Genomic DNA, 123,309 nt, shown 5'->3' on the forward strand with positions numbered 1-123,309 from the left:
TCAGCATGACTATAAAAAGAAATTGTCATTTAATTACACTTCGTGTGTGTGGAGTTGCCTTTTTCTGCTCATTTGTCAGGTTGGTGCTTTTATCCTGGGACAGAAAAAAAACAAACACTTATCAGCACAGACTGTACAGAATCATTTGAGGAAAAGCCACCACATGCATTTCTATTGCACATTTTAATTTCATGCACTTGCTCATATGAGCTCCTGTCCAGCAGTGCATTCATGCGGTGCTGTATGCTCATTTTGTAGCCATCATATGCACCCTGCAGTGCATAATGCTGAGTAGTGTTGTACCAGCAGGGGGCCAAGCCTGATGGGAGTTTTGGCAAAGCTTTTAGCTGTGCTGGCAGCCACGGTGTATGACCAGCAGATGTCGACATGGTCACAGTCATCCAGTCGGTTGCTGTAACGTCTATGCATTATGATAGTGCTTATTATGAATATTTCTTTAAGGAAAAGAAAACTGGGTTAACTGGTTCACTGTTCCAATCTTAAACTGATCATTGGCTAAAGTGCACCTGCAGACCGCATTTTAGTGTTTGTTCCTGTTTGTAATACAGAATAATTGAGGTTTGCTGCAGTGGAAAATTCCATGTCCAATTTCATGTCAGGTACACTGCCAATCACATTACCTGAATTAACCTCCCAGCCATGGTTGTCCTCATTTGTGTTCATCATTGCTCTCTTTTCATCCTGTATAAGAATCTATATGTATCCCTAAGGAAGGAAAGGATTTATCCCAGGCCTGGTTGTTCATCTATAACTGCTAAATTTAAAGAAACATGAGCACTCAGACATACAATAACTTTTTTTGTTGTTCAGTCAAAAATATTTTTGGTATTTAAAGTGTGGTCAGACATTAACAGATCTAAACACTATTCAGAAAATATGGTAGATTCTTGCTCTTTCTGCCCCAATTGTTAAAAGGCAGAAAGAAAGAAAATTAACACAATTCTTGATCAAAGAAAACCCCCAAAACTTAACTTCATCGTCAGCAATAAAAGAGCTATATCTCTGAGCAAAATTGCTCAATCTTGCTCTTATGGAAGTTTAAGGCACCCATGAAGCAGCTGACCAGTCCATAAGCTCTACTGGGAGTTAAAGACTTCAGGTTTAACCCAAAATGTGCTCTCTGGTACCAAGCCAAAAGCATCCATGCAGCAGACCAAGAAAATTAAAATGCTCCATCAATATTCAAATTTGCTTGTTCTTCAGCAACAAATCACAATAATATTGACCCAAAATGTATCGTGTACCAACTTTCGTGGCAATCCAACTAAATGTTGGTATAAGATATAATGGTAAAACAATGTCAAATTAGTTGAGGTCGTACAGGAAAAGTGAGTGTATCACTAAAAGATCATAAGGATTATCCCTCAGATAGTGATGGATTAAAACACCAGTCTTAATCGCTTAAACTAGAGAACCTTTATTAAATAATTCATGGTCAATTTCCATGAGGTCTCAGTTTAATATTTCTCATCTCAAAAAAAGAACTAGTAGACCATTCCTCTGGCTTAGTGTGCATATCAAGGCTGACCTGCATGGCAGGACAGGGGGAGTTATCCATCTTCCCCTAAACAGAATTTCTGAGTGGCAGGACCAGTGTCAGTCCACTTTTAATTCAATCATTTCAAAATCTAAGCAAACACGTCTTCCAAATAATTTATGTTCATCTTTCAAATTCACAGGTTCGTTTTTTTTTTTGTTTGTTTGTTTGTTTTTTTAAATCTCTTGTTTTTCATGCTACTTTCCCCATGATGGGGAAAATATTTCTGAATAAATTGAATTAAAAGTAAAGTGGACCCAGCCCTGGATTTAAGAGTGCTGAAACTACAAACAACAAATAAAAACCCAAACTGCTGATTCTCTGCTCAAACTGCTCATTCTGCAACTCGTATTTGAACTGACAACCATGAAATATCCATTTTAGGTAAACAGCAGTTTAGAAAAAACAAAACAAAACAAGATTGAAAAAGCATAACTGTGTTTAATAATATTGCCTTTATAAGGGGTCGGAAGATTTTATCTTCCATCCCCAGCTCTTCTTCCTTGAGGCAAATGAATTCACTCTTACTGAAGACCGCCTTCACAGAAAAAATTGACAGGTTTCGATGAAAAAGTGCTTTTTGTTCTGTTCACTCAGTAATTCAAAACCTAGAGCAGTATATTCACTACACGGGATAGATTATTAATGTAAAGCTAATCCATGTGAAACAAAAAAGATGGGTAAACACACTGCATGTTGCAGAATCATTTGTACAGTGAGAGGGCTTTACATGCCGGCAGTTTTGTTTTCTGGTTGTAGCCGACATGAGACAGTAGCAACTTTGGTAGTCGGTGCCCTACTAAGATTTAAAAAAAAAAAAAAAAAAAAAAGGCTACAATGTCCTGTGCAAAAAGTACAAATGCACTGAAAGATAGACCTGTCTGAACTTTCAAATGAGGACTAGGCAGTAACGGGCAACTACAATTAGGAGTTGTTAACTAAGAGCATTCAAACCTATGAATATGTAGTGACTATGTATCAAAACTTTGATATACAGTGAGTAAATAGCTGACACTGTGGAAGCTTAGTTGCAAAATGTCTCTTGCTGGCACTTTCAGTCAAAAATATGAGGGTATACATTGGTTGTGAATGACAAAAATGGCAAACAAATTTCTATCACATTAAATGTAACCAATGGCTCTGCAACTGCAACTTTTTTCTTCTTTTTTTTTTCTCTTCAAATAACTGATACATACACACAACATACAGATTTCACTGTCCACCAGTGAGAGTCTGAGTCGGTAAGCGTAGTAATCCCAAAAGAAGAGCTTCACACCGTGTCAACTGTTTCAGTGTCTCGGTTATAAGCAACAGAGTTGAAACGTCTCCTTTGAAGCGCTCCTCCTCCTCCCTGGCCTCCCATCATAGTCCGCCAAGTCTGGCGCTTCTGGAAGGAGGCCAAAACTAAATGAAAACCCCTTTTCCCAGAGTCTCCCAAAGTCTCAACAACAATTCTTTAATTTCCTTCTGCCTTCAAAAACAAAAAAAAGAAGAAGAAAAGAATAAAGTTTTCTGGTCCATCACCACTCAAGGTGTAGTGTAGCTGCTTGTATCCTTTCCAAAATTGTAATACTCCTCCATGTCCTCCATGTTTGCTGTAGTGAGTTTAGTGAGGTTTTGGGAGCCACCATTGTCCAAACTGTCCGGTGCTGTAAAGGTGAAGTTCTGTCCTTCATATTCCCCCTGGCTTTCCATTTCTGGAAGAACTTCTGGAAAATACAAAAAGGCATTGACTGACATTGGCCTGGCAACATATGGAAAGAACATTAAGTACATGGCCTGATGCTCATCCAGCCAACTCCCACCTATTTGAAAAGTGAGATTTTTAGCACTTTTGAGCTAATCTTGGACGGTGTAATGATTTCAACCTTGCAAACGTATTGCATCAGTGAATTAATCTTATGTCTTATCCTCAAAACAAGTAGAAATGTGTCAAATAATACATGTCTACAGCAAAAAGAAGAAAAACAAAATGGGCATAGTGTGAGTTTGACCACTGGATTAGTATGGTGACACCGGTAATGCAGGAATTATACCCAACTGTCATGGTGAAGAGAGAGTTGGGCCAAAAGTTAACTGTTTAGACTGAACCGGTCAGTCCATGTTCTGACCCTCTCCTATGGTCATGATCTGGCTGATGACCAAATAAAGTTGCAAATACATGCGGCCATAACGAGCTTCCCTAACCTTAGAGACAGAATGTGGAGGAAGTATTAAATGAGCCACTGGAGGTTTCTTGGTCTCATCCAACTGGGAAGAGATCCCAGGGTAGACCCAGAACTCAGTGGAGAAATTATATACCTCATTTGGCTTGGGAACGACTCAGGACCCGCCGAGAGGAACTGGAAAGTGTTGCTAGGGAGAAGGACATTTAAAATGCCTGCTTAACCTGCTGCCCCCATGAGCTGACTTTGTATAAATGGAAGATTAATAGGTGGTTGGACAGATGGATAGAATGCATAAAGCTCACTTCCAGCTCCATATTTCTACTTCTTCTTTGGATTCATAGTTTAAAATAATCCTCATTTATCTTATACTGGGCTTTGGTGTCCCCCTGCATTTGAAACGAGGGTTTTTAGATCTTCTTGCTTTTAGGCAACTTTCCTCTGACTTGTGGCCTGATGCAAACAGAAGGTCTGAACAGGAAGTGTGTGGGACTTAAGTGCTCACAGCCACAGCTGTGTGCCTGAGATGACCATTTTAGGGATATCTGCTCTCACTGACACAGATTCAAGAGTAGGAAAAAGACTGTTTGGAACAGCACTGGGAGCTGTACGAAGCCTGAGCTTTGGCTCATATGGGATTACTTGTACATGCACTGATGTCATCATCTGAACCTTCTGCAAACATCCACTTTTGAAACAGTATAAAACACCTGGCTAATGTGCTTATCTGTCCAATATTAGCTGCAAAAATAACTGTAAAAAGGTGCAACATTTTTGTTGTTCTATGATATATGAAAGTTTGGCCATTTCTAATATAAGGATGCATTTACTGTGAAAGAGATGGATATGACAGAAAGTAAGGTTGATATTAATGTTTAAAAAAGTGAGCCTAACCTTGTCCTTCAGGTGAGACATCCATGCCGTGTTTGACCTTCATGTGCCTGCTGAGGTTTCCTTTCAGGTTGAACTTACTGGTGCAGTAAGGACACTTGAAGGGCTTACTGCCAGCATGGAGGTGCATGTGACCCAGAAGGTTATACATTCGGTTGAAAGACTTGCCACAAACCTGGAAAAAAATATTTTAAAAACCCCCCACTAATTTAGGTGCACCGATATAAACAGAAAAAAAATACATACCAGATGTGATAAAAGCATCCTGCCTGGCGATAGTGGCCTCTCGTGTCTGGGATTTTCTTCTCATTTAATTTTAGAAAACGTACTGATATCAGGTTATAAGACGCTTATGAGATGCTTTCTAGGAGCACTCTCTTCTCCCCCATAATCCTATTACGTTAAATTAAATCGATAGAAACTAAAAATGCATCATCACAACTAATTTCACGCCAGTTAATTAAACAGCCCTGCACACTCTGCTATCAGTCTGGAGTTAAAATACACACCTTGCATTTGAATGGCTTCACGGGCAGGTGGACGATCATGTGGGTCTTGAGGGTCTGTTTCTGGATGAAGCTCTTGAAGCAAACGTGACACTGGAAGGGTCTGACACTGTTGTGGATGAGCATATGCCTCTTCAGGTTGGCAGACAGGGTGAACTCTCGGGAACACACGTCACACTTGTGGCCTTTCATTCCCTGCAGAGTGCAAAGAGAAGACAAAGGTCCATCAGTCAAATACAGCAATGGCTGTTCTGTTTGCTTCCAAGAGTGTGAGACGTTGGCAGATTTACTGATTAATTTGAACGTGTGGGGTCTAAAACCGCACTGCTCTTCCAAGTCACCCAAACCTGAGCACGCAGACACATATTTTTAGATTCAGTATGAGTTTCACATTCCAGGCTATCTTTAAATCGGCATTGTGCCTAAATTTCCTTACATTTTTTACCAAAGGAAAGAAAAATTACTGAGCAGTCAGCATATTTTTTAACACTTTTAATATCAGCTAAAGACAAAAAAAAGGTTAATGTGGCTGAGACAGAACCTATCATGCTCCTATGCTATTCCAGCTTAATAATCTTATTCTTGGACTATAATAAAATAGATTTGCATGTGTCACAATACAAAACTATTTAAATTTATCCCATGCTGGACTTTGGTGCTGATAGCCAGCGTCTGAAACAAGCCGCTTCTTCCGATTTGCTGGCCCTTGTAAACAGAAGGGTCACAGAGGAGGTGGGCGGGGCTTTGGTGCTCACAGACAGAGCTGTGTGCTTAAGATGACCTAACTAAAGGTATCGGCTCTCACCGATACAGATCCAAGAGTATCTGTCTGAAACAACATTTAGCCTGAGTTTGACTCACAAGGATTACCTGTGCATACGCTGACCTCATGCAAACATCCACTTAAGTAAAAATATATAAAAGAGCTGAATTAATAAGCTCTACTATAACTAAATTATACAACTTCAGCTACAAAAACAACAGCAAGTGTATGGCACTCATGTAAAACAGGGTGGCTAAAGAGTCATCATCCTGCATACAATGTCAGGGCAATATTTTAATCCTGCCTGCAAGTTATTGCTCATTCCTCCAACCATATCAAAATCTATGGCAGCCATTTTAGGTGTACCAAAGGAGATCACTAGAATACAGGAAAAAGGCCCTTTGTATCATCTTTATTCAGCTGCTGTAACGTTCTCAAACACATGCAGTGGGTCACAGGAGCAGACAACTGTCATCTAAGGCCTTGAGGCCTGTCTCAATGAATGTGCTGCTGCCTCCTGCACTCCACTCTGCAGTCAGTGTTAGTAGACAAAACCTGCGACTGAATGAGCGGATTCAAGGCTATTGCGAGGAACAAATATGTATTACGGGACACTAGTGGGTCGAGAGACAGTGTTTGTATAAGCAGACAAATCTGGCAGACTGTCCGTCCGCCCACTGTCTGCACAGCAAATGGGTTGAGATGCCGTTATCCACCAGGGGGAGCAGTGAACAGACAACCAGCTCAAACACAAGCCACAAAAGAGAATATTCTCTCTCCACTGAGAACATTCACTGCTCTCATCACTTCCAGTTTGATGATGAACGTGGCTTTGGAGTTTTGTTCCCCCAGTAGAAAGCACATTTGAGCCCATCCCTAGCAACACAGCATTTTCATTTGTCACTGTGTGGGATTTCTATCTGTCAGCTATCTTCTATTCCTTCACCCATTAGCATGACTAAAAGTTGGGGCGGAAAAAAAAGTCTTCTTCAAAAGGAAACTGATTTTAGAATAAACCAAGAATGATCACAAATACAGGCAAAAGGCAATCCGAAGCATCCTCATCTCTCTCTTCCTCACCTGTGTGAAAGTGTGGGAAACAGCAAGGGTTGAAAAGCGTGACAAGGAGATTGAAGATCTTTGCAAAAATGCAACATTTGCCAGATAATTCTACTATGCTTCTAATTTCCTTTGATTTTTCATCATTTTGATTAAGTACTGTGTCTCTAACTGCTGATGAAGCCTTTGCAAAGATTTCTCAGCATTTGCACAGGGAATATGGCATCAACAAAAACATATTTTACATGAGAATTGATACTATTTGTTTAATAACTCAGACTTGGTTTTGTTGCCATTAAAAAAATTATTCAAGGCTAGAAACTCAATATTCTTTTTGTTTCTATGACCCACCTGGAGCTTATTCTATTCACTGGGCAATCAACTACTTAAAGTGACTCAATATAAGAAAGAAAAATACATTTCCTCATCATGACTTGTTGGCACTACATTAATAAAAATTTCAAATGAATGGAGAAAAAAAAACAAAAAAACAAAAAAACAAAAAAAAAAAAACACACAGAAAAGTCTAACATTACCCTGTTGATGGAATAGTCTTTTTTCCTGCATTTATCCAATTCATGGTTGCAGGTGGGGGCTCGAGCCTCTACCAGCTGTTATTCTTTATATGCATACTAAATCCAGGTGCTAAATTCCTTATATTAGACTGAGATACGTTGATTCTATTTTGACCTTAAAAAAAATCATACGTTTTTGTAACAACATGAATCTGACAAAGACAACAAAGGATGCCAGATAGGTGGATGCTCGTATCTGTTAACTACACCCAAGGCTTAAGGTGAATTATATATGAACTGCAGATGCAAATTATCTTTTTTTTGTTCGTTTGCTTTGACTCTCTATTAAAAAAAGAGAACCAAAGCATTCAATATTTTTGTACAAGCCAAAAGAAAAAAATACTGATCTCCAGGTAACGTTTACAGCATGTGTGCAACTTGAGCAGTCAGATACCTTATGGGTGAGCGAGTGCTGACGTAGGTGGTGAAGTTGCACAAACTCCAGGCCACACTGGGAGCAGGTGTAAGGCCTCGGGCTCTGGTGCTTCAGGAGGTGGTTCTGCAGCTGGCTACGGTAGGCGAAAGACTTATTACACTCGGTGCACTGGAAGGTGTGGGGGCCCTGGTGGCTGGTCTGGTGGCGTTTGAGGTGAGCATAGGTGGGGAACTCCATGCCACATTGTGAGCACACATGGCAGCGGCCTCGTTCGTGCTTCACCTCGTGCGCTCGCAGTTCGCTGGGATAGGCGAAGCCACGGCGGCAGAAGCGGCAGCTGTAGGGCTTTACGTCGGTGTGTTGCAGCATGTGTCGCTTCAGGTGACTGGTCTGGGTGAAGCCCTTCTTGCAGACTGTGCACTTGTGAGGCCGCGTACCTTGGTGGGTTAGCAGATGGGTTTGGAGGTGACTCGGCTGCTTGAAAAGCTTTCCGCAATGTGGACAGGCATGCGGTTTGATGCCGTTGTGGCCAAGGATGTGTGTGACCAGGTTATACTTAGAGGTGTAGGATTTATCACACATGCGACACTTCCAGCGTTTCAAACCGTCTCCCACGTCTACGCAGTAAGATTCATCAATCTGGATGTTGATATCTAGCCGGTCTACTCTTCGGCCACCGTGTCTACGTGGAGGTTGGGGGTGTGGAGGCTGGGGATGCTGCCCTGCTGCACTCCCGTCTGTCCACATCATACTCTGGCTGCTGTCTTCATACTCGCCCCCCATTCCCATCTCTGTAGAATCGTAGCTTCCCACTTCACTGGTCTGGAAGTAGCTGCTGATAGCTTCCTCCTGCTGTGTGGGTTTCATCATTGTGTTCCCCTGGTGTTCTACCTCTTCTTCATCCTCTCTACCACCTCGACCGTGACCCCCCATCGGGCGCTGGCCCTGCAGTCCTCTGTGGCCCTGCTCCGGTCCCCTGTGGGCCACCTGGGGGGAGGAGGGTGGACATGTGTGTTGGCTTGCTGCTGGTTTGTAGCTTCCCGCTCACATTCTGCACAGTTCTTGTTGGTGCCTCTCAGGGTGGCTGGATCTACTTGAACTAGACCACCTCTGGGAGCCATATTGTTCAGCATGTGGACACAGGAGGACATTCCAGAGTTCATCCCTTCCCCTTTCACGTGGGAAGAGGACATGTCACCGGCTTGAAGGCCATGACGATCAGGGACCACCATTTTCCCATCCGGATGTTGAGGCGGCCCCTGCTGCCACCTCCGCTGGCTGCAGCTTGGTTGCATCTGGCCGTCTTCTCCCAAGTTTTCTCCAAGATAATCTCCGTTGGCGCCGATAAGTTGGTCTGCGTACTCGTAGTCAACTCCGTCTACTGGGGGTGCAGGGGACTCTTTTGGTTCACCAGTGTAGAAGCCATTTGGTGCAATGGTAGCTCCGAACACTTCATTCTGGGAGATGAGACCTAGCACGGCGGCCTGGGCCAAGGACAGCACAACTACTGGATCTGTCTGTGTGCCTATGTCCACCAGCCTGGCCATTACCTTGGGCTCACATCTACCCAGGCGCCGGCTCGCCTCCTCCTGGAACAGGAAAGAGACAAACCGTTTGTAAAGAGATCAGAATTTAAATGTTTTTTATTGCCAAGTGTTATAGAGGGGGAACAAAAATCAAACTCAGTGTAAATATTTATAAAGGCAGGAAGTTATGTTTTCAATGTGAACTACTCTGCACCATCCTCCACTCCATTAAAAATGAGCTACTGAAAAAAAAAAGGTGGTGAGACTCATCTGATCAGATTCTTTGAGCTTATTGCTGACAGAGAGGGGAAAAAAGTAAGAGAACAATTTTGATTTTCAGGAGCTGTTTATTACATCACTAGAAAGGATGCGCAAAAGCAGACAACATTTCCTCCCACTGAGACAAATCTATTCCCAAATCACTCTTCCTAGTACAAGTAGTCAACCTGAATGAACAGTGTCCAAAAACAAACCTTCAGATCTGGAGAGACAGGAACTATGAAAGACAGCATCCTAATCCAACGTGCTAACCATGCATGATGTGTGTGTGCGCGTGTGTGTGTGGTGGGGGATTAGATGGCCTACTGATCTCCACACAAACACACACATTCAAGTGCAAGAGAGAATGAAAACTGAGCAAGATTAAGAAATGAAAAAAAAAGAATGGAAAAGCACGAGAGAAGACAAAAACACTGGAGAGCAGAGAGAGAACAGGAGAAGCAGAGACAGAGATGGAGGGAGGGAGAGAAGCAGGAAAAAGAGTGAGCGAGTGAGAGCTTAGAGCATGCAAGAGTCTAGTGAAAGGGAGGAGGGAGAGAAAAAAAGAAAAAAAAAAGGAGAAAATGTAAGGTAAAGGGAGAGTGAAGGAGAGATAAGGAGAAGGGGGGGTGGGCAGGAGGGAAGGAGGAAGGCTGAGAGAGACACACACATAAGAGAGGGAGGGGGAGGAGGAGAGGGCTGAGTGAAAGAGTGAGAGGGTGAGTGTGAGGCAGCAGGCAAAAGAGAGCAAGAGGAAGAAAGAAAAAGAAAGACATGTAGAGACAGAGGGAAAGGGAGGGAGGGAGAGGCAGTGAGCAACCAGGAGACAGAAGGAGAAAGGAAAATGCCAAAATGAAAGCCAGACACTCAATGAAAGATAAAAACAAAAAGTGAAGAAGACAAAAAGATGACACCGAAGAAGAGTTTAGGAAAAAAAAGCTCAAACAGAGATGGTGATAAGTTAATGCAAGTGGCAGCTCTTCATTTAGAATAACAAGACTCCACAGAAAGGAACTTTGCAAACAAAAGAAAACCAGATATAATCAAAGCATCTCTGAAGGCAGTTTTCTATCTGTATTATTTCAGCTTTGCTGGGATCAAACCCACATTGCCCACCACCTCAGCAAACTACCACTTAACATGCTACGAGCGAGAGCCCGTGAACTCACCACGCTCCTCCTGCTGTGAGGTTTCAGGTGCTTCAAGGATCTCATTCTTCAGTGCTAGTGTTGAGTGAGAATAGGCTATGTTTGCCTCCTATTTATACGTGAGGGATGTGAGGAGGCGGGGCTAACGCTACCCTCCGCCTCCTTCTCTTTCGTCTTCAGCACAGTTTCGGTAGAGAGTCTGGTCGCACCAGCGCAAACACAGAGCAGACACTAAACAAACCAAATATTCTTGCAGCCAAATGAGCACGTGTGGCCACTAGGTTTAAAAAACACACACATACACAGGCGCAGCATTTATGCACAAGGTTCCTTGACAGTCCAGTAATCAATAGGTTAAGTCACCTCAAAGTCACAAGACGCACACACCAACAACAAAAACAAAATCAGCATCATATCTGTCTGAAATTATGGCTCCGCCAAAGCAGCTCGCCCTCCTTTCTTCTTTCTGTGTGTGTCATTCTTCATCTTTGTTTCTGCACATCCCTGTCTGTCTCTCTTCCTGTATCTGCTGCTGAGTTCTTCTCTGTGTTTCATCCATGCATCCCTGCGCCTTCCCCTCTGTATCTTTTCACTCTCTCATTGATCAAGTGAGGTTTACGAGTACGGGAAAGTGTTGGAAGATTGTTTCGTGCACACTCTCGGATGCGAGCATGTTACATGAGAGAGGAGAAAGAAGAGAGACGGTGAGAAAAAGAAAGAGATGGAAGGTGACTGACAAGGAGATGAGCAAATGGATGGGGGGGGAGGAGGAGAGACTGAAAGGAAAGAATACTCAAGGAAAAGAGAGGGGAGGGGGGAGACAGAAAGAGAGAGAGAAAAAGAAAAGAGACGGGGGGGATGGGAGCAGAATGCGGTAAAAGAAAAAGAAGCAATGAACGAAGGAGGGAAAGAAAAAGATAAATTGCAAGTAAAAGAATAGCACGGAGATATTATTCTGCTTGAAATGATGCATCAAACAGTCCCATGGATCACACACACGCACACACACAAAATGAGCTGCTGATTGATGCCTGAGGAAACGTCAAAGTTCAAGTGTGAAGAACTTTCATCTCTTTTCACGTCATCTGACGACCACCGCACCTCCAGTGAAATGGGATGCGTGGAGAGATCAGATAGATGTTGAGCGGCGAGACGGTGGCCTCACGGTCCACAAAGGTCATGCATATCCTGCCGATGATGAAAGCGAGACAACGCGAAAGCTGCAAATTATGGAGCGAAATGAGAAAAAGGGCGACAGACATATAAAAACCTACATTCAACATAGTGTCTTGTATGCACTTTGCAGGAAATACTTTGTACTGGTGTATTAGTCCACAAAGACTGAGGATTCAAAAAACCATAAGTGTTATTATCAACCAATCTGTTATTTTACCGATTCATGTACTGGGCTAAAACAGTGGACCTAAGGTACCAACCTCACTGTTTTTGTCAATCAAACTCTGATCACAGACACAAACGGGTCTGTCAATCACTTAATCATTTTTCCAAGAATTTATTTAAATTTTAAAATATGCAAAATTCTCCTGAGTGAGTCAGTGGATGCTGCCAAAAATAAATCAACAGATGACTGTAATTGTAGACACTGGAAGACATTATTAATGAGTGTTTGAGCCAAAGCAGTGTTTGCTCTAAAACATACTGTGGGCACACAACATTCATTTCCATAAAAAGTGACACTCTTTCCTTCAATCAGATCAATCGCACATCACCCCCCTGTTGCAGAACACATCTACAGAGACGATCTGAGTTCACTCCAAGTACAGCTAGTGTGTTTTCTATGAAAACCAAAAGGGTTACCCTTTCTCATGCCTGTAGTTTAGCTTGGATATAAATTCTGATGCCTGACCAATACTGGATTTTTTGGTTCAGATAATGATTGAACTATCAGCCAACACTATTTACAGCACAGATCCATCCTGCCCTGCATCAACAGTTCAGGCCAGGTGATGTGAAGGTGTGGGGGATATTTTTTGATACACTTTGGGCCCCTTATTACTAACGATCATCATTTAAACCTTATTAGGGAGTAGTGTTACCATGTCCATCCCTTTATGACCACCACACATCTTCTGATGGCTGTTTCCAGCAGGATAACATGACGTGTCACAAAGATCAAATCATCTCAAAATATCTCAAACTTGTTTCTTGAATATGAGAATATGTTCACTGTACTTAAATGGTCTCCACAGTTACCAGATCTCAATCCAACAGAGCACCTTTGGGATGTGGTGGAATGGGAGATTGCTGTCATGGATGTGCAGCAGACAAATCTGCAGCAATTGTGTGACACTATGATGTCAGTTTGGACCAAAATCTCTGAGGAATGTTTCCAGCACCATGTTGAATTATGGCAGTTCTGACAGTAAAACCTGGTACTATCAAGCTGTACCTAATGAAGTGGCTGGCTAGTGTATATACTGTATAATAGGCCAATATCAGCTGATAATATCAGGGGACCAAAATATCAGTCAGGCTCTAATGAAGACACAAATATGCAAAATTTAAAAAAAAAAAAAAAAAAAAAAAAAAAACCCAACATATTAGGTTTGATTAATTTATTAACTGATTAGGCAATCAAGACGATATTAATCAGAAACAAGACTACATCCAAAATGTTCCTGATAAAAATCAGTATATTTTGGTTCTCTGCAAAATGTCACCTTGGACTCTAAAGGAACTGGGAACAAATCTCCCCACAATTTTCTGTAATTTAACAAATTCAACACTTCTGTGATTACCGGTACTCAAGAACATAAAAGTCCACAAGAAATAGTTACAGACGATCCATCATTTCCCATATTTTTGTTTCCCTTATCCCTTGTTTGAGTAGACTACAAAAGTTATATTGTGTGGATATACTTCAAGTATGTTTATGCTTTTTCATATGCTACCATAATAAGCTGATTTAATACTATTCATGCCCTACCTTAAGTTCAATTTCTGTTTTAGAATAATCTTAAATTTCAATGAGCAGGTATTACGATGCCTCTACTTTGAGCCTCACTGATTTTCATGCTTTTATTTACCAAATAAAACTGTCCAAAAATAGTTAACTTTCCCTTTGGTCACGCTACAGCACACTTCCTGTCAGTCATGCAAGTCAAGCACAGAGCATCATGACATATAGTCTAGTCTTTATGTAAAATTTTGCATACTTTTTCCGCAGTAAAAATTAATACAAGATTGTGTTGCTCATTTAAACTTAACAGTTACTTTAAAATTGCTTGACTTTGAATTTACATATGCAAAGAAAAGTATTAGAGATACATTTTTCTATGAAGAACAAACTAAATGGATGATTTCTGAATGCAATTTTACAAAATGCAGAGGGGTGTGACTTCTGCTTCAGCTAGAACTCCTACTCTCTTGGGCCCTGTTCAGAGTTCAAGCATTTAAAAGCAAGATGGTCAGAGGCAGGGAGACTTGCTTAAGAAGAAATTGTGACCTGAAATAATAAGAAACCAAACCATGAAGCCAAATAAGCTTACAAATGAAAAAGGATGCAGTACATATACAACACAAAGGTATGTAGATTTGGAAATGCCAAAACACTTGAGGAAGAGTTACAGAGTCTGCATCTTCCAACATCTTTTGCAAGCTGTATTCTCAAGAACGAATGAATGCTTTTTTTCCTGTTCAGCAACAGTCGCAGTTTCCTAAAGATAAAATCAAACGGCAGCAGGAAGTGAAATCTGACCAAATGTGGCTTCTCCCATGTATCCTGCCAGGTGTCTGTCTCAACTGCATCCAGACTTGATGTGGATCTGGCTATATTCACATAAAAGACACAAAGGTGGGACAGAGCCAAACATGGACTGGACAGATCTCTCTGCCTTTGACCTACAGAGCCTGTCAGAGAGCCACTGAAGAGCCACGGCTGTATTTGCTAGCAGTGATCTCAATTCCACATTGCTGCTGCAAATCTGTGAACCCACACGTTTTGATTTTAAGTTAGAGCATTTTAATGCATCTTAACTACGATGATATGATACTTTGGCAAATGTACTTATAACAGTGCTGTCAAATCAGTTAATACTGGTAGCTACACTAGATACAGCTGTGGTCTTACTAAAGCAATGTGTATTTAAACCGTTACCTTTCCTACCGTAAAAACTAATAGTGATTTTCATCAATATTTTGACAATCTTATACATTGATTTATCTCATTAATTAAAAAAAAACACAAAAAACAGAGAGAGAGAACCAAACACCCAGTAAGAAGGAAACTGATGCGGTTGTTGACTGATTTGAGCCACGAGCTGTAATGTCATAGCAGATTTTAGTGAACTTGAAGTATCATGCTCATCATCTGACTCCAACAACCTTAATAACTATAGGGCCATTTCCAGCCTTTCATCCATTTCCTAAGTTTTGGAAAGCATAGAGGCATCACATCTTCAGACCCACCCAAGCCATTTCAATTGCATTCTAGACATAGCATTTGAAGCAGCTTGTTAAAAACACTACTGATCTCCTCAGACCAGAAACCTGCTTTCTTACTACCCTCCTCCTCTTTGACCTCAGTGCCACTTTTTACATTTCGCATTCCAATATTGGCCAACAACTGGTCAATATTGGAATCAAGGAGACTTTCTGACATAAAAAGTTTGTTCAAGGCAAGACTTAAAAAAAAATAAGGCTTTTCATCAGCCTCTGTCACACATGGTATCCCTCAGGTATCTGTCTGTGCAAATTATGAATTTATCTTCTTTAGCTTGAAAATATTTTCCCCATCTCACAATGCAGTTTAATTTTTATGCTGACAACACACAGCTTTCTATTTCTGCAAAACCCAACATCTCTCTTACCCCTTCTATCCTCACCATGACCTACAGGCCATCACCGTTGGGAAAATAATCAATCAGCTCAAACTAGACATCAATAAAAGTGAAATGATCCTAAATTGATCAAAAGTCTATTTTTTGTTGTTTCTATAGGTGGTTTTTAAGTCCACATGTTTGCTAAAAGTGTCAAAAGTCTTGGAAAAATCTTGGACAATACTCTTTCTCTCAGGTTCAGCCTTTTCCCTCTCCAATAATGTCTCAGGTTCAGCCTTCTTCCACCTATGTAACTTTTCTAAACTAAACTTGTTTCTTTCTCAACTCAGCACACAAGTTCTGGTTCACGCCTTGGTCACCTTTCATTTGGATTATTCCCTCTATGCCATTCTCTCTGGTCTCCCCAAAGAATTGCCTAATTGGCTCCAAATGGTACATAACTCTGCAGCAAGAATCATCAACTGCACCAAGTCCACCGATCACATTACACATAATCTCACCCAGCTTCATTGGCTCCCCATTCGCCAATGCATCCAATACAAGATTCTTCTCCTGACTTTCAAAGTGCTTAATGACTTGACAACCCCAGCGTCTCTCAGACCTTCTTCATCCTCACACTCCTTCATATACTCAGCTCAGCCACTCCACTGACTGTTCCATGTAGGGCTGTTCGATATAACGATATATATCGGATGACGATAGAAAAACGTCTATCGTTTCATTTTACGCTATCGTTTGTTTCGTGGTGTCGCAAAATAAACTGTTTACGGCAATATTTTTTCATCATTTTGATGGTCACTGTAGTGGCTATATTAATTTCTTAAAGTTCTCTCTTTCTCTTATATTTAATATAACCACACTACAGACGGACAAGCGCTTGTTTTTTATGCGTTTTCGTTAGCAACAACGACGGTAAAACCACGGCGTGTCCGCTTGTTTATTTTCCACATAAACCTTTCACAATAAAGCTCAAGATCCTGTTGAGGCTTTTCAAAATAAAACGAGTCACGTGAAAGATGCAGAGTATTAACGGATGAGAAGCAAAAAAGAGCCGCCAGGTGCTAAAAAATAAACCTTAGACTCAAACGTTAGAACAGACTTTTCCCCGCAGCACGCTGTGTAATAAATACTCACAAAGAAAACGGTGGCCGTTACAACTTACGTCTAAAAATGTATAGTTCCATGCATTAGTTAAAACACTCGACTCCAGGTACACGACGCCCAGCTGGAAACACTTCACGCAAGTCGAGATGCCCGAGATTCACAGAATTTATAGGAAATGTTACATTTTTGTAATTTATATCGTTATATCGACGATAGATGTCTTAATATCGGGATATGAGATTTTGGTCATATCGCACAGCCCTAGTTCCATGTATCAGACTTAACACCACGGGTGCCAGAAGCTTTCGCTGAGGTTCGCCTCGTCTTTGGAACACAGCATCGCTTCACCTCTATCAGCTGGACTCTGACAGTTTCAATCGCAGAACACTTACCTGTTCAGATCAGCATATCAACTATAATCATGTTTGTTTGTTTTTTAATGTTTTACACTCAGGATTTTAAATTTCTGCTAATATTACTTTTGTTGTTAATTTCATGCTGTAAGGTGACCTTGAGTGTATTGAAAGGTGCCAAAAAAATTATTGTTACTACTACTACTACTAAGTGCACCATCTGAGAGGTTATGTAAACAGGATTGTTGTTAGAAAGCATATTAAAAAAATGTTCAAACACAGGTTTTATTCTGATGATTTAGCCAGGTCAGATTCATACTCCTCCTCTAAACTTTGACAAACACTACATGTCATTCATGTCCAAAAAGAGAACCGGTGCAGACTAAAATAGCTTCTACGTACTCAAATATATCCTCCTCCTATATAAACAAAAACAGATCAGTTGTCCCTTACATGCAATAAAACCACAGCAAACCATCAATGGCTGCAGCTCCCAGCTGTCCTGAAGGAGCACATCATCTCATGAGGCCATCCTAAACCTGATAGGTGAGGAAAGCACCTGGTTAATCTAGTTTACATTCCCTCGAGGACGATGACTGGCAATTGGGGTTGTTTTGGAGCCTAGCAAGTTAGCCACTTGTTGAATGTTACCAAAGAGAAGCAACCACTACCATGTTTGGGGTAAACATGGTAGATTTGGGCCAGGTCATTACAGGAAGCAGACGAAGAGGAGTACGGTAAATGGCACCACAGATGGACGAGTGAAATAAGAAGATAATGTGCAAAATGTGTGTGACTGGGAAGGGGAGTATTGTGTTCAAGGTGCAGGTTTTATTCTAGAAATATAATTGTTCTCCTGCCTAATGGGTTTGTTCTTTCTGTGATAGAAAAAAAAATGTTTTTTTTATAAAGTTTGTATCATAAATGTCATGAAGTGTGGTAAACAACAAAAGAGAAAGAACATGGAGGAAAAAGAGAGAGGGAGAGAGGGAAATGGCAGAGGACAAAATGGGGGCGTAATAGAGGAAGCAGAGAGAGAGAAAGAGAGAACAGATGATTGCATGGAATGAAAGAGGGATTGAAGGGGGAGGGAGGGGAGGAGATAAAGAGAACAGGGACGGGAGGGGAGTGAGTGAGTGAGTGAAATGGTGGAGTGAGAGAGGGGAGAGAGAGAAAATGAGAGGCACTAGTGGGGGAGGGGAGGATGTAGAGGGAGAGGAAGAGAGGCAAGAGAAAGAGAGGGAGAGACAGAAGAGCGAGACAGAGGAAAGATAGGGGGGAGAGAGAGAGAGAGAGAGAGAGATGGGGCAGGGAGCAACGTGAGAGCGAGAAAGAGTGAGAGAGGGAGGGGCACTGTGCAACGTGAGAGAGGAAGAGAGAAAGAAAGAGAGGCAAAAAGGAGAGGGAGGGGTAAAGTATGATGGAAACCCAGAGCGAGAGAAGAAAAGAGAGAGAGAGAGAGAGAGAGAGAGAGAGAGAGAGAGAGACAAGGAGGGAGGGAGAATGAAAGAGAGAGAGAGGAGGAAAGAGGAACAGAAATAGGGGGAGGGGAAGAGAGCTGGAAAGAGAAAAACAGAAAAGAGGTAGAAAAAAAAAAAAAAACAGGGAGCGAGTGAGGGAGAAAGAGCACAAAACCCATCTCACTCTGTTTTGTGGTTTCACAAACATGGCTGCAGCAAAAGAAGAAGAAAAAGAATGGTATGTTGGTGTTCACAAGGCCACACAAACACACACAGTAACACAATATTCTGACAGCAGTTATCACCTGTGTTAATCACTGTGGGGTAAAAACAGCTCCATCCAGGTATGCCGTGTTGTGTTCACAGCCCTTACTAAAAAGGTCTTTACGCAGTACTGCAGAGCGGTATACCAGTTGTACTCAAATCCATGATATACATTTACCGTTATATCAGTGAGTGGATTAAATAGAGCACTGTGAAGGGTACTGAAAGGAACCTGTACGAATTGCACATAATTCTAATCATATGATACAAAAACAAAATACAACACAACAACAATTACATCTCAAGTGACTGGCTAGACATGTAGCATGACGGTGTGCTAACAGCTGAGAGGGGCTCTGCTGCCGCTTTCAATAACACTAAAGAACAGATGAAGAAAAGAGCAGAGATAAAAAATAACTTATGACCAAGACAAGAAATGTTTTTTATGGTTAAAAAAAAAGACACATTTGACCTCATTTACCTGAGATCAAAACTCGCCCATATTGACAGGGAACCAGGTGAGGAACAGACCACATAGGCTTATAACTGCACTTTTCCTGATAACAGTAATCTGTGTCCAAAAATCTGGTTCAAATTGAGTTTGTTACAAAGCTACACTTCACAGCTCTCCTGTGGACACACTAACAAGCGTTTAGTCAACACATAAGGAAACAAAGTGGCTTTATGGATGGATGGGAGTGTCATAGCCAACCTAAAGCCTCGTGACAGACTGGCGACCTGTCTGTGGCGTAACCTACCTTGTACCCCATGACAGCATGTAGCGTCATAGGGACCGGATCTATAGCCAAATTCTTGTCACCACGAGTGGACTGCTTATTGCTTTGATTGTATGCATAGGTGTAGTGATGCCCAAATGCACTGAAACGACTGTCACAGTTATGAGAATGCAAAGTTTGGGGAGGAGTGTATTTAAATGAATAATACATGATTTTCAAATATTTGTGGCAGGCAATTTACTGCTAAATGCACCATATTTAATAAGAAGCATGCCTTATTTTGTGCCTGATGTAGCTGTGAAAGTTGCTGCCAGGAGTGTTAATTTATTTGGAATGGGGGTGGGGGTATCAGAACGAGAGCATAATTGACATGGATGGATTGCTCAATGCTGTGAGAGAAGTGCTACAGCTGGCTCTGTTCTATAGCTTCCCCCCACCTAAAATGTAAAGCCACATATTTTACTGGTTTTCAGTAATGCAGTTTGGGGTTTTTTGGATGAAGGAAAAGCAGAGCTGAACTAAACTTAAAACGGGGGTCATGACAGAAGATTCGTACAAGCAGCCAACTTATGTTTATTCAACAGGTGGAAAACTCAAACTGATTTTCATATTTGAAGGAAAATGGTACACAAGTAAATCTATAACTGATGTTCAGCCCAGCAGATGGCAGAATTCAAAAGTCACATGCTATTTTTACCAACAATTAAGGGAGAGGGAAGGATTCAAAGTCAAAGAGAGAGGGGGCAACTTATCCATTCTTTCTGTGGGTTAGAGACAAAGAAGGTAGTAGCGCTGTGTGACAATATTTAGTAAATGATGGTCAGACACACAAGCTGTGCAGAGTGAGGTCTTCCTTACCTGTTCCCATGTTCTGTCTAACAATTATAGCTAAATAATGCATGTAAACCACTGAGGTTCATGGTCTCAGAAACCACCACCAACTCAAACAGGCGTGGGTTTTTTTTAGGTTTCATTTCCTTTTTATGACAACATTAAAATGTTACATTTCCTATATTGTCCTAAAAGAAAAATAATGTAAACCTAAAAAAGGTTCACTTTTGCCAAAATGACAATAGTAAGTAAGTAAGTAAACTTTATTTATTAAGCGCTTTTCGCAGATAGACAATCACAAAGCGCTGTACATAAATAATAATAATAATAATAATAATAATAGTGATATACTATGAAACTGACTTACGAAATAATGCAAAGAAAATATATTTTTTTAAAAATGCTGCAAATGTTTGTTCAATTGAAGAAAAAAAAGAAGAAAAGAAAAATAGAAAAATAAAATCACCAAAAGTGTAGATCACATTAAAACTGTGCATCATGTCTAACCTGAGAGAATTATGAACCTGTAATTTTTGCATTACATTCTTCAGCACAAGTGTTTTTCCAGGAATAATAATTACTATGTGTGAACAACATAAACTGAAGGTACACCGAGTATGAATGTGTGTTTGACTATCTTTTTGTTGTTTGTGTATTTTTGTCTGCACGAGGAAGTGTAGGAAAATAAAGCAGAACTTTTAGAACAAGAGGAATCTGAACTATCTGTTTGGATTTGGTTATGTAACCATAAGTAATAATAGTCTGACCTAACCATTTTTTTTTTTTTTTTTTTTTTTAAATCGTAGCACGTAAACACTATAAAATCAACATGGCAGCCACGATCAGACAGCGACCAAGGCAGCTGGTCTGGTGTGGACAATCACATAAATAATAAAAACAACAAAAAACTTAACAGAGAAGTACCGAGTTATTTTGTAGGAGAAATTTTAAAATGAGTAACATACCACAAAAAGTGTCACTGGTATCAGTATCAGTTCAAAAATAAAAAGGTTCCAAAATCTAGGTTTTTCACAATAGTGACATGGGTCTCATTCCCAAGATCAAATATCAAATAGGAACACTTAAAAAGGACCACTTGCCAAAACATCTAAAAGCACCAGGTAAACATTATCATTTGACATGCAAACAGAACACAGACCAATATCTTTTCCAAACGTAACCACTTAGCTTTGGTGTTTAAACCTAACCAACCAGTGAGAGCCAATGTAAAGAAACAAAGTGCAAAATGCAAAACTCCTAAACTCCAGCACCATCACTTGAACCTCATCTCTTGCTTTCCAATATCACCATGGGCATCAAACTAGAGGACACATTGTGTACATCTTTTAGACGCCCATGGCATCTCACAGAATGGCAGTTTTTGGCACCCTGCAAAGACAACACACCGACTATGTTGCTGGTCCTTGCTCACAGATCTTATACAAGAAAATCAGATGCAATGCACTTTATACAGAAGTCACACATTTTTTTGTTTTAATTAAGAGAGTTTATTGTTATATCTAAAAATCCTACATTCACTTCAAATTGTTACACAGAAATCATACTATTGTTGGTTAGCAGAGGTGGTTTAAGCTGCATGTTTACGTCATTTGGGGTCACCAATTTCTCACCTCGTGCTGGTGTTCATCTCCCAGCATCAATTTCAAATGAGTCGTGAGATGCAATGTGTCATCTTTTGCGACATATTTAAGAAGCCTGCAGCTCCTAAAAGGACATTTTAGACATGTTTGAAACACAGTGACAGCAGCATCGAACATTTGACCTCATAGGTTAACGTTAGTATTAACCCACACAAACAAATATCGGCATCAACCTCAACCTCACGTTTAATCAGCAGTCTGACAGGCACAAACATGCAGCACATTAAATGACAGCATTGCACAGAAACTGACAAATCCATTTTAAAACGGCAGGATAGAAGTAGTGAGCGCTGACGTCCTGCACCATTTGTGAGAGGTCAAACTGTACCGACCCCAAGCAAAGCTCCTTCAACCCAAAAGTTCCCTGGATTAAAGAAAAACGTGATATAGGGAGAAAAATGTGGCCGTGTTTGCTCGTCTGTTTATACATTACATATGGACAAAAACAAACCGGTAGATAAACCCGCATGCAAAGATCAGCATTATTGTTACATTTTATACTTCACCTTTGTCCCACAAATTCAATTAACAACAGTGAAATAATTCAGCACTTCCAGCATAAGTGTGAGGAAATCACAGTCAGTTCAGCTGCTAGATAAATGCTGCTGCGGGCCTACCATTTTGTTCCAGTGTTTTGTAGCTGTAACACTTTCAAACTACATCCCTCCTTTCTCCTCCCCTCTCTCTCCATCACGCGTTCTTCATGTTTCTGTGGATACACCCTCTTTCCCCCCTCTCTGCCATTCCCCACTTTTTCATCACTTCCTTGTCATCTTTGTCCAACATCTCTGCTACAGATTTCCTTTAACACACAGCAGCATGCGGATCAGGATCCAGCCGTCCCACCCAGACATGAGTGAAAGTACAAAAGAAAGTAAAAATGTATGGATCACCTAAAGTCAATTCTCTTCTCTTGTTCCTCACCAGGTGAATTTCTGCTACTGATACAACAGCGCCCCCACAAAAGAGACTGAGATTGAGCGATTTGCTCAAGGACACTTCAGAAGGTCTTGCCGAAATGAAGACTTAAACAGCACATTTTGTAATGGTAATCCGATTTTTTTTTATTATTTATTATTATCATCATCATCATTATTATTACTATTATTATTATTACATTCATCTGTTAGAGTCATTGTCTGTCCCAGTCACTGTCTGAGATACCTGGCAACCGAGGGGACAGAAATATGTTCGTAAGTGTGAAGATATACAGCGTTGTGCAAATGTTTAGTCACAAGAAATCATGCCATGAATAAATTGTATTTATTATCCATACAATGTCCAACAAACTGAAAAACCCAAAATCAACCACTCTTTGCCTGCAGCAGTTTTTCTACTACAGTTGGTGCATTTGCATGGAATTTTTTAAGGTGCCTGGGAAGCAGATTGTTGCCTCAGTTCTCTGGTCGCTCCGTCTTCACTCTTCATGCAATCCCAGACTGACACCGTGATGTTGCATCTGTTGCAGGACTACTTGTTCTTTTTGTTCCTGAAGACGGATCTTTTTTGCTGTGGGTGTACGTCTGGCTTACTGCCACGCTGCAAATTAATTTTGGGCCCTGATAATCGCTTCCCTGGCGACAGCGCATGACTGATCAAAACCCAAACATCTGAGATTTGCACAACACTGCATATATCACCACATACATCCGGACATACATGAAACTAATCCATCAGACATGAAGCTTTCAAACTGTTCACTACCCCGGGGAGCGGCAGAGGAGTTTAGTCTTTAGCAGGGATGCACCAATACTTTCCTCGTGCACTTTCAGGCTTCACCATAACATTACTACAACAAATGAACAGGTATTTGAAGGAAGAGCGATGTTGGGAGTGTAGAAATATTTTAGGGTAAGCAGTGATGGGAAAAGTGAAGAACAGTCCAAATTTTCTGCCAATTTTATAGGGATGGAGTGAAACATTAAATCTTAAATGAAACATTTTTTGAATCAATATGTCATAGAGTTCAGGAAGTTTACCAATACTAGCAGCAAGAAAGCACAAAAAACACTTCGTGAGACACCTAGAGTCTGTAAAAATAAAATCAGAATAATTTAAAAGCTATTTTTCACCTTTCTTCTTGTGTCTAACGTTTGCTTTGCTGACTCCAAACAATTTTCAGACCGCTAACATTCATCCTACCCGATACAAGGCTCTTGATGGCCCCGCCACTGTCACTCGTGGATAATACAAGGATCTCATATATGAGCTCCAACAGTTTTACCACTCGGCACTAAATACTTCTGGAAAAGATGCTATATCCTCTAGCACTTTTTAAGGATTTAGCCCAAAAAGTCAGCTCTGCTGCCGTTTTAGCATCAGATGTGAAGATGTGATTCCTGCTGTGGCCTTGCTTCAGAGACTTTTGCCTGAAGAAACAGATGAGGACATCAAAACAATGAAAAGAAACTTAGCTGCAGCCGTCTAGAGACTCTTCACTCATAGAAACACACTCTATTCAACCCCAGGCATGTGTCTGTGTGTGTGTACAGCTGTTGCATGTGAGAACATAAGTAACAGATGCAGGCAAATCAGACATTAACCTGCCAGGTCCCCATTACATTCCACTGTGATATCCAATTGTGTCCATATGAAACAGCAGGTAATTCTCTGGTGCACTCTCACCTAAACCAAACAACATTTCCAATATTGAGAACACATGTGATTCCAACTGTCTTGTGACCAGACAATATCATGGCTTATGTCTGCAGTTCTATGTTGAACTGTTGCGTTATCAAGTACTCACCTTTTTACACAGTATCAATAATGACAGGAAATTGGTTAATTATTAATTATCTTTATAAACCACAGCATCTTGCACACTTTTTGTGTGAGTCACGCACTCATTTGTAATTCCTTTTAAGAAAATTGATTAATTACCATAATCACCATAAACAAGTAGGTAGAAACAAAAACTACAGTAACATTTATGCTAGACTTGCACCTCTGAATAATTCGTCTTCTCCACAAAAACTAAACCCAGCAGGCCTAATATTCTTTAAAATCCACAAGACATTTAACTTGTCTTCTCTGATCCAGTTCTCCAGCTACATTTCCTCAGTTTGAACCACTTATCTGCACTAATGGCTGAGCAACACAAAGTGTCAATCACACCCACACTGTAAAATGGCTGTATTGTCTCCAGCTCCCTTGAGGCCAACACCATCATCCACAGAGGTGCAGCGAAGCTAAACATACATCACCAACGGTAAAAGTACAGCATCACTGACCAGAGTGCTGTGCAGTGTGTCATGACTACAGTTCTATCACTAAAGACGTACAGACGGAGTGAACAAAGAGAGAAAAGCACATGAGGGAGCAGGAAACATAGACGGCGTTCACAATGCATGCACACTCACACACAGCTAAAATTACATTGAAAGGGCATGAACTAGGCCACCACTCTGCATTGCTGAAGAGCGGTGGTTAGCTAACTGAATAGAAGCTAGCAGAGACCCAAATGGTAAACGCTAAAACTGAATATAGTTGCAGATTGTGCGCAGCATCAGCCTGGATGATTATGGGTCTGCTCATGTCTGGCTAATAATCAGGATGCAATCAGAATGAAAGCGGAAAGAAAAAAAAAAAAAAAAGAGGAAAGACTTACTAGTGCAAAACTAATTCAACCATAAAATAATTAACGGACTGTATAATAGCATGTTATCCTAGACTACAGCAAAATAACTTCAGCACTGCTAATCTTTTTCATGCAGGGAATTTGGCATGATTGGGGGTATACTGGCAGGCCCAAACGGACTCACCAGACAACTCTTAGCAACTTCACACAGCAAAGGCTGGCAAGGACAGCATTTAGCCAGACCAGCAGCGAGACCAAAACTGACAGGCATGACTCGCACCTAATAAGCATTACATACCGGAGCTGTCTATTAAAAACTCCTTTAGAGCGCACTCCATAAAACAGGCGTTTGCTTGATAAAAATATTCTGCATTAAAATTGCCCGTGTCTTTTGTTGTTTTTCAAGTTTTAACACATTTATCAGCTAAAGACAGTTACTGTTACTCTAATAAGACCAAGAGCCTCAACCGGGCTACTGGCTCTGCACATCGGGAAAGTGATGTTAAACAGGCATACTAGTAGAAAACACTCAACTTCTCCATTTATTTTTAGCACAGTAGCATTTTGCAGGAATCTGTTCATAAACTAAGGCAGTGAAGGGCATTACAAATTTGACCTGGGTATAGTCGTATATGAGAAGTTAGTGGATTACCACAGTAACATCCATCCTGAGGGAAGCAGAAATATTTGTACCATATTATCTTAGCAATGCATCCAGTATTTCTCAAGATGAATCTAGGGAACAACCTACAGGAAAAGTTTGTTGATTACCATATGCAGTAGGATTAAACTTTAAGAGATTCTGGATGTGTTAAAAAAAAAAAAAAAAATCACGGCATTCCATCCAATTATTCAAGAGATATTTCAGGCAGAACTAACAAACTGATGCTGCAATCCCTCGAGCCATGCCACTTGCACGAGGAAAAAATTATTCTGGCACAGACGAGTCGAGGGTTAAATCCAGACCCCTTTCTCTGTCTGCTGTGTAGCAAAGTTTCTGTTGAAAATAACAGTTGACAGCACTGGTTTTTGGTCCGTTCACAATCATGAGTAAAACAGCCAGATTAGGTGCCACAACTGTCATGCATTAAAGTGCAATATCTAAACACAAGCGTGCCAAAACTTCAACCAGTCTGGTAATGCAAAGTAATGAAGCCCTAAAAGATGACGTGTCACCTTGCTTTGGTAATGCAGTTACCCTAAATCTGGTTTTATTTTTAACAATTCCAAAATTAAAAAGCTTTCTTCCAGAAGGTCTGGGCATTGTAGTGGCAAAACAGGCCTATACACTGCACTCATGCAGGACATACAAACAAGCAGGCAATGCACATTGGAGGTCGTTCAGCTGTTACCAACAGGCCCCACACATTAGGCCTTTGTGCTTTGAGAAACAATTTTTTTTTTTTTAACCCTGCCTGCAGCACAGCGAAGCGCTGCAATGTGCTGACACCATCATCAGCTATTCTAAACCTTTTACCACAGCTGTATTCCCAAAGCGTGATAAAGAGCGGAAGGAGAAAATAGAAAAAGCCTATTTTTCATTTATCTTAATTTGCCAGAGATGCATCTAATTTTCTGATAAGATGACTGGATTTGTCTTTTTTCTGGATTATGGGGAATAAGACTGGTGTTTGGCCCGCCTGGACTAGATTCAACCATCACCCTGCCGATGATGATCCATAAACGAACGGCTTATGATCCCCTGAGTAGCATACAGATTGTGAAAACCAGCAGTGGCAGTGCAGTGCAGTGCAGTAACACATTATCGATCCAAACTTGGGGAAATTCATCACTGTGTAACCCAAACTGAATGGGATCACACCAGTAACAATGCTCGTCAATGTGTTCTAATTACTGCATTATGATATGAGCACTCGGTACTAATGGGTTGGGCCACACCCACACCTCTAAAGTTTTGACTCCATCGTGCATACTGACATCATTTTGACAAAATGTGACCGCTTACATCCAGATGGACAAAGAAACACCTGGAGGACTTTTGGCCCAAAACACACACACACACACACACACACACACACACACACACACACACACACACACACACACACACACACAGTGAAAACAATACGAGCTACAATTTTGTGACTGGTGAAATCAGTACACTAAAACTTGACCTAAGTTCTACGGGCAAAAGTTGATTGCTTGCTTGTGCTTTTTGTTGATGTTGACAATTTTGGGGTATGCATATTATAAGTTTAAGATATGGGATTAAAATAGGAAAAACAAACAAAACAAAACAATTGTGTGCTGCCAGCTCAGAGATAATAGATAATAACTTTGCAAGCAAAATTATTTGGCTGAAAAGCCTTACTGCACAAAAAGATGGGAGTTGTTATGATCAAACAGGGGAAGTCAAAGAACCTCAAAACTGCATTCAGGGAGGCCTGAATGCAGTTTTGAGCACTGAAATCGATGTGGCCATGACTGGCCATCCACTATAGCGGCTTGACAGTTCAAGAAAAAGTACAACAGGAGCCAACAGATAAACTCTTTGAAAGACAACAATGGAAGTGGACTCCTCGATCTGAAAACACTGAACGTACATCACTTAAACGCTCATGCAGAAACAACAGAAAGACAAAACTGACTGAAGATGCTCAGCCGAAATGGCTACAGTAACAGTACAGAAGGCTGAGGTGGATGGCGGCAGTTGACGCCCTGTTCTCTCGTGGGCACTGGGATGATTGAGTCATTTAAGTCAAAGCATGATTTCAGGACACTCATTCGTCACTTTGAAAGAGGCTAATGGCAAGTTCTGCAGCATGAATTAGGATCTCCACAGCAGTGATACCTTAGTGAACACTGCTGAGTCATTTAAATATTTCCCTCTAAATGACCATCAATTAGATGACCCTTAGACCGCAAGGGGAGGATATCTTTTTAATTACTGCCAGCCACTGAAGTGCAGTGACTCAGAGAACATCTATAGGCCGTGAGCTGCCAAGTGGTATGCACAGTATGCAGCTGCCTTGCTGCATGCAGTGCACCGTCCTCATTACATGATTAGACACTGCATGGCAGGTATGCAAGGGGTCAGCAGTACGATTACTGGCTTTGGCTTTGCATTTCATTACAGAAAATGGCACAGAGTGCCAAAAATGAGACAGCCCTACAGTACCTTCACATCCCTTGACAAGCCAGTGTTAGATGCACTGACCTCATTAGTGCAGTGGAGGATACCTGTGTGGCCTATCAATGATCTCTGACAGCCCTTGGAGGAGTGAGCCAACTGGTGGTAGCTTGTCTTTCCCACAGCAGCGGCAAGCAGCTTTGGCTACAGGTTACTGCAGTGCATCTTCCCGGTGCTTTGCGGTGTCGAAATATCCCCCTCTGCGCAAGGTTGTGACCAAAATGTGGCCTCGACTGTGCGTTACATACACCAGAGCTGAAAGTGGCCAGCTTTATCTTAACGCTGGCACTGCCGACACTTCAGCCTACTGAAAATAAACCATTATCCCCAGGTCCAAAAAAGAACTTCCACCGCATCTTTAAAAAGAAAGACCCGACAACTTAACGGCACAAACTTTGTTGTAGACAGGCCTGCAAGACGTCTTTGGCACGAACGGGGTGGGTTATGTGCATGTGCATGGTCTAGATTAGTGATGGCTAATGTGGCCTGGTGTCGCCCCTACTCCTTTATGCGCCTCTTTCCCCATTCTCTCCATCCCCCTCTCTCGACGCCATCTGTTTGTGGCATGAGAGAATGTGGAAGTAAAAAAAGAAAAGACGACATTTTGGCTGTAGTTGTTGACCTACATCGCGCGGTTGTTTTCGGCACGGCGTGAAAAGCCGCACCGAAAGACAGTCGCCTAAAGCGCACAGACGTTGAAATCGCCGCACATAACGCGCATACATTTTCGAGCCTGGTCAGGAGGAATTTAATAAGTTACGGTTGAAATACTCCTCCTCCGCCTCGCCGGGCCGGACAAGTCAACGCTCCAGCGCCACATATACATTTCTGTTCCCTCTGTAATCTCCAAAGGAAGATAAAAGCGCAACTCACCTGATTCCAAAATCGGTTTATGGTGGCGACGTGGCTGTGGTTAATTTTAATATGGGAAAACCAGTTACAACGGTGGGTCCCCGTTGTGTGTAGCAGGAAGGAGGGAAGGGAAGGGAAGAGGGGCTGACGTGAATGAATAAACAACTGAGCTCCTCCTCAACGCCACAGCGGACTCTGGCTCAGCTACTTTAATAGGTACAGTTAATCACCACGCAGTGAGCATCATGTTTTTGCACCTTTTATGAATTAATACTTGTGGGCTGTCTTTTTTTACACCCTTTACAATAATATAAAGAGGCTATTAAAGACGTGAGATGTTAACTTCAGAATTTCAGAATACATATTTTGGGTTAACCCTTGTTAGGACTAGCCTGTTTTACTGGGTAGTTTTATTTTTAATATTTATTTACATTTTTTAAACTGTGCTGGACACAATTGTATGAGCTTAACAAAGTCCACCAGGTGGCACTATGTCTGCATCCCAAACACAGGAGTGCATGGCCCATGATGCACGGGCACTTTAAAGATCCCCTCTAGATGTAAAGATTTTTTAAACAGAACTGATACCGCATGCAAATATTTACTGTTGAAAATGTGTATATATGGAACCAAAGTAAGTATGCAGTGAACATAAACGGTATATAAAATTAGCTCAGACCTTCCACACCTATAATAAACTCCTAGGTCTGAAGGTAAGTCAACGCTAGTGCCTTAAACCAGCAATATTATTATAGCCACCAGGGGGCGACACTTTAGTTGCAAAAAAGTATCCGGTGCTATAAGCCTGTGGGATAACACCTCTCTGACAGGAACTCTGTAAACACTTTTCTGATGATTGTATTCCCTTAGCTACTCATTTCGCTCACACAGAATAAAACGATAAGTCCATTGTTGTACATTTTAGTCTTTATACGTTTCAGATGGACCCAGTGGGCAACGTCAATGTAGCGTCATAATTTTTTCTCACTGTCTGTCCAACCATGACAGCAGCCATAGCTTTGAGACTAACATTGTGAAGCCTCCAGTTTGGTATTTAAGGTGACCATGCTTCTTTGTTTGCTTACTTTTTAAATAGGATGTAAAAATAGGACCATATTTGAATTGAAATTCCAATAATGTAATTACTGGTTAGTTCACTTGGTTAGCAAGGTGAATCTGTGTTTCACTGTGATATTAAATGGGATGATTATTTTGGCCTGAAGGGGAAAAAAGCATGTAAAAAAATAAATAAATAAACAGTGTATTTGATCTGTCACTAGTGGCCACAGCTCTAATGGTGCATTACCATAAATTCATTTATTTTATACAGGTAACTACAGTTGTCACAAAGGGACGAACTAGAGGGGCCCCTTTTAAAATTGCAGGTTGTTAAAATGGAAAGTTTAAAGGGACTCGCATAGTTTTTCGTGTCAGCCTCAAGTGGCCATTTGTGTTACTGCAAGGTTTGGCACAAACAATAATAATTTATTATTTAATAATAATTTGGAATATTTTCCTGGGATATTAAAAGCATCCATCCATAGTACAGGAACTGAAGCCTGTCCTAGTTGCCATAGCGCCATAGGACAGGGGGAGCACACCCTTGACAGGTAACCAGCTGGTTGAAGGGTCAACACAGAGACAGACAATCATATTGAAGCTATTCTAGAAACAAAGTTTTCCTCCATCGTTGCTTGATGTAATTAAATCACACATGAAATCTTCAGATCTTCAGACTTGTGTTATAAATTTTAAAGTTAAGTTATTTAAAACATGATCTCAGTAGGTGTTGCATAAGGCAAAAATGGGCCTTTTCTAGTTTTTAAAAAAGTGTGACAAATTCATGAAACGTCTCGCTGTGAGAAAACATACAACACTGACACTAGAGGGCACAAGCACTCCACTGAGCTCCTGTGACAGCATGCAGCATGTTTTTTTTTCTCTAAGTGATTCACATGTCATTTGATTAAGATTCCTTAATTCACTGCTGTTAATGTGTGAATAACTACATCAGTGTTAATCTTTATGAAGTGTCAACGCAGGCCAAGACAGGTCCACTGTAACAGCATTTTATGACAGACACATCATCGTCTGTCCAGTGGGAAATAGCTCTTCCTTCACATTTTACAACATGAAAGAAAGTAATCCTCGTTTGACCAAGTTAATTTGTTGCCGACAATCAGGAAATGACTGAGGTTTTGTGTGCAGTGTGCAGATGTGGCCTCCAGTCCTGTTGTTCTGTGCTATCAGTCTATGCAGAAGGCTGCACAGGCAGGCCCCTGCAGTCTGTGATTATCCAGTCTTATTGACAGAATATGATCTTTTACATAAAGATGCCGCTGTGCCCTTCATTATTCACAGGTTCGTGAATACAGATGCGCTGCGAATTTTAAATGTTTGCAGGTCAGTGGTCTCAAAACTTCGGTTAAAACCGTGTCAGCGGAGTGAGATGAGTTTTTATTGATTTCTATGTAAAAGACTCAAGGGTAAGAGCACTGCACACTATGTCAGAGGGAAAATCCGCTCATTTTTCCCACAGGTAGCGAACAGTACCGGAGCAAACAACAGACAATGTGGGGGTGTTATAACTCATACTTGGTACACGCTGGCCATCTGAGGTTCTCTCACAGCCTTTGCTTTAGCATATGCTTTTTTGTCTTCTGTTAGCAAAGCGTGCAGTTCAAATAAAAGATGGTGTGTAAAGGATTATACAATTTTTTTCCCCCATTCAAACATATTAATATTCAAGTCTTGTCCTGTTAGTTTATCATGATGAGCTACTGCGATAATTCGACTGCCTGCTTATTATGTTGCAGAAATGTGTGCAGTAGAGTCTGCTGGAAAAAATAGGCTTTAAAATGTTGCACCTGTGGGTGGTTATTTAACAGTGCGGCCTATCTCCTACTCGCCTACCTCCTGTCTAGACTGTGTGATTACCATCTGCTTCATCACTCTGGACTGTCCACTGTTTGCTGAGCTCTCTCTCTCTCTCTCTCTCTCCCTCTCACAAAACACAAACAGCCACAAACACAAAGATCTAAGATACAAATGCAGACTTTTTCTGCCAGTAAATCCACCTCTTAAAGTACATTCATGACTGTCATATAATGTTACAAACTAATGTCCATCCTGCATAGTATTTCCAGACTAACGCAAGAACATTACGATGACTTGAAGATTAGAAACAAGTTGCACAATAATTAATCTGAAGCAGACTTAAAGGGAAAATGCATCAGTCAGACTTTGCCATATGCTACTTGTTATGGGCTGAGCTAGCTGGGACTTGTTTTGTGTCGAGTATAATTTTCTTCTAAAACTTCACATAGAGCCAATGATGAGATCATCTTAAGACAGTTGTGTAACAAGTTTGTGATGGTGAAAATAACAAAGCAGAGGAAGTAGAAGTTGTGGCGGCTAAGCTAACCTTACCACGTTAACATCATCATTGTGACTCAGTTAGAATAAGCACCAGTGTGAGCCTTGCTGTATAATCATTTAAAACAAAATCCAATCATTCTTGCCGCTTGTTAAACTGTACAGCCTGGAAAACAACACTGTAGCGATCACACACATTTAATTTCACAAATTACAGATGTTCATAAAAATGAAAGAGCCCAGCGTGCTTAATTTGTTACACAAGTGCATTTTAACTTGGGGCTGCCGTGTGTTTGCTATTCATTCCAGGCGGTGTAGTACTCTGGTTTCCCATTCACTTACAGTGGGTTTTTATTAGGGTGTAACAGTATTACTTCATTTGTCCTCCGAGCTCCCATTTCTTTCCTGAGATGTACAGGCAGCGGCGTGTCAGGGCAACTGAAGTTCATATGTTCAAATTCAAGCCGAATCTCATGAGAAAGCATGTGCTGTTGTGTAAGACGCTCTTTCAAGGAAAAATCCCGTGTTGTCACGAAACATTTAAAACACAGAGAATTCTTTGCTCTGCAGCTGTGCAGGTATGTAGGCTCAGCTCAGCGTTTCTAATCAGCTGAAAATGATAGAGGCGTATCCAAGTACACATAATAACATGTTTTATTCTAGATTCCACAAAAATGTAAGAGATGCATGTGAACTTTGACAGCAGTGTGAATGCCGCAGCGGGGTCAGAGTGTCTCAGAAAGTTTAATATAGCCGAGGTCCTTCTAGCCCCCTGGTGAGAGACCAGTAATTAACACGGGGGCATCTTCCTCCTGTTTGACACTCTGCCCTGGAGGTTATTTGAGGATATGTGGCTCCAGTTCGGCTCGCTCAGGAGTGCGTGGTGTTAAAAATGTGTGAGCATGCAGAAGGACATGAAAGGAAAGAGATATCTTCATAGGCAGCTGGCTGAAAATTTCATAGGAGAAGACACATGAAAGTCTGCTGTCATGGAGCTTCTCTAATAATGTAGTGACCATGAGGTCACTACATTATTATTTCTAGTCAGTGAATCAGAGAAGTTCTACATTTTCATCTTCTTTGTATTTACAAGGAAAACTCAGGTAATGGACACCCGTCCTTAATCTGAGTGCTCATTTGTGAAAACTGTGCTTGATTTGATTACAGGAGTGCATCAAGTGCTTAACTGTGATTCTTCAGTCAACTTTAAAATGCGCTGACATCATTCATGTGGCAAGATAAATCAAATCAAACTGATGTATTGCGGCATGTCTGAGCTTCTGAGTCCACTGAAAACAGGAAAAGCTTAAAGGATTTAAATAATGGCTCTTTACAATGTCGGGTTTTCAACAAGCGGTAATCAGTGTGGCACACGCATTAACTTTTCTTAATCCAGATAAATTATCCACTTGTTTGGAGCTGTGAAAAGTATTACCCAAAATGCACAAGCGTTAGAAACTCTAACAGAGCTGGCTAAGATAAGAGGGGAATGTTCGGAAGAAGCATGCTGTCAGGCAGCACATACAGACCGATGTGCTTCAGGACATACTGTATAGGCAACTAAACCTCTCACATTCCAGTTTGAATTTGAATTATTACACTTACTATTGCAAACAGTCATTATTTTTGTCCTTCTTTAGCCAAGCTCTCAATGGATGCCCATGTACAACCCAACTCTCCTCCTCAGCGGTCCTTCCCCATGTTTACTGTGGTGTTCCTCTTCTTTGCTAGCCCTTTGCCATTTCAAAGGGCCACCTTTGTAAAGGGATCATTGCTCATTATGAAAAAATAACCAATGGATCTCTATCCCCTCTCTGTGATTGAAGTCTCCATGTCATCTATATTACACTGATGGAGAAGGCCACTGATTATTTTCTTTGGCTGTAAGACTTGCCATATTCTTCTGCGTGCATGTTTGCTTTAAAGATGACGGTTTGTCAACATTGTGCTTGGCCATGCACTGACATGCTGACCTATTTAGAAGAGTTGACAGGATGCAGCTTCTGTAGAGTTTCAGTTTGCTGCTGAGACTGTACCGGGGCAATTTACATATGCCTTTCATCATTACTCACCGGGCTTTTCACAACCTGTTCTTGATGTCATTCTCCACTCCTCCATCTTGCCCGATGATGCTGCACAGGTATAAATACTTCTGTTGTTGGAAGTTTGATGCCATGTGCTTTCATTGGGTTAAGTGTCTCTGCACTGAGAAGCATTATTTCCATATTTTTTTAGCTGAACTTCAGCCCAATTTACTCTCTGTAGTAACACAGTCCTGCATGTGCTAGTGTGTGACTGTGCGTGAATACTTTTCGTTATGTTCCATCTGAATAACATCTGGTCTTTCACACGTCCTATAAGTAGATTTCCATGACTGGTCACCATTTGCGTGTGTACTGCATTACTGAAAAGCACATCTTGTGTAACATAGGCTGACTTTTAATTGCTGATATGCTTTTTTTTCTGCACAAGTCCTATTACTAATTGGTCCTGCTTTCCTCTAGACTGTTCTGTTCTCTGATCATCGGTGTTAAAAGGTCTCAATGTGATAACCAGGTTATCTCAGTGAAGACAGATCCCATTAAGCATTGATGACTTCACAAATACAACAGATTAATCGAGTTAAAATGATGTCATTATTAGATTTTAGTTCTGAAGTGGTTTAATACTGCAGTCCTTTGGGACAAAAATACACAATGCTTTCTGTCTCTTGTTCATATTAAAGCCTATCATGTGTTTTATCAATTCAGTGCTTCAAAGAAGCACCATGTACTGTTTGCATACGGTGCAAAGAGAGTGAGAAGCAGTGGTGTCATCAGCAAGATAAAATTAGGCTGGGTAACATGGATAATACATTCCTAGAAATTTCTCCAGCATTTAAACCCAAATCCAGTCTGACATGAACAAGAACTATGATATATAAAAATAAATTACTGAATGTTAATATGTTGAATAACAAACAAAAAAAACAAGAAAAAATCTCTAAAATGAAATATGCGCTCACTCGACACTTTATCGGATACACTTTCCTTTTCATAAGTACCTTAATTATTTGTGCCATAAATTCAACAAGGTGCTGGAAACATTCCTCAGAGATTATGGTCCATATTCACTTGATAGCATCACACAGTTGCTGCAGATTTGTCAGCTACTCAACCACGATGTGAATCTCCCATTCCACCACATCCTAACCACATGCTCTGTTGGACTGAGATCTGGTGACTGTGGAGGTCATTTGAGTACAGTGAACTGGTCAGAAACCAGTCTGAGATGATTTGAGCTTTTTGACATGGTGTGATATCCTACTGAAAACACCCATCAGAGAACGGGTACACTGTGGTTATGGTCAGCCACAATATTCATGTAGGTTGTAGTGTTTAAACTATACTAAGGGCCCCAAAGTGCACCGAGAAAATTTCCCCCACACTATTACACCAGAAGCAGCAGCAGCAGCAGACTTAACCACTGATACAAGGCAGGATGGATCTATACTTTCATACTTAAGCCAAATCATGACCCTACCGTTCAAATGTTGCAGCAGAAATCAAGACCAAACTTTTTTCAAGTCTTCCGTCGTCCAGTTTTGGTGTGCCAGTGTGAATTTTAGTCTCAGTTTCCTGTTCATAAGAGTGGCAGCAGTAACTTATCTGCTTTAAGATTATGTGCATTCACAGATGCCCTCCTGCATAGCTTGAGTTTAAAGAGTGGTTATTTGAGTTACTGTTATCTTCCTCTGAGCTTGAAGCAATCTGGCCATTCTCCTCTGACCTCTGGCATCAACAAGGCATTTTAATCCAGAGAACCACCGCTCACTGGATATTTTCTCTTTTTTTTTTTGTGTAATGCCAGTAACAGTAATAATCAAAGATAAAGAGAAAAGCCTACTTTTGCTCCTTGTTCATTTACAAACTGGAGGATGCAAATGTCTCCCTGAAAGCCGAGGGCAGCTCATGTGTTTGAAAGCTTTACTGTTCATCTTGCAGAAAAAAGAAGTTAGCAAGGTTTTTGGTATCCAGTACAAAGCTTTGATATAAACCTTGTGATTTTTAGTAGATAGAAGGATGTAAGCCCCGCACCTGTTAGGGGTTTCTCCCTCCTTCTTTGGAAAAAAGAGTATTTTAGCCTGAGGTGAGAGGTTTGCACAGGTGCTGCTACTGTTTGATGTAGAAACTCTGACTCGGGGAAATCCACCCACCTTTATGTGTATCTGAGTTACTGAAAACTTTCTTTCTGCTGAAGTCATAGTGAGTTTTACACTACAATTTCACATATCTAATAATAATTTGGCACATGATATCAAATGGAGAGTCTTCAAAAACATAATGTTATGATTGAAAGCTGACAGGAGGCCACCCTGAGCGATACTTTGCTACAGATGTTCAGGCCAGAACTAAAGACTATAGACAGTTTGCAGGTTTATACTTTATTTCATTACTAAGGTTTTTCAGTAACAGAAAATTACACTTCCAAAAAAAACCACTTAAAATACACTTATGGTGCATGTTTGAGCTTAACACCTTCCCTTAGTGTTCCTTGTATGCAAAGCCAGTTGCAGTAACTGGAGGTCTGACCATGCCCCCTCCTGTGGTACAACAACAGGAGAGCCAGCCTATCTGACTCCTTAATCAGCCCAGCTAGGTGTCTGACCACCAGACGCTTGCTGACAAGCCCCACCCTGGTATCTGGCTCCAAGGTGAGGCCTCAGTAACCCACATTCAAGTGATGTAGGGAGTGTTTTCTCTTCCATAAAGATCTCGTGAATTACACTTAGAATAATTCACTTAGAACCAGTTTGCCTTGGGGAAGCCTACCTGGGGCAAATTGCCCCCAACAACATAACTTCTAGGATCATTACGGCACACAGACCCCTTTACAATGATAAGGTTGTAATTCATGGAAAGGACACACCTCCACATCAAAAAAGAGCCAGTTGAGGTGGATCAGGCTTCTGACCAGGATGCCTCCAGGGCACCTCCTAGGTGAGGTATTCCGGGCATGTCACATTGGGAGAACACTCAGAGGCAGACCGAGGACACGGTGGAGAGATTCTATCTGTTAGACGGCTTGGTAACGCCTTAGTGTCCCCTGAAAAGAGATGGAAAAAAGGAGAGTATTTCCCCAGGAGGAGATGGGATGAGAGCTTTCCCACTGACTCCCAGATCTGGATCCCACTTCTAGGCTGGGCCAAACTCCAACTCTCTTAAACTGAAATTGCAAGTCTCTCCATAACCTTTTGAATCACTGTGCAAACAAACCAAATCAATCAAGTGTCTTTGGCAGATGTAAATGTTGATCATTACTGCCTTTTCAAAAACACATGTTAAACATATTAATTGTAAACTGCAAAAGACAAGAAACTAACAGATGGCTTTCATGTGTAGATGTTACGCATTCAGGCCAGCACAAATAAAAGTCTGTTCATCCCACTGGTTGGAGCAGATGTCTCAGCACTTATACCTAAAAACCAAAACTGTCTGCATGGCTTTCTCCATGGGGTAAGTTGGAAAACACATTTTAAAAAATAAGACCTGGTTTGTTTCCACTTCTTTATTGTTCCATAAGTACAGGGAAGAGAAACACTGCTAAGAGCTTGCAGCAGGCGAGTTAAGTGTCACAGAGACCACATTACCCACATGGCTAAAAATATGAGATGGGGCTTTATGCTTAGGAGATCCCAAGTGTGTGAAGGAACTTGCATAACCTGTCAGTGTATCATTTAGTTGTTAACACAGAAAGATTGTTAAAAATAATAATCCTTACATGTTTGAATATTATAAAAGTCTTGCTTTGGTGCAGTTTTTTCTTTAGCTTTTCAGTGGACTTGACAACAAAAAGGTTTAATAGGGATAGCACTTAAAAGTGGAATGAAAGGGAAAAACTTTAACTTTACCACTTTCCTCCATCAAAAAGCACATCCATTATAACTGATGAAAGCTTGACACCGGCTACTGACTCATATGTCAGTGCAGCACATTCCTGTGTCATAGCCTCACACATGCTTTTATGTATCAATTAAATCCCATCAGCCAAAGGTTATTCAGTATCTAGAGGGTCAAAAGATGAGCTGGGCTGATGCTCCCGCACATCCTGTTACCACTGAGTCACTTTAACACTAAAAGACTGATTGTATCATAAAAGAGAAAAAGTCCCAGTGGCCTTGTTGGTCACATCTCTCTGACTTTATTGTGGGCAGTGATTGCTTATTACTCTTTTCTTCTGTCAAAGGTGCTTTAAGCCATTTAAGTCGAGCTCTTTGCTGAGATGTTCAATTCTTGATGGTCAGAATTTGCTTTGAACATCAGTTTGGCTGAAATGTGATTTTAATGATACCCTAGGAGAATTGCTTTGCATTTAAACTTCAGTACTATTTAGTTTTTTGTTTGGCAGTGGTTTTTGTATGAAACTGGGGCTCTGCATGCACAGTGTTTAGATCATTTTAGCATAATTTGATTTTTTTTGGCTTTTTTTGTCAGAGTTATTCACCAGTTGGATCCAGATTTTCTTTGTTCATTTTCTGTCTTGCCTTGAGCTCTTTAATAAGAATTTTACACCTACAAACACACTGTGCTAGGATCTTTTTGTTTGTTCTTGGCTGAAATACACTTGGTGATTCATTCCTCTAACAGTGTTTATTCAGCAGTAAAAAGTTAAGTCCAAAAATGTTATGTTTTGTCCCCAGTCTTAGTGTTTCATAAAAGGTTTTAAATACAGCTTTATGTAAAGTAAACACCAGTTGTGACTTTTACCTCCCGTTTGCCATTTTGATGATATTGTGGTAAAACAAGGCAAGTGGAGCACATCCCAGCTGAAAGAGGCAGGGTACACCCGGGACAAGTAACCAATCTGACACAGGGCTAACACAGAGAGAGATTCACACCTATTGACTCACCAGGTAACTTAACCCCATTAATTGCATGTCTTTAGACTTTGGTAGGAAACCGGTTTACCCGGAAGCCCAGATAGTTCACTTTTTTAACATAAGCTACAGCAGTTTGCTGACCATGACGTGATCTTGAGCATTGTTATTAAAATAAACATGGTCTCTGTTATTTCTAGAGTAATGTTGTACATGTTGTTTTATAGGACTGTCATTGTTGATTTCAGATTATTTATAACATAATGGTGATGAATGCTGGGTTGAGGGGATCCCTGTGAATTTTTGCCTAGAGCCTCCGGAGACTCTACAAGTGCACCTGTATTTCTTTATATTCCTGTCTCTTTGCCCTCCTTGAACTCGGTTCTGCCAATTTTCTTTCTTATTTTATGGGATCATTTTTTCTTTTCTTTTGTTTTTCTCCATCATTTTCTTCATTCCCACATGCTTGCTCAAAGCAGGACTACAGGGTTTAATTCTTTGCTACACAAAGAAAACTGAAATTGAAAGTGTGTTGCCTGTCTGGCACTGAGTCACAGTCTCTAAACGTGAATCTGTGTGCACAAATATTTTAATGCCGGAGTACGCTGTCCTCCAGTGTCAACCTTTGCTTACCTTTAGTGTAGGTGTCACCTTCCTGTGGTTCCAGCTCTCAGCTTACCAGTTGACACACCTGCATAACCTCCTCCCCTCCTGCTCTTAAGCACCGACTTATCCATCTGTTTTTGCTCCATCCGGCTTATCCACCTGAGATCACTCCATCTACTCATGTAGCAGTCTTGCTCAGGCTCTCAGTGTATCCTTTATAAAACTTCACTGCCTGCTCCCTCTTTCCTCCCACTACTGGATACCTATCTGTATAATACTCTCCTGAATTCCTCTGTTGTACTTTATCAGCTTGTTGTAAGTCAACTTTCTTGTTGTTGCATTGTGCATTTTTAATGAACATGCTGGAAATGATGAAACAGCATCTCTAAAAGGTTATATGTATACAGCTGGGGAGAATTTACACCAAAAAGAAGACACATTTTGTGTTAATTATTCCTACGCATGTCATCTTTGGTAAGAAACTCACTATCCTGACTGTACAAGGAATCACTCCAGCACTGCATGTCTTGTATTATTAACCGGGCGATCGTGGCTCAAGAGTTGGGAGGTTGTCTTGTAATCGGAAGGTTGTCGGTTTGAGCCCCGGCTCCGACAGTCTCGGTCGTTGTGTCCTTGGGCAAGACACCTCACCCGTTGCCTACTGGTGGTGGTCAGAGGGCCCGGTGGCGCCAGTGTCCGGCAGCCTCGCCTCTGTCAGTGCGCCCCAGGGTGGCTGTGGCTACAATATAGCTTGCCATCACCTGTGTGTGAATGGGTGGATGACTGGTTGTGTAAAGCGCTTTGGGGTCCCTAGGGACTAGTAAAGCGCTATACAAATACAGGCCATTTACCATTTAACCAAAGCTAGCTTGGAGCAGAGAGAGGACTATGTGACGCTATTTTGAAAATCTTTAAGCAACTCTGGCCCTCAAGATCCAGCTTTTGACATTAAGTGAAAATGAATGTGTAAGTACAGGATATGACCAGTGTTTCTGGGAAGAAAGTATGATTAGGGTCCCACTCCTTGTCACAAATTGCATCATTTCCTGCTTCTCCCCTCCAGGCTGATTGATTTCAAATGTGCTTCGAGGGGCTTGGCTGGCCTGGACAACAATGACTCTTCTACATCTCAACAAGGTCAGAGCTCTACAGTGTAAGAGTGCGTTTGTTGTCTGTTCTCTGCTGGCTCTCCTTCTGTTTCTCCCTGCCTTTCTTCTCAGATGTGTCAGTCCATCAATGATTGATGTCTCCCCGTAGGACTTGACTCATCTTTCACCTGCAGCCTGCCTCACAGCTGTTCAATGAGCTCAGAACCGGCCCACATGCAAGAACACACAGCTCTGCACAACATAATATAAGCCCCCATTGAGCCTATGTGGTTTTTGGAGAGTCCAAAGCCTGATGTATCACATGCCTCTGTTTTTTCACGAATCCTCATGCATCCAGTATTTTTCTCTCCACTGAGTTTTTTCCTCTTCATGTTTGTTTTGTTTATAGCGGAGATTCACAACTGACAAATGCTAGCTATGTCTCCTTTTTGCCATCTTTGTTTGAGAATAAATGCTTTTATTCAATGTATGTCACACCCTTTATTGCCATTCCCAGGAGCAGAGGAATAAAAAGCCACTTTTCAGCTGCATGGGCTGTAATTCCATGTTGTCAGAGCCCATTGTATTGCAGAAGCTGCATCTGTTCTTGTCTTGTATTGTCTATTGACGATGTGGGAGCAGCAGACGCCTCAACGGGCACAATTATGCAGCTTCACAAACCAGCGAAACTGCATTTCCCTATACATGGATCAGCGTTTTTTGAAACCAAAGGTGAGGAAAGGCTGAATAAATATGTTTATCTTCCACAGCAACAGAACTCTAAGCTTTATGCGAACACTCAGCTCCTCAGTGCCTACGGTAACATATTCATGTAAATGAGCAGGTCATATACCCTCAGCACTGGCTTAGCCGCAATATCGTTTCTGTTTGTTTGGCCTTGGTTTCTGGTTTAGGGCAGAGATTATGCCTGAAGAAAGTTTTAAATCAAAATCCTTGCTTTAAACAGACAGAACCACATGTGTTTGGAAAAACATCTTTTGAAGAGGCCGCTCAAATATGTGACTGCTATCGACAGCTAGTATTTTGTATTTTTGCTTAACACAATGCTCAAAACAGCAAAGGCTGTTTGACAAAGCAGCTGTTTTACTTCTTAGAAGTAAAACTGCTGCTATGGAGACACGACAAATACATGGAAATATTCATATTTGTCATTTTTCTTTGCTCTTTTGGCATCCTTTGAATAGATCTCTGCTCATTCAGTATTCAAACATGAGAGGAACGATACAGTCAAATTCATGCCAGACTCGGAAAAGTCAAACATTTAACTAGTTAAAGCACTAAAACCCTGAAATGATTTCTCCTGCGTAGCAATGTTGTAAAAAACACAACACGCACATGGGCTGGCTGTTACACAACAGATGAGTGCAATAACAATGTTAGATGAATCATGCTCCAGAGCAGTTGATGTGAAACGGGACACCAGTGATCCAGTTATTTATTTTAAATTCTCTGACGTAGTCTTGTGTTTAGAAAAACTCAAGGTTCAAAGAGTTTAAAGTCAAGAGCGTTGTGAAAGAACAAAGTTTTCTTGAGAATAACATGAAACCAGCAGTTGAATCAGAATAGCTTTACTGGAACTAGACAAACACACATCCGTAATGCGTGTCTATTGAATTACTGTTCTAGATGGCTGGTCCCGAATCAATCGCTTCCGAGAAAACTGACACAACCCTTTTGGTCCAGCTGGGAAGAAATGCACTCTGACGTCTGTGCTCAGTTCTCAGGGCCATAAATAAATAAATAAATAAATGAATACTGCACATGTCATTTTAAATTCATATATTTACCTCAGAGTCTGGATTACTTTATGTAATGTGTGTACTACACATGTATGTAATTTAAGTATGAGGAAAATGTACATTTAATGCACTTTTTTTTGCTTCTCAACGCTAACTTTTGATTACATATTCCTTTTCTACAATGATGATGATGGAGTAATTCAAATGCCCGATTGCTTCCCTCTGTTACAGCGAGCATACAAGTATGTTGCTGTGGTATGAGCCTCATTATTATTCACAATGAGACGAGTACTTTATGTTTTATTTGTTTATCTATTCATTCATCTTCTTTTGCTCATCCAACTGAGGGTTGCTGGGGGTTTGGAGTCAGGTTACCCCCTGAACAGTCCCCCGCTCAGTTTCAGGGCTACCACAGAGAGACAGACAGCCATCACTCTCACAATCACATCTACACCCAATTAGGAATCATCATTTAACCAAATATGCACGCGTTTGGACTGTGGTAGAAAGCTGAGGTATACAGGGAACCCACGCAAGCAACAGTGCTAACCACCTCATCATCATCTTCTTCCACCTGCTTCCTTTAGAGCTCATCACAGCGGATCATCTTCTTGCTGTCGCATCAACCTTCTACTTCACTATAGCCTTGAATCGTTTCAGTTGTCTTCCTCTTTCCTTCCTGTCTGGCACCTCCATCTTCAGCATATTTTATCCAATACATTCCTACTCTGCACACATCCAAACAATCTCAGCCTTGCCTCTCAAACTTTGTTTCCAAACTGCTCAACCTGACCTGTCTCTCTAATCACTCCCAACCAAAAAACTCTTCATTTTCAGCTTCTGCCACCTCCAGCTCCACCTTGTGTCTTTCTGTTAGTACCACTGTTTCCAAACCGCACATCATAGCTTGTTGTAAACCTTCCCTTTCACTCTTGCTGCTATCCTTCTATTACCCCTCACTTTCGTCTCCACCCACTCCACCCTGCCTGCACTCTCTTCTTCACCTCTCTTGTACATTTTCTATTTCTTTGGATTGTTGACCCAGAGTATTTAATCTCATCCAGCTTCACCACTTGAACTCCTCGCAACTTCTCTGTTACACCTGCCTCCCACTCGTTCGCACACATGTATTCAGTTTTGCTTCTGCTGACTTTCATTCTTCTTTTCTCCAGAGCATACCGACACCATGTTTATTTATTTATGTATTTATTTATTATGACTTCAAGTGTGTGGATAGGCTCTAGCCCCCAGCCTGAATTGGTAAATGAGTAGATAAATAGATCCATTTTAAATTTTCTAATGAGTTCAATCTTTGACAACAGATTTTGAAAGGACCTATATTTGACTGCAAGCTGGTTTTAAAAACAACAACAACAACAATAATAATAGTAATCATAATAACCATAATAATCATATTAATAATAACTGTACATTCACTTCAGCCAAAGCATCCAGTCTGTGTTGCCAAATAGCTTTCTTTCCCCTTGCACACACGTTCTGACGGTGGAAGGGGGAAAAGGGCCAAACCAAAATAAGCGCTTCGTAGATTGGATCAAACCGCACTTGTGTTGGAATTTTATTCGTAAATCAAATAATGTAAGAGCAGGAAATCAAAGTGCATTCCACTTATTACTGTGTTACTGAGAAAAAATAATGCAACTGGTGCAGCACATTAACCTTAAGCCACTTCTATTAGAAAATTACTTGATGCAATTATAAAGCATAATTGAGGATGTCCTTTTACAAGCGTCAACAATCTGTTGAGATTTTTTTAAAGAGAAAATATAACTGGTAATTATAAGAGTTAAATAGGTTGCAAAGTCTTGTTACTAAATTAAATTTATTTTTTAAAGAAGATAAACTGGTGCAAAAACTGGACTCTTTTGCAATACTGGGGTAGAAATACTCTGTACTGTAGGTGTTAACTGGAAAGAGTGTGAGAAAAGGCATACACATCCAAGAAAAACCATAATCCGTTCCCATTTAGCCAGAAGGAAGTTGACCTCATCAACATGAGAATCGTCAGATGGCTGACATCATGGAGAACGTATCCACAGCACTAATAATCCCCCTGCCACATCTCAAAGCGTTTCCTCTCCCCCTTTCCTGGTGTGTGTGCCTCGTCTTTGGTTGGACAGAGGCAGAATATGTGTGCATTCATCCCTGGACCGGTCCAAGCACAAAACACTATTGAGATGCGTCGGGGGCATCCGCCTCGAGCTCCCCTTGACGTCACATTAGTCACAATGAGAAAATCAACTGCAGCGCCTTCCCCTGCAGGGCTGTGAATGGACGTCTGCCACAGTTTGACAGGTCTTATTGGTTCTTCAGAGTTTAATGCCTCTAACATTTAACTAAGCCCAGCATGGCCTGGCTGACATTTGCACATGACCCTGACAGATAATATACAGCCAATCAAAGAGAAGGAACAAAACGGTTTTTATGGTGCATTTTCAGTTGACTGGAAGATATACTGTATATGGTCTTTCTTCTTTTATTGGTCATAATAGAGAGAAGGAAACATAAAACGTTCAAAAAATATGGTTTTAGTGCAGGTGATCATACAAATTTTTCCAATAAAGCACTGACCAGAGACTCATTTATACATTGATCATTCAGTCACACAATCATTTACACATTTAACTTCTCCCTCTCGGCTATCCTACTGAGCTGTGCAAAGTGCTTCACATCTATGACGATATTTGTCTGCAATGAAAAAAAGCTTTCATCAGCTTTTTCCCATTTCCCGTATGTTCCCACTATGTCATCAGTCTTGTGGATGACTGGCTGTCAGGCTGATTAATTGGCTGGCTGGGTAGCTGCTTTCCAATCCGACTGTGATTGCGTGACTGACTGACTGACTGCTTTTCTGACTTTTTTTCAAGGTGACCAACTGACTGATTTTCTGGGGGACTCTGCCATCATTTGCTTTCATTAATAAGTAAGGATTGAGGCTTTAGGTATCGTCAGAGGTCTCGTGAAAAAACTCAATCGGACACATCTTGCATTAGTCTGCGTCTTGGTAATTTCTTACCCTTTGGCTCGCCGTCCCCATCATGGGTCCCATAAATATGTCAAATATGTTAAACAAACGTAAATAAAAAATACATTAAAATGGCTTATGGGTGAATTATTACTTAAAACAGCTGGCCAATGCTAAATAGTTGAGGACCAGTTTTGGAAGTGGATTAACATGTGATTTTTCTCTTGGGAGTTGTCATGTTAGCAGAATGATGAGTGTAAGGCTGACTCTAAATAAATGGCTGTGTCCACATTCACTTTAATGAACACAGTGCAGATGTATAACTGAATTAGTTAGCTGTTATTTTTTAGGCAGTTCCAGGCTTTCACTATACAGGCAGTACTTGTGATTATGACCTGAGATGGGCAGTAACATGTAACAAGCTACTATAATCCGATTACTTTTTTCAAGTAACGAGTAAAGTAAGGGATTACTTTTGCAAAAAAGTATTTAGATTACTGTTACTTTCCCGTAAGCACGCTGCGTTACTAAATCGTGATTTTGTTTGTGAGAGTGTTTCATGACAATGACATAAGCGCGTGCGACGTTCGTGGTAACATACGTGTGCACATCAACAATGGATAATAAATCAAGTGTGGGAGAGAGCATGACCGTAAAGCATTTGAAGCATGGAAGCACAGACCTTACTTTGAGTTTGACTCTGTAAAAAGTGACAAAAACATTAGCGTCCGCTGTACACTGCGTGGGGAGAAAACTTTTTACATCGAAAAAACGCCTAAACTTCTAAGCAAGTACCTAGAACACTGACGTGAATGTGAAATTCACAGAGAAAACCCCGGATCCCACAGACATGACCGCTGCGGCAACGGGCAAACCTCCGCCTGCTCCACTCCTGCTAAACAGGTGAAAATAGGTGAACGACAGGAGACAGTGCAGCTGAGTCTTTGATTTGATTTATTTTCTGCTGTGTTTTACTTGCATCTATTTGAAAGAGTGAGTGTAAACACACACAGAAAAAAAATATTTTATATGCTAGGACTTTTTTAGGAGACTATTTAATTTGATTACATTTTATATAATAAATTATGGAGAAAAAGTAGGATCGGGCTTTATTACCTATTCATGTTGTGTATCAAATGACTAAGTAACTAATTACTTTTGAAAATAAGTAATCAGTAAAGTAACGGGATTACTTTTTGGAGAAGTAATCAGTAATTAGCTACAAATTACTTTTTTCAAGTAACTTGACCAACACGGATTAGTACAGCTTCATAGTGGCTGCACATAACATACTTAGCAACATACTTGTATGCTCACTGGCTGCACGTGGCTGCATTTAATGCACTTAAACACATAGGCATGGTCAATAAAATGTACTGAAGTTGAAACCCAGCATCAGCAAGGTGGCTTAAGTGATATTAAACGTGGCATGGTTGTTAGTCGGGTGTAGGTAATTAATCTTTTTCAGCTTCTGAAGTGAGGCATGCCAGAAAAAGGTTTGAGAACCACTGTGCTAACTAAAGTGTTTGGGTTATACTGTATGAGCAAAGGCAAAACAACTAGATAGCAATATGTGAGCATCAGACATGAATGTTAGACTCCCATATAAGGTTTGGATTACAACACACTTTTGGGCTCACTTGTTGTGAAAGATCAGCCAAGCTGACTGAAGCAGATGAAAGAGGTCAGGAAGGGACAGCTTATCCCAGCCTCAAAGCTTCTACTTCAGTCATTGTTTACATTCATGACTGAGTAATTATCTTATTAGGTTACTCAAGTGATTTGTGTCTTTCGTGGCCAGTGTCAACAAAACTGCTGCAGAAGAGTTATCTGTCCGTCACCTTGAATGGCCACAGTCAAGGATCTCTCCAAGAAAACTCCATATTTGTCCTTCTTCTCTTCAGCTGCCATATGAAAGAGTTAAGTCGAGATTTAAGACAGCAAAAACAGCATGTCTCTTTCTTTCACTCTCTAGCACACTCCTAATCATTAAAGCATCATTTTCGGTGCTTGCTCAATCTTAAAGCTAATACATTCCAAGTATTTGTAGAAAGGATTTGCAAATTCAGTTCAACATGTTACAAAATGTACAATTCGGAACATTTCAGTGGAAGTAACATGCCAGAATAAAAACCTCCACTGTGTGTGGACTCTCTTCCTGAAAAGCAGAATAAAAAACACACAAAAACTCCAGTGCACCACCTGCCTCTTTCCTTCTTTGTTTCTGTAAGCTTTAAGAGGCTCTTGACTAGGGAGTCTATAAGGCTGGAAGATCTTGTTAAGAAGAGAACAATTTGTTCTGCCAAAGGGAAGGAAAAACATACACAGAGTAAAAGGCCCTTCAAGATAAAACCAGGCAGTCAAAGCTGATGAGATACAGCAGAGGAGACAAAGTGATAACCATCCTCGTTACAATCCCTCGTAACAGAGCCTGGGAACTGTCCTCCTGGTCCGTACATATCTAACATTGTGTGCTGGGGATATTATGGCGAAACAGAAACTGCTCTTTAGTTATCACCCTTACAACTTTTTTTACTTCTTTTTCTTTTAACTTTACTTTTCCTGACTAAAGGAAAGTGCTAAAGACACCTGTGCTAATTCTATGAGCAGTCTGTGCTGGTATTTCGTACTGTCACTTTTGAGGAACGAGACAATTTTGCCAGCTGGACACTCTTGGCACGTCCCAGAATCCACAGTTATGTAAACCTGTTTAATGACTTAGCTTAACAGAGCAGAGCAAGTGACATATGACGGGCATCTCACTGTGTTTACGTAGGTTGATAATGTAGCAGTTCACCAGTGTCAACACAGTGTATTCAGTCTCTTTTAGAAGAAATGTACCTATCTCTGAATATTGTTTGAATTTAAATAAATACTTTAGCATTTTGGGTCTCATACATGTTTTTTAAAAGAAATGTTTGGTAGGTGACCGTTTACTTCAGTGGTTGAGCAGATGACCATGTGCCTCAGAGTCAAATACAGCAACCTGCGTTTGCTACGTTTCTTCCCCTGCTCTTTTTCTCCCTGTTTTTCTGTCTCTTCTTCACTGACCTACCTATTAAAGGCAAGAAACCTCAAAAATGGGTAGTGAATTTGAGACCATTATCTGTGTGTTAAGAGATGGAGCCAGGAGGAATCTTTTGTCAAATGGTGATGTAATGACCTTCAGAGAAAACTGTTTAAAATCTCTGCTGCACTGACTGAGGCTCTTTTCCTGCTAACATGTTGCAGTGCTGTGCTCCTTTAAAAAGAAAACACAGTCACAGAATGTACACTAGTGTCTCACACACCAATATTTTAAAGGCCTCAAAAAAAGAAAATCTGCTGCTTGATCAACTAAATATTCAGCATGTAGATTAACTAATAATCTGGAGTCACTGATGGTGTGCTCTCAGAAACTCTTTTGCCAACAACAGTGTTCATTTTTACTGTTTTTCACCTTTCATATGATGGCACTTGTCTCTTTACAGGTGCTGTATCTCACTGACTGACCCTCAGTGTGTGTGCTTTAATCTTAAATGGAGTGCAAATATATTGCACTCCATTGGTGTTGATAGCACAAAAAAGTAAAACATATGTTCTCCAACAGGCTGGCAGGTGGTTACTGGAGGTTCCTAGCTGTTGCTTTGTGAAATTGGTTGCAAAGATGGTGCTGGAACAAAATCTTCCTTGCAATAACTTTGTTAACAAGCAGATTGGGTAAATTATGCTGACTGGGTTGCAAACACTGGACAACTACTCACCAGGCTGCAGTGAAACTTGATAAACTGCAACGCAAACTGAAAACTGTTTCAGTTTGCCTTTAAAGTAAAAGCTGTGCTTTAGCATCTAAACCAACATGTTTTACAAGGTGCAATTGTCACTTTTCACACTATTGCTCAGCAAATATAGGCAAGCGTTTGCAAGTTAGCATCTTCCATGCGCACTGTGGGCAGTTATGGCAGCCTGCTAGTAAGCAATTGTTTGCTTGTGACCAGTTTCACATTCTGACTACCAATTAGAAGGCCCTGCACACCTGCGTCAATGACAGGTGCATAGGAGGAGAAGAAGAAATTTCCTTAAAAATATAAAAATATAGCATACTTCATGATCCAGTTAAGACAAGTGATCAGAGATTTGGTGCAAAAATTACTCACTAGAAATTTTTATACATACATCATGAAATGCTGATGCATAGTTTTTTAAAACTTTACATATAAAGCCAGGCTATCATCTTGCTTCCAATCTTCATGCTAAGCCTGGCTAATCACCATGTGGTTCTACCTCTGTTTTAAAGACACGTGTATGATGGTTATCTTCTCATTGGAAATAAAGCCCATAAGCTTATTTCTAAAAATGCTGAATTGGTTAAAAGGGATGATTTTGCCCTGTACAGTGAACTCGAGCTGTGGATAAAAGGAACAGAGAAACAGTCTTTGTCTTTACAGTATATTGTAACAAACTCTTAAACAGTTCTGTATGGCATTTCCTCGCCGTGGAAATGCATCTTTTTAACCCAAAACTTTACCGTGTTGAGCCTTAACAGCGTCTACCCTGTTCCTATATGCACACTAGTGGTTTTCAGACTATGTATGCAGTGCAGATTTCACCACCACATCAATTTGAAAAGGCTTTTTTCGGTTTGAGTGGAGCTATGGTAATCGTCCATTGGGGAGAACGGAAAAGGGCATACATGCACCTTTTTTCTTTGCACCACCTAAGTGAATCCTCCTTCAGCTGCTTGGGGGCAAGAACAGAAGTCGCTGTGTATCCAGAGCGAGTAAAAGGCCTGGCTGGCCGTAAGGTTGCCAAGGCAACAGGGAACATTGCAGGCATGATGTTGAAAGAAGAGGGTGTCTGGGCTGATAGGGAGAGCTGAGGCGCCAGGGGACACCTTTGTGCATTAAGGTATTCCACTCTCCCTTTTTCTAATGGGGAAAAACCAAACTAAATGAAACCATAAATAGTGGTGGTTAGGCAGTGTCTGGAATTGAAAAACCCAATATCATGAAATGTACCTCACGGGTGGACACAGAGCATTTCACACTATCTGGACCAGGGTAAAAGGCTACTTTGATCTATTTCTTATGTCTCCATTATTAGATGTATGGCTTGCAGTGCACTTAAAGGGAATGCTCTTGAAATACAAGTATTTTTCTTAACATTAAAATAAAATGCAGGTAGAATTTATGTAGAGAAATTAAAGATAAACTTTAACCATTCACCCAATACAATGAGGGGATCTGGTGACTGACTGGATTCATTCTAATGGCCAGCTAAGCTCAATGGTGGTATCCTAAATATCTCTAGTTATTTAGAAATCTATAATAAAATAGCCCTCAGCCTGGCTGCTTGATGAACTTGGTAAACGCTTTTCTGATAACCTTATGATCTCAATTTGTAGTTTCAAGCCTTCTTGAATACGATATGATGCTCACTTTGTAAACTGAGATCCCTGTTGTTCTCAAACTGGGGGATAGTGATGGATATGCTTCAGAGCAGGTCTACCTTTAATTCACAAGTAACTGCCATTGGACGTGTCACATTCAAACATTATTCATCATATCTTGTTTCAAACCATCAAGTTTTTAGTGAAATTGTCAGCTCAGTGCTTCACGGTGGGACCCCACTAACCAACGGGCGACTTCACAGTGACTACGTCCATCTTTTAAAGACTATGCTTACTGCACCTTTTTTCGTCACCTTAAGTCACTTATCTAGTTCATACTCATGGGGAGGCTGGCACTTATCCAAGTTATCATAAGGCCCTCTCAGTATTGGGATTTAGTGTATCACAGGGGCCAATTTGTCAGCAGACACAGACAGATAGCAGGGAGGAGGCCATGGTACCAGGAGAAAACTCACACAGGCAGAGAGAGAACATGTAAACCTGTACATGTTCATATGGAGCAAAACCAGGACCTCCGTGCAGTGAGATGACAGGCCTTCCCCTGCACTCTCTATTCCACAGCTAACAATATCTGATAAATGGCTTGGTTTTATAAAAGCCTTGGCCTCTCTGATTTCTAAAATGACTTTACTACTACTAAGATGTTTAATGTTGTTTTTTCCTTTACTTTGTTGCCTGTCTATACAAGAATGTATACATATACATTTATTACTTTACTACATGATAAAAGGAATCTGTTTATTTTCCAACTTTCACAGAGCTATTCCTGGAAATTCCTAAAAGATTTTCTGCATTTCCCAATAGGCTGGTTCAAGAGTGGTGCATATTAAGCATTCTTATGGCTCAGTGAGTTGTATGTTGCATGTGTCCTCTCTGTATTCAGTGAAAGCTGTCAGATAAATGCAGAACATCCCCAGTTTAAATTTAGCAATTAAAAATGTTTCATTCCAGATGGACATAAGGAAGTTTACTGTAAAAGCAGAGGTCAACATTTTAAGTAGCACTTCTGTGTGTTTATAGATCAGAAAAATCAATTCACACAGTTTTCTGTTGAGATCCTCACTGTGTCAAGCAATTTGACTTGCTGTTTTTGAAGAAAACACTGTTTTAACAGCCCGTATTGATTGGCTCTGTCTTACAGACCCTTTTCACAGCAGACATTTTGAACTATAAAACAGGGAAAATCCCAAGTATAACTGAAACAGCAAAACAGTAAACTGCTTTAATTCAGTCCCATTTATAAAGCACCGATTCACAATAACAGTCATCTCAAGTTGTTTAAGAGAGTGACAGTATCAGAGGAAGAGCCCCAATAATTAGATGAGCTCATATAAGCAGCACTTGGCAACCGAGGGAAGGAAGAGCGCTCCATCAAAACCAGGCTCAGGGAGGAGAAGCCATCTGGACTGGTTGGAAGGTGATGAGAAAGAAGACGGGAAATAAGACAAAAAATGGATAACAGTCTTGTATAGCTGGTTGGACAACATGACAAACAAATTGTCTTTCATTAAAAAAAAAAAAAAAACTAGAAAAAAAACTAGAAGTAGGTTTTAGTTTAACAAACTGAAAGCAAATATTTTCCTTCCTTTTTCTCAGATTTAAGTATAAGTTTACTCAAAAAAATGGAGGTGAAGGATTAAAATACAGAAATGTCCAACTCAGATTCTGTGCCTCTCCACTCTTCCTCCAGACTCTAGGACCTTGATTTCCAAATTAAATGCAAAAATTACTGTCGTCTAAAAAGATGACGGCACCACTGAGCAACGGTCCAGTTCCTTTTCTCCTCAGCCCACATATTTCTGACATTGTCTCTGGTCCAGGAGCGGCTTGACATTAAGAATGCAACATTTGTAGCTCCTTTTCTGTAGAGATCTGTGTGTGGTGGCTCTTGCTGCGCTGACACCAGCCTCAGTTCACTCCTTGTGAAGCTCTCCTAAGTTCTTGAATTGACTTTGCTTGACATTCCTCTCAAGGCTGCAGTCACCTTTGTTTCTTGTGCACCTTTTTCCTGAAACACTTTTCTCTTCCAGTGAGCTTCCCTTTAATAAGCTGGCTGTTCACAGAGTGAACATGACATTCTGTAGTTTACATTCTGTGTGGACAGTGCTCATGTTAGCCATCTGTACAACTTTAAAGTCAGTAGTCTTCCTCATGACTGTAGTTATGTGTACTGAACCAGACTGAGAGATGCACAGTATTTACATTGTTCGAATTTTAATTTACTCAAAATCACTCAAAACCTGCTATTTTAATAATTTGGCAGTAAATATAGAATATTTAAGATAAACGTAAAGTTTATCTTTTTGAAATAAATTAGAGTAAAAATGATTTTTTTCACAATATTCAGCTTTTTCTAGATGTACTGTACATGCTGCTGTACTGAATAACTAATCATTGCAGCTAAGCTTGCCATTCTCATGTCAGTGGTCTTAATTACTGCTTAGTTTCCAGAGCCTGGGAACTCTGCCACCATGTTGACTTTAGATGTGGCCCGTCCCCAACAGGGCATAGTTTTGTTTTTGTAAGACTAGAAAGACAGAGCTGTACTGAAACCTACCCATAACAAACTGTCCAGCATGGGCAAGAAATGACCATTCTTTAAAATAATGTAAATAGCTTCAGGGTGTCACTTTATCTTTCATTCAAAGCATTAACCTTTGCACAAGTGCAACCCTCCTGTGAAGATGAAAGTGCACAAACCCATGGTAAGCAATTGAAAAGTTTTACCCACCATATATACAAACAGCGCATGCAAAAAACCCAAGATATAAACAATATAGTTTGTATATAAACTAATTCACTGTGATGGTTGAGTTGTCAAGAGGGTGGAGAGATGTTTGTGGCTGAGTCATGCTGAGGATGAGGCACAGACCAACACCAATTGTAAGAAGGACTTTGAGGTACGAAAGAGCCAGCAAAGAGGTTACAAAGGTAAGTTTATGCAAATAGGAGTGTCTTTTTCAGTGCACTGATCTCCAAACTTCAGCCAGTGTTGTGTGGGAACATAACAGTTCCAATCAAGCAGCAACAATGAAGCCAACACTGAAGTGGCAACGATTGCAGTTTCTTGAGTGGCCACTTGAATCTCCCAATGGATTTGCATGTTAAAACTTAACAAATTAAAATAAAAAATGACTTTGGCCTCTAAAGACAGGATATTTGAGCTGTTTGACAAATAATCTGACTAGCTCTGTTTGTACAGGCTTTCATTCATAGCACTAGAAACACATATCTTTTTCTTTCTGCTGCATCTTTACAGTCTAAGAGTGCAAATCTTGACTCAAACTCCGAAGGAGTATTGGACTAACTGATCATTTAGCCCTCCACTTTCTTGTACAAATATGGTCACTTCTGACTCTAAAAAAGTAATACAGTAACACAGTATATGTAGCACAGTACTAATCTCCCAACTCTTAGAGCTGTCCTGTTAACGTTCTCACTGCAAAAGCATTCTCATTCCACTGTTTGGCAACAGCCGTGCTGATTCACTTATTCACAGCTCTGCATGTGTATTGTTTTATGTGAGCCTCAACAACAGCCATGCAGCTCTGAAATAATTTGAAAGCATCGGGTGTGTCCAAACAAGTTAACCACCAGAACAGTGTTCTCCTCCATGTTTATAACTTTGATCGTGGCCTTACTATTTATCGTTTTAGCATAGCATAGGAATGTTAACCAAAGCAACATAATGTCAGCAACAAACATGAGCTGATAACACAATTGTATTGCTATATAAGAGGAGACTTTGCAGTCCAACTCACGTCTCTGTCAAGGTTTCACCTGACACAGAAATTTAACAGCTTTAATGAACTGAACTCAGGAAGCAGCAATAACAATGGGTGTTCTGAGGCTGGGATTACACTCAGTTAAATAACAAGACAAGAATTTGCAACCCGCTTTCATTCTGCAGGGCTAGAGTTCCAGTAACTAAGAGCCTAATTGCAGGCAAGTTTCCAGTTGCGGGTGGAGTGGGAGGGGCGCAAGCAGGTATTCAGGTAAGTATTAAGCAGGCCTTACAACAGGTTTTCTAAGATAGGAGGGAAGACAAGCAAGTAAACACAAAACAGACAGAGACTCAAACAAGTAGGTAAATAAATGCAGAGTTGCAAATAGCTATACTGCCACACGAACAGAGCAACAAATGGTTTTAGATGCAGGTACACCTGTTTGAAACTTCCTAAAACCACACCTACAAGTAAAAGACAAGAGTTAGTAGCACCCATGCATATATTCACACAGATAAGGGGGGAAAGGGAGAGCAAAAGGAGGGGGCGAAAAGGAGAAGGCAGAGCTGCACCTGGAGCACAAGGTGGGACTACAACACTCTAGCCAGGATTTTATCCAGGCTGTTTTCTCACGTCTTTCTTTTGCTTTTTCAGGCAGATCGCTCTTATCTAAACAGTGCAAAGTGAGCACTGATATGCAGGTTCATCTAGACAGCAAGAACCTCTGATCACTTAATGTGGGGTCTGGTGTATTTACTCTTTGTAAGGTGAAAGCTCCTGCCTGGCTGAGACTGAAAATCTTTTTGAGACTGATGGAAACAGTTTTTCTTCCTGGCCTGTCTAGACTTGGGCATCATCAAGGCTCCTCTCATTTCTCTTCTCTAATGTGGCAAGGCCCTGGGCAGTGAATGTGTTTTAATCAAGCTGCCTGCACATAGTGTGTTTATGTCAATAGTTTGTTAAGATAGACTTCAATGAATATTTTGTGGGCTTTTATTTCATGCTGTCTTATTTTATTTAGGCCTTCTGGAGTGCCACCACACCTAAAGTGAAGTGATTTTTGCTGATCCTGTCAACTGTTTAATAGTCATAAATTGTACATGTTTGATCGAGAGTTCTGCCATCACAATTCTTACACTCTGATTGCATCATTTAACTCATAATCTCATCTGAATTGAATAGCTGTGTTAACGAATTAGATGTTAATGTCAATTTCATTCGTTTATCGAGGCTCCTACAATAAGCAGGCGCCAGATTAGGACATCTAAATGCTATAAGAACATTTAGACTAAATGATTCACCCCCACTCACACTGTGTCACAATTCATCTAACATCTTGTGACAAATAAGATAAAAAAGAGTAAGGGATACATGAAGAATGTCTCACTCTTTAAACATGCCGATGTGATCTGTGTGAAAACATTGCAAAGTTTTTGTTGCACCTAATTGACCTTGAAAAGGGGCTAGGTCTAATTGAGCTGAACTGAAAAAGTATGCAGCATTTCCCCTTACAAGACAAACCTCATAGTGACCCCTGCCACAAAGTTGCAAACAACGCAATGTCCAATTAGGGGGTCCATTGTCCTTCTCGGGGGGATACTCCCACAGGGCTTAAATGTGGGACTCTCTGGGACTCTCCACCATCCGAGAACTGAAGAAGCTTCTCAGATGAAAGGTGAAATGTCTTCAAGCAACTTAAAGAAGTCCAGACGCTTTTCTTTCCAAGCTCCTTAGACTACGATGACCTGGATGACTGAGAACCTTCACAGGCCCAACTGATATGGTACAACTATGAACTTTGACTGCTATCCTCAGAGAAGAGGAACGACACAAGCCAAAATTTCGCATATAGTGAGATAAAGATTGTTTTGTTTTTCCTTTTCCTTTGGACAGCTACTGATCAGGGTAAAAATCAACCCTAAACTGAAAGAGAAGCAAGAATCATTAGAAGAAGAAAAGTGTGAAAATATCCAATATCTCATAAAAGAAAATTGGCAGGAGAAGCACGAGGCAGCACTTCTGAAAGCACAACAGCGATTGTGCCAGAAATGCTGTAAATGGAGAACAATCATCAATCACTCCAGCTTTTTTTTGTTGTTGTTGTTGGGTTTTTGTTTGCCCCACAGAGATTTCCCCCTGTACTTTGAGGTATGATAACTGCATAAGTGCTGCATTAACCCATGTCACAATGCGTTTGTTAAATTTCAAACAAAGCCCTGTTTCCTGATCTCTAGTATCACACATAATGAATACAGATCAACCAGAACATTAAAACTACCTGCCAAATATTGTGCATGTCGCTATAGTCACCTTTGTGTCTAGCTAGTGGCAGCTAATCCTTAGTCCTGTTGCAGGCAGGGTGGGGCCATGATGAAATGTGCATCCTGCAGACGTTCAATCAGACTGGGATCTGGGGAGTTTAGAAGCTGGGTCAATACCTTGAACTGGTCTGGAACATTTATTGTTTATAGTGGGTGGCACTGCTGTCAGACCATAGATGGGGTGCTTGGTCAGCAACACTGGTTAACTGGGTGGAGTATCACATTCGCATGAATGCAATTTCCTAGCAGAACATTGTGTTGTAAGGAGATAATCTATGTGGTTCATTTCTTTCACAGATTCACATTTTAATAGTGCAGCTAACCAGTGTTTTTTCTTTGATCAAAAATCTGCTATAGCACAGGAGGAAAAGCGGGTGGTTCGATCCCTGGCTGTTCCAGTCTGTATGCCAAATATCCTTAGGCAAGATACTAACCCCACGTTGCTCTCCAATCCATGCAGTGAAGTGTGAATGTTAGATAGAAACCACTTAAGCACGGAAAAAAGTGCTCGAATGAATGAGTGAATGAGGCATGTTGTATAAAGTGCTTTGAGTGTTCAGGTAGAGTAGAAAAGCACTATATAAGATCCAGTTCGTTTACCATTTACTGTTAACCAGAGCATCAAAAATAGAGGATGGTAAATGTGTTTAATATCTGTGTTGCCACTTTTATTTGATTTCCTCTGTCAAAGAAAAAGACTAGTCAGAAACATGTTGCTGCAAATAAGTTTTTTGAATAAACTGTGTGAGCTTTTGAAACATGGAATAAACAGAGGAGAAGAGAAGACTGTTAGAGAACTTAACCAACACTCGATACTTCTGGTCTCAAATGTTAAGCAAAGACATTTTGTGGTGTGACTTCTGCTTTAGAGAGGAGACGTTAAGCAAATATTTAGGGACTGCAACTTGAATGCGCATGCAACATACAAATGTGCTTTAAGTCACAGAAAGCCTGGAGGGCTCAACACGACAACTTATGAAAATTAATGAAGAGAGCTGGAAGAAGAGACTTCCTTATCGTTGTGTTTGTGCCACCTGCACCTTTCCTGTCTCGTTTTCTGCCTGTCTTGTGCCAGATTGCTAGAGACAGAGCAGAGGTGCAAGGATGACCCTGAGCTGTCATTGTTTTCTTTTTTTCTACTAACGCCTTTCCTTTTCACTCCCTCTTTCTCTCCTCTCTTCTCACTCTCTGTCTCTCTTTAGGGATGCCACGCTGCACAAAGACAGGTGATTGCTGCTGCTATAGGGTAACAAGAAAAGTTTGTGTGTGTGTTTTTTCCTCTTCCATTTATGTCAAAGCAAGCAGAAAGTGTTTGGAATCACTCACCTGAAATGTCAGTAACTTCCTAACAGGGTGTCCATCAGTGCTTTTTCAAACTGACATAGCAGCCATTAGTTAGCTTACAGTATGTCCTATGGTGAAAAGAGACTGGATTGTCATTTTGTGCCTTTTTGAGTGTGTAAGAAACAAAAAGGAAAACAAAATTAGCATCTGGGATACATCTGTACATAAAAGCTGTAAGAGCACTTATTTATAGCCACCAGGAGGTTTGGATCCATAATCTACAAACAAAAAGTGGTTCATGTCCTTGTGATTACTCTACCTTCCTGATTATAGGTGTTTTTTATGCTCTGCTCATGAGTGCCCAACCACAGACACACACACACACACACACACACACACAGGTGCAGGCACCATGACGACACTGCACTGCATGCAGAATGGACACAATCTTTAATCATCGTGTGGTCTGCTGCAGAGGGAGAATATACGGTGATGCAGACACGAACACAAACACAAGGACACACACACACACACCTTCCCCCACCCGTAGTCCACCCCCTGCAAACCTACCATTCCCTAGTCTATGATGTAATGCTACCAGACCCCTCCTCTGCTGTCTTTCCCTCTCTCTCCTCTCACACACTCCTCTCCCTCTTCCTTATTCTATTGGTGGCTCCCGCCTGCATCTGCTGGATCAGCTCTGACTCCCTGCATACGCGCACACACACATACACACACTCACACACATGCACACATACACACACACACTTCCATGCTCCCTCTCACACACACTCTTACACATACACTACCAGGGGGATTCCTCCGCCGCTGCAGCCTCTGCTGCTCCACCTGGCTCCTGTTCTTCCACAGTGGGGGGCAAGCACGGTGAGTCCCTTTCTCTCATGACAGCCGGCGATTGTGGTTGACAATAAGACAAAAGGATGGAGGGACGGTGTTTTGTTCTGCAGAGAGTGACGGACAAACACCGGGAGGCTTTGCTGCCACTGCAGCCTGGAGGAGACGCTCGCAGCTGAGTTTGTGCTTGGAGTAATGAAGTGCTGTGAGGCTGCTCAGCTACTACAGATACCGGTCATCTCTCACCGGGTGCCATGGCAATAGATTGTATTTGGTCAGGGGCTCAGCATGTTGCGTGTGTATCCTAGTAAGGTGCTTGAAGCCGTAGTGAGGTGCATGTGGATGTCAGCTCCCAGAGAGGTGAGAAATTTGTGTGCATATGTGTGCATGTGCAGCCGGGATTAGGAAGCCTAAATATGCTCCAGGGTGTTGTGTGTGTGATCTGATTTCCTCTCTGAGAATTGTCAGTCACCTGGTTTGAGATAACAAAGGAGGGGGAAAAAAGAGGTTTGAATGTAAATGCAAATCAGGTACTGGGTTAAGTTGCTGCGAGGGTTTAGTTTGTTCTGATTAGTGCTAGTTATGCTGGCTACAATAAAAGTAAAGTGTTATTATTTACATATAGACTGTTTTGCTTGTGTTGCTGACAAAACTGGGTGTGTTCATGTGGTGTGAACTTGAGCACCTCTGACATTTAGAGACTTGCAATGCTCTCACTGTCTTATCCTTTCCTATTATGTGCACTAGACTCTTTCACTGTGAAGCTCAATGACACTGAGTCTAATAGGAACAGTAATTCTATTATTGCCAAGGCTTTTGACTGCTAAATGACACGCTGATGATAATGGAACTGAGTGAAATGAAAATCACTGGTGCATTTTTCTTCTTTAGTCAAGTTTGACTAGTTCCTATTCTGTGTTGTATTGCACCGCAACCTTACCTTATAAATCTAGTGTGTTGAAATGTTAATATTTTATAGGGCTGGGCTAGTTCACATGTGGGCACTCTCATAACTAATTCATCCAGATGTGTTTCCATCTCAGCGTTACACGTAGTGGGCTGAAAAAGCCAGACATGATTCATTTTTGTTCCATTTCACTATAAATGATGGTTCCTTTTTGAGTGTCTTCATTCTTTTTAGTTGGTAGTACAATGATGGGATCCATATTTCAAAACAAATATCTAGAAAATCTGGAGGGAAGTGTTATCCATCAAATGCCACCAGCTCACTAGCTGTAAACCAAACAATATATTTTCCAAGCTCAATAATCTTACCGTTCTTCAATTAGCCAACAAACAAATTAGCTTTGCTATGCCTTTCAGCTCGCTCTGTATTTATTGTGATTGCAGTTATGACCACATGGAAAAGAAGAAACCCATCCAAGATATTTTCAAAGTCAGCTGGCCTTATTCAGATTCTCCACAGTCCCTCATGGAACAGTGTGCAAATATGTTGGTGGGTTTTTTAATCGATGATTAGCACATGAAAAAGCTCCTCCTCGAGGCTGTTTAACTCTGACATAGCCTCTGTAGGCATAAATGAAAAGTAATTAAAATGGTGGTCCAGCAAAAAAACCCAAATAAACCACAAGGCAATAAGAAAGTGTGCAGAGCTGGTTCCTATTGGCCAGTGAAGCACTATTTTGGTGCTTGAAAGGTTAGTGTGTGGTCATACTAAGATAGTTTATTGATTTCTTACTGTTTGAATCTCATTACAGACAGCAAGAGACACTGTGTCTCTCCAGTCTCCTAAAGCCTTTAAAAGGAAGACCAGGAGCTGAGATTGCAGCCATGCTGCACTTATTGAATTTGGCAGAGAGTTTACATTTTAATTATCTCCCTAAGGAGTTCTTAAATTATTAGATCTTTCTCTGATTGCGAGAATTCTCTTGTTTAACATGTTTTGGCACAACTTCTGACTTTGGAGCATTACTTCCTGTAATGTGGAGTTGAAGTTGCAGAACATTGCTGGCCTGATTCAACTGGTTAATTTTGCATCTGCCCTCAATGGGCTCACTGACGTCAAACCAACAGGCCGGAGCGAAAATGAAGCCATGCTAACTCAATGTAAAGTACTGATGAACTAGCAAATTAAAAAGATCAATTCAGTCAATAGTTCATTGACTCTTCCAACAGTATAACCAATTTGGATTCTAGTTAAAGCAAGAAAATGATTCACATAGTTCTTACATTTGTAGTGCAGCCCATGTTAGCCTCTGTAGCGCAATCTAAACACGGGCCTCTACGTAAACTGTTTATTTCTCTTTATTTTTCCAAAGTGTTCAATTGTCTTTTTCCATTTGCTCTAAACAGGGGCACCACAAATATTTCTGAGAATAAAACATGTGATAATGCGGGGCCTAGTTATAGGGAAAAAAAACATGACAGCTGCTCTGGTTCTTCCATTCTAAAGTGGAAACTTTCTTACTCTACAGTAATATTGAAGCAAACTTAAACTGTCTAGCAAATGCCACACAGATGGGATTTCACTAACAGAATTTCAACAAATTAAAAACAAACTTTCAGACTTGTCTGCAATCTAACCCTATTGGTAATTAGGGGGACTGTGGGTCTGCAAAATGACATAGTCTAGCATAATGCTACCTGGCACTGTGCAGCAGTTCAGCACAGACTAAACACAGAACAGAAAGCTGCAATCAAAGCAAAATATAGGGGATGATCCTTGTTTAACAGTTGAAAATCCACCTTATCTTCACTTTTCACTTTTTTTAAGCTAAACAGCCTGAAAACTTGCCTGGATTGCTCAGATCTTTGCCGTCCAAGCAGCTGACTGAAAATTCATTCTGTTTTCAATGAGCTGTTTTTCTTCACATTCCTCAAACCTCCACAGAGCTTCACAGAAAACACTGCAGCTCCAAGTTTTGATTTTCTGCTCTTTAATTCCAGAAAGGAATCGCAAAAATTTGGCCCCCCAAAAAGCTATTTTATAATTTTTAATGGTATTGCACTTTAACGACATACCATACTTAATCTCATTTTTGTAATCATTATTTGTGCTGGAAAATTCATTAAAAAAAATCCAAAAATTCCTTCTCTTTGCCTGGAGGCTTTCTTCCACCACCCTCCCCCTTTCCGCTTTGCAGCTGTGCAGGACCTTCACCTATGCCCTCCTACTGCGGCACCAGCTTCAAAACCACGAAGAAAGAGCCAGACAAAGAAGACTGAGCAAACACACACACCACCATGTTCATTTAAATTGCACTGACCGTGAGTGACATCACTTCCCTCCAGCCCTCAGGGGAAAAACAAACCACATTAAGCAGCATTAATCTCATAACATCCTACAGAATTCATATTATCACCACATGTCATTCCTTCTTCTGAACCTGTCAGACAGATATTGCTTCTATTTCATTAGTGAATAAAAAGGTACCCAAACAGTCCAGCTGGCTCCAGTATGGGCTCGTAGCATCAAGAGTTTGAGTTTTGAAATCTTTACCACATGCCTCACTCTTTTTATCTGCCTTTCTTTGGCTTTCTCTGTGTTTGTGTATAATTCTTCTGTTGCTTACTGACCTCTGGAGAAGAAATGTCATAACATGAATCCATAGATAGGCTGCTTACTTTGCTGACTTTACATTTTCACATTATTAGGGGGCTTTATTTTGTGAAATTTACCTTGATATGAAGGTTGTTTGTTTCAGACCTTAATTCTTAAGGTGACAAAGCTGGCTGGTAAATCTCTAAGCTTTAATTATTCGGATGAACCAAAACCTCACTCTGAGATAATTGAGCATGTAAGGAATGAAAGGACAAGCCAATTATAGCTGATGGCACTATTTGCATCTCATGTTTAATTATCTTTCCTGTCACCATAAACTGCGTTCAATTGTGGAGGGGTGCAAAAGGCACCAACACCACAAATATGGCAGGCTACGTAAAGCTGAACAAACCGCTTGTGGCTACACTCTTAAAGACCAGCTGTATTTAAATGTGCATTCAGTCATCAGGCTGTCTGTTTTCTGATAGCATGCAAACACGCACACTAAAGTAAGATCGCTAACATTATAAACAGGTTAACACTGACGGTGTGAAAAGTTTATAAGCCAGTGTTAGCCTTTAGCTTGCGCAAAGTTGTCAAGCTCCTGAGTCATATTATTTAAATGCTCTTATCTGCAAAGTGGGTCACCATAAAACAAAAAATCCAGCAAAAACTAACAATTTTTATTTTAGCTATTTTTCTTTTTTTGTTAAATAGATTTAGGCAAATGATTTTGTTTCGGGGTCCTTGTATCATGTAGAAATTCAGGTATGAGAATGGTCTCTCATCGCTAACAAACAAACGTTTGGTCTCAGAAATATTAATTGATGTGAGAAAGAAAGAATATCCAAAATGAAGAAAAACATGGAGACAGCGAGCAGCACTTTGTCCTGGCTTACAGGTAGAAAACCTCACATTATTGCTATGTCTGATATATGACCAAAGTGTCAAAACAACACATCTCAGGGTCATTTATAGAAGAAGCAAATTGGAACCTTTCAGATCTGAGTGCTGTCATCAACAGTCATCAATCATCAGTTTAAAGAGCGGTTGAATGAAATGTGGGGGTATTTTGGGCTCTGTTAGAGCTCAACAAGGTGAGGACATGGAGTTGAGTGTTAGTGCTGTTAGCTGTGCAGGAGCACATGGGCTGGATAGTTGTGACTAACATGGCATCCAGCAGGCGACTTCAGTTTGACTTTGAAGCTTCTGAAAAATTCACATTTCCATTTCCTTTAAGAGATACTGTTTGTAAAGTGTACAGTTCAAAGAGATGTCATTTATTTAAACAACAAGCTGCTAAATCATATACTGTGTGGCTATGGTACATAGCTAATTTGCCCCTAGCCATGTATATTCTTCTTCTTTCAGCAGCTCCCTTTACTTTGTGTCCAAACCACTCGACCCGAGCTACACCTCTTAACATCTTCAAATCTTAACATCTTCAACTCTGCCACATCCAGCTCTGCCCCCTGTCTCCAAACCATACAGCTTATCTTAAGTCTCACGACTGTCTTATAAATCTTACCTTTCATTCTTGCTGCTGTCCTTCCGTCACCAATCACCCTTGATACTTGTCTCCACCTACTCCATCCTGCCTGCACTCTATTCTTCACCTCTCTCATGCACAGTTCATTGGTCTGGATGGTTGACCCCTCCCTCCTGAGTACTTAAACCCATCCACCTGCACTACCTCTTCTCCTTGCACCCTCACATTTCTACCTGCCTCCCTCCCATTCAGGCACACGTACTCCTGTATTCTGTCTTGCTTCTGCCGACTTCCATTCCTCTTCATTTCTCTTCTCTCCAGAGCTTGCCTCCACTTCTCCAGGCACTCTTCCATCTGCTCCCTACTCTTATAAAGTGTGTACCTTATGGCTAGTGTCACAAAATCTTTCATCATTTTACCAAGAATACTGCAAGTTTACAGCCAGCTAGCAGCTACTATAGCTATACTGCTATTTTTATGTACATAGGCACAGCAGTGATATCTTTAGTTGCGTGCACGTAAACTGTATGTGTGGAGAGCAAAGCTGGGGAGATTTGGTGAAATGCCATCTCAAAGCTATTGGCTATTATCTGACAAAGATTGAGCTTTTGTTTGCTTTTTAAATGTATCTGTTTGGAAACAATGAGCAGCACACTGGCTTGGCTATCCACCGGCTTCACCCATTCATACAAAAGATGAATGCAGCTACCTGGGTTGGGCATTTGATCTTCACAAGCTTGGTGAAACCTGATGCAACCATGTTAAAATATAAACTGGAAAAACTGAACAGCCAACTCCTGGGTGTCTTTTTTGTACAATCAAATGCTGATCAAGTTTTCTCTAACTGAGCAATGGAGAGCACTTTAATGTGTGAAATACTTGAAGACCATGAACTTTTTAGGAATGGTTAACTGGGCTGGAATATTGGTGTTCCATCATTTCCATTCAACCTGATTATTTGGAATCAGAGGAGTTGCCCCCTGCTGACCACTAGAAAGACTCCAGACCTTAGTCACTTCTGCTTTGGCTTTACTTTTCAGACCCAGAGGCTTTTCATCTATTATACAGTCCCTAGCTGTGCCTGAAGCATTGAGACATTGGCTCTTACCCACAAATGCTAAGTCATCAGACAGTCCCAATTTAGCTGATGGTTGCAAGTTTACCATGAATTTCTGTACAAATTAAATTGCAGTGAATCCAGTATGCTACTGGGCTTGTGACTATCTTTAAAAACAAAACAGTTTCTTTCCCCTGCCTCCGCAGGTAGCTGTATTAAATATGACTTAGAAATATTTATCAATGAAAATATCTAATAAACTCACTGACACAAGCTTGGCTTTAATGTGAGCTGCGCTACTTAGAGATTTTGTTTGGTGAGTAAATCCACAAAACACTGGGTGAAAATCCACATCTGACTGTCTGTCATTTACTTAACCCCAATAAAAGCTCCACGGGTGGCCGTGACCTTAATATGAATAGCTGCTGTATGCTCCCTGTGTTCAAGTTCGCGTGCCACCACAAGGGGATATTATTTGAGTGCAGCAGCAGATTAAGGGTGATGTGATCAACAACTGGGCTTTTGTCAAAGTCAGAAGTAATTTGTGCAAAGTGTAAACTGCTTCAAATAGACTCCAGTATGGTCATTACCAGAAGGCTATAATCATATCAAAGTGGTTTACTCGAAGCTGCAGAGCTACTCAGCTTCAGCATCTTGTTGCTGCATTTTCTGTTTGTGAGTACCAAAATGTGAGGACTCCATGGCACGGTAATTTTTTATGTTTTTGCCAGTAGAAAGTAGAGACTAATTTTCTCTCCTGATTGTTCAATATATGTATGTTTTCACAGAAGTCAGTAACAGATTTTCTTGCCATCAATGATTTAAGAGTGAAAAGAGAAAAGTAAATTCTGCCTGTTTTAGAGAAATTCGCATTGCTGAGTGGTATGGCCACCCCCTGCTGTTTCCAGCCTGACTTTTGCACGAGTTGAAAGATGTTAATCTTCTCACAAGTAATCCTTGTTTGAATTTGAGGGATTACTAAAGTCTCAGCAGATAAAGAAGAACAACTTTGATTTGTTGTGTGTCTATCGGAAAGCATATGATAGAAAGCGACATCTGTACAGCCAAAAAGCAAAAGAGAGACAGAGAGAAAGCCAAAGAGAAAATGGGCTTGTACCAGTGATTCAACCCTCGCTTGCAGTTATCCTTCTGTGTGTGAGTGTGTGCGTGTGTCTGCTTATGCTGAGGGGTCACTGGCCTCTGCTTTATCTGTGGCACAGTCACGCAAAACCAGTCGGAGATTGACAACATTTTGAGGATAAAGTGTCAGGACTGTGTCGTGCTGAGCTATCGGCTGCAGCCTGGAGCACTCTCCATCACATTTCTTTGTGTTAACACTCAAGAAATCTGACAAATTCTCACATAGCCACATGTCACTGAAAGCAAGGCACTGGAGACTAATTATTAATGTTATCTTCCTCCCCGCGGGCATGAATGGTGGTTGTGTGCTGTGCATGAGTTTAATTTATGTCCCCACTCCTTAGTGATCATTTTGATTGGATGCCCTGCGTGCAGCAGAAGGGACAAACACGCTGTCTGTTGTTTTAGAGCCTTAGAGGAAAATTTGATGAGTGGAGTCCACGGTTCTTTTTACCCCTTTCTTGCTGCAAAAAGAGATTACATGAATGGCTGAGTCTTGTTGTGCTCAGGTCTTTGCCTTTGTACATAATCCCCTGTAATTCTCTTTGTGGCGGACCCTCTCAGTTGTCACTCATTGTTTGATGGCTTCAGGGTTGCCCTGAGAAGAGAAACACTGATACCCAAGACAGCAGAGCAGGAAAACTTTCTTTCCACAAAGAAATCTGTGACGGAGGCTCTTCTCTCTTCCATTTCTCTTAAGCCTTATAGTAGAAAATACATTCAATATACTTTTATTTAGACGTGAGCCACACCTCAATTTTCAGTTCCTCTAAAGTGATAATCAAGTGATCCACCCCTCATTCATTTCATGCACTACATTGTTTTTTTGTTTGTTTTTTTGTTTTTTGTTTTTTTTGGGGGGGGGGGGGGGTCACACCCTTTTACACAAACTGGACAGATGGGGGAATTTTGCAATTATTCCTTTTTTAACTCCACGGATGTTTTGATGGTTTGGACTTCCCTTTAAGTCCTTATGTGTCACTCCAAAAATATCTTAATTCTTACATATATATATATACACCAATTAAACTGTCGATAGAACATTTTCCGCGTTTGACAACAAATAATCCAGCTGTTTATAGTAAGATGTTGTTGCATTACACGTAAATATTAATTTTTTTCCCGTAGTTATTGTAAACTACATGATCGAGGGGGCGGCTGTAACGCCTCTGACATCTTTCTCCCTTTGTTTTACCGGAGGTGATCGCACATGTGTGCTGCAGACTTCTGCTGAGCACTCAATGGTTGCAGGCAGTGTGCGTGTGCTGTGGGAGGAGCTAAAGTTTGGATGCTTGAAAGCGACCAGCCTTTAGTTTGTAGTAGAGGAGGCTCGTCTTCACACGCACGGAGGATGGACTTCGCCTTACGGACGAGTTAATGGACTCAATAACCTACGCGTTAAAGCGCACTTTACTGCGGATTTAGAAGATACTTCGGTCCATTTTTCGACAGTTGTTCCGGTGACCGTGAAGATTTCAGCTGTAACCGAGGTCTTTACACTGCAGCTCGTGGATGGTAAGGTCTTTTTGTGCCTTCCTCGGACTTTTTGTTGCCTGTCTCCACTTTAAACACCTTTAACGAAAAGAAATTAGAGGCAGGGGGGGACAGTTTTTTAATGTTTTATTAGTGGAAAAAAATCTTTGCGGATATTTGTGGTCCCGGACATATGTGTGAATTTTAATTGTTCGGTTTAGGTAGTTTATTGTAAGATGGGGTCCTTAAAGGCAACTGGGATTTTTAATGTAATGGTGTAGGTTACTGTTGCATTTTAATTATCATTATTATTATTATTATTTCTGTCGTTTTAAAAAGGATTTTGCATGTTTTTCTACGTGGAGTTTAAATTTTTGGTTGCTCATCATGGTGCTGATTCATGCCATGCGCATTTCCCTGTTTATTCCTAAAGAGAATGCCCCTAATATTAATTACTTTGAATCAAAAATAAGAATTCTTTGCATTGCAGCTTTAGAAAGGGTTTTCTGGATTGTTGTAAAAGCAGTATGTTGTATGTAGGTGTAGAGAGAGCCGGTAGACTTGGCCTCTTGTGTTTTCTGTCGCCCATGTGGGTAAACAGCTGCTATTTCCATTTAGCCCCCCAAAAAACAACAAACCAGAAACCGTTCTAATGACCTGACTCTGCTTTGTTTTCACCAAACATTGGGCGAAAAGTGTTGCTTCTAAGTCTCGATCAATCACTCATTTCTGTAAATACCACGTGGAGTCGTTTTGGAGTAGATTCTGTCCGGTTTTACACTTGCTTAATGACACCTTTCCTGTTATTCTCTTCCAAATAGCTGCCTCCTCTTATCTCCTCTGGCATGTTGGAGACTGTGTTGACATACCTCCTGTATCACTTTGCATTTCTATGAACCAAACACAGTTTGACCGCAGATAAAGCATCCCATTTCCTCTGTTTTTGGTAGGGATTTCTTAGAAAAGGCGGGTTTTTATCCTGAACTGCTGGATCAGATCTGGTGGTTATGATGCATGTGAGAGCAGACGACTTTCAGAGTTTAGTAAATCATATCAGTACAATCTAGAGTAAGACTGTAAATGACCAGTGGAGCAGTTTTCCCTTCAGGGCTGTGCTGTTCTTCGTCTCTGTGTGATATTGTATCAAGAACTAACACTGATGGGCTCTAGCGTTTATACTGTAAACAAACTGAAGAAACGTTCGCTCTAGGAGCACATGTAGCAGCATCATAATGTGTGCTTCCCATCTTATCCTCTCTGTCTTACTCTGAAACGCATAGACACTCATGCATAGCAGACCCCAACCCACACGTTTAAACACTCAAAACACACACAGTCTCCACCCAGCACTCCACCCACTATAACAACTTCAGAGGAATGGTCAGCATGTGGAGAGGTTGTGGTAAACGAGTGGGAGGGCAAGTGGAGACCCAGGAGAGGAGACACTCTGCTGCTTTTAACCCTCAGAAGGTTAGTGATGTTCCATATCACGTCTAGAGGGATTAGATTTGTTCAGGGCAAACTGATGGGAACTTGCGTGTTGAGAGGCCCCAGATGTGGGAACACAGTCATTTTGCTGGGCCGAAGCCAGATCGCACCCAGCGACAGGGCAGACGTTAAGCCAGCCATTGCTGCCTTTTCATCAGCCCAGTTAAGTTTGTGCAGAAGACAGAAAAGAGTTTCTCTGTCCTAGACATACATTTGTTTAATGTGCATGGTTTGCTTTGCTGATGTTTTGCCATGTAAACATTTGGCAGTAACAGAACCTCCCTTTGAGGAATTTGTGAGAATTCTTTGAGTGTTAATGCTACACAAACTGTGAAAAGTCACACTGTGCTTTTTGCACATTGGTGATAAGTTCACATTTCTTTTTTAATGGTTCGCATTTGCATTCACTAAAACTTGGCTCTAGACCTTTTTGCTGACTGTATCGCTGTGTCCTTGCATAGCTTCGCCTGCCATTTGCAAGGCCATTCATATTCAGTATGACCTGCAGGTTGTGTAGAAAGGCTGGCCAGGCCCTGCAGGGGTTTTCAATGTTGGGTCAAAAGAGGACTATGAATGCAGGTGACACTTCTGAGGCTTTTTCTGATGAGCCAGAAATTCTTCAGCAAATTAGATTTTCTTCATTTATTGCTGCTTTATACTCTGGCATTGCTTTCATAAACAAATCTGGTTTTGATTGTAAAAACATGTGTTCTATCTGCATTTCACTAATTCAAGTCAGACTGCTGTCATGCCTGGTCATCTATCACACGGAGCTTGAGAATTAAAGAGATTTGTACCACTACTGATAAATGCTTCAGGTACTTGCTTGAGTCTCATGGCATTTATTATATTTGGTGTTTTTCCACTGTTTATCCTGAAGATCAAACATGGCAGACAGTGCGAATGAAGCCTCTTGAGGTCGATATAGTCCTGTAACATTTCCGTAGCAAGTCTTTGATAATTCTGTAGATGTAATCCAAGTTTGTGCTCATGCTTCTGTTATAAAACTGAGCAGTTGCAGACCCCTGTTGAACTCTGTTTGGGGGCAGAATTGCAAAAGCATGTTGGATAATACATGTCGAGCTACTAAGGTTTATTTTGAAGGAAGGTTTATACCACTTGGCTGCATCTGTCTGACAAGTTCATCAGACGTGCTCTCTGACTTCCACGAGGGTTTAACTAAGGTAGCTGTCTTTGAATGGAAACATGTTATGTAACGTGGTGCTCTCCTCCAGAGACAAATGAACGTCTTCTACATTTTTCTTCTCTTATTTTGAAAGAAATGTGGAGAAAAATATAAACAGTGACTTTGTAATGGAAAACAGACTTACGATGTGCCTGGAATGTTGAGATCCAGTATTTATTTATATAGTAAATTGCCAGGGACCCATATTATTAGGTTATTTAAACCTCACCTTTTCCCAAATAATGAAAAACTGCTGCGCACTCAATAAGGAAGAAAAGTCCTTTATGTGAGGGCCTTTATGACCGGTATTGGTAGGTGTAAAGTGGCACAATAGGAGGAGGGGAATTGTACCATTTTGTTTTGCTTTTCTTTGTATAAGCTGTTTTTTGTTCTATTTCCCGTGTTTGGATTCTTGCTTCTTTTTTCCCCTCTCATTTAAGCCCCTTTTCCATTAGTACCTACTCTGATCAACTGGGCACGGTTTGCCATGGTTTTCAGGGTTTTCCATGAGGTCATAGTACCTGATACCAAATACTTTTTTTCAGTACTTGCTCCCCCGGTGTTCCAAGCGATCCAAACGGGTACTAAAATGTGACGTCTTTGGTCTGCGTGCCACCGATTGACTGGTCAGTTGCATCATTCCATGAGTCGGGAGAGCGTCTTGTTCACAAAAATTAAAACCGCCATTTTTGAAACCCAGTAACGACACATGCTTACTGGTTGCTATAGAGATATACTCCAGTAAGAAATGAACCCCCTTCCCAGAACAGAAAGCCAGGGTTAACCATGAAGTTATCAGGATAACAGAAGATCTTTCTGTTGTGTACAGGCCTCTTGGTTCAACAGGTGGTTACACACAAACAGTGCAGCAAAGGCAGTAAACATGGAGGAGCATAAAGAAACAACAACTAATGTAAACAATGCTGGATTTAAAATATGTGCAGTATTTTTCAGATTAACGTTTGCAAATGTTTCCAAACAGAAAGAAAATCTGACATGCTTTTTGTACCATAATCGGCAGAATTTGGCAAATGGTGCTCAATAACTTCACTTTAAGCGAATAGTTAAACAAATTGGCCTACTAGTTCTTTTATGATTATAAAGGTTATCTTAATGTGGTGTACAGGGCTTTGCTGTTGTTAAATTAATATATTCAGGAGTTTTAATTTTGAGTGGTATTAAATGACATTATAATGATCATTATTATTGTAGTAGTAGTAGCCTTGTGAAAGGCAGAGGGAGGTTGTAGCAGTAAGTCCAATGACTAAATTGAGGCTAAAGAAAATATTAATGATGCCAGGATTTTATTTATTTTATTTTTTTCCCAGGCCTTCACCCCCAGCCAAGCAATTTTTGTACACTCCTTAATTAAGAATTGATTTTGCCATTTTGTTCGCAGTCTTTTAGATCGTTTCCAATTATTTCCCTATAAATGATTATTGAATTCCAAATGCATTATGATATCATTCCCTTATTTGTTCCAAGTCTCCACTATTATCAGTAGGACCGTTGCCCAGAGGGACAGAACTGTTGACCTTTTACTTCCTTTATTGGCTACAACTGCTGGCAAAGACAAAGACAGAGCTCACGCCTGACGGTAAACAAAGCAGTACTGCTTCGGTTGTTCTTTTTGAAGTCCAAATGTTTGCTGAGAGTCAACAGCCAACTGCCTCGAAGCGGCAAACCTGACAAATGACTCAGACAAACTGTGTCATGTTTCCACTTGGAATGAGTAATGAGAACAGTTTTGTGGTCAAGCCTTTTGGTCATGGTCATCGAAGTTCTTACCTGAGCACGCTGAAGTGAGTTTGGGTCTGACGAGGTGAAGTGGAGCCTGAAACATAATATAGTCATCTGATATGCTTTTAAATCCTATTGCTCTGCTTGTCAAATCATGTAAGGAAATGAGTCCTCACATCGGTTTAACTACGGGGATTAATCGTGCACCGCACTCCCCCACCACCACTTTGACGTGTAAGTCATGAGGTGAATAGCCCAGTATGGATAGCCAATCCTTTGGATTTGATGGTGTAATTAGCAGATGAACTGTGATGCTAATACAGCATAGTCCAGACCTCACAAAGGCCTCTATTGTGCGATTGCATGACTCTAAATTACTTTCAACTTTCCTTTGTCACACCACAGAGTTGTTCACAGTCTTGACTGACATCGTCATCGACCCAGCAGATGAATAAGATGCTGTCGTGTGTCGTGGCCATGGGCAACTTTCACAGCACCAGTGTGCCTCACATATCTGGACTGCAAAATCAGAGGGAGGCCACAGGCACTGGAAAACAATTGAAAGGATTTTTCCCCTCACTGCTAATGTTTTCGGACAGTCATTAAACTTGGTTCTGTCAACTAAGCAGTCAAGAGCCCCAAGCAAGTAGGAACGTAAAATTCTTTCTCTCTTTTTGTGGTTCAGTCTTCCAGGCCACATTGTTGGTCTGTAATTGTGAGGATTTACTGATTAATCAGCACACCATATTAGTCTAAATGGGTCATCAGGGTAAAGTGTGGCGAGACTTTCAACACAGAAGCTCACAATAAACAGTTTGTAGTTTAGTGGACTGAAGGGGGAAAAATTACTATTAAAGTTTTATCATCATAAGAGTTTTCATGTCTCCAAATTTTCCTGTAGTTTCTGTATTGGGACTGTGTCAAGAGAGAGAAATTATGCCTTCTATCACACTGCGCTCTGACTGACGCACGGCTCATTATTGACGCTTTGCAAGTTTTTCAAGAACTGATCTCCCACCGTTCCCCGTCAGGCTTGAATAATTTCAGGCAAGGGCAAGTCTGTATCAGAGGGAATAAGGTGACCCTTACTCTCCTTTAAGCACTTATCTCCTCTGCCAGTTCTGCTTCACTCACTCGTTTGAAATGATAATTGCTACTTCCTGCATGGCAAAGCTGAGCAGTATGTACACTAATGTAAAAAGGGGGTTTGAATATTCCTCAGAGCCAATTCTAGCTTTGGATCAGACTGGAAGCGTTGTCACATCATGGTGTAATTTCAACACTCCGTGGATGTAGCATATTGGAATAAATGTCACAGAAAGACAATTCCAGTACGTAGCCTCATAGATGCCACTCAGGGATGTAAACTCACTGGGTTCCTGCATTTCAATGAATGCCTTTGACTCTGACACACAGACGTGATGGGATCATGGAAACGGAGCACGTACTGTAGTTAAACAATTAACACACATCTCGCTGGTAGCTTAAGGTCATGCAAAGCCAATTAAGGCACTTTCAGTACTCGGCCTGGTACCTGATTAACATAAGAGAAGGAGGTGTGGCACAAAGAACTGGATGAACTGCTGAGTGCATGTATAAGGATTTAAATGAACACCAACCAATCATGTTACACTGCAACACTTTGCTTCAGTCCTCTGGTAGTTCTGTTACTACTTTAAAACCTGTTTAGGGACAATTTACTGTGGGAAATACATCAGGCATGGTTGCGTCGCTTGACTTCTGGAGCTGTTTACATACACTAAAGACAAAGCTTGCAGTTTCACCAGACGCATCCAAAAAAGCAGGTTTCTGCTCTGCATCGTTTTAAAAAAAGTAGAGTTAGGTCTGTTTTGTTTTGCGTTTGCTATTGGTAGACCAGGTGCTTCACATCTGAAATGCTCTTAGGTAGGTTGAAGCTGTGCAGAGCGTGGAGCAAAACTAAAGATGAAAAACACACCAAAAGATCTTTTAAGTGTCTGGATGCTGACCTGGAGCCTCTTGCAGGTTTTCTGTGGTTTCTCATGCCATGAGACTGGTAGTTGGGGGAGACCTTCATGGACAACACTTATGTTGAGCCATCCTACTGAAACTAGATCAGATTGGTATCTAGCAAGTTGGGAAGTCAGATAAATACCTCCAAGCATTTCCTTTGTATGCGGGGTGGAGCACAGTGTGGGAGGCGGATACGATCGGGGACTGTTGCAACAATGTTTAAATGGTTGGTTTCTCTCAAAGTAAGATTGACATGAATATCAAGACTCAGTGGTTTTAAAGTTGTTCCTGATTAGATTATTCTACAAATAACCGGCGATCTATACATGCCTTCTTGGTCATAAACTGTCAGATACATTGGTACTGCTCTTTACCTCGAACAAGAGATGTCTGTCACAAATGCTTACTAGTCTTATTAATGCTGTCATTTATAATTTATTATGGTTAGGATTTTGCTGAACTCATTACCTCTGTGTGTTAATTGTCAAAGCAGATTAACAAATTGTGGACATTTGGATTTATTGGAGAAGCAGTATATTGCGCTTTCAGGCTTAGTAAATCCGCTTTGTCTGCTATGCTAAAAAGGAGCTTTGATCTAAATTCATTTCTATGCAGTGGCAGTTTGAACCATGAGTGAGCAAGTATTTTGGGGTTATGGAAAGTGACTGGGTTATGAACTGAAGATCAGGACTTGCTGTTTGGTCACAGGCAAATTTTCTTCACAGCGAATGCCTAATTTGCTTAGTTTTTCCAGTAATTTTATCATTTGAAAGTCATTAAAAATCCTTTTGTATCTGAATCCAGCAGGGACATACCACAGCAGGATGCATTACAGCCAGTCATCAACACAAAGATGATTCAGTGAATAATTAATAACTCATGCAGGGAAAAGTCATCTTCCTCATATCAATCTGGGATCGCACATATGAATAAGTAATTGAGTACTTAATTGAGTTTCAGTTCTCAGAGAGTTCCACATTAGTGTCTGATGATGTCTCTGTAATTCCCAGTACAGTGAACAGGTAGTGGATTACAGCTCACAAGACAGTATTGCTTCTTAGATTTCCCTCTTCTTTGTTTTTTCTAACTTTGTGTTTGTATCAAACTGCTTGGTCTGAAATCTGTGAAGCAATTTTTCGAGATATGGATGTCGATCATTTATGGATATTTGCATGAAGGAAATGGAAAAAGTTATAGTAAATGAACAGGTCCTGATAAGCAGTCATATCTGATTTTTGAACCGTTTGTACAAATTTGGCTCTTTCAGAGGAAGTTTGCCTTTAGGCACCAGGATTCCCAGTTTGCAGCTGCTCCATATTAAAGACCAAAACATTGGAGCATGCATAAAGGTTTTCATTTCATTCCAGGTTAAAATCTCTTCTGTGTGCTGACACAGAGGTCTCCATTTGGTTTCAGAGCCAAGAAAAAAAAAATTCATGTTACCTGCAGGCTAGAAATTATATTGGAGAGACAGTAGAACATTTTGTGTTCATGTTTTTCTTTTTCTCTTTTACCTTCTGTTGAATAAATAAGTGAAAGCAGAGAGGAAGCCTCCTTATTGATGGCCTTCATTGATGCACTTTTGTATTTATATTTTATTACTTTATGCTTTTGAGAATATTTACTTTCAGTCCACTTTCAGTTCCCTGATCTAGAGGAAGCTCCTTTCAAGAAGCAAAGACAAAAATATTTTGATGGAAAAATGTTTTTTTTTTCTTTGTTTTTTTTCAAAGCCTGCATTGTTGAGTTATGAGGAGGTTGTCCATATAGAAACCACTCAAAGGCTTCTGAGAGAGGATATCCTGAAGATTTCTCTGATAGAAGTAGCTAGGAAGGAGAGAAGCCAATTTAGCACTACTGTAGAGGCACTCAAGACTTTAGCCAAATTTTAGTGTGGACTTCCTGTTTTTAAAAGTCCACAGACCTCGTTTAAGTATTTTATCAGCATGGTGATGATGAGAACCCTTTTTGAGATGGGTTGAATTTGTGTAAGATAATACGCTTGTCTCCCTTTTTTCTTTTTTGGTTTTTAATAAAAAATAATTGTAGCTTAAGAGTGATATCTACATGCGAGTTTGCAGGCTACTGTAGTTTGCAATTAATGACATCATCACGGTTGTCTACACATCTCTGTTGTCTGACATCTTTATCCCTGAGCTCCCTCATCCAGACATGCTGACTCATACTTAACCGTCATGTAAACTCACAGAGTCACTGTGATGATGAATTGACTATGTGCTCTGCCAGCTTAGCAAACAATTGGTGCTGTCTCAACTGCTGCACGGGGTGCTTATGGTTTATTTTTAACCCAGTCGTGATTTATTTAGCGCACTCCGTTCTTGGTGTGGGAGCAGTCTGCTCACCTGAAAGTTTTCCTTCTACTACCCACAGTCCCATTCCCTGGTGGACAGAGTAAGCGTTAACGTTTCACCTAATGTTCCTGCAAAGTAGAGCATGCAATGTTTTACCTCACGGATATTTGAAAAGTAGTTCACCTTTTAGCCCTGATTCATTAAGATTCAGAAAGGTTAAAGTTAGTTTAACCTACTAACTATTTATCTGATGATGTGTTCTTTAAAAATAAAGTAAACATTGCCGGTATATCTAGCAAGGTGGGTTGAAGAAATGATTTGGAGTCCATGCCATTGATTTGGGTGAGGAAAAAAATGTACCTCCCTCAACGATTTTAACTGCTTGATTTTTGCAATAATTATGCATTGCCCGCCCAAGAAAGCAAGCTGCTAGTCTGAGTTATGATGACAGACACAGCAAGGAGTCTCTGCCTTGTCAGTCGTCTACTGAGGCCTTCTTTGCCCAAGATAATGGCTCCATAAATCTTTTGTAAATAGTGATCTAAACCCAAGAGGCCACATTAAACATTAATGTTAACATTTATTTGATTTAAACATTGTTGTCCTTTTTTGTTACTGGAAGAAGTCATTACATCGTTTTGGATACAGTTCCCCAAAGTCACCCTTAAATCTGGCCTGACGGACACAGATAAGATTTGATGGCAACTGTGCAATTAAAAATGCTTTTATAGTTCCCTTTCACTTAGATGTGCTCATGATACTGTTAATGGATTGGACCGCAGCCTAATCTACCCTCATGTCAAACTCAGTCATACTGCTCTCATCACAAGGTCCTGCCTGGCTGCTGATTATCTCCATAAGTGCCTCATTTTGTGCCAAAGACCAAATGTGAGACAAGTCACTTTGCAGAGAAGAGTTATTGAGAATTCGTAGTCTAGCACAAAGCCCAGTCTTTTAATCAAAAGCTAGCCAAATGGTTAGCATTCATGCTGCTACTTTTCCAATGAACTCGACATGACCTGACGGAGTGTATCGCCCAATGTGTCTGTCACATCCTTTCGCCATATGAACAGATGCAGGTATTAATAGGGAGCCTCAAGGGAGGTTCAGAAGGTTAATGAATCTGTAGCTTTAAGCAATATGGCACCAGATTCACCCTTCACAGATACAAGGAGCAGCAGACCCTCGCCTGCATGAGCAGATGGGTCCAGTGGCGTTGAGTATAGTTGCTCACTTTTACTGTAACAGCTCCGGTTGAATAGAATTCTAATCCTATAAATCCTATAATTGTTACCTCTAATTAGATCACTTTCTTTGGTCGAGCACTTGCTGTCAAATATGATTTAATGCTTATTAATATTTAGTACTTTTTTCATTCAGACTCTCGTTGCATTGCTTTTCAGACTGGATTAGGACACTGCATGATTACTTTGACTAAAAAGCATTTACATATGATGGGGTGTTTTAAAATCTGAAAGAAAACAGGATGAGTGCAGTATTACATCAGTTTACTTGGCCTTCATGCCCTTGTTAAGGCTGAACAGATCTGCCTGAGGCCTGCAGTGTGTCCATCTACTGCTCCTCAGGCACCGGGCCCAGTTATATGAACATTTATGAGTCATCATGCGTCTTGGATTCCCCAGATACCTTCCTATTCGGGTGTATGGACCTCTTGCTATTGGCATAGTTTTGTCAAAAAAGACAAAACAAACTTTTTTTTTTTTTTTTTTTTTTTTTTTTGAGGCCAATATTTCTGTGAGGAGGCAGTAAGTAAACTGACTGAAAACTGAAAGTAAATGTGTTTTTGTTTTTTGGTTTTTTTGCTTAATTCTTTGGTAGAAGTCACGACTAGGTGTGTTTGTGATAGGTCTGAATGTTTTTGCTGTAATTAACCAAACACGATTGTGTAAAATGTGTTCTGAGCCAATTAAATTAGAACCAAATTACTTATGACCTCTTATTTGGTGCCCACTAAAATTTGGGTGAAATTTTTGGTGGGCATTAGCTACATTTTTGAGGTGGTAAAAGGTCAATTTAAGTGTGTTGAGATATTTCTTCATGCATTACTGCCCTAAAGAGTTTGCTAAAAAGCTTCCTAATTCATCAGAGTGGCAGGAAACCCTTCTAACAGCACGCCTCTCTTTTCATTAAAATTTAAAAGACTTGCAGTTACATAAGGATGTGCCCTGGGAATATGGAGACCTGAGGTGTGCAAGAGATGCTGGGCTGCCATGCTTGTTGTCCCAGCAGGCATGAGGGGGACCACCGGAGGCAAAAGGAAATGTTAGAGTACCGTGGGTGGATGTTTCAGCCTACAGTGACTCAGCTAGCTTCAGTGGAGCAGCAAGAACCACAGCAGGCCTGCCAGTGAAGTGAAGAGTGACATAGACCTATTAGTTGGGTGCTGCAGACCCCGGGGAGGGGAGACCAGGGTGTGACACTGAGATACAGATGCATTCAAGTCAGCTCCCCACTCTTCAGACTGGGCAGGTAGCAGAGTATGTTAAAAAGTATGTTCAGGCTGCTCAAAAGTTTAAAATGGTACTTTCCAGCTGGGCCCTGCCTCCGCAGATGCCCAGGAGCTACTTATTGTCCCACGCTCATCTTGGTCTGCTGTATTTATTGGCTGTCATAAATATTTGCATGAGGTCTTCAGGGAGTTCCTTCAATGATGCAAGAGACGCCATGTGCTCTGCAGTGTTTACTTTCTAAACCTAACCACCTCTGTGGGTTCTTCAGGGAGGCATCTAGCACTGCCGGGCAATAAGGAGTAGGGACTTATGTTATATCAAACACGAGGGCTTTACTGAGTTCACTGAACGGAGGCATCTGTACTCCGGTCAGGATATTGGTGAATTCATAAGAATCAAGTAATAGTTTGCACTCTGGTTTAGGTTTGAAAACACTGGAAAATATATGATCTACAGCTGTTTGGAGTGTACAACAGGCATGCAGTATTGCTGTAAGGAGTCAGTAAGGCCATCACTTGGACCGAGATTGAAATATATTGCAAGCGTGCATACCCCACCTCAGACAGGGTTGTAATAACTTTGGTGATCCCCTAGACTTTCAACTCGCATCATCACTGGGTCAAAATTTCTGAAAAGATCATTTGTTTCGGCCATAGCGCTTCTATTTTTTGTGTTAATTTGAAATTGCAGCATACTGTATACAAAACTAACATGGTTATTTTGATTTAACAAGTTAAACCAAACAGGATGAATCACTGAGTATGCTTTATAATTTAATACCTCTTTAATACTTCTCCAGGCTTACAAAAACAGTCTAGGCTCTTAGTTTTTTTTCACAGCACTTATTGATTCAGTATCTGTGCTCTCATGACATTGCTTTTGGTGAAAGAAAGGATTTGTTTTCAGTGGAAAAACTCATGAAAAGGTGCCACCCGTGTTCAGTTTCAAATGGTAAACAAGCAAAGTTTCAACTAGATAGTAAACTGAGAGAGAGCTTAAAAGCCATCTTCCTCAGGTGTTGTTGGAGACCAACATGAAAGTGCTAATCACAAATCACAAATATCCTTTCTTCTATTAGGTTGGCGTCCACATTCTGGACAGGTGGCTTCGGTCGATGGTTAAGTGTTAGTTTTGTCTGACGCAGCGATCATAAAGCTGCTCATTTCCTGCTTTAAAGTATTGCACTGGTCATTTACTTAATTTCTACCTTGCTCATATACAATTTTATTTCACAGGAAAAGAGGGGCTTTTTTCGTGGCTACAGCTCCGGTTCATCATAACCTCTTTGAACTAGCAGGCCGTAATTAATAAAAATAGACCATGACTATAATAGACCACTGTTTCTGTCACTGGCTAGCAAAGGCAGAAATGTTTCAACGCCTAGTTGCAATAAACGTGACCTCAAAGGAAACATAATGCATCTTCATATTTGAAGGTTTGGGCTCGTGTTAACAATTTGTGTTTTCCTCAAACAAGCAAAAATAAATTATGACAGGTTTGATAGCTGTTGATGTTGTTTCAAAAAACTCAGAGGGTTGAAACAAATGGGCTGGTGCTTACTTTAAGTGCTTTTCAATAAAACTGACAGCCCACTAAACACAAAAATACCAGTATAGATTTACATAACATGCTTCTGATCTGTATACTCACACAAAGCAAATAAAAGCTGTTCATTGCACCTTCTTGTGACAAATTACCGGGCTGTCTTGGGAGTCACTGTTCTTTCTTTTATTTCCCCACATAGCCACAAAATTGGAGCCAGACTCCCGTATTATCTTCTAGGGGGATCTCTCACCGATTTGTTGACAGCATAATTAAATACAGAGATTAAAAAAAAAAAAATCTAGTAGGCGTTTCGTCTTTCAAACAGCAAATTGGATATTCACTTAGGCTTAAGTTTGTGAAACCCTTCAAGCTACCAGATGATGAGTATTTTCATTTTAGCTGGTTAGAGCGCTGAATGATCTGTTTTGCTGAGTTTTCTTTGTGGTGGAAAAAAAACTAAAACAAAAGGTTGTTTGTTCACTATTGAAAGCTGAGGGGCGGATGGGTGAGGAAGGTCATTTTTGGGTGATGCCGTTGTTGCTGGCAAAACTAATGAAGACTCCTCTCAAATAACAGCTGTTTGAATTAAAATCCACACCATCCTCTAGAATGAGCCCCTGCTTGAATGTATTAGTCCTTTTGCGTTTGTAGTTTATGGTTATAGCGTCAGAAGCTGGATAAGGATCTGTTATTCCAGCTTGTGTTTCATCTTTTCTTTTCTTTTCCTTTTTTTTTTTTTTTTTTTTTATACTGTTGTTGGAACACACATAAAGAAAAAACTTCTCTCTCTCCTCTCCACAGATCCAAGATGACTTTAACTAAGTGGAGACTGGTTGGAGCTTAGCACTGATCCACCGCAGAGCACTATGAGAAGATGAAATCCAGCAGCCTTTAATCCAGAAAGGATTCCCCTTCTCTAGACTAAGGGGCTACAAACTGTATGTAAAGACCACTGGGAATACAAGACTCGAATCAAGGACACGATCCACCCCCCTCTGACTTGCAGGAAGATGGGAGTGAGAAAATAACGCTTTGTGGCATCAATAGGAGTTTAATGTGTTCCAAGGAATCTTAAAACAAACCGTGTACATCCGTGTTCGTCTTAGACAAGCAGGCAACCATGTGGAGATTAACTGGGACTGTCCACTGTCTTCCTGCTGCTGCACTGCTATTGGCTAGCTTTCTCCAGCCAGTGATCGCCACTGAGGAAGATGTCACACCTCGCATCAGTTTCCCATACAGTAAGTGTAATTTTTTTCACTGATGACCAGTTGTGGCTTAACACTGTGGCTGTGAGTGAGTTTTGGCATTATTTCTCCAAAATCTGAAGCTCTGTGCATGTCATCGTGATGGTTTCCTTTTTACATCCTTTCATAAAGAAAACTACAATAACCAAATGTAAAGAGAAATTTTTAATATTACATGCAAATGACCCTGTCTTAAAAGCCTTTTTCTTAGAATGCTGGAAGTGGAAAAATAAAATGCAAATGCCACAACAATAAAGTATAAATATAATATTGCTCGTCTCGGTTTGCAAATCAAGCAAATAAAACAAGAACAGAATTAAAGAGAGGACTCGTTTCAGCACTGTAAACTCAGGACAGTGCTTCTTTTTTTTCTTTTTTATTTGCTCCTACTTCATTACCGAGGTTTTATTATCCTCATTTTCAGCTCTATATTTTTATGCTTGTACTTCATTAGGGTAGCTATGCATGATTCAGTTCAAATTAACCCTGATTTATCTTATTCTGGGGGCTTGGTGCAGCTTCTCATTCTTTGTTTACTTCAGCTTTTTTCTGATTGCACCTCTGAAAGAGCAGGTGAGTGTTGCTTCTGTGCTCACAGAGTTGGTGAGCACATGTGAACTATAGTCTTAGTTTACTGTTCTTAGCTGACAGAAGTGGCACCCTGTGTTGGCTTCTGCTGCTTCAAGGTTCAACATGTTAATATTCAGAGATGCTCTTCTACATGTCTTTGTTGTAAAAAGCCATTGCTTGAGTTAATGTGGCCTTCCTGACAGCTGGAATCGGGCCTTTCTTCTTTGACCTATGGCATCAACAAGGCATTTTCACACAGACTGGCACTCATTGGGAACCAGCCAGTGAGTGCCAGAAATCTGCCCCATTAGTTGCAATTTCAGCAGATGATAAGCCTGTCTGAACTTAAGGACACAAAAATATTAATGTGAATCTTAAGTTGAAAATGCACAGCTGTTTCTACTAAAAACATTATGTGCTGAATATGTAACCGACATAACAGTAGTAAATAAAGGGTGCAGGGCCAGTTTTTCACAGTGTAACATAATAATAAATATCAGTGATGAGCAAAAACAACATACACAGCTGCAACAAGTCTGCAGGGAAAGAGCAGTGTGTGCATAGATGCATGTAAGAAACCACAAGTGACTACAGGCCCAGCCCAGAAACACATATGCCAACTTAAGGACAACCGCACTATAAACATCTCTGCATAGATACATGAAATTACAAGTTTTGTTCCCTTAGGGGTTTTTTTCATATTAGATGTCACTTCACACAAAATTTACTGTCTCTCTTGTGTTTTGTTTTCTTTTTTCCTCTTGGGCCTTGACAGAAAGACTGGGGGAAAATATGCATAACACGTGACTCTGCAGAGTGAAGAGCAAATGAAGTGCAACAATTTGGGGCCCAGTAGCTGCTGTGTAGCACATACAGTCTGGCTTCATACCTTCAAAGGCACTTGGTTGCTCTGCGCTTTTTGCTTCTAATTGACCTTTTGCTAATGTGCGACTGAGTGAAACAATTTATGATACAAATATAAACTTAATGCGTCTCCTGGCAAAATCCGCTGATTGAATGGGAGACCTTTTTGCACCCGACTTCATCATTGTATGTAATTACTCCGCACACACTGCCACACTTCCTATTATAATAACTGTGGATTAAGCTTCCATAATTTAAACACATGCCGCTGTTTTTCTGTATTTGCTCAGCCGACAGCTTTTTGGTAATTGATTGATGCATTATGGAAGCTTGTGACAAATGAGGTAGCTGTTTGGATGTGGCTCACAGGGGAAATTGACTGATTTTTTTTTTTTTTTTTTTTTTTCCCCCTCCTCTCAGGAAAGTCTCACTAAACACATTTCAACATCCTGAATTAGAGCTGTTGAAACGTGCAGTTTTACATGGCCAACAAGATGCTCCTTAAAATAAGCTTCTCGCTTCATTCGCTCATCTGTCTGTTGTCATCCAGGCAAATAGTTTAGTCAAACATTAACTATAGCATAAGTTCATAAAGGTTTAGAGGTATATTGGCTCTTTTAAGCACCACCTGCCTGAATTTGAAGCCCCCCCCCCGAAGGTTTGTTTCCTTTCCTCTTTAGCCACTTTAGTGAGCCGTCATCCTGTGATTCACATGCACCACCTCATATCTCTCATACCCAAGAACAACCTTTCACATCCTTGAGCCATTTAGCTTATTTCTCTAAGAGCTGAATAGACTAAATTGGCCCAAGGCTGGTTCCCAGCAAGTGAGTGTTTTGCAAACCACTGATGTTTCTTTCTTCCCCCCTACTTTGCCTCACTCTACGCAGCATTCATCATCTTAAATTCATGTATTTTGACATGAGCGATGAGTGATTGAGGTTGTCAGCTGGAGAGCATAAGTAGTAGTGTGAGAAAACTGCTTTTCAACTGACAATTTGGTGTAGAAAGTCTTATTTAAAAGTCACTGGCACTGATTATAAGCTGTTTAATGAGACAACAGCTTTGCACAAACACTAGCATGCTTCATATATAAACTAGCTTTGGTTTGACCTCCACCACTGCTGCAAAACATGTAAAGCAGGTCACCTCTTTAAATCTCCGTTTCTGATTGGCATTGTCTGTAAGAAAAGGGGGACCCGGCCTGTTTTCTGGAGAGAGCACCCTTGCCCTCCTCCTTGAAAAGCGTCCCTCTTCCTTTTTGTCCTCCTTCCCTCTCTCCTCGCTCCTTCCTTCTCTCCTAATGAGCAAGCTAATCTCTCATGTGTAGTGAGTAGGGGTTTTTGTGGTTGCTGCGAAGGGAGAGCTTGTCTGTTTTTCATTATGGTTCTTGAGCAGAGGCAGAGCAGCACAAAAGATCATGGGACTTGGAGCTGTAAGCAATGGTTAGGCATACAGCATGTATCCCTGTTAGTTATCAGAAGCTTCTCAGACAGTACTTTCTGAAGAGGTACACTGAAGAGATGGATTATTTTTGTTCTTCAAATTTGTTTTCTTTTCAGTTTAATCAAGGAGACATTCGAGTTCAGACTTGAGTACATTGACTACAGTGTTTGTCACACACATAGTTGGGTGGCTTGCCCAAGTATAATTCTATTTTGCAATCTTTCTGTCTTCTCCCACCCCCCACCCCCCCTTCCACTGACACAGTCTCTTCAGTACCGGACAAACTCCTCACTTTTATTTTTGGAAAGTCATCACTAACCAGCTAGGCCCACTGTCCAACATACTCTCAAGTTGACCATTATGGATTGTAGATGAGAAGGGTAGTATATCCAAAACCTTCAGCAGATGGAGAACTACTTCAACTGACAGTAGCCCCTTTTCCATTAGTACCTATTCGGATCGACTCGCCATGGTTTTCAAGGTTTTCCAATAGGTAATAGTACCCGGTACAAGGCGCTACAATAGTACCTACTTAACTGGACAGGTACTAAAATGTGATGTCGTAAGACTGCATGCCACCACTTGACTGGTCAGTGGAGTCACTCAATGAGTCATGAGAGCATCTTGTTCTCCATTCACCCCTCCATCCATTTTCTGCCACTTCTCTGCTTAGAGTGCCACCTCTGAAAGCAGAGTTGCCTGGACCTCCCTCTCCCCGGCCACCTCCTCTAGATCTTCCAAGGGACACAGAGGCTTTCCTAGACCACAAAGAGATGTAACCCCCCCCCCACCACCACCAGGGTGTCCTGGGCCTCTCGCCAGTAGGACTCACCCAAACCACATCAGCTGGCTTCTTTCAATGTAGAGGGGTAGCAGAAATACTCTGAGCCCCTCCCAAAAGACCAAGCGCTTCACCCTTTCCACTAGTACCTACTCGACTTAACTGTACGGGCTTTCGGTTGTTTCCCATTACAACTGAGTACTAATGTGTGTGTGGAGTCGTTATAGCAAAGTGGCCGAACATCCCATGACATCATTTGTATGCGACACAAACAACACAACAAGGGAGATTGTTGAGGTGATGGTATTTGATGGTATTCTGCTGCTCGGTGTATGGCTTTTTGTTAGACTGAAGGGCCGGGGGGGGTTATATAGCCATCTCCTTCATAGCTCCTTTACCACAACACCCTCCAAAGGAAGGTCATTTCAGCCGCTTGCAACCACAGCTCATGGTTATAGATTAAAGTCGTAACGTAGATTGACTGATAAGTCAGCGGCTTTGCTGTCGCACTCAGCTCTCTTTACCAAAACAGACTGATATAGCATCCACATCACTACCAAATCCATGCCAATGTTTGCATTTACTGCTTTACTCTACTCTGTCGTAAAGAAGTCCCCAGGATACTTGAATTGCTACCCTTGGAGTAGCAATCTGCCTTGACCAGGAGTGGGCACATCAACTTCTGGCACCAGACTTGTTGATGCTAATTCTCATTCCTGTTTTTTCACACTCGGATTCAGTGCATGCTAAGGTCACCTACTGATGAATCCAGAAGAAATCATCCGCAAAAGGCAGAGGTAATCCTGAGGTCACCAAGCTGGTAACCATCTGTTGCTTGGCTCTGCCTAGAAAGCCTGTCCATAAAGGTTATGAACCAAGTCGGTAACAAAAGTATATGGTATCTTAAGATTGTGTAGTTGTGCTTGCTTTTTATGTCCATGTGTGCCCACACACTCCCTGTACCCCTACCGCCACCACAGTCTAATTATTTGGGTAACTAAATTGAATATCATCGTTTTAGTGCTGTTAATCATCTTCCTCTTGAATCAATAATTTGACCTTAAAGAAATATGGTTAGAGATGCTTGAAATGATTGCCTCATAGCAGTGTCTGTCTGTTAGGGATAACGCGACAGCAGAGAAAACATTGTAGCCTTACTCACACTGAAGGAAAAAGATGCTTTTACATTTGAGTGGATTTTTGTACAGATTGAACAAGCTCCCTAAATGCCAGATAATCGTGTTCTACATTAAACACAGTACTTTAGTGGTGCGTTTTAATGTGATTAGGTGGTGATCGCCTCCCTCCACCCATTTCTTTGTTCCCTTTTTATTAGTGCTTTTTAGCTTCTAGTTGGTTTAAGGCACAAGACACAACCCAGATGAGTTCAAATCAATTCTTGCTGCTATACTTAAATCTAATGTATAAGTTTCCTATAATTCCTGAATTTTTTTTTTTACCTACAACGGAAAGATCTGCTTTTACTGTGATAATGTTAAGAGGGAATCTGGAAGAAAGGTTCTAAAACATAATCCAGCTCTGGACACAAGTAGCATCTAGAGAGTCTGTCAGTTACTGTTTCTATCATTAGTGTTTTCATGTGCAGCAGTATAGACTGTGTAAAACAAAGGGGACAGATCAGATCAGCTTTAACACTTTTAGAGGAGCAAATGAAAATGCCCATTTAAGCCAAGCTACAGAGCATGCTGTGTATGCTCTGTGTACACAGTGTCCTTTCTTGTGTACGTTTGGTTTATGTTAGGCGAATATTGTCCGCTTTCTCTCATGCATGCTAATCCACTGACCTTGGCAGTGTGTGGATCGTGGTTCAAAAACAGAGGAGGGGCAGCAAGAAGCGATGGGGGTGGGGGGCTGGGGGTGGTTGTTCAGAGCAAAGGCTGGTGAGGTTTTAGACATGCTCCGATGGCCACCTAAAACCCAGCAAGGACACGCCCACTGATCCTGAAAGAAAAGCGGTCTGTGGCTTCCAGCAGAGGTGGCACTCACAAGTGCCTGCATACAAAAACCATAACAGCCACAACAATGGAAGATAATTGCAGCACATCAGCCCTGTCTCTTTCAGATGTTTTAATGGACTCATCACTCGCACGGTCCAGAGAATGTACAGAGAAGTTTAAACTTTGCAAATTTCGATTAGGAACATTTGATTTAAAGGAAATGGCAAGCAGCGCGAAATGATGGTCGTAGCAAATAATTTAGATGGACAGCGAGGAATGTGAGGTTAAAGAGTGTCATTAGGCAATTTTGGATCGCTGTGCTGGAGTGTACATTTGGTTAGCCTAATCGCTATTAAAAAGTTAACAGCAGAGGTTCTGAGTTTTTCCGTTGCTATAACACAAAAAGGCTTTTTCTTGTTCGACTGTAACATGAAAAAGCTTTCATTTGGTTTCTGTGGCGCTGAATCTGCATTGTAGTGGACTTGTCTGAGAACAAATGGCTTTTGCACACATTTCTGTTGAAAAGGCATTCTTTCAAGAATTTATTTATTTCAAACAAGAATGACAAAACAAACAAAAAGAAAACCACTGGGGAAAAAAAGACGCCCAACAACAATTTACTGCTCATTGTCCATGCACGACAATTTGCAGTAAAAACAACTCATCCCATAGGAAAAAATGGACAGACACAGCAAACAGTCCTGAAAATAAAACACAAAGACTAAATGGCTTGAAACAAACGGGATGTCATTTGTCTGTATACATGTTCTGCTTATTAATGAAAGGTTTTACATCTTTTGCAAACACTTGAGTTTTTCATGAGTTTTTCTTCCTAAACAACCGTTCCAGCTATTTGGCATTTGAGAAATGAAATTAATTAATGCCATTCATTGTTTTCAAAATGTTTCTCTCAGGATTGCTACCAAGTAGAATGTAGACCCACCTTAAGGTAGGGCTGCACAATTAATTAAATCTTAATCTTGATCACAATTTCGACTTCCCAGAATTAAATTAACATAATCAAGTAATATTCAAAGTGATATTGCACCTCCCAAATCACCATGTAATGCCAATCCTGCACCGCATGGCTTGCGGTGTCTTACGAGTAACACTACGTTAAGGCAAGTGTTCACCAAAAATCAAAGGTCTTGCACAGCAGAGAGCTTGTCCTCTGAAGCAGATCATCTGTTTGGAAATGCTTTGGATTTAAGGCAAGTGATGTTAACCAAGAACAAATCTTATGCAACAAGTGCTATAGAGTTGTGTCTGCACGGAAAGCAACACAACTGACTTATTAAAACATGCCACAAACTGCAGTATGACGAATGCCTGAAGGCCATGAAATGTTTGGTTTACCAGAAATGACTTCAAATCGCAACTCCTTTAAACCTCCTGCATCACGAGGAGATCTACTTCTCTGCTGTTTACACTTGTGTGTCTGTAATGGTCTAACTGTACATAATGGCTCAGAGCAGGTTTGCCCTCCTCTAGCAGAGACCATGACTGTTTGACTTTCTATGGATTCTGCTGACGATGACTTCAAATTTGTGGAACTTCTGACTGTTCTGACATCTTTCCATTATTTTTTGTGCTTAATAGCCATTTGAATAGCAACACTTTTTTTTTTCCTCACTATTGAATTGCACACGTGTTCTGGTTGTTGGGGGTTTTTTTCCCCCTGGAAAAAAGTACTTTGAATAAATTGCGTTAAAACCTGGTGTCCATATGGTGATATGATTATATGCCAGAACTGATTCATATTACAGCACCAACATTTCAGAATGCAGTGCACTTTTTAAATTAAAAAAAAAAAGGGTGTCTACTCTTGCACTTTTCAGGAAACTCTTCAGGTTTTACCGTTCAGTTTAGGCTGTACTGAAATGGTTAAAAGCAGCCGTCTCATGTATCTTTCATTAGAAGTCTGAACTTTCCTGAGTTGCTTCCAGTATTTTAATGCACTCCATATGCATTTTACTCCTGGTATAGTGGACGTGTGTGGAAAAGAGACTCGCGTGTGTCCTCCAGTGTCTCACTGCATATCTTCTGTGTTTTATGTGATAAAGTCACTTTTTTCCTTTTTTTTTCCTCTTCTTTTCTTTTAATAGTTGGCTTTTTTTTCCCCTTCTTTGTTTTTTTTGTTTTGTTTTTTTTAAATCAGCCACATTATCAGTCTTTAGGTTGTGATGCTTTTGAACCATGGCAGGTCAATGTAACCCTTATGCTCAAGTGTGGAGACTAGTGCAGCTGATCTGAAAACTCACCAGGCTTCTGATATCAGCAGGGCTATAAGAAATAAACATGACGGTAGAAGAGCAAGAGGAAAAGCATGCAGCCCTTCATCCAAGGTGTGTCTGTGTGTGTGTCTGAAAAGCCATTGGTGTAAACCAGTGTGCTTGACCACTTCTCATCCTTGGTCACTATGTGGTGGATGAGTGGAGAGCATGAGACTCGGTGCGACTCCAGCCTGCTCTTCTCATCAAGAGCCTCTCCAGAGACACGCATGCACACACGTGCACACACCAGGTTGTGTTTATATGCTGGCGTAGCACTTTAAAAGACTTTCAGCACATGCCAGTCCTAAGTGTGTGTACTTTGTAAACTGAGAGCAGTTCCACTGGTGCCCATCAACATGTACTTTGATGGGATTCTAACTCCAGCAGAAACTAATCTGTAAGTGTTGCAAGCTAGCTAGATTTGGACATTTGTGCTATGGACTGGCATGACTTTTTGTTCCCCCCCCTATTCAAATCCAGATGGTTGGGACATAGTTATCAAGCAATTCAGTAAGCACTCTTGTCTATAGAAGGGAGTGTGAGTTGAATCTCTTTAGCACAAGCAAAAATGACGGTGGTTGGATTGATTACCATTACTTGTTGTTTGATTTTTTTAAAGAAGGGTGAATCATTATTTTATTTATTTTTTTACCCTCTGATTTTTCTTATTTCATTAAATATTTTAACAGCAATTACTTTGCCACAAATTTATGTGTAGCTATTCAGCTCCTCCAAATATTATTGCAATTCCCAAATTTTTCTCAGGACTTTTTTATCAAGCATCAGTTCAGGATGTTAACTCTTCAGTGCCTTCCTGAAACACCTGGCAAATTGGCCTTCCCATTAGCCTTTTTTGTGCTTTAGTGCTAGGCGATATGAAGCATTTATACCTGGTTCAAATCATATGAATCACATCACCCTGTTACAGCTTTAAAATCTGTAGAATAGAGGTGGGCTTAATTCCCTCAATCACTGATACTACTGCGAGAAAGTCTCAGTATTGAGCTCAGTGAATTCTTAAACTGATTCATCACACATTTTAGTTCTTGGCACATAAATACAGGGGTATGTGCATTTGTGCTACTGTTACATCTTGGCGCTACTTGTCTGCAATAGCAACTCTTAGCACTTGCGGAGATTTCACACCTATTGGAGTCTAAAACTAGTTTTCCCATCTGTTTCTTCAAATTATAGGAGCACTTGTTTTTGTTGAAGCATTACATTGCTATGATAAGTATTACTTTTTCCTGTTGACACAGAGTAGCTAATGGCCCACCACCCACTTGTGCCATACAGGACTTGAACCAAATGTGCCCTTGGAGCTAAAGCAAGCAGGCACACTGTAAACACTGCAGGAGTTTATTGTTAATATCTTAAATGTGGTGGTATTGCCCACCCCCACTAAAGAGGATGGAGGAGGAGTGTTTGAAAAGGCACCCCACACGACAAGCACAGGCACGTCTGCTTTGAATTGAGTGAGGGAAATGATGCCAAATATTTGTCTCCTCCTCTCTCCCTCTGAGTTTCAGGGTCTGTGTTTGAATAACTCACTCAGATACCTCATCATCAGGATTTTGTAAGCTTTCAGCTGTGATGGAACACTGCGCCACATCGCCTTGCTGGTCTGAGTGTTGGGCGGGCGCATGCCAGTTCTGAGTGCATCAGGATGACACCTAAGAGCCTTTAATTACAGGGTAGAGCATGCTGTCTCTGTCAGCTCCTCTGCTTTTAGAGCTATGCTGTGCTTTATGCACTGACCTCATCCTTGTTACATATGTGTTGGACAGATGTTTTCTTCTTCAGCTGGTGAAGGAAGCTTTTTCAAGAATTGCATGGCTTGTAGGCTACACACATTTCAAACAAACATTCTGCCGTTGCACGGTTTTCTGTTGCTGCTTTGATGTATTTATGCACCTGTAACCATATGGCACCATTAACACCTTTTTTTTTTTTTTTTTTTTTTTTTTTAAAAAAGCATAATCCTCACATGCAAACAAACACTGGACTTGCACACTGTCAGGCTCTGGTTATTATCTGCAAGGCCCAGCTGTCTCTCAGTATGACATGCACACACTCACACACACATTAAGACATGAACAGAACAGACAGCATATTCACTCACACATCTACAAGTGCAGCAAAGCCGTTATTCCAAACACCACAGTACATGTAAGCCTCATGGCCTGGCTTTGTGGATACTGTAGAGTTCAGTACTGTCAGCTTTATTTCCCATCCAGTAAAGTCAAATTTTCTTTTCTTTTTTTTCTGTGACTTTTCCTTTTAAAAGCAATATTTTCTAGACATCTCTTGCATAAAGATGCTGTTTACATACCTGCAAAATACACGTGACATGGAAGAAGTGCAGAAAGCAAATATCTCCCAGAATTGGCGTCACGTTTCTTTAACAGGAACAGAATCTACTCAAATAGCCCCAGTCATTTTTATTTTCCTGTGGTGCTTCCCAGTTAACACCCCTGCTCCTCTAACACACTTTGTCTCCTCATCAGAGGTCCGACTGTGCAGACAAACTGTTTCTGTGCTGACTTGGCGGGTAAACTACAGCAGTAGAGATCAGATCAGAGCCGCTCTGCTTTTAGTTGCCAGTAGTCACCGGCGATGAAATAACATCACTTCGCCTAAGCATCGGGAGCAGCGGGGCTGAGATGACCTTGAAGCGACTTCTGTCGGCTTCTGTCAGCTCCAGCATTGCTATCAAACCTTTTGTCAAATCATGTCAAACAGAGAGCCTTGAAGCTGTGCACTCTTGTGTAGCTTTATTTAGCTGAGGGCAGAGATAGTGTTTGTTTTGCTTTTCTTTTTTTTTTTTTCTTTAAATATATAAATTGGTGCCTTGCATGCAAGATAAGCCAAGCTCTGTCTGAGATTGATATCAGCTTTGTTACCCTCTCCTCCTTTTGGTTTTCTCATCCTAGCTGTAAGCGAGCCCCTTTGTCCCCATTGCCCCCTTGTGCCTTGTGACTTGGCTCATGCTGCTATAGTAAATCTGGGGCATGTTTACACTCAGTGTTCTGGCAGGCGTATACCTACCAAGCAGCCAATCAGTCACCCCACCCTAAAATTTCCCATTAAACCTTTTGAAAAAATTTATCCTGCTTCATTTTTTTTTCTCCCCCCCCAAATGTGATTCCTGCCAAAGTGCTACCATGAATAGTATTTCTCAGTAACACTGCGTCTGCAAGCTGGCACCCTGTGATGATATCTTAGTTACCTCGATGGTGAGTAAGCACCCACTGAACTTGCGCAGCTGTGATGTGAATAAAGGGATTCGGAGGAAAGTAAATCCTAGTGTATTCCTTTTATGTTTTTCTCAAGGTCTGGGTTCCTGTTAAAAGAACAGATGAACCTTTTTTAGAACTGAACTTCTGAAAGTTTATTTCTGAAAGTTGCATGAGAATGATTTTTCTCATGTGTGCATTATAAATATGACCTTCAGCCAGCTGCAGCACCACTTGGCTTACCACATAAAGGCTGTAAACAAGGAAATAAAAGGTAATGGACTGTATACAAAAAACGGACATATGTTGTGACCTCCACCAACTGGTGTGTGTGCTCTGCTGAAGCCTTGAGTTTATTATGTTATCATGCATGTTGTAACATTTTTTTTTTTTTCTTGAAGCCAGAAGTCACGTTTGAGTGAGAGGTAATCATGAAGTTATGAGCTAACACTAGCTAGCTTAGTTAGAAAAGTGCATCCACAGACTTGTGCATTAGTGCTAAGTAACTTAATTACATTTAACTACACAGTAAACTATGATATTTGTCTGATGCTTGCACTGAAAAAGCGCAAAGTCACACACATCAAAAAAGGTCACCTCCTAGTTTCTCCTAGCGCTAGAAACCCATCAAAGTAACAGGCAGCTAACGACTAGCACCACCCGTGGGGGTGGGTCAAAGCAGGCCAGCATATTTAAATCCTGGCAGACCAATGGGCTTTTGAAGCCAACTCAGAAGTGCCTGAAATCCATTACCCAATGAGGAACACGGTCAGACGCACCCCTCCTTGTGACATCCACTTTCTTGCAACCACAATGATGACATTAGAAGCATCATCTCAAGGGTTCAAAATTGGACTTTCGAAATCAGAGGTGATGTCACAATAGCTATGCATATAATATAGGTAAGTTGGGGGGGGTTTGTTGTTGTTGTTGTTTTTGACACATGAAATTTGATAAGGAGACCAAAAATGTTGGTTGTTTTGTTTTTTTTGTACATTTCTGCTTTAAAGTGGTACGTTTTTACACAGGAGTCCATCCCTTTGTTCTTTGACTATGCTCCAGTACTACTTGCCTTTTCAGCTTTTCCTCCAAGCAGACAAGCACTTATTGAAACCAGTAAACATTGCTCACATTGCAACATTCACATACACATCGCATTTTTAGGCTCGGTTGTGCCAACTGGAACTCATATCTATAGGCTTATATACATATTAGAATATATTAAATCCCCTCCATAAACACATTTAATATATGAAAAATAGGAGGATATGCGTTTGCATTGGCTGGCTTACAAATCTCTTCTTACATTCATGACGTATGTAGCCGCTCATTGTGTGCGCACAGAATTAGTTTGATTCCCTGACTCTCAAGCAAACGGTTCCGTAATCACAAAGCATCTGTTCGCTGAAATCCTCTGTGATCTGATTTCTTCCTGCCATCTCTAGCTCCAGTGAAATGAAGAAAATCACAGTGAATAAATACATTTAATACGCTTGCAAAATTGAATTCCACATAATTAATAACTGAGAGGTTATTAAGTCTCAGTGGAGACGAGACATTGGGCTCTTGGATGCTGTGTTAGTGCTGCATGCAGACCTTGTTCTTCTAACTGCACTCTCCATAACCATGGAGAATTCAGGCAAATCATCTTATTTGACTTCCATGTTGGAATTCAAAGAACCTGCTAACTAATTCAGCATGTTAACACCAGTAATAAAGCAGTTATATTGCTGGTAGGTGTGATGTGATGACCGTTGGCAGAGGTTGATGGCCTCACTTGGTGACAGCCAGCTGATTAAACAAGTGGGTGATGAATGGAACTGGAGCCTGGCTGTGAAATGACCTGCAGTTGCTGCTGCTGTCTGTGGATGCCCAGTGTTCTGCTGCAATCATGTCAAAACACACAAGTGATCTACTGCATCATAGAGCTCAGAAATCTCCCTCAAAAACCAGCCTCTGAAGGGAGGAGCTTTGGTTTTTCTTTCTGAAATCACTGCAGCTTGACACAACTTGGACATTTGTTACTACTTGACCTTCTGCTCTTATCAGAAATCCATCTTGAAGTGCTTTGAAAATAAGCGCTTTCCTCCGTCTGCATGTTTCTTCATAGTTCAACATCTCAATCCAGTCTTCCTGGTTACCACAACTCCCACTCAGTACCCCAACCTCAAACCCAACCTCCTGCTAAGTAGACTCATCCTGCTCTCAGAGTAAAAGTTTCATGACTTTGCCCTCCCCCTTGCTCATTATTCCATTGTCTGTCTAAGAGATTGTCACTGTGATTTATGTCAGGGAGTTTTAATATGCGGTGGAAAGGCTGTTTTTGGTTCTAGTGAATGTCCAAAACTCAGGGGAATCCTGACAATCACAATCTATGACATGTCCCCCCTGTTGAGAGGAGAGATGGCACTCCTTTGTCTGCAGGGTCTGCTGGGACTGAGTGTACCTCACTTTATGAGCATTTAAGGGTGTTTTAGCACATTTAATTTACCCTGAAATAAAACCAGTTTTTTGTTCTCTTTACAGGAAAAATTCAATTTCTCCCTGTCCAGAAGGACACCTGCATGACTATAGGAAATATGCTTTTATTATTATAATTATTTTGTATCCCCTCCCCATAATTTTAATGATGGGCCCTGGTCTCCATTGACTCCAGATGTCACAATGTTTTCAACAGAACGAGCACTGTAACGGCAGAAAGAGCCTAAACTTTGATTGTGGACAAGATGTGGCTTGTGCAGCTGGCTTTCACTCCCACAAGGGGAAGACTATCATCTGCCAAAGTGCCTTGAGTGTTAGATGAACCATTTGTTTGTGAGCATATTGAAAAGTTTAAGTCATGGGTTGTAGGGTTGTAAACATTTATTGCAGCTTTATCAGCTCCATTTGCATTGTGGGCCAATGCACCACCTGATAGTGTTGAGGGAAAACTTCTTGCTGGTGTCTTTTTGGTTCTGTCAGAAGTGTCTAAATTTGAATCCAGCTTACTGGTTATACATGTGGAAAAGGCTGTAAATGGTTTAACTGCAGCAAATATTAGTGTTTACGACCTCAGATTCGAGCCAGTAATCTTATTTGGACAAGCAAATGGAGTCCGTGACCTCCAGTGTTTTGGCTTGCAAAGGACACAGAGTGTGTTTTAATATGTTTGGAACGGGAGGCAAGAGATAAACATTTACTAAGATGGTCAAAAGCTGCAAAGAGTGGGATGCGTGTAGGCAGAGAATGCACTGATCTTATATTACATGCACTTGGTCAGCTTTTCTGAGCTGAGAAAACGAATGTCAAATATGGCGCAATAACATTAATCTACAAAACGATGGGCCCCACTTGATTGTGATTTGTCCAAACCCTGAAGGTCTTGAATAAAACGCTTTATTGGGTTTTGTTTTGCTTTTATATTTGGTCTGTTTGAGGTGTATTATACGGTTAGTCCAAGCGAAAAGTGACCAATTGTCAGACCTCCTGCTGCCTATAAAAGCTGGCTTCAAAAATGAATCCAATCCTCTTCACAGTAGAAAGCAGTAAAAAGCTTCTGATGCCACTATTGAGAACATTGAGTCCTCTGTGATGCTAAGGGAAATGCTATAAAAGGAGCAATGTGTACATCAAGTCTGTATTTAATCAGAAGAATCATTTGAAGCTGCAGGAAATCGAGCAACGTGGGGAAAAAGTAGCTCATTTGACTTCTGGCCCACTGCTTAAGAGATCTTTTTGAAGAAGCTGCAGAATCAGGGAGATTTAGATTAGTGTTGAGCAGAGGAAGCTTTTACCCCGCTGCCAGTAATGATTCGAACGAAATGGGGGTCGGCCAGCACAGAGAAGCGTAGACGTGGCTCAGTGGTGTGTGTCTTCTCATGGAGAAGCTGGTGGCTGCGACTAAAGAAGCGAAGAAGACAGTCGCCTCCAAGAGTGAGGCTCAAGGAAGACGAGTTTGATAAGAGTTCACACTGTGTGTCATAAAATTAATTTGACTGAAACTCGCAAGCAAGTGTTGGCTGTAGTTTTGGTTTGTGGTTCTTTATGTAACCTTGAGATTCTCATAGTTTTTTGGAGTGCTAAAACAGAAGTTCCAGTCAGCTTAAGGAACGGTTGTCTTCTGCTCATCTTAGGTTGGAATTTGAATGTCAGAGGCCTGCAGAAAAGAGGGATACATGTCATGGTGTTCTGCAGGGGTTGACAGACATTTCTGGGTTAAACGGGTGTCCATGATTAAGTGCTACTGAGTGCGTGCACTTAGAAGCCCCCCCCTCCTTAAAAATAAAATCAGATCAGGCATCTGTTTTTCTGTGCTTTGAGCATCAGGACATGTTCTGTACTAATCTGTTCCTTTCTGTTCTGCTGTGTGATAATAATCTGCTGTGTGTGTGTGTGTGTGTGTGTGTGTGTGTCGTCTTTTTCCAGATGCAAAGGAAAGATCAGCTAAGAGGTTCTCGGCAAACGGCGTCTTTAATTACACCTCTCTGCTGCTCAGCCAGGAAGACGACATGCTGTATGTGGGAGCCAGGGAGGCACTGTTCGCCCTCAGCCTCTCGGACATCAGCAAAATCAAGCTGCAGAAGAATGTGAGTGTGACAAAATGCCAAATGCCTCATCTAAGTCTAAATTGCATGTTTAAAACCCGAATTGCTGGTTCACCAGGCTCGCACATGTGAAAAATTTTGCTGGTAGATAGTTCAGGGAGAATTTCTAAAGCCCTGAATTACCACTTTATGGACTTGTCATTAATTTGAGCTGTTGGCCGATGGTGTTAAATAAATAAATCCTGGCAATTTTCACCATATTTACAGTTAAATTAAAGTAAAAAAAAAAAAGTTTGGAAACACCTGCTCAGTCGCTTTGTTTACTATTTAGACTTCTGTTCCTATGAATCGTGACTTTTCTCAGAGCAGCGACGCTCACAGTTTAGACGACTGCAGCGAGTCATAAAAACTTTGAGCGCAAACATAAACAGTTATGGTGATGTGCAGACGTCACAGTTTGTGCGAGCAGTGGCCAATGCATCAGACATAACCACAGCTTTATGCACACATTTGAGTTTCTGTTTTGTTTTATCTGCCACAGTTATTGTTTGACAGTGGGTGCCATTAAGGGAGTATGTCTTGTCGTTAGTCCTTAACCAGTCAGCGTACAATAACAGAATTCTTTTATAGACAAAGTCGGCCTCTCTCTAAGAGTAGATGAAATGATGTCACTAGTGTTTTCATTTGGATTTCAGCATAAAATCAAACTCTTCTCTAAAATCAGGTGAAAATAATATTTTAGCAACCAATCGAGGACGATCTCAAAAGCACTACGTGCATATCGAAGCCCATTTTAGTACAGTGGAAGTGGATATGCTCTCTAAAAATTGGCTCCGAATCCAGGGGTTTCCACTATCTATCACATGACTTATTTAGGGTTTCTTTCTCTGCTTCAGCTGACATGGGGCACTCCTGCTGGAAAAAGAGACGAGTGTAGCTTCAAAGGGAAGAACCTGGAGGTGAGAGACATTTTCTTCTGTTTGTTTGAGCAGTGTTGTAAGGGGGAAAAAAAATTACAGTGGAGCTGTGTGTTGACAAACCTTTCCATCAGTTACAAATGGATTCATCAAGTGTGCAGGCTCACTGGGGAATTGCTCTTTCTTCTTCTTGTTCTTCTGTCTGTCTGTTACCTTGTTGTCATGCCAGCTGTTGTATCTCTGGGCGACAAGCCTCAGTAATCTGTTTAAATCTCTGGTCTGTGTAATACAAAAAACTCACCAGGCAAAGTGCTGTGTGATGCTGAGAGGTTTTCCCAGCAGTATTTGAGGAGAGGGGGAATACTTTTCTGTCGAATAATATTTACATTTCCTGCTCTGAAAGATTTGCTTATGATTAGGAGTATTATAGGCCGATTTTTAAGGGGCTCTCGAGAAGATCACATTCAATTCTTAGAATTTCTTGTGATTTTTATGGACCTGACACGCTCTCCATTTGTTCTCCTCCAGACTGATTGCTTCAATTACATCAAAATTCTTCTGCGGCTGAATAGCACTCATCTCTATGTGTGTGGCACCTATGCCTTCAGTCCTGTCTGCGCCTACATAGTAAGTAATGACCTCTCAATCTACCCATTGTTCACCTGCAAGAGTTGATTTTCTCCCATCATTAAAGCGAGTCTTGATTTATTCCGTTCCTCTCCTCTCACAAGAACAAGTCTGAATTTTATCAATATTTTTTAGGGGTGCTTTTTAGGAATCAGACCCCTTTATCCACCATGTCAGTATTGGATCTGTTGTTATCCAAGCGTTACCAAATCCTGTTGAGGCACTTGAGCCAGACAAGTCAACAGGGGGTACACGAGCTGTGTGGTTTCCAGATAGAGGGGAAGCAGTAGGTCTGTTTATCTAGCAGAGGAGTACATTTTGGAGTGATGGTAACCGGGAGTAGGATGGCACTGATTTCTTTGATAGGGCGGCAGTAGAGTTTGGCAACAGCACAGCTTCTCAAAGCAGGGCATTAAACTCTGCCCTTTGACGTCAGAGTCTCAGATTGAGGATCACTTGGCAGGACGTTAGGCCCTGATCTGGGATTCCAAGCAAGTCTGAGTTGGTCTGTGTGAACACTCGTCTTGTTGACGGAGTCCACAACTCTGTGTGTCACCCAGGGCATTCCTCACGGCCAGACGATCTGAGATGTATAGTATTAACAATGAGGGATGTTTTATTTATTTCTTTTTTTTAACCACTTCTCACAGAACATTTTATGGTCAGCCAAAAAGATACAGTAAACAATCAAATGAAAGACACAAGTTTAAACAAGCTTAAGATTAAAACAACATCTAATATTAAAGAAGCATGGGAATATTTCTCAGCAACTGAGGAACTCCATGCTGTCCTTTCTGATTAAAGTTAATATCATCACTGCAAATTGTCTTTATATATTATTTATGTCTATCATGTGACAATGCTCCTATTCCCATGTGTGCATTAAATGCTTTAACGATAGATGTAATTGTTCTTGCTGTGTGGCAGCAGAGGAATCTCTTTTTTTAAAAACTATATAAATGAAGTGATGGGAATGGAAAATCTTCCATCCTCTTCCTGTATAAAAATGTATTACAAAGTTAAGCTCAAGCTTTTGCATCCTTAAGACCTCAGAGTGCTTGAGGCTCTAAAACTGTTCACAATGAAGACCTCATGAGAAGCTCTCTTTGATTAGCCAGACCAGTGTGTAGCAGTGGAAACTGCAATTGCTCTCCATATATGTATTCTGTGATTCAGTGTCCTCATACCCTCTGTCAGCTTTATCAAACAGGACTAGAAGCTCAGACAAACAAGGCCGAATGCTGTCTGACAGACAGGCTACATTTAGATTTGGTGCGAAGCCTATGCCACGCACTCTTGATACAAGTCTGAGGCTATTCAGTGTTTTATCGACATGTCTTCCAAATGCATGTGCAAGTGTTGGACGTGATTCTAACGCTTCGAATGAAAGCGTCACGAAGCACGCTCTCTGATTAGCCAACATGCTGTCGCTTTTTCCCTTATACAGAGCAGACCACAGTGTGTAGCAGTGGAAACGGCAATTGTCCTCCATATATTTTCTTGTAATTCACTGTTCTCGCTCCCTTTGTCAGGCTTTTGAAAAGGCACCGGCTACAGCCTGATAGACTGACTGCATTTTGATTCAGTGCAGTGTCTGTCACCCACAGCAAAAGTTGTCAATTTTGATAAGTTATTCAGTTTTGTGGACCTCATGGGCTATTGGAATTTGACATGACCTATCACTGAAAGTCACTTCCTAATAGGACAACATGACGCCATCTTATTTAATGTGTAAAAGCATCCAATGGGAAACGGTCTCACTGGCTGCAGCAGTTTTTAATATACATGCACTGGGAACAGAGTCTGACCACTGTTTTTCATACCAAACTGTTTTTTGATAAGGCCTCAGTCAAATAGGCCTGAAGGTCAGTGAGTGCCCAACTGCCAACCGCTGGTTGCTAGGTCAAAATATATATTCCCCATTTTGCTGTTAGTCATTCTGTAAAATTGATCACAGCAAGTGCTGTGCCAATAACCACCTCAGTTTGGTCACTGGCCGATTGCCACAGTCTCCTGTAGTTTGCGTGGAAGACTCTGAGTAGTCGGCAGACAAGGTAAAGATAAAGTTTGAACCCTGTTGGTTGCAGCTGTAAGAACCTACTTTTACTTTGAAGGGCAACATTGTCCATTCATTGTTTCGCTAGTACTTGAGACATGTTTGCAGGCAAGTCAGCATCTTCCATTCAAATTAAGGACGACTGCAGCAACCTGCTACCAGCCAAAGCAATCGTAAGCAGTTTTTTGGTAAAACAATTTTAGCATGCAACTGGCGGTAGCTTCCAGAAAACCACTCACCAACCAGTCAGGAATACAGATTTTTCCCTAGCGACCTGTGATTGGAAGAAGATCTTTGATGAGTTTCTAGACTTATTTGACTGAGGTTTTAAAGAAATGTCTGTGGAAACTCAAAATTGAACTAAAAATACTGAAACATTTAAAGATACAGGCTTGTTTTGTTGAAGTCAGACTTCAGTGGAAGTTCAGTAACTGTTTCACGTGTGTATTATTTATGTTTCTCTAAGAGGTTGGAAAGAAAAGCAACTGGACTTGAGGGTGTTTCACTTCTCCTCCAAGAAGCTTCTTCATATTATTTATGGTTTTGTTTTTGTATTAAGTATTCAAGTATTTTTGTGAGAGACTATGAAATTAAAATCAGAAATGCTGAGAAATACTGGAAGATTGATAAATAAAGTATATTTCTACAATAAATGAATCATTTGAGTTTGAGTCAAAATGATTTTCTGCCTTTGCTGTCTCTGGCACACGGCTCTAAATTCACGTGTACCTGCTGATGATGTAAATCAAAATTTTATGTTTTTTTTTAAAGCAGTAATTTGCCAGAATAGCTGGTCACTGCAGAATTTCGAAAAGCATGTCTCTCGACCCATGTCAGAAATGTTTCAGGGAATATTTGGAGCAAGGGATTAGCAAATATTTATGGAAGTAGGGCTGAGGATAAAGTACGGTAGCCGTGTTCACAGTCATGAAGGCAGTGCAGCTCAGTGATGTTTTTTTAGACAACAGCTCAACAGCAATAAAATGTCAGCACTCTGCTACAAAGGTTAATCTTTTAGTAAGATGCTTTTATTGTCCAGTTTTGTGAGATTTTTGATTTATTGTCCCTAATATCTTTCTTTAAAGTTGGTTGGTACATTAGATATAGTTTTCCTTTTCATACTAATGAAATAGCCTGTTTGCTTGTGACAGAGGGTACACAGGAGAAACCTTCTATTAATCAGACAGCCCGTCAATGGTCCGACAGCGATTTCAAGCGACCAAACATCCAAATTGTCAGCGTTCAGCGTGTATTGTAATGGAGAAAATGATCTTGAGACCACTGAGCTCACTTTAGCTCACCATTTTACTATAAGTAGAATTTAATTGGCCTGAGCCTCAGGGACGTTTGCTGTTTGTGTCTGCCTCCAGAATACGTCAACATTCACACTGGAGAGAGCTGAAGAGGGCGAGGTCATGATGGAAGATGGGCGCAGTCGCTGCCCCTTTAATCCAGAGTATAAATCAACTGCCATCATTGTTGGTATGTATTAATGCACACTTGTATGAATGGCTTCCTTTTAGACGGGGAAAGCGGGCGCAGCTGTTTCTGAAACTATTTTGATGTCAACTCCATCTTTGATTCAGTAATGAGTCATGATGTGCCTGCTAATGTTGTTTGTCTGCGTCAGACTGTCTGATAAATAGCTGGACAGCAGCAGACATTGTTTTTTGTTCAACTTCTTTAACAAGCAATTAGTAAATAATTGAACTGGATATGAAGAGGAGAAATGATTTGTCTAATCTCACTCAGACTGTTATGTGCTAACATTTCACTTTATTACCGACTTCAGCTCCAGCCTGTTATTTATTTCTTTGTCATGTGTTATTTTTATTGATTCCAAATTCAGTTCAATCTTTCTCTTCCTTTGTTTTCCTCCAGATGGTGAATTATATACTGGTACTGTTAGTAACTTTCAAGGGAATGAACCAGTCATTTACAAGAGTTTGGGTCAGGGAACTGCTCTGAAGACAGAAAACTCCTTAAAATGGCTGCAAGGTAAACTCCCATGTGTTTTTTCCTTCCACAAATCTTCCATTATGTACCGACCACTGCAGATAAGCTCCAAAGAGCAGCGATCATTAGCGAGGCACATTCACTAATGCATGCAGACTGAGAGCAAAGACAAGCGCTTGTAGATTGCGGGAGCCCAGCCTATCAGCCGCTGCACATGCACATCAAAACAACCTCATCCGGCTGCCACTGCTTTCGCCAGAGTAAGCTGCACTTTGCGTACAATTAAGACTCCTCTTGTCTTCTGATCTTTAGGTAATTCATGCAGACTGCTCCTGATGAGACATCTGAGTACAATTATAAAGAGGATTCTGTTTCCTCTTCCCTTGCAGGATTGTATCACAGCTTTGTGGTGCAGACACTGACTTTTTCCAAATTTATGATGGCAGAAAAAAGTGGGGGGGGGAATGGTGCCCTTGTGTCGATAATAAAGGTGCAACGCAGCTGTCTAACCACACGTTTGCTTTTGTGTTTTTCTATCTCTAACAGATCCGGTCTTTGTCGGGTCAGCTTACATCGAGGAGAGTCAGCCTATAGGCAACTCTGTGGGCGACGACGACAAGATTTACTTCTTCTTTAGTGAGGCGGGAAAAGAATTTGACTTCTTTGACAACACCATAGTGTCGAGGATTGCTCGCGTGTGTAAGGTAATGTACACGGGGTTAGGGTGAGGCGATTACACAAAATGATCACGCAAAAGTATGAGGCACAGCAGGGCTCAAGCTTCCTGTCCTTAATCCTGGCACAATTGCCTCAAAACAAGATGGGACACTCCCATGTCAAAGCACATTAGGTAACATTAACTGTACATTATGCCTGAGTAATTGCAATGGAAACATGTCACTGGTGCATTTAAACTTTTCTCTATTTAACTGTACAGGCATGTTTTCAGCAGATATAGTTTCCCCTTGCCTGAATCATTGCCTCGTCTCAGGCTCCCTCCCTCCCCTTTCTCTGCAATGTCATGTCCCACTCTCCTTCCATCTCCCTCACAATGTCAGCTGCACTCGTCCATCCCTCCAGCTCCTTGCCGTTCCTCCGCCAGCCCTTTGAGCTTTGCAGGCATTATTAGTATTCAAGAGTGCTTCACAGCAATATGAAATGCTTTTTCCACCCTACTATATGGCCTGTTTTCTTGCATGCAAACTGTAGCAACTGCAGAATTCACTGGGATCATTTAAACCATTGACGTCATTCCTCCTCCGCCCGCTTCTCTCCTCGAGAGTTCAGTTTGGTTGATCAGCCTGGGTAATCAGCCACAAACTCTATTCCCTTTCACCTGTCGTCAGATCAATTAAAAGGCTATGAAGCTGCATGATATACATGCACTCAGCGTCCCCCCCTGACTGATGTCTCTTGTTCATGGAGGCAGTAATGTGAGTAATCGTGGGGACAGCATGTAATCTTAAGTGACAGCTTAATGACTTAGTCCTGCTAGGCTCTGGAACTCGGTGCGGCGACACCTCTTGCTGCCGGCAGAGCACCTCCTGGGTTCTATATATGGAAATCATTGACAGAAGTGCCCCCAGACTGTGGCAACTTGCTGCAGATGAACTGTGCAATAGAGACAGAAGAATAGCTTTCTCTGCTCTGTAAAGCACCATTATTTCACAGGAATGCAGCAGCTCCCTTTTCCCTTTCTGATGTCTTTTCAGAAGATGGTCTTCTATAGCAATATGATAGTGCTGCTTGTGGTTTATTATCCATTTTACAGGGTAAATAATGCATTAATAAGTGATTTGCATTTTATTTTTGTTTGTGTCTTAGGTAACCCAATTATTTCCAGCTCCATATTTTCACTTTAGTTCCTCTCCCTTTTTTAAGGCCATCGTCCCTTAAAGTCAACTTACTTCTGATTGGCTGCCCTTCTCAAACAGACCTTTGAATAGCAGATGGGTGGAGCTTCTGCGCCTGAGATGACCACATTACGGCCAGCCACTCTCGTCAAGATCGAGCAGTCTAAAGTCTGAGCCAGTGATTCACAGGGATTACTTGCATAGCCGCTGACCTGAAAATGGCTGCTATGTTTATACTATCCAACAGTATAAATAAAGAAATATAGGGCCACTTAAAGAATGTTTTAAAAAGAAAAAAATCCATGTTTCTTGGCGTCTTGGCTTCACTAAAGGCCTTGTCGGCTATTTGCAGTCCTGTTTACAATGCATAGTATTTATGCACGTACAAACAACTATTGCTAGATTCCTAACCTAAGATGACAGATTTACACTTGTTTTTTTTGCAGAGGTCCTCTGAAATTGTCATTCACTCTGAATACAAAATTATTTTGTACATGTTCAGATTTGAGGTATAAGACTCACTATTTGATTGCAAATTGTGTCAGTGTGGCATGTGAGGGTTTAATTGCCTCTATGAGCTGTGTGCTGACTGCATAGGTGAGCAGTGATCTCGGTGGCCACAGTGTAGAACACGCTCCCTGTTGTTTTGAGAATGATAGTAAGCAGCTGTTCCTTTCACCGTGTGTAGTATCCCTGCCTCTCCCATGACCCCTTAGGAAGGTGCACCTCACAGTTGGAGATGTCTTTAGAAGAGAAAATCTAAGACTACATCAAGACCGGCACAAAAATTCCCACTTTTTTTATTCTTCTGTTTTTTTTTTTTTTATGTCAGCGTATCACATTTAAATGTGCGTCTTGTGTACTCCTCCTCTGCTAAGGAGTGAGTGCTAAACTCAGATTAAGTAAAGCTGAGGTATGAAGACCCCTCCCTTTTGGCAGGCTCCAAATCTAATGCACTTTTGCAAACTGTCAGAAAACACGCACTCCCTTTTCTTTCTGTGTCGGGCCAAGTCCTGATATGTTGGTATGCAGTTTTATTCAATATATCAAAACCATGTTGTGTGTCATGGTTTATCTTGACAGACACTTAGAAAAAGAGAGCATGTTTCTTGTTAGATAAGATTAATTTAATAGTATTCTGACTACTGACTTACATTTTCCAAATAATTCTGCTTCCGAGTTGTTTTTTTTTTCATTCTCCCAGTCTTTCCTATCTGCCCCCGCTCCCTTCTTGCCCTCCTCCTTTCTTTTGTTTATTCAGGTGTGCGCTCTGAAGGGCTGTGAAAAGCAGGCATGTTATAAATACCGCGTGGCGCAATTTTCTTTACCTCGTGATCTCTTACGTCTCAGGTTGATGAGAATCTTGGATGTAATAAATACTATGAGAGTCGGCTAATGCCGCACAAAGAAGCGGGTTTATTTTCAGAGGGCAGCTATCAGAGGGGAGTGGTCGATGCGATTGTACAAGCTGTGCAGCGGAGCACGGCAACAATAGCAGTGGACAGCTGAGAGAGCAGGAATGTGGTCTCCTCATTATGTGGACGGGCTACTACCTCAGCTTAGTAATTGGCTCCCAGGCCCTACATCATTCCCACGAGGGTGGCTTCACCTCACTCTTGAGCAATGTGATTGTTTGTGTGTGTGACAGCACATGGAGGAGGAAACGGAGGTAGTTATAGTTTTGCACTTTATTACCTCCTCACTCCTTGTGTGGTTATTTAGGAGTTGCTCTGGGTTTGGGAGGCCATGCTGACGGGAACATTTGGATTTGAGGGAGGAAAGCTGTCTTGAGACTGGGCGAGGTCGCTTGTTTTCGGTCCTGCTCTTCCTCCCCTTCCTCCTAGTCGTGCTCCTCCAGTGTTTTCAAGCTTGCTCGTGTATTTGGGAGGAGTTCCTTTTGGTGTGTGTTTACAAGCACTTTGATAATTGCTAGTCCTAGAAAACTCTGATAAGTATTTATGGGAATATTTTGCGACAGCTTGAGGAAAGAGCGAATGCCTTTTCCGTGAGCTGCAGGTGAAGTCAGGCATGAAGGACTGATCTTTATTTCAAAGCTGTAATTAATAACTAACCATTGTTTGTTTTTCTATTTCGCTATGCTCTCTCCTTCAAAGGGGAGCTGATATTTTATGCTGTGGCATCTTTTATGCAGAGCAGTTTTTTGTTTTCTCTGTGTTACATATTTTATTGTTAAAATGCTCCTGCACCAAACATGTTGCACTACAGGAAAGGGCTTAAACATTTTAAATTGCAGAAGGACATTGACGTCCTGGATATGATTGTCCACCTCATTGCTCTCAAAAGAAAAAAGGAGGGTCATGAGTGTCACAGTAATAATCTTCCTTTTCTCAACAGCACCCTCTGAAGCAAAGGGGATGGATTGCAACTGTGGTGCAAAACATGGGCTCCAAAGTAATGCGTGCCTTTTCAAGGAGCTCGTACATTGCAACATATTTTATGTCCCTTCAGTTATTTCATTGGAATGTTTGGCCTTCATGATTTGACAGTTTGGGGCTGTTTTCACACTCATCTAGGGAACTTAATGCAGTTTGCTCTTAGCTTTTAAGTGATTTATAAAAGTTTTTCTAGGGAAGGTTTGTGTGGTCCATATAGAACATTGTTTGCTATCTTATTTATTTGCTTTTTCATGCTTCCGACAGCAAATTTAAAATCCACTTGAGCTCTTAGGTATAGTCGGGCAGGGTTCTGTAGGGCTCCTGGTCCAGAGCTGACTCAAAGCCCACGGTGTCCTCCCTTCCTGCCACAGCCACAGCCTTTCCAGCTGAAGGCAGATTTTAGTCATAGCAAAGTTGAACTCCCAGATTTTGCCACAGCTCTGACCTTCTGAACTCAGCTACTCTGCACTCCTCCTGCTTTTATCACAAGATATCAGCGTGTTCCGTGATGATCTCATGGAGAAAACAAATTTGTAAGCCAAATATCCACATGCTCCACCAAACCTGCCTCCACCTTCGTACATTCTTCACACATCAGTGATAGAAGCATCAGTATGGCACAGATATTGTAAAAATTAGAAAAGTAAACCCAAACAAACCAGGAGGATTATGTCACAGTCATGTGACACATGGCTGGGAAATGAAGGGATCACTTTGAGTTTGTGGCTTTTTTTTTTTTTTTTTTTTTAACGGGGCATTTTTTGTCTTTATGTAGTCATCATGTGTTTTATTTATTTTGTGATGTGTAATTGTAGTTGTGAAATAGAAACTTGCGTTATGTAATGAGATCCTATCTAACCATGTGCTCATGTTGCCTTTGCTAGTAGCTTTGTGCAGCTGTCTGTTTTTAAAGCCTGATTAAAGGATTCAAGCGAAATAATTAAGGTTTCGTCAGATAAACTGGAGATGTCAGAATAATGCAGTCATAATTAAGTAATACTTTTTATCAACTCAAGCCCAAAAATAAGTACAGACTTGTACAACCATTGCAACCCCTGCCAAAATCTAATAAAACATTATTACAAGGACATAAAGTCCTCTAATAAACTTGCTGAATCTTTTTTTTCAGGGTGATAAAGGGGGTGAGCGAGTCCTGCAGAAAAAGTGGACTACCTTCCTGAAGGCTCAGCTCCTGTGTTCCCTCCCCGATGACGGCTTCCCCTTCAACATTATCCAAGACATGTTTGTCCTGAAGCCCACGGGAGACAGCTGGGAGAGCACAGTGTTCTACGGCGTCTTCACTTCTCAGTGGTACGACTCAAATGCAGGCGATGGTTGAGACTGTGACAGTGCTGTATGTCAGCTGTGACAGTGACATAAATCACACACACACTGTGATTTGTCACACTGTTACAGTCAAAGTTTACACACAAGCGCGGCTCGCACACACCCCATCTAGAGCCAGTTTTTATTTCATATCTGCGCTCGCACTTGGCAAGTTCGTGTTTTTCACTTGGCTCCTCTGAATTTAGAGCAGCTGTAATGTGCTTAACTGCTAATACGAGCCAATGTGATCCCAATGGTTAATGTATCAACGAAATAAAGGTTTTAATAAGGAAATCGCTCATGCGCCCACTCTGCAACTGTTCTCCATTGAGAAACTGCCATTCCAGTTTCTTGAATTAAATTATGGCAGTTGCAAAAAATCTCAGAACATGTGGGGAAATTGTGTGATGTCGAGTTCTGATAGGTTAACATTTTGGTTCATTGACCAGTTGTTCACAGCTGAAACCCTTACATCCTCATTTATACATTTACAGGTATAAAGGCGCCTCGGGAAGCTCCGCGGTCTGTGCCTTCACTATGGAGCAGGTGAAAAAAGCCTTCAGCGGGCGCTACCGAGAGGTTAACAGGGAGACACAGCAGTGGTACACCTACAACCACCCTGTACCAGAACCACGGCCTGGGGCGGTGAGTGAATCTTATGACAAACAGTGCAATTCAGTGCAACAAGACACATCTTCTTTCTGTGGTCTTCATTCAGTAACGGATAAAATGAGGACAAAGAGCTGTCTTTGTTGTCATGTGTACAAAAGCTATATTAAACACACCAACAAAACATCCCGTCCTACCTGTAGTATTATTTTAGGCTGTTGAACAAGTAAGTCTGATGTGAAGCAGATGTTCCCCGTTTATTTTCTTTGTCTGCTGGAAAACAGAAAGTACTGTCCTGCTGTGGGTTGTACGAGAGCCAAAGAAATGCCTCAGAGCATAAAAATAGTACATACAGCTTAAGAACATGATTAAACCCATCAGCCAATGTGGTCGTTTTAAGCTCCTTATCTCACTGATTCCATTTTCATTTCTGTGTTCTTAAGTAATTAAAGCCAAGGTCAAATGTAATTCAACACCCCATCGTATTGTATTTATTTTTCTGTACTGCTCAAATAATAAGCGGAGATTCTTTTTTTTTTTTCTTCTTCTTCTTCTTCTTCTTTTTGTTATTTACTCTCCCCACAGTGCGTGACCAACCACGCCAGGCAAATGGGAATCCAGTCATCTTTGCACATGCCTGATAAAGTGCTCAACTTTGTCAAGGACCATTTCCTGATGGACAGCGCGATCCGCAGCACGCCACTGCTGCTCAAACGCAGCGTACGCTACACGCAGATCGCTGTGCACAAGATCCAGGGCATGGAGAGAGCTTATGATGTGCTCTTTATTGGCACAGGTGGAGCCTAATATATTCTACAATCATTTCATTTAATAGGAACAAAAACAGAGCAGAAGAAAACTGCCCTCTGAAAACTATATATCTCACCTCCGCCTGTTCTCTGTGTCTTCCAGATGATGGAAAACTCCATAAGGCCATCAATGCCAATGACAAGATGCACATTATAGAGGAGATGATTCTGTTCGCTGAGCCGCAGCCAGTGCAGCACATTGAGCTTGATCCTCAAAGGGTAAAACACCACCTTTACCATATACACTGTATATAAAAGATGAACATAGCCACAAAGGTATCACTAGTCCCAATTTGTTAATTTTAGTGTTTTTGCTGATTCCATGTTTTTTTTTTTTGTTTTTTTGTGACCATATTAGGACAAGAGAGAGCGAGAGAGAGAGAGAACTTATCAGCTAACACTGCCAAGCTTTTTAGCAGAACTCCTCAGCACACAGGTGCTGGTCATTATTATTGAGTAACATATAAAACAAAAACCTAAAATTTCACACAGACTTCATTTGGCTTAGTACCATATTTTTCGGACCATAAGGCGCACCGGATTATAAGGCGCACTGTCGATGAACGGGTCTGTTTTCATACATAAGGCACACATGATTATAAGGCGCACTAAGTGAAACAAAACAGTCAGATGAGTCAAACTTTACTCAACTCATTCTTCTTGCTTCCTCCACTTTTGTACCATTGATTCATTAATGTTGAATTCTCTCACAGCTCTATTCCCATGTTGTTGCAGTATATCAATGACTAACCTCGTATTGTGGATGGATTATCTCAGTTGTTCTGCTGACTGAAGTTTGGTCCATTAACAGCATCCTGTCATGCGATTGCATTTGTCCCTAACCATCGGGAACTCTCACATTAACTTTTATCGAGTGGAAAAAAAGTTAGTGTTCATCCTCCAGCTTCACGGTGTTTATGTTATGCTAGCATAGCTGTGTCCATAGCGATCACGTACCACATCATTATATACCAACTAGTCCAACTTCACTGACCCTACAAACTGCTGTTTAGTTTTCTGTCTTCATTTATGTTGTAAGTGATAGCAGAGCTGTATGTTTTAAGTTATTCAGAAATCTCTCAGTCAGAACATGCTATATCATGTTTAGGTGGAAACTAGTGAGCTAACTTCCTGCTAACTTCTAACTCTGCTAAATTTAATAAATTCTGTTTTCATGAATGCCTGGATGTTAAACTTAATTGTTACACCTGGTAAAGCAGCAACACTGATCATTTTATTAAAGATGAAAGAATTTAGACAGTTTTTACCTCTCAGTGATGCCGCAGTGTTCGTTTGACTTTGGGACCTGAACTGGACGGTGTTTTGGACCCAGATTACTCCACGAGGCTCCTTATTATGGTAGCCGTAATGCTCTGACAATCCATCAAGCGGTGCGGCTTCGTAGCTTACCAAAGTCGTACTAAAACATTTTTTGACAGATTTTTGAGTGTTGTGTACCACATAAAATCGATTCAAGGTCAGTAAGCACAACCCGAATTCATACATAAGGCACACTGTCGATTTTTGAGAAAATTAAAGGATTTTAAGTGCGCCTTATAGTCCGAAAAATGCGCTACACTTGTTCACAAAGTATGATTCCATTAAAAATGCTCCTGAAACACCATAACAGCAGTCGAAAGGTCAAGTTCACTGTCTTCAATTAACAGAGTTTAACCCTAAGAAACGACTACGAGATACAGACATCTGTGTCCGGATCCACCTGTCAGTCAAAGCCACCGTGCGCATAACTTTAAATTGTAAGAATGTTTTAAAGGTTGAGTTTTTAAAAGTTCACCGGCTATCCTGTGGACGTTAAAACAGCTAGCCCTTCTTTTGGAACTCTTCTCTTGCCTTTATTTTTAGACTCTGGACATGTCCGTTTGATCATTAGCAGTATTTAAAGCAGAAAATAAGGTAAAATCGATTTACTACAACTTAATAACAGCGTAATACAACCGTAGTGGCCGTGTTGCTTTGTATCCATTTATAATAAATACTTTATCCCATTTTCGAATGTTTAGTGTTTCATTTACAACTAATGAAAATATGGAAGAGCGCTCTTTATCAGAGCGCAAACTGGCTTCAGACATCTTCTTTCCACAGGGGCCATTCCATTGAGTTTTCCTGTAAGTTATAGCACCGTCTGGAACGGAGTTTATGATCCTCTCTGGCATTTTACCCAGAGCTAAATTTCATTACCTTTTCTCTCTTTATTACATAATGGCCTCTCTCGCGGCGAGCAGCCAAACTGAAATCTTATCTTAGATTATGTAATTCTAATAAAGTCTGAGATACTGTTTGTGAGTGTATTCTTAGCTCCAAATAGGGAAATGAAAGACTAAGACAGAATGCATATGGTGTCTGTCTAATACAAGGGCAGATAAGCTGTTCTAAATATAGACTATATATTTGGGAACAAGGGGGAGCCGTGCGTCAGTATGACAGGAACATTAGTGTTGCAAATGCATATCTGATGCACAGATGTAGGTAGTAAAAATGCTAAAGATGCTCCTCAGATGGTATCAAGGAAAACAGCTGGGCAGAACTACTCCATTGTGTAGGTTATGCTTTTCTGTTGTAATTAATTGTTTAGCATTTTTCGTCTTACTCTGCAACCAAAAGCAGAAGGTTTTTACCTTGTATATTGTAGTTGCATCTGAAATATACTGTTTTTTTCCCCCCTCCTCTACAGGGTCTCTTGTTTGTGTCATCTTACTCTGGCCTGGTGGAGGTTCCTGTAGCTAACTGCTCCAACTACCTGAGCTGCGGTGAGTGTGTGCTGTCCAGAGACCCTTACTGCGCCTGGACCGGACAACTGTGCCAGGATGTCAGGATGGCTCCACCTGACAGGTGAGAACTACAGCACGCAGGAGGAACACATAAGCACACTGTGCCTTTTACTGTTAAAAGCAGGAAAATATTCAAGGATAAAAATTCCTCGTTGCTCAACCTTATGTCCTTTCTACGAGTGCTTTTTGCTTTGAACATGTACCGAAACAAACACATAAAGCAGATCCTTGAATGCTTATTTTATGTCCCTTAACGTTAATTTTAGAGCAACATTACTCACTCTATTAGTAAGTTTTAAATAAAAGACTTGGCGATTGCGATAGGAGACATCAGTAATGTAATGTAAGGTGCCTGTCATTACATCTGCCTGTTGTTTTTGTTTGGTATGTTTTGCCTCAGCCACTGGCAGCAGGACGTGGAGGAGGCTGACACATCAGCTATTTGCAACAGGACTCTTCCTAACCCCAGATCTGGCAGACCAGTAGCTTCTCGTGAGTGTGTTCTTTCTACACAGTGGCCTTTAATTTAAGTGTGTCTGTCACCTCACGCACAAACAACATGCACTTAGAGTTCAAAAAAACATGTTGCCGCTACTGTCAAGTCATGCACATCATACAGTTTTAAGAAAAAACAAGTTGCATATTCATGCAAGTTGTTTTCCAAATTCCAGTTTTGAATTTAAAGTGCTGTAGTAGGAACTTGATACCACTTTAGGCTTCAGGCTTATATTTAATGGATATAAAGACAATTGGCTCAGCATTCAGAAAAGAAGAAGATTAAAGATTAAAAATTTGTCTACTAAACCTTGTACCTCAGATACAGGAGAAACAATAAAGTTTTCATCCTAGATCTGTGTCTACTTCACGATATTCATGGGTCTGTAGGGGTTTGTATAACTGCATGGGTTTCCTGGACTTGGGGAAAAGTCATTTGACCACACCCCTCAGCTTGTCTAGTGGGGGGTAGTTCAGGAGTATGGGATATTGGGTCAGCTGTTGCAGGCTTTCCAGTTCCTGTACAACCACAGTGTGAACTTCGTTATTAATGCCAGCAATACGTCATATTTTTCTTCCCTGTGGGTCTTGGACTCACAAACAGTGTGTATGAAAATCGGCACCTCCATGACTGAGGCTTTGGTTCACAGCTGTAAAAAGGTGGATTCCCCACTTTGATTGAGAAATTACTTGTAGCCTCAAATAGAGGAGTTGAGGAATTTTAGGGTCTTATTCACAAGTAAGGGGAGAGAAGAGCAGGAGACAGATTGGTGCAACATCTACAGGGATACGAGTGCTGTACTGGTCTAATATGGGGAAGAGAGTCCTGTACATGAAAACAAGGCTGTTGATTTACCAGCCCATCTACATTCCTACCCTCAGGTGAATTTGGGTATCCAACTAGGATGCCTCCTGGACACCTGCTAGGTGAGGTGTTTCTCTGTATGTCCTACCGGGACTAGAGATTACATCTCTCAGCTGGCTTGGGAACACCTCGTGTTGTCCTGTAAAAGCTGGAGGGAGGTGGCTGGGGAGAGGTAGGTCTGACCCAAACCCAGATAAGTGGCAGAAAATAGTTGAATGGTGTTGAAACTAAAACATTTTTGCTGATGTGTTTTATACGTCTAAGATTTTGAATGGATTTAAGTTATAGAGATGGAAATATGGTGTTAATTTGTTAGCTTCACAGGTGCTTCTTTAATATTTAAGAAAAGAGCCATGCTTCCTGTTTACATTCTTTGTGTCTTCAAGTCTGTCTAAGCTAAGCTAATGAGCTAAGCTAACTCGTCCTGGCTGTAGCTTAAGATTAATTGATCCCCTCATTCTTGGAATGTGGAACTACTCCTTTAAATTAGACTTTCTTCAATATGACTGCCAGGTTTATAAAAGAAAGATGAGTTGTGATAGAAACACACAAAATCTCATGTTAGCTGTTCTGTCGTCCGTCTGTCTTATTAAGGATGTTTTGTGTTGGTTTACACAGCATGTGAGTAAATATAGGCTTAGTGGTCCTAACATATGCTATTGCTAATTGCCAGTAATTAATCAAATGATCACGCAAGTGGGTTTTTCTTTCTTTCCCTATTCACTCACCACTCTGCTGAGGTCTGAACCAAACTGTGGGTTAAAAGATTCATTACATCCCGAGTCAGTATGCAGTTGGTCAAATATCTTTACTGGCATCTTTCAGTGTTTTGAAACAACGTTCCTTTTATTTTTGTTTGTAGGTGGCTCCCCTTGCCAGCTCATTACCATCCCAGCCAACACATTTAGAGTCCTGCCATGTAAGCTGCGGTCCAACCTGGCACAGAGGAGGTGGCGTTACAGTGATAGCGCCAGCCAGTTCCTCTATGCTACCCCCGAGGGAAACCTGGTAGTTGTGGCTCAGTCTGAAAGGATTGAGACCTATCAGTGCTGGTCAGAAGAGGAGGGCTTCCACCAGCTGTTGGCCAACTACTGTGTGAGGGCAGAACCACGCCAGGAGAGTACCACTCTGATTGGTCACTCCCGCACGCCTCACATCACGCGCGAGGAGACCATCATCCTGCCTGGCGAGTCTCGCTCTGAGCAGGTCCATACGAAGACGTACTGGAACGAGCTGATTGTGGTGTGCGCTCTGTTGGCCTTCTCCCTCGTGGTGTTCTCCTTGTTCGTCATCTACAGGAACCGTGACCACATGAAGTCCATGCTGAAGCAGGGCGAGTGTCCTAACATGCAGCAGAAGAAGCGGATAGTTGGAAAGCCCACAGAGAGTTTACCGCTCAACGGCAACACCATCCCCGTTTCTACTTCAGATCACAAGGGCTACCAGACGTTAAACGACAACTACATCTGCAGCACGCCCACACACGAGTCCTCGCCAGATAACAGCAAGAGCTTCTCCGAGGCCTCCGACAGGCGGCCGCTTAACCTGAAAGAGAGCCACGTGGAATACTCCCCAACCTGCCCTCGGCCCAGAGTGAGGTTAGGCTCTGAGATCAAAGACTCCATCGTATGAGAGCACAGCATTCATTAAGCGACGACACCCTGTATCTTCACGAGGGATACAGGCCACCGAGCAAAGGAGAGGAGACCCAGACATCCTCCTATATCACAGCACATCTTTTATTTTTGTCATCTTAGTTCTGTGATCAGTGTGGAGGTCATTTTGTTTAGTCATTTCCACTCCGAAGCCAGAGGTCGGTCCGGTTTGCTGTGTAAGGCAGAAAAAAAATGAAGCAGCACAATACTCCAGTTTGAGCCAGGATCAGGAACCATGGCAGCTGCTAAGAATAATTCTCACACATTACTTTTTTCTTTCTTTTGAGTCATTCTCGTGGCCACTAACACCATATGTGGGTGAGCATAAGGCTGGGCAATATGGGGGATTAAAAAAAATAAAAAGATAAACAGAAGACCTTTTAGTTCCACTGTTTATCACACTGTCTTTTTAGGTATGCAACAATAAAAAATTGTCTAGTCTAGATGTACATCATATACTATTACAACCACAGACAGCGAATTTAAAAATATTTAATTTTACCCAGCCCTGTTTGAGTAATCTTGCACATTCTCTGCAGAGTGTGGCAGCCACACGTCTGTTATTATGCACACTAGAGCCAAGCTACAGCTACATGGTGACCAAGAGTTCAGGTTTAGAAGTATTATAATACATGAAATGCATATTCATTAAGATCCACGCATTATGGATGCAAGTCATAAACACATTTGTCCCCATTCGCTGAATAAACGTCATGACTGTATGAGGATAAATAAGATGAAAGCTGAAGCGGAGGAGGAGAATACGCCACACCACTGTCTCAATGAAAAAGGACTGCAAGGTTAAGAAAGATGATAGAATATGTAATTATATATGATGCTACGCCTATATGCTGACGTTTACCTCCTGAATGTATGTTGTCGTCGAGAGAAAGTCTGTTTCGCTCAAACAAAACTGCACCACAGATGATTTAGAGAGACGGTTGCATTTTCGCTCATCTGAGTCAGCCCTGCTCTTGAGTGTTGACCTGCAGGTTCCATGATGGGTTTCTAAATGGACTTAAACACAGCTGCCCCGTTTTTTTTTTTTTGTGTGCGCGCGTATTTGTTTGTTTTGTTTTAATGGAACTGAAATTCCAAGTGCAGAGAGGCAAAGGAACAAAAAGAAATGGGGACAGCTACACCTCCACCACATTCAGGGCAGCACCAAAATCATCGTTGTGCACTGTGCCAAAAAAACCTAAACAAAAATAACATGATTGTCTTATCTAAATGCAATAGTGCCATTCTCACATGCCCATCTCATGCTTTGTGTTAGCATTGATCACTGTCGAAGAGCACATGGTGACGGACCCAGGGGATGGGTTTCGCTAAGTGTTGTGGCACTAATAATAAATAAATGTAAAGTGCAAGGTTGGGGATTTCTAAGACTGTTAGCTCATAGCAGACTTTACAGACTGTGTTGGGCAAAATAATTGTTGTAAATTTTGAACCGGGGCCAAATGTTTTACATGGCGATTGCGTGCCATGTGGTTGTCAGGTGTGAAAATATTCCAGTTTTCCTTCTGCCATCTCACCGAGACACATCTGAGACGGTTGAGCTCAGCTTGTCTACTTTAAGTGCTAATCAAGCCACTCGAAATGTAAAACTCACAGAATAAGTAATAACTAATGCTGCTGTAGGGGAAAGAAAATGTTACGAGTTCTCTTGTCCAGACTACAGCTGTATGATATCATGGCATGGATACACAGACCTTTTGTATTAGCTCAGTATGACCCCGCCCCCACCAGGTTACAGGTCCCAGACTCGCCACACTCCGTCAGAAGTCGAGGTTACATAAATGTGAAAGCACAAGTAATCAGGGTGTTGAATACTCACAGGTTTGCACATTTCACTAAAATCAGAGCTTGTTTTAAGAAATGCAACTACTGAGGTGGACGGTATGGCTGCTAAGGAAAATCTTTAGAAATCAGTTATTACAGGGACCAGTGCAGCCATCGCAAACACTCTCGCACCCACATTGCTTAGACTTTTGAGACTTAACAAGCAGAATTTTCCAAAGATGCAGAACTCCGATCATGTTGTGTAAATCTGAATGAGAAACATTTACACAGCCGTAAGGACAACATGGCACCACATGTCTTAGACTACAACACCAGGTCACTGTATTGATTATGTAAGCCTACAATATATATTCCAGTATCATGCAGGATCAAAACTTTGCTTTTTCAAACACTGAGCAGATGATGAAATGCTATGTAACTGCTACAAGTTGACAAAGTAACTGCACAGCATACTGTGCAACAGTGGTCAGTGTTTCCTTTGTTTCTTAGGTTTTTGTTGTGTATATACAGTACCTGTGCTTAATATTGTGTATTTTTAAGGGACCTTGTGCAAGATGTGTTGTAGAGATAGTCGTGAAACTAGAGAGTGAACACTGGTGATTCTTTTTTTTAATTTTATTTTATTTTTTTCCTTTCATAGTGCTTTACTGCCTAATTCAGAAAACATTTGACCACGCTGTTAGTTTAGCATCTGGACTGGTTTTCACTCAAGCACATCAAAGCAGGACAGAGATGTTTGTTTTCATGCCACTGATGAGAGTTTGATGAAGAGATCAACATCATTTTTTTTCCTGTAGTTAATGTGATGCCACAGCTTCCAGTTAGTTACTTTAGCTTAGCATTAAAAGGGAGAAACTCTGACTTTGTCCAAAAGTAATCTTAGTCTGCCATTATGAACCGCATATAATAAAAAAAGATGGACCAAGTCTACCCATCGGTTTTAAAGCCCTCTTCTGAAGCCTTGATTTTAACATTTTATAATTTTTTTTTGTCTTATTGGTGCATTTAAAACTTTCTAAATGCACCACAAACATAATTAAAAGGTCCACAGCTGTGAACTATGAAACAAGTTCAGCGTAGCCAGTCTTTGCATTAGCTGGCTACACAAAACCTAAAACCTGAGTCAGAGGTGACGATGATCACAATGATGGTTATCAACTTTCAGTGTCACCACGAGCTCTCTGCTTCAGGTTCTGCTCATGCGAAAAGGAGCTTTTCACGTGTCATTTGACTTTTGTTCAACTCGAAACGGATCAACTGAGTCACATTACCAGAGAAGTGGGCAGATCTCTACAGATTATTATTCTAAAAAATGACAGTAAAATGCTAAACCAGAGCTGCAAAGAAAATAAGATTAATACTCCAAAAGTTGTTAATCTTGTGAATTCATGATCATCACAAGTGTATCAAGTGGCAAAATGAATAAACTCAACTTGTATTTTTTTATTATTGCAGTCTCAGTGCTGCTGTTTATTTCTCATATGACAGCCGCACATTCAAACTCTGAAACTTGATAGTTTCAAAATGACTTAAAATGATTGACCAGGTTGTTTATATAAAGCATGACTCCTAATAGAATTCTAGATCACACATTGAAGCATGTCATAAATAAAATAACTATTTTAACTTTAAACGTGTAATTATGGTTAGGGTTATATTTTCATCTGAAGTTACCGCAGTGATCTAGCCAGGTGAAATGGCTGTGAGACTATAACCTTCATAGCAGAAAGCTGCCACTGTCATAAATACCATTTTAATGGAATTTAAACAGGAAAATTACTCAAGTAATTTCTGTACCAGGCTGTGAACATGATTATTTCTGCCTTGAAGTTGGGAGTTTTGACATGGGGATTAACTTATCTTTGGGTCCAGCCTCAAGTAGCCATTGGACAAATTGTTCTTTAGGTGTCAGCCTGAAAAGTTCCCTTAAAATGTATCATTTTTCACACTTTGGCTGTAGACTATTTATCAAAAACAGATGCAGTGTTTTCTGTCGTTAGCTTTGCATATGCTGGTATGAGCAGACAAGCTGGTTCCTCCTTTTTTCAGACTTTGTGCTAAGCTGGGGTATCAGGCTTCTAGCTGTAGTGCATAAATACGAGAGCGATATCAATCTTATCTAACTCTCAGCAAGAAAACAAATATTCTTTTCCAAAACTATTGCAAGCTGAGACCGAGCAAACAAACCAGAGTATTGCATTTGCCAACAGATGGATAACCAAAATAAAACGGATTCCAGAAGGAGCGTGTTTTTCCATTTCTGCTAACACAGATTTTTCTAAACTATGTGATATCTCAGTAGCCTGCTTTGATTTGTTTGGTGGATAACTTCACAGCATAAAATGCCTTTGGATATCACATTGCTCTGCCTTTAGCCACGTGCCACATTGTACACTACCCAGCAGTGACCTCACCAACAGAAACATGGTGAATGGCGTGATTGTAGCCCTCAGTGGGCATGTTTAACTCCACAACGCAACACGGGTCAACAGTAGATTTACAAATTCACCTAAGCCACCATTAACTTAACCTGCTAACTAGACTGGGAGCTGCTCAAAATCTTGTACCATTCTGCAGCCTTTGCTCATCTAAGAAAAAAAAAAAAGGTACTGTACACATTGGAAGCATCACTTCCTCTGGTGAGGTCACCTATTTAACAATACACCACCTGATCTCGGTTAGAAATGCTGAAGTTAAAATACAGTCGGACCTTGCCAATTAATAAGCTTAGATGAAATATATACTGTGTGATAGCTTTGCATATTTAACAATGATGGGCCTTTTCCATAAAAGGTGAACAGTAGTACAACAGTTTTGAGTAGCTCCTTAGTAATGCAACATACTGTACTGGATATGAATGTAGCCAACTATATATTTGTAGAGCACCTACTGCAGTATATTTTCCTAAAATGGCTTAAGTAGGCAATCCATTGCAACATCTTTTTTAGGATTTTATTTCTTTGGTCATAAATGCAAAGAAACGACATCATACAGTTAATTAACCATTTGTGCTGCATGGTATAGTACGTGAACAAGATGCAAGCACAGCTCCAGATCCTCCATATCAGCTCAGCCATGAGACGGCGACAGCTTCGCCTCAGCGTATCGAACATCATAAGCTTAGTTGACTGAATAACGATTAGACAAATGTGGTCTTGCCTGCATGATTTCTTTTTTTTATTTGTTGTGTACAAATAACATTGTGAACTGTATTTTTTTGTATCATTGAGATTGTGACTGTTGTTTTTATTATATTGTACATAAAAGGCACTTTATTTTAATTTTTTTTAAATAAATGAATAAATACATGTTTTGACACATGCATGTGTGAGTCCGTTTTTGCGCTACAGATTACGGTTTAGTTTGTGGCTCTTGTGTCATTTTAGGTGTGGAAACAAAGCAGTGACTCTATATAAACCTATACTTTAAATATGCTCAGAGTTGCACATTTTCTATATAAATGCAACACATAAGATGTTCACACAAATCCTAAAACTAGAGAACTAATCCAGTTTTATGTCTGTGAGAGGCAAAATAATGTGAACCTTGAGGATTGGCATTAAATTTCAAGATGACGTTGGAATCACGTTTTCATCAGCAGGACGACGAGCAAATGCCCATCTTTGTTTAAAGTCTACATGTTAATGCTACTTGTCAAACCACTTGTTCATCTGCTTGGTAGCACAAATATCTAATCACAATTTTTTTTCCAAGTCAAGTGGCTTTATTGTCATTTCATTTCATTTACAGTACACAGTGAAGTGAGACTTGCAATTTTTGCACACTTGCAAAAATTGCAAAAAACCCCAAAACAAAAATAGTGCAACACCAGACAGGACAGAACGATGCAGACACAACAGTGCAATAGAAAAGTGCAACAAAGACAGTTGTGTGCAAAAAGTAACTTGATGTATGAGATTGTACAGATAAGTGAGTGTGGCAGCAAGTCAGTGCATTGAGGCACATCAAGGTGGTTAAGATGAGCAACAAAGAATGGGGAAGAAGAGTGATTTAAGTGACTTTGAACATAGTATGATTTTTGATATCAGCTGGGCTGGCTGTGTATTTTTAAAACTGCTCATCTACTCGAATTTTTCCCACAAAATCATCTCTACGGTTTACAGAGACTGGTCTGAAAGAGAAAAGGAAGAGGAGAGGTGAAGAAGAGAATCACACAAGTTTAACAAAATGAGAGATCCCAACCTCTGAGCCTTACTTTAAAGTCAGTTAAATATGGTGTTTGACACAACAGTATGATGCATTTTTTAATTATGACCAAGCTAGAGTTGCATGTAATGATGTCAGCTGTAACCATTTTGGGACACTTTTCATATTTAGGGCCACTTTTAATGAATACACAACAAGGTGTAATGTGTCACGCTATTATACCTGCTTTAATCACAGACACGGAAACGATGACGGACAGAAAGTTCCATCATCCTAAAAAATATTGTAACAAAAATATGAATGAAAAGGACGAGTGTTTCAAGTTTTCCTCTGGCCATTTTTTGTGTGTTCCAGATGTGAGCCACACCTCTTTTATACACTGATGGGTTCCTCAAATATACACCTGTGCACCCTCAATTATAGCTCTTCCTGGTGTCTCCTCTCTCCTCCAGATGCTTTTAGGAACTGAGACATCCTTTAGCATGGTGTATCGAGGTCGATTTTTGGGTCACAGACAGGAAGACGGTGGACAGAGGAGGCAGAAATGAGAGAAATATGAGAAGCCTAAAGTACTCAGATCCTGCAACATGTGTGCTCTGTATCGCCGACCATCATTTTCACAAAACATCTGCAAACATCCAGGCTGTTTGGATGATTCACAATTTACTGCTTTATAAAAGGGCCAGATTGCAGATGTCTGTTCAGAGAAAGGAAAAAATGTATCATCTGTCATTGTTGTGTAATGACAGCTTTTATCTGACCCGCCGCTGGTCTCCAGGCGGTGGTTAAGTGCTTAAAATTAGTGACTGAGTGCAGTTTTTGAATGTAAATTTTGGC

The 123,309-nt window shown here is 40.9% G+C and overlaps 3 protein-coding genes and 1 long non-coding RNA gene across 5 annotated transcripts in view; 3 read left to right on the forward strand and 1 right to left on the reverse strand.

Moving 5' to 3' along the window:
* The window catches only part of LOC100702411 (isocitrate dehydrogenase [NADP], mitochondrial), a 4,105-nt gene extending 4,067 nt beyond the window's left edge, over nt 1–38 (forward strand). The window contains exon 11 of the mRNA XM_003437628.5: nt 1–38. This exon is cut by the window's left edge and continues 440 nt beyond it. The gene's annotated coding sequence lies outside the window, so the exon portion shown is untranslated.
* A 1,384-nt stretch (nt 39–1,422) lies between these two features.
* On the reverse strand, nt 1,423–10,948 carry znf710b (zinc finger protein 710b). Its single transcript, XM_005447580.4, is given in 6 exon segments — nt 1,423–3,267; nt 4,618–4,789; nt 5,124–5,315; nt 7,912–8,850; nt 8,853–9,482; nt 10,847–10,948. Coding segments are annotated over 6 exon segments (2,160 nt in total). The 5' UTR covers nt 10,892–10,948; the 3' UTR covers nt 1,423–3,085.
* An 18,688-nt stretch (nt 10,949–29,636) lies between these two features.
* On the forward strand, nt 29,637–42,069 carry LOC106096958 (uncharacterized). Its single transcript, XR_001223309.3, has 3 exons — nt 29,637–29,830; nt 41,515–41,588; nt 41,709–42,069. It is a non-coding gene; the product is annotated as an uncharacterized LOC106096958 (long non-coding RNA).
* Nucleotides 42,070–59,672: 17,603 nt separating this feature from the next.
* Nucleotides 59,673–121,106, forward strand: sema4bb (sema domain, immunoglobulin domain (Ig), transmembrane domain (TM) and short cytoplasmic domain, (semaphorin) 4Bb). 2 transcript variants are annotated; one of them, XM_005447582.4, is made up of 15 exons: nt 59,673–59,886; nt 82,053–82,492; nt 98,031–98,191; nt 99,046–99,108; nt 99,595–99,693; nt 103,120–103,231; nt 103,631–103,747; nt 104,252–104,409; nt 109,084–109,265; nt 109,775–109,925; nt 110,475–110,685; nt 110,802–110,917; nt 113,391–113,548; nt 113,888–113,979; nt 115,710–121,106. In XM_005447582.4, exons 2-15 carry the CDS (start codon nt 82,372–82,374, stop codon nt 116,477–116,479), a joined length of 2,511 nt encoding a protein of 836 aa, XP_005447639.1. In that variant the 5' UTR covers nt 59,673–59,886; nt 82,053–82,371; the 3' UTR covers nt 116,480–121,106. The 2 variants fall into 2 exon arrangements, with proteins under 2 accessions (XP_005447639.1, XP_005447638.1); XM_005447581.4 differs by lacking the exon at nt 59,673–59,886 and adding an exon at nt 68,329–68,559.
* Nucleotides 121,107–123,309: the final 2,203 nt, after the last annotated feature.

Source organism: Oreochromis niloticus, linkage group LG1 (genome assembly GCF_001858045.2).
Source record: "Oreochromis niloticus isolate F11D_XX linkage group LG1, O_niloticus_UMD_NMBU, whole genome shotgun sequence".
NCBI classification, from domain to species: Eukaryota; Metazoa; Chordata; class Actinopteri; order Cichliformes; family Cichlidae; genus Oreochromis; species Oreochromis niloticus.

What these genes read in the sequence shown, in the direction of transcription:
- sema4bb (XM_005447582.4), top strand. Translation starts at nt 82,372, where the DNA reads ATGTGGAGATTAACTGGGACTGTCCACTGTCTTCCTGCTGCTGCACTG. An exon ending in TCAAAGGGAAGAACCTGGAG is followed by an intron (nt 99,109 to 99,594) that starts GTGAGAGACATT and finishes GTTCTCCTCCAG; the next exon opens with ACTGATTGCTTCAATTACAT. An exon ending in CAGAACCACGGCCTGGGGCG is followed by an intron (nt 109,926 to 110,474) that starts GTGAGTGAATCT and finishes CTCTCCCCACAG; the next exon opens with TGCGTGACCAACCACGCCAG.